The sequence below is a fragment of the Mytilus californianus genome, unplaced genomic scaffold, assembly GCF_021869535.1.
Source record: "Mytilus californianus isolate M0D057914Y unplaced genomic scaffold, xbMytCali1.0.p SCAF_4, whole genome shotgun sequence".
NCBI classification, from domain to species: Eukaryota; Metazoa; Mollusca; class Bivalvia; order Mytilida; family Mytilidae; genus Mytilus; species Mytilus californianus.
Window position 1 is genome coordinate 69269552 of NW_026262690.1, and position 127446 is coordinate 69396997.

Sequence of the window (127446 nt, forward strand, 5' to 3'; positions counted from 1 at the left end):
AAGAAGCATTCAATTCTTAAATACATACCAAAACATTATAGAAATAAGAAGATATGGTAAGTTTGCTAATAAAACAATAAGTCACAGAGACCAATAGACGTGGATTTATGCAATTACATGGCACTGTATGGCCTTCAACAATGATCAAAACCCATACCGTATAGTAAGCTATAGAGGTCCCGACAATATGTGAAACAATTCAATCGCGAAACCCAACGGCATAATGTATGCTAAAATAACAGACACAATGCTAACATGACAGACAACAACCAACTACAATGTACCACCACTTAATTACATGCTCCTGACTTTGGACAGGTACATAAAGAATGTGGCGGGGTTAAACATTGTTTGCGAGTTCTCAACACTATCATTAAGGTGGATCTGACATTTACAAGTGCGCAGTTTTTAACTCATGTTTCTAAATGTAAGGAATATCTTAGAAAACTTACCGTAGTTGTTTCTGTTTTTTTTAAACACTTAATAATAGATTTATTGCACAACTTACGTTAGTTATATTCGACAACCTATTACTGTCCGCCATCGTTCTGGTTAAAATTCAGATCTATCGGAACTCGCTTACTTGTCATCATATGAGCATTACGAAATCAGAGATCTTTATTTTAAGTAGATTGGTCTGCAATCAAAACTTTTAAAAACACAAATACTATTGTAGTATGAATTTTACGGTTCAAATACATGCATTTACAACAAGGATATGACATGTATCTAACCTATAATTTTAAATATCATCCAAGATGGATTGTCCAAATACATTGTTTAAGGATTCCAGAATTATATAAAGGTGTACATTGATAGGCATAATATATTTCTAATATTGTTTATTTCGTAAATGTTCTGTTGATGGTTTTATTCATACTATTTTGTGGTTGTGGTAGGGGTGATGGTTGTCACATTAATGATCGACATTAATCCTTATACCAGTCTTCAGAAATCAAATTATAAAATCATTTTTGAAAAATATCACATGGCTACAATTTTGTCCTTCAATTGGTCAATTTCAAAGGCTTAAAACAAATCTCTGCATAAGGGTAACGGATCCAAAGTCAGCAAATTATGGAGATGTTATCTAATAAGGCGAGTAAGTGCAATTTTGAAACTAAAAGCTTCCGGAAAACTTTGGCCGCAATCTACGATCCATAATGTTCTGTAACTCAAGAGTCCTAAGATTATATTGAATATATAGAATCAAACTTGTGTGGGTCAGGGGTTGCAGCCAAAGTTATATTAGCTAAAAACTGCAGAAAGACGCTTTATCTGATGTATGTTCTTTTGTAGGGTTACTTTATAAAAAAAATATTCAAAAAAAAATAGTTTGATACAAATATGTATCTTTTATCGTCGAATGCACAAAATGACCAAGTTACATTTTACTAAGTTTGTGAGAGAATAAAACAAAGACGTTCGCCTTCGACAGACGGTTCTTATTTCCAGAGATATAACTTAAAAGTTGTTATTAGAAGAAACTTAAATAACCGTCTTAACATTTATTGTAATTTCACGGCCACATTACATATGTCAATCGATACAGATTCTCCTTACAACAAGCCATGTTAATAACCTCATCATAGATACCAGGATACCAGGATTGAAATTTTGTACGCCAGACGTGCATTTCGTCTAAAAAAAGACTCATCAATGACACTCCGATAAAAGGTTGGCACTGGCTACCGTTACATGGAAATGTAACAATAATAAAATGATTATTGTTACATTGGAGACTAATTGCTGAATACAGGGTTGGGTAAGGAACCGATTAATTACGAATCTAATACCCCATTCACACTATGCATTTTTAAACCGGGTTCGACCCGAATTAATTACCAATAGTGTGAACACGTTAAACTGGGGCGAACCCGGATTAAAATTACCCCTCATCTGAGGTGGAGTTAATGTGGGGCGAACCCGGATTAGTTACCCCACATTCTAGTGTGAACGCAATGTGGAGTTAATGTGGGGTTGTTGCCATAGCGTTACGTGACGTTTTCTGCCGTCTGTCATTGCCAATATCAGGATAGCCATGGATGCCGAACAAGATAATTCTTCAAAAAAGAGAGGTCTAACCTGGAGTGACCAGGAGACAAATGAGCAACAGTCCTATATTCACAATGTGATGCCAACTTCCATACGGTACTTGCAATTTTCAAGTCCACTGTCAAAGCTTTTCTAAACGGAGTATCACATTTAACTAACGTAATGTTTCTTTGTTGATTCTGACGTTTTGGATCCATTCTTCATCAGTGAAACCTGGAACTATGCATTCCCACCAATTCCGTGAACGGGGTTTGCTCCATATCCTCCTTTCTGCCGGTTGTAAATTTGAGCGTCTATTCATCAATAATAAGTTGTGTCTTGCCATCAAATACTTCCTCATTCTTCTCAACATAGCAAACCTATTTTTTCGCTTTAAATTTGTAATCTTCCGCCGATTTTTCCGTATCAGTGACAAAAGAAAGAAGAACAGTACCGTGGCGGTTTCCATTTCGTTTGTTGTCACAGACGCTGTTTACAAGATGTTGCGCATGCGTGTCTATTTTTGTTGAAGGGAAAAACCCAAAGTGGGGTAATTCTTTTTCAAGTGTGAACCGGTGTAATTAATTCGGATTAACTAACCCGAGTTCGACCCGGTTTAGATTTCCTAGTGTGAACACGGTATTACAATAATATTTGTGTCTACGGTTACATTGCGTTATTGTTATATTTTAAGACTGCAATCTACGCTAGATTTATTTAACTTAAACCTTCTATAGTTTTGTTGCTTTGTTCTTCAATATGTGTGTACAAGATAATATTAGTAATAATGATAATAATAATAATATTATTCAACAAATAGTGTTGAAATAGTTTGAAATATTAATTGTTTTGATGTTCTTAAAGATACTACTACAGTTTAGTAGTGCCAAAAATATTGTTCAATGGTTCGTTCTTAAGAACTTGGGCTGAGAAAATTGTTCACTTCTATGTATTTTACTGCACACCTACCCTTAATTTATTACTGTTTATATACTATGAACAATGGATGAAGTGATTCCCATTACCAAATTTGTTTTGGGTTAAAAACTTTAAAACTTGTGATGCGTTTGAATCGAAACTAAATCATATCAAGACTCAAATTTTAGTTATAAAAACGCAGTAAATTGATACATCAAAAAGCAAAGTTTGCTAACAGTGAACTAAAATACTGTGAACTGTAAATATCAAATAAAAGTTTTCAAGTTTTATTTTAATACATATTACTTGTCCCATAGTAAATTGCAGTGCATTAATGTAACAATAACCTGGGACTATTATACTAACGTTAGTATAATAGTCCCAGCAATAACGCAATGTAACCGTAGACATAAATATTATTGTTACATTCGTAATTAATCGGCTCCTTACCCAACCCTGCATTCCGGCAATTAGTCTCCAATGTAACAATAATTTTTATATTATTGTTACATTTCCATGTAACCGTAGCCAGTGCCTAAAAGGTTTGATACGTTTGTTGGAAAAAAAACAAACGAAATATAAGCACAATTGCAAAAACCCGAAAATGGTTCGCTTTTGAGTGCATTTGGCAATATCAAAATGAGTAAAAACACTTATTACTGTGAAAAACCTTGATAAAAGAATGATGTAGACAACCAATATAATAGTATTTAGACGTAGTTAAAGCAAAACAAAACGAGGCAATCGGGCAAAAAAAAAATAACATCACCACTAAAATAACATAATAGAGAATCCCCCTATATTGGTCATATTAGGAATATTTTTATCATTAGATTTTAAAGATTGTATGATACATTTACTTAACCAATAGCTATCTATAGAGAGAGAGAGCCTACATCGATCTAGATCGTTCCAAAAACTCAATAATCAAGAACTTCTTAAAACTAGGGTTTTTGTCTGATATGAAAAAAATTAGTAATTACATGTACTTATAGGGACTTTTCATTCATTATTCCTCCTAATATAAAAATAATGAGATTTGGTATGCTTACTGATAAAAAAAAGTTCACACAGTGATCAAAGGACGCGGAAGGTTGTTTTGGAAAAGCCATGGACCATAGACAATATTTTATTAGCACAATCGCAATTATAACAATTGGTAAAGTCTCAATATAGTACAATATATAGAAGTAGATAAAAAAAAGTTAAACATGTAAATAAGCAATACTTTCTAAACAGGATATTGATATTTGATATCATTAATGGTTTTGTAAAACATTATTTCTAACTTTCAACAATTCAGAAATGTAATTTGAACATATCTTTGATATTTTTACTGACCCACTGTTTAACAATAGTTTTGGCTTTATGCTATCATTTAATATGTATATTTCTAAAATTTATACAATTTTGTCACACAGATTTCTCTTTCCTTTTGATATTTAAGGCAATGCCAAATAAAGTGATTTTCATCTTCAATTTTGTTGTGTGTACACACTTTACAAAATCTTTCATTTCTTATCATTCTGTTATATCTCCCTCTTTCTATTTCAAGGGAATGAGCATTTAATCTCATTTAAGCTATAACAGAACGATCAGACTTGAAAGTAAATTTATATGCAGTCCAGAGACAAGGATAAAATAATGATAGGGTTCCATTGGAAACTGTTTGTAAGTATTGTAATCATTAATTTTGATTTTTTTTAAAATGGTATTGACAAATCAAAATCAAGAATTGCTTCTTGGTGCCACATATTGTCCAATTTGAACTAAAGGACAATTTTTATATAGACTTTTCATACATTATTCTAACTAAATTTAGTAGGAATCAGTCAGAAAATTTAGTGAAAATAAGATTTCCTATATGGTTAATTAATAACATTTGAATCAACATTGCCACGTATGACATCTAAAACAACAAAAAGACCTTTGCAATTGAACAGCAAATCACCACTCCCATAAAGTTTGGAAAGATTTTCGCCCTGCTTCTTCAAAAGAAGAAATAGATAGTTGGCCAATCAGAAGCAAGAAATCCATCTTATTGTTAAATCCCGGGATTTTTGTAAATGATTACCCAGTCTTCATTTCAATAAAGTGTGAAGATATTTTTTGTCTTGTCATTTTTGAAAAGATGACAGTTTTACCAATCAAGATATCTCTGGAGAGGAGGAGGTAAAAAAATGTGAACAGCTGAAAAGTGACGGACACCAAGTGATGATAATTCACACTTTTGGGCCATGTGAACTAAAATTAATTGATGACATACATGCATATGTACATGTATTTCGTATGTTTGAAAGTGATATGTCAATGAGATAGCAATTCAACGCAAACAAGAGGCTGTCAGAGTGACAGCAAACCGGATTTTCCTGCATGAAAATTATATTTGCAAATCTGGACCCCCAAACAGGATCAAGTAAAAAAATAAATGTATTTTTGTAGGGTTCAGAAATGGAAAGGCCAAAATTAATCTAAGTATCACTTTTCGCTACTTAAAGGTCTTCAACTCGACAACGATAAAAGCTAAAATCATGAAAATTAATCTAGATCTTCATTTAGTCACAGGAAACAACATATTTAAATTTGAAAAGATTTCGTCAACGAGTTTTCAAGTTATTGCACGGACAATGCTCTAAGCATCACTTTTCACTACATAAAGGTCTACAGCACACCTTTCAATTAAAGAACCTTAGTGAGCGCGCTCACATACCCTACATCCCCACATTGTCATTGGAAAAATAAAATAAGTGTAAGAAAAAAAAATTGTATCAGAAAAAAATTGAATCATAATTTCCTGTCAATATGCACATCTACATAGTATGTCCTTATTATCTACACAGTTTCATGAAATTCTGTTGTGTGGTTTGAGAGGAGTTGCGATGACAAAAGGTTGCAGTAGTATATTGGGCAAATAAGTTCAAAGGGGCGTAACTCCTGGAAAATAAATGAATCGTAATTTCCTGTCGATATGCACATCTACGTAGTATGTTCTTATTATCTGAAAAGGTTTCATGAAATTCTGTTGTGTGTTTTGAGAGGAGTTGCGATGACAAAAGGTTGCAGTAGTATATTGGGCAAATAAGTTCAAAAGGGCGTAACTCCTAGAAAAAAAATTGAATCGTCATTTCCTGGCGATATGCACATCTACGTAGTATGTCCTTATTATCTAAAAAAGGTTTCATGAAATTCTGTTGTGTGGTTTGAGAGGAGTTGCGATGACAAAAAATTGCAGTAGTATATTTGGCAACTAAGTTTAAAGGGGCGTAACTCCTGGAAAAAAAATTGAATCGTAATTTCCTGTCGATATGCACATCTACGTTGTATGTCCTTATTATCTGAAAAGGTTTCATGAAATTCTGTTGTGTGGTTTGAGAGGTGTTGCAATGACAAAAGGTTGCAGTTGTACATTAAAGTGAATAAGTTCAAAGGGGCATAACTCCTAGAAAAAAAATTGAATCGTAATTTCCTGTCGATATGCACAACTACATAGTATGTCCTTATTATCTAAAAAGGTTTCGTGAAATTCTGTTGTGTGGTTTGAGAGGAGTTGCGATGACAAGAAATAGGACTGACGGACGGACAGACAAACGGACAGACGGGTCAAAAACATTATACCCTCCGCAACTCGTTGCGTGGGGTATAATAACCAATAACAAATATAGTTTACCTATTACTCATTATAAATGAGAAACAGACAAACCCTTCTGGTAGCTCAAGTTCAGATGACTCCTGTAATATTGTTGACCATTTACCAATTAGTAAATTTAAATTTGACCCAAGCATCTGGCATAGCTAGTTGTAATGTGAATGGAGGTTAAGGTCAGGTTATGGAGGTTCAAACAGATGGCAGACACGAAGTGATAATAGCTTATTTACACTTTAGGCCAGGTTAGCTAACAAATAACAAAATAGCTCAAGAAGGTCCTCTTCGCTAACAAAAGGATATGTGTGTATAACAATAAAAGATTAAATAAAACATTTAAAACTCTACATCATAAATTCATAACCCTTGTCACATGAATGAACCCCTTAATTAAATATTTTATTAGTGTTCCTGTTGACAATTTTAATGCTTGCTATGTATCAGATGCTAAATTATCCATAAAGAATCCATATTTTGTTTATGAAAATCGTCAATCCCAAATTAAACAGAATGTTTGACTACTAGAAATTTTGAACAGACAGTATACTGATCATATTTAAAGGCATAACACAATAATACACATGAACTCAAAAAGTGTTATCATTTATTGATATATATCGTAAAGCTGACACAAAACAAACCAATGGATATCACAGCCTGTAACAAATGTTAAACATACCCCTAAACGACTAGTTGGGATACACTTTTAATATAAAAATTATATCTAATGTCTTTACATGTTCTATTTCTAGATATTGTATCTTGGAAAATTTTCCTGCCATGTTATTTTCTTGCCTTGCTTCTAATATTTTACTTGTTTTTTAAAAACATTTTTCATATTTGTACTTTAAAATGCTTGTAATATTGATTTGATTTAAAATAAGTTCTAGTAATAAATATTTCATTTACCGTAAAATATTTTAATTTTGGTTAATGGGCTGTCACCATGAACATATGAAAAAAAAGCCAAAACATTCCTGGTTTACACAATTATATGTTTCAAGTTCATTAACCATTTGTTTTTGCATACTAATCCTACTTCAAATGATGAAATGAATAGACTATCTGAATGTTAAATCTATTGTACTGCAAATACACCACAAACTCTACTGACCTGTTCTATCACATTGTTTGGATGGTATATCCTTTACACCTTAAAAGCAACTATACACGTAAGAAAAATTTAATTTACATTTTATGAATATGGCTACACTAAACTCCTTTCAGTGTTAATATTAGTAGCAGTTGCAAAGGAAGGATCAGGGTTATGGTCCAAATTAATGGTAAGGTAATCTGGTAACTATAAAACTGGTTAAGTCTGCCAATGGACCCCTTTTTGAAAATCCTTTATCTGCAACTTCATTTTTTTCCAATAATAGTTGTAAGCTGTGTAAGGTCACCAGTTTATTAAATAAATAAATCTATTTTTTTAGGAAGAATACAATGTATATATATTAAAACACTTTAAAACAAATAATTAGATAACATGAAGTTTCATAAGACTCCATTATTTGACAAGCAGACGACAATCAAAAGACATTCTAATATTATAATACTTTTCAATAAAATGCAACAATTTCTCCATGACAATATTACAACATTGCATAGGACAAAACTTAATTTCACTTCATGTTAATAGCATAGAAATGTAATTTTAAGAATTGAATGCTTCTTTTTTGTAATTTTAAAGGGTTGGCTAAGCTCATACATTTTTTCTTTTATATAAAGCGCTTCCATGTTTGATGCAAAATTTGTTTCAGTCAACACTTTTACACCCCAATAAAATTTCAAAAAGAACCAATCATTCTTAAGTAAACAATAATTAGATATAATTTAAAAATTGTTTACTGTAAAAGTACTTGTTTTCATGGTATCCATTTTTGTGGATTGTGAAAACATATTTGGTTTGTTGGGTTTTCAATTCGTGGTTAAGATAAACAGATTTGAACTTAATGGAAAATATGTAATTTCTTAATGATCTTCCTTTAGTTGGTAAAGGGTTTGACCAATTAAGGTTAGAATCAAAACTGCATACAATACAGTAATCAATTATTAGTAGTATTTAATCAGTAAATTAAACCCCACAAAAAGATTAAAATATAACAAATGTAGTATACCTAAAGATAGACTAAATCCACTAATAATTTAGAAAGATACCCAAGGATAATACCTGTCATTTTCCTGACCTTTTGACTCACATAAAGTAATAACTGTTCAAAACATATAACAAAAATCAACAAATAACAGAAAGTCTTCTGTATTAAATACAAAAACATCAAAGTTGTCAAAATGCAGCCCTTCCATACAACAAAAAACAATATAAAATGTAACTATCTTGCATAATATATAAAATGTACTTTGTACCTTTTTATGTCGCTTACAATAATAATCAAAGTGCTTGTGAGCCCCTAAGGGTAAAGATTGCTTTCATTTTGCAATGTGAAATTAAAACTGAGCATGCATCTATTAAGCTATGGAAGGCAATATTTTGAATTGGGAGTTATCTTCCTTTGTTCAGAATTGTAGTTAAACCTTCATTGTAGATTTATAAACCATGCACAGCTTATGTAATTTTCAATAAAATAGTGTTATGAAAAGTATGATTATACACATACACATCATGTTGTAATTTGAATAACTGAGTATTTATCATAAATAAATTGCTTGACATGATTATTGATACGATCTACAGAATGTTCACCTCACTGCACTATGTTGTTTGTGCTCTCAAAAGTAAGTGATAAGGCCAAGGAAATATAGCTATTAAGCCAGTGTGAATAGGGTTTTGACTGGATTTCATGCAATCTTTACCCCAAAAAAATAGTGTTAAATAATAACTTTTTTCTTCACTTACACTATGGAATACATCAATGAATTGCAACAGTCAGTCAAAATGTGTGTCACCATGACTATTGTGAATGTACGACATTTAAAATAAAACATGCATTCTATTAAAAAGCACTGGTTAAGTAAGTCTTCTTTCATTCCAAGCACAATATATCTACAACACGCTTTCATTTTATAAAACAATAACTTTTGTATACTTAATGTAAAAATAAATGGCAGATGGCCACTTCTTGTCAACTTTGGGTTCTTTAAAGTCGCATTTATCTAAGGAGTTGTATAAATCTCTGACTATATTTCTAAAAAGAACTAAAAAAATTAAAGGTGCAAAATAAAGGAAGCAAAGTAAAACTCAAGGAGATAGTTTTTATGGGAATCACACCTGACAGTAAAACATTAAAACTGAATCCAACTGAAAATGCAAGCAGTAAAGCATCAAATCAGACTGAAAATAAAACATGTGAAATGTGAGCTATTGCTTACTAATGATACCTGTAGTTCCTGAGACAAATGCAACAAAAAATTGATGGGACCAATAGAAGAACAACAGACGTAAACCAGTTTACTCCTTCATTTGTACGTACAATAACAGACACTTATGCTGTAGGTAGCTTAACAAAGCCTTGTCAAATCATAATAATAGAAGCCTCGCTGGGCCTGTATGTTCACCTTACATCTTTGACAAATAGCCACTCTCCAACTTAAAAAGACCGTCCTCTTTAAATCATTATAAGTTGGTACTTTTTAAAGTTGTTTTTTTTTCAGAATTTCCCTGTGTAATTTATTTACTTAGTAACTAGGATGACTGCAATAATATTGATTAAAAAAGCCTTTAAAGTGGTTTCCCTCTGGTTTATGTGGGAACCAATGTCACCATCAAAAAGTAATTATTAAGTTGTTTGGGTTAGTTGTAGAAATGATAAAAATAAAAAAAATTTAGACCACTGACAGACAAAAGACACAAAGCAATGGCAATAGCTCAGACTTGTCTGCAGTGGATGGTGAGGTCAGAATACTGTACACAAATGCTGCTTACACAACCAAATTATTCTAATATTCCCACTATAACAAAATCGTAAAACACAAAGTTTCTACATTGTAGAATGATGCCCAACATTAAGTATTCTTCTTGAAGCTGCTGTTTAATGGTCGAGAATTCTCAGATTTCCTGACACTATTTTATTTTCTAGTAAAGCACCAGCTGGGATGTCTATTCTGTCTCCATGATTAGCAATAATAATCACCGTTCCCTGTAAAAAACGAGCATTTTTAATTGATTTGTTTCTCCATCATAGTTTTAATGTAGATCTACGATTCTTGTTATCTCCCTTTCACTCATTTTAAATAATGACTGATGGTTGCCTCACATCCATATCAAATATTGCATATTCAGGAGGACATTATGGTAATGCGATTGTACTACCCTGTTTTGTAATAGAGGACAGTATGGTAATGTGATATACACATTCCCTGTTTTGTAATAGAGGACAGTATGGTAATGTGATATACACATACCCTGTTTTGTAATAGAGGACAGTATGGTAATGCGATATACACATACCCTGTTTTGTAATAGAGGACAGTATGGTAATGCGATATACACATACCCTGTTTTGTAATAGAGGACAGTATGGTAATGTGATATACACATACCCTGTTTTGTAATAGAGGACAGTATGGTACTGCGATATACACATACCCTGTTTTGTAATAGAGGATAGTATGGTAATGTGATACACATACCCTGTTTTGTAATAGAGGACAGTATGGTAATGTGATATACACATACCCTGTTTTGTAATAGAGGACAGTATGGTAATGTGATATACACATACCCTGTTTTGTAATAGAGGACAGTATGGTAATGTGATATACACATACCCTGTTTTGTAATAGAGGACAGTATGGTAATGCGATAAACACATACCCTGTTTTGTAATAGAGGACAGTATGGTAATGTGATATACACATACCCTGTTTTGTAATAGAGGACAGTATGGTAATGCGATATACACATACCCTGTTTTGTAATAGAGGACAGTATGGTAATGAGATATACACATACCCTGTTTTGTAATAGAGGACAGTATGGTAATGTGATATACACATACCCTGTTTTGTAAAAGAGGATAATATACACATACCCTGTTTTGTAATAGAGGACAGTATGGTAATTCTATATACACATACCCTGTTTTGTAATAGAGGACGATATACACATACCCTGTTTTGTAATAGAGGACAGTATGGTAATGCGATATACACATACCCTGTTTGTAATAGAGGACAGTATTCTAATGCGATATACACATACCCTGTTTTGTAATAGAGGACAGTATGGTAATGCGATATACACATACCCTGTTTTGTAATAGAGGACAGTATGGTAATGAGATATACACATACCCTGTTTTGTAATAGAGGACAGTATGGTAATGCGATATACACATACCCTGTTTTGTAATAGAGGACAGTATGGTAATGCAATATACACATACCCTGTTTTGTAATAGAGGACAGTATGGTAATGTGATATACACATACCCTGTTTTGTAATAGAGGATAGTATGGTAATGTGATATACACATACCCTGTTTTGTAATAGAGGACAGTATGGTAATGCTATATACACATACCCTGTTTTGTAATAGAGGACGATATACACATACCGTTTTGTAATAGAGGACAGTATGGTAATGCGATATACACATACCCTGTTTTGTAATAGAGGACGATATACACATACCCTGTTTTGTAATAGAGGACAGTATGGTAATCCGATATACACATACCCTGTTTTGTAATAGAGGACGATATACACATACCCTGTTTTGTAATAGAGGACAGTATGGTCATGCGATATACACATACCCTGTTTTGTAATAGAGGACAGTATGGTAATGCGATATACACATACCCTGTTTTGTAATAGAGGACAGTATGGTAATGAGATATACACATACCCTGTTTTGTAATAGAGGACAGTATGGTAATGCGATATACACATACCCTGTTTTGTAATAGAGGACAATATGGTAAGCGATATACACATACCCTGTTTTGTAATAGAGGACAGTATGGAAATGCGATATATACATTCCCTGTTTTGTAATAGAGGACAGTATGGTAATGCGATATACACATACCCTGTTTTGTAATAGAGGACAGTATGGTAATGTGATATACACATACCCTGTTTTGTAATAGAGGACACAATTAGTCAAATTTTGTACTGTCTTGCTTACAAGGCAGAAAGACACGTCACCTTACTTTTCCCGACCCACAGATGACCAGTCTTTTCTCTTACTCCTTAATCAGGTCGGGAACACTACCTTATATGGATATGCATAAATTAGCATACTTATGTCCTCGCAAATATAATTGTATATTTACATATGAAGCAATTTTTTTTACCTGGGTTTTTGACCAATCCAATAAATGAGTAACAATGCATGATGACTATTATGTGTTTACGATCAACCGAGAACACGTGTTATTTACTGAAATTCAACACATTTTTTCATGCATTGCGGGATAAACAATTTCGATTAGTTTTTCATTTTTTGTATCCACATTTATAGTCTGTGATATAAAGTATTCATTCTATGCTCAGATTAACGAAGAGTTGTTTCTATGCAAAGAAACGAGGGTTTGAATTACCCGAAATATAGCCAGAATATATATATATATATATATAGATATATGAATATAGAAGATTTCAGATATTCGTTCACAAGACAGCAACGAAACAACAGTGATAAAAACAATTACCCATAAGATGAACTTCATTCAGATAGTTAACTATAAGGGATCTTTGAATATTGAGTGGGTTTTAAAAAAGGGGAAGACTTAGAGTGTGTCAAATATCTGTTGGGGTCACTAAAATGTCCCAGCTTTTCACATAGTTGATGTAATGATATAGTACCTACTTTTATGATTAAAAAAGTCATTTATATCGAGGAAGGGTATGTATTTATTACTTTGTCTCTAAGAAACAAACACAAATACCTTTCAGAAAGATTGGTTTTCCATTATTTTTTACTTTGGAATTCTGTGTAATATTTTCATATTTAGAATTTGACAGGTACAGTACATGTATAAAACCTATATCAACTATCATAACTCATCGAAACTGCTCAAGACATTTCTTAATTCTTGTCGGGCAATACTTACAAAATCTCTAAGAAGCATATATATATATATATATATATGATACATGTAGCCCATTCCTTCAAACTGTTTTGACAGGTTTAAAAGAGCTCAAATGATTTTTATACTGGACAGTGGCATACCTGCCAACTTTTAAAAATCTCCATGGGGGATTTTAAGTGCAAGGGGACCTAATGCTCCTCTTATATTGTCATAAGTATTCTTAATCTACTTCTATATTGTTTGAATGAGTATATATGTGCTTAAATACCCTTTGAACTCATTTGATTGCCTGTTTTGTGGTGTTCAGTTTATTTTATAAAGAATTTCAAAATTCAGGTCAACGCCTCTCATGGGGGATATCCCCCATACATCAGGATAGTTGGCAGGTCTGCAGTGGTCACTTCATTGGAAATTTCACTGTGCCACATGAAATTAATGCATAGGTACAATGCATAACAATGGAAAAAACATGTTCAAACTACTTTTACAAGGTGAAAAAGAAAGTCGAATCATGTAGCCAGAAGACAACATTTTTTTAATCTGAGCATGCAAATTGAAGATTATGTTATATATTTTACATTTAATATATTGGCTGAACAAAAACATGTATTATAAGAGTCCCAGACACTATATCAGTTGACAGCTTTCCCACTAATTCCACATATTTTTAAATGGTAGTAAACTCGTAGTAGCCCACAATGCATTGTAATTCATTGAGTCGGTTGGTCAGTTTTTCAAGGCCATGTTTACCTTCTATTTGGTAAATTACTATGCAAATATATTCTGACTTCAGGAAAATGTAGTTGTCCTGACCTGTTAATTTAATGTGCTTGTCAGAGAAGCTACATATTCCAATTTAATGGTCAAAGGTTTGAAACAGCAGGGAACCTAGCCTACATCCTATTAGCCTACAATGAGATCACCAAGATGGCCATGCTTTTAAATAATAATAATTAAACAAGGTGTTGTTCCAAATGAATACAGTAAAAGTTTCATTTTTTTAAGGACAATCTTCTCATTCTAACATAAATCTTGAAAGGTAATCTTTCACATTTCACTTAAAAGTATAAAATAGTTCCCCATGAAATTGTTCCTGATTTAACTTACATAATGCTTTAAAACTATGAAAACTATATCATATCTAATTATTACATACAATGATTATGTATGAAAAAGACAATGAGTCCCAAGTTAGTCCTTCACCAAACTGGCAAGTGGAATTTAAATTTGATGAGTTGAAATGAAAAGCTGCTTGCCAATTTGGCAAGTAAGAAAAAAAAGTTTCACACACACTGTAAAACCAATGAAAATGCAGTGACAAAGTGCAACACTGCTCACTAGTAATTGCAATTATCAAGAAGGAGAGTATAAAGTGAAGAGAGCTTCCTACTGTTTTGAAGTTTTAACTTCTCATAGAAGATTGAGTGAATACTTATACCTTTAAAGATACATTTTTGCCAAATGTCACATCTCCAGATACAGTCAAATGGTCTAATTCTAACATATCAGGTATGCTCGAAAATCTTGATAGGTAATCTTTCACCTAAAATAATATGTAAAACATTGTAAATGGTTATTCTACTAAAATAAAAAAGATATCTTACAGTAATCTAAGTTAATGGGTTGTTGTCTTACTGACATATACCCCACATCTATTGTTTTCATAATTACCAGAACTATGCCATTCTTTTAAGCAGTGTAATATTTTGGACATTGGATCTTCATAAATTGCCTATAAATTAAGCAATTTCATTTTCATCAATTTACTTTTCATTTTCATCAAAAGAATCATTTCAAACGCAACATAAATGCTTAAAATACATGATAGCCTTTCATTTGCACCATTATAAAGAATTATGTACCATGAATATTTACATAAGACACACAAATTTTGTCTGTATCTTCCTTTCACAGGGTAATAAATCCCTGGCTTTTAAAAGGGGCAGAAGGTTTATAATTTCAAGTAGCTTATAGTTAAGTTTTAGAAGCTATTGAATAAATGCAAATCAAGATACAGTACGTAAATCAATTTTTAAGTTCTGTATTTAATTCCACTTGTACAGAAAAAATATGTAATAGAGCAGTACAAAATCAAAGCATTTTCATGATAATGAACGGAAACTGTTTGGCAGCCACTTGCCCACCCGCGGTACATCCCCAAATCAATAACAGATTTTTCTTTCGAAAATCCGGTTAAAAATGAAGAATGTGTCCATGGGATGCGGATGCCCTCGCTTGAAAAATTAATAAAGTGACGTAACTCAAGAACGGCAAAAGTGACACCACCTAGATTTGAACTTGATCTGTGTTTGTTGGTAATAAGCATTGTGTACAAGTTTTATTACATTTGGTTGATGCATACTAAAGTTAGAGTGCAGAAATGACAAATTTAGCAATTTTTCCATTTATAAAGGGATATAACTCACAGAACGGTAAAGTGACGCCATCCACATTCAAATTTGATCTGTGTTTGGTGGAAATAATCATTGTGTATAAGTTTTATAACATTTGGTTGAGGCAAACTAAAGTTAGAGCGCGGAAACGACAAATTTAGCAATTTTTGCATTTATAAAGGGACATAACTAAAGAACGGTGAAAGTGAGGCCATCAAAATTCAAACTTGATCTGTGTTTGGTTGTAATAATCATTGTTCATAAGTTTCATAACATTTAGTAAAGGCAAACTAAAGTTAGAGAACGTAAACTAATTTTGGGACGTACGTACAGACAGACAAGGGTAAAACTTAATGCCCCCTCCGCTACGGCAAGGTAATAAAAAGCAATTCTAATATATAATTGGGCAACCCTATTGATGAACTAGCTCTGGAGAGCTACTTCTGCTCTAAATTTGAAATTTTCATTTAACAGAGTATATTTTTTCACCTCATGCTTATGTAAACCAGATTGAATATCAAGTGACCTCATTTTAATTCAAATATCCTGAATCTTCTTTATAATGTTTTCCCTTTACATACAGATACCAGATAGCAGAAAAATTGAATTTGTATGGATACTTGATTTCATGGTTTAATAAAATGCTCCGCTGGGGCGCAGCTTGATACGACCGCAGAGGTCGAACCCTGAACAGTTGGGGCAAGTATGGACACAACATTCAAGCTTGATACAGCACTGAATTTGGATTGTAATTAAATATTTGACACAGCATAGGTTTCTCACACAGAATGATTGTGGTCTAAGAACTTAAAAATTTTTAATTTACCTATTCAAACCATATCATTATTATTTGCTTTTATATATAAATCAGAAATAACCAATTAAAAAAGGAAAATTTTAAAGAAAAAAAAAAAGAAAAAAAATCCCCCCCAATTTTTTGAACCCCCTTATGATTCATCACCCCCAAACTCAATCCCAGCTTTCCCTTTGTGGTATGGTACCTTGCAGTACAATTTCATAAAGATCCTTACACTTACACACAAGTTATTGTCTGGAAACTAGAAAAATGCTTGTTTTTTTTCCCTTTTATGGCCCCTAATTATTAAAATTTTGAGGGAATTACCCCCAAAATCAATCCCAGCCTTCCCTTTGTGGTATGATACCTTGCAGTACAATTTCAGAGAGATCCATACATTTGAACACAAGTTATTGTCTGGAAACTAGAAAAATGCTTATTTTTGGTCCCTTTTTGGCCCCTTATTCCTAAACTTTTTGGGCAATTACCCCCAAACTCAATTCCAGCTTTCCCTTTGTGATATGGAACCTTGTAGTACAATTTTATAAAGATCCATACACTTACACATAAGTTATTGTCATGAAACTAGAAAAATGCTTGTTTTTTGCCCCTTTTTGGCCCCTAATTCCTAAAATTTGGAGGCAATTACCCCCAAAATCAATCCCAGCATTCCCTTTGTGATATGGAACCTTGTGATTCAATGTCAGAGAGATCCATACACTTACACACAAGTTATTGTCATGAAACTAGAAAAATGCTTGTTTTTTGCCCCTTTTTGGCCCCTAATTCCTAAAATTTGGAGGCAATTATCCCCAAAATCAATCCCAGCATTCCCTTTGTGATATGGAACCTTGTGGTACAATGTCAGAGAGATCCATACACTTACACACAAGTTATGTCTGGAAGTTACAAAAATGCTTATTTTTGGCCACTTTTTGGCCCCTAATTCCTTAACTGTGGGTACCATAACCCCCAAAATCAATCCCCACCTTCCTTTTGTGGTATTGAACCATATGGTAAAATTTCATTGAGATCCATTCACTTAAACTAAAGTTAGAGTGCGAAAACTAATGCGTCTTCGGACGACGACGACAATGATGCCAACGTCATACCAATATACGACCACAAAAATTTTTTTGCGGTCGTATAAAAATAATTAGCATCCAGAATAGGCCTGTAGGAAACAGTTGTTTTTTAACACGTTAATTCCTCAATGACCTTAACCCATGAATTTAAATAACAAAAAATCTGAAGTCCATGAATAATTATGAATCCACAGCACATATTTAATAAACATTTTTTTAGTAATGAAATAAAGATAACTTTTCAAATTGGTGCAAATGTAATGTTGGTTTATAATTTATACAATTCATATTTTATTTTCATATGAACAAAGTGTGGTCTCATGTGACTGTCTTTGTAAAACAAGATCTTAGTATAACAAATAGGATCTCATTTACAAAGGCCAAGGACAAAGTTCTCATATTTCAAAAAAATCCAAAATGAATTACTGGTAGAAGATTTCTTTGAAATATGAGCTTTGTCCTTATCCTTGGTAAATGAAATCTTTATTTGATTATGTGGTCTCAGTGTGAATGATACCTTTATATTCTTTTTAAATGTATTACTACTATATCATAATTGGGTATTATTTGAAAAGATGTCAGCTTTTTTGGATTGAATAGAGATATAATCATCTTTGTAGGGATAAAAAGAGAACATATGTTGATAAAATGTTCCTTTAGTAATGAACTCTATATAGTCATTTTGGATTGTGATATTCCCTTTATATTGATTGATTGTTGTTTGCTTAACATCCAGTGGCAAATATTTCATACATGTTCAGGATGATATTCTCTTTATAAAATGGGATTCTGGTTAGATTCTGTTTAGATTAGATCTTTAAATTCATTTCAGATTGTAATATTAGCTTTGCAAAAATAAATCATTAAGAAATTTGGTTGTACCTTTGAGAAATGTGATCCTAGTTTGACTAGAGGTCCCTGTGGGAATGATCTCTTTGGATTCATCTGCAATGCTCCAGTATGTAGACTATATAAGTTAGACATCACAATTAGTAAATCTGATGTAGTCTTCACTGGCAAGAATCGTCTACGTGGAACATTAATTCCTACAATAAGTATTTTTTGATAGTTACAAATTAGTCAAACATATATAAATTTTTTCTGGAAAAAATATTTTCTCATGAAATAAAAATTCAGTAAGACTTGTTTTAGACACTAATTGTAAAAAGTGCAGTTCACATCTTTTTTATTTGATTACTACATGTATAATACATGACCTAAATTTGCATATTCAACTGTTTTGGTATTTTGAGGAACCAGTTCGATAAAAAAAAATTAATCATCATGTATAATCTAGTTCTAGTTTATATTTTATCTAATGATTTCAAATTTCTTGTTCTAGTAATATCCTTGCTGATATCTTGGTAGCATCCTTGCTTTTGATTACCAGAAATTGTGAGTTCAATCATTGTTGAGCTGGGTCAAACCAAACACTTGAAAATCGATATCTGCAGCTTTTCCACTAAGCATTTCGGAGTAAGAGTAAAGACTGGTCAGCTCAGGTCAGAATAATGTCTCCAGGTGGAATGACATGTCTTCTTGCTGACTGTTACCTTGTTAACTATCACATTAAAAATCTGTTTCAGTGCGTCAGTCAAGTAAACAGCACAGTTCATTTTCTTGTCACATTAACATGTTCTCGTCCCGATATTTATGGAATATTTCACCTATATAATTTTAACCTCTCTAAACTTCCCTTATCTCTATATCAATATCATATAATGTTTGTTTGCAATTTGTTTTTTGTCATATGAAATTGCAACTGCCTTGTAGTACCTCCAGGTGTTGAAAAGTATTAGGAAATGAACATATTAACAATACATAAAGCTGTTTTTTATGTAGACAATAGTTATAATTAATATTAATTCATTCTAAATAAAATGTGTACTATTGATGTTTAATCCCCATAAACATAAATCATATACTGACCCATAGCACCCTCAAAACTTTTGATAGCAGCTCCAACAGCAGTCTCTAATTGTATAACATTTACACCATTGTCTAATGTCTAAAAATAAGATTTTGTTCTTAAATATCAAGACCTAAGAGCAGATCTTTTAATATTTGGATAGGTATTGTATTGTTTATATTTATATGATCTATTACAGAGAATAAGTCATTATAAAATGCTAAGTCAAACTCGGACCAATATCAGCCTGAACATTGAATAGGGACTAAATATATGATTTATCAAAGCATTGTATTTCCATATATACTTCTTCTGTCAGCTTATCTCTGCCGAAAAATCTGTATTGTTTTTTCTTTACTTCAAGATGATGTTACCACCCAAGATTTTTGGTGGGGTTCATATTGTTCAGTCTAATTTTCTTTGTTGTGTTTTTTGTACTGTTTTTCTTTTCATAGTTTTCATTTTTTGCCATGGTATTGTCAGTTTGTTTTCAACTTATAAGTTTAATATCCCTTTGATATCTTTTGCCTCTCTCTTACCCAACAATTTCGTTTGAACCAGAGTTATCAATGACCTCATAATGTTTAGAATAAACAAACTTTGACTTTTATTCTAACAGGATAAGCTTCTACAAATGTCTTCTGTGTTTTGTTGTGTTGTTAGATTGCTGTCTTTTATCATTGACATATGACCTACATCTCCTTTACTAATATTCCAAAATGTTGAAAGAACAATGTCTTATATCAAAAACTCCAATCATTTTAATAAACAGATTATAAGTTTTTAAGCATTATATTATAAGCACATTGCCTTTAATTGAAGGCAAATTAACAAAAATGAAAAACAATAATTGTATCAACCAAAATGTAATGTAAGTGTTCATTTTGTGCCTATTTTGTAGATTTTATATCTGTAAATTTTCTTCGAAGTAACATTTATTGTTTAACATCTTTTTTATACAAGTTTAAAAACTGATGTTGTTCAAACATGTGTTACACTAATTGCTATACTTAAATCAGAAATTATTACAATATATTTATTGACAGAGAGATAAAGCTAACATCAAAGTAATCTTACCAATTCAACTGTAATTAAATCTTTGATTATTGTTTTTATTGGTATAAATATTGACTTTGTTATCAGCAAATTAACACCATACTAAATATTATTGTTATGAACATATGTACTTTCATGATACTACAATCTGTTGATACCTATATTTTGGCATTGCACAAGGTCATGTTTTTCTCTGATTGTTAATGACGTCTTTACACTAAATCCATTGGATGTTGGATGTGTACTGATTGATATTTTAGTCTTAGATACATGATTTTTATTAATTGTTACTGGCTTTAAATTAGCTGGCAGTAACTGCGAGTACTCTCAAATCTGTACATAGTGTCTTTATTGTTGTTTAGGATGAGGAATGGATAAATACCTGCCAGGTGCGGTCTGTGTTTTTCTGCTTTGTATTGATCTGATGAGTTAAGCCTTTTTCAACTGCTTTTTATAGTTTGTTCTTATGTAGTGCTGTTACATCACTGTCCCAGGTTAGGGGAGGGTTGAGTGGTCACAAACATGTTTAACCCCGCCACATTCTTTATGTGCCTGTCCCAAGTCAGGAACCTGTAGTTCAGTGGTTGTCGTTGGTTCATGTCTGTCATATTTGTCTTTCGTAAATTGTTTTGTTATAAATTAGGCCGTTAGTTTTCTCGATTGAATTGTTTCATATTTTTCATGTCTGGGCCTTTAATAGACAACTATATGGTATGGGTTTTTCTCATTGTTGAAGGCCGTACGGTTGCCTATAATTGCTTACATCCACTTCATTTGAACTTGGGTGGATAGTTGTCTTATTGGCATTCATACCAAATCTCTGTATTTTTATATCAATGTTATTTTAAAAGTTATTCTGTTTTTCAATTAAAAAAAACCTTAAAATGCTATTAAAACTGAAATGACATCCTACTTGAACAACATTGAACAATGAAAACTTTTATTTCTTTTTTATTTTCCTCCATTGAGCAGTAGTCCATCTTTATACGTAAAACTTTTCCTACCTTTGGGTTGACAATTATCTCCATATGTAGTGACTTATCATCTGTTACTCTTTTGATTGCATCTAAACTGATCCATAAATTATTGGTATTGAAAATTCTGTAAAAAATATATTTTAAATTCAGAATTTTATGCACACATTTCCTGTAAATTCAGAATTTATTGCAAATCCCAGACAACAAACAGTAATGAAAGATAAATAATATTTGGTTATTGCATGAATAGTGTACCGAGTAGATTTTTATAATGCACGAGCTTGAGAGTGCAATATATATTCAATGAGGGAAAATATACACCGTTTTGTTCTAAAATTAAAAAAAATAACTCTAGAACGGTTGTGTATAAGTTTCATAACATTTGGTTGAGACAAACTAAAGTTAGAGAATGGAAACTATAAATTTTGCAATTTTTCCATTTATAAAGGGGCATAACTCTAGAACGGTTAAAGTGATGCCACCAAAATTCAAACTTGATCTGTGTTTTGTGGTAATAAGCATTGTGTATAAGTTTCATAACATTTGGTTGAGGCAAACTCAAGTTAGTGAATGGAAACAAATTTTGGGACGTACGTTTGTACGTACAGATGGACAAGGTAAAACTTAATGCCCCCACCGCTACGACGGGGGCATAAAAAACCCACCTCAAAACAGCAAAAGTAATGAATGCATAGAACTAAGTTTAAATGCTACTTACTTAAACTTTGATACACTTTTAAATTCATCAACCTGCAAAACACAATATCATGTCACTACAATTAATTTGTATGTATAATTCAAATGTTTTTAATTAATTTGTATGTATAATTCAAAGGTTTTAATTAATTTGAATGTATAATTCAAAGGTTTTAATTAATTTGTATGTATATTCAAAGGTTTTAATTAATTTGAATGTATAATTCAAGGGTTTTAATTAATTTGTATGTATAGTTCAAAGGTTTTAATTAATTTGTATATATAATTCAAAGGTTTTAATTAATTTGTATGTATAATTCAAAGGTTTTAATTAATTTGTATGTATAATTCAAAGGTTTTAATTTATTTGTATGTATAATTCAAAGGTTTTAATTAATTTACATATATTTTCCAAAGTAATTCGTTTGCTATTAATGTACTTGGTACAAAAAATAATTGGTCATCTGAAATTTTTAATATAAGAAAGAAATAAAGGTTAAATTACATCAAATTAAGAAATAGATGATGAAAGAGTACATTTTTTTAAAATATAAACATATTTTTCCAAATACTGGGGATATGATCAGTCTACCTTCCATATCCTCTTCCTAAGAAGACAGGAGGATGCTAATACTTAGATTTTTTAATAGATCATATATTCTATGATAATCCTTTCCCTTTCAATTGGTGTTTTATCATAATAACAATGACAAACAAATAATAATTATGACAAATTATGTAATAAGATAGAACCCCTAAAATATTAGACAGTATACATTATTTCTAAAGGATATATGAAATCCTAAATGATCCTATAATAAATGCAACTATTAATTTTGATAGGAAGTATTATTTTCTATTTCCTTCTATGATTCAGATTTAAATAACTTAATGTAAATTAAATAGTTTATCCTTTCTACGTAGTTTATATTTATATATACATGTAACTAGTTCCTGTCTCTATTCAATGTTACATGCTAATATAGTTACTTACATGCTCTTTTGGAACTTGAGCAATTTCTAACAACCGTAATTTACCCTCATATTCCACAAGGGTACCACCCTGAATAAGAAAAAAAAAGTTCAAAATGTAATAATACTAATAATCTCTAAGAAAACTGAAAAAAAAGCAAACATTTACTACTAATATTCTTGTCTAACAAAAAATATTTGTATTTCAGAATTTGTCAAGAACAGAATCATTATTTGTTACCTAAAAGTTTACCATCATAATTCGTTGTCCTACAGACATCCTTAACTGTTATCATAACAAAAATTGAAAAAGCACAGAAAATTTTAGGCTATAAAATCATCATCCCTGAATTTCAGCTTTTACTGGTGTTTCCATGTATCTTCTTGATAGCTGGTACTCTTCATTATAATTGTTGCCTCATGGAATGTATCCATAACTGTATAAATAACTATCAAAATCAGTCAAAATGAAAAGCTGAGACAAGTAAGTCTTACCTTAACATCAGCCCTAGTTTTATCTGTAACCTCCATTACAAATTCTGGTGGTTGCTCTTGTTCCATTAAAAAGTTTAGAATGTCTTACAATAAATAAGGAAGACTTTTAAATTTTTATGCAATTTCATACTTTTTTAGACCAACATGTCTCTCAGTTTAATTGATTGGTTTGTGTTTAACGCCCCTTTCAGCACTATTAATATATTTTGTGGCGGTCAGTTTTCATTGAACCAGAAACCCTGGGTGTCTGGAGAGAACCCCTGACCTTTGGTAGGAAAACTGACAATCCTAGTCAATTAAGATTGGGTCGACCACATCTGCCACTGTGTGCGAGATTTGAACACGTAACCTTAGTGTTGACAGGCAACTGATACAGTAGTTCAACTACTTAGTCCACTCAGCCACCAAGGCCCCTCTCTCAGTTTGATATTTTTATTATATTATTATCATTTGTTTATGATTTGTTTTGCACCCATTTTCCTTTTTTCCTGTCATTTTACTTTTACACATTTTTATTACATCAATGAATCTTCCATTTGGACTTTGAATATCTTCCATAGAACACATGTCAAATAAGATGCTGACATTTTATCGTCATGCTTATGTGAAACTGGTTTTAACACTTTAAAACCAGAAATGGTAAATATTGATAGAAAATGAACAAATTTATCATAAACTAACTTCAAAATGTTAATTGGGAACAATGTTCAAATTAGGAAATATAAGAGTAATATATGAACATAGATTGTAAAATTATCAAATACATGCTGAGCTATATATATACCATTCACTGAGGACTGACATATCACTGATGGATTTAGGGTTGCTGAAATCAATTACAAAGTAAAAAAAAAATATTATAAAAGGATACTCAAATCTACTGTGGCACCAAGATTATCAATATTTGATATAAATACATATTTCTTTCCACTTTCCAGAAATTGTTTCAATAAACCAGAGTTGACTAGACTTTGATAAACATCTCCATGACCAGGTGGGTACCAGCTGAAATGAAGTAGCAAAGTTTAACATAGTAATCTTCAATTATAGAGGTTGTCTCATCCCCCAATTTGATCTATAAACCTAATAAGCTACTTAAAATAGGCCTTACAGTGACCTTTATGTGTTAATATCCTCATCCTTTGGTCTATGGTGGATAGTTGTCTCATTGGCATTCATACCACATCTCTTTATTCCTATATGGAAGAAAAAGTTTTATACATAATGAAAACAACTGCATTTCAGCTGATTTAAAACTATAATAATTCTCCAATATACTACTGCCTTTGCAACCTTGAGAGGACTTGAAAATCAGACTGTTAAACATTATGGCAAATGTATCATGAGTAACACAGAAACTTGCTACCAGAGAGTTAATTCCATGATACATGTATATATAAAGTAACTTATCTTTAATTATAGAAAGGTTAATAGAACGCAGAAAATTACCCACCAAATGTATTTTCTCTTTACGTCAGGCTATCTAGCTGATATGCTTCTCTTTATTGTTTGTCGTTGTGTTTTTTGTTTTAGGATGAGTTGGTGGCAGGTGGATAGTGATTTTTTTGTATTTTTAGCAATTGCTGTTGATTTTTATACATTTTGTATTACCTCTCAGTATAAACAGATGTAAAACTACTAGCCATTAGCAACAGAGTGATTCTCTATTTACTGTAGGATATCTGTAAAGTAACTTACCTCTCAGTATTATCAGATGTAAAACTGTTACCAATAGGTAGTAGTGACTCTCTGTTAATTCTAGAATATCTGTAAAGTAACTTACCTCTCTGTTAATTCTAGAATATCTGTAAAGTAACTTACCTCTCAGTATTATCAGATGTAAAACTGTTCCCAATAGGTAGTAGTGACTCTCTGTTAATTCTAGAATATCTGTAAAGTAACTTACCTCAGTATTATCAGATGTAAAACTGTTACCAATAGGTAGTAGTGACTCTCTGTTAATTCTAGGATATCTGTAAAGTAACTTACTTCTCAGTATTATCAGATGTAAAACTGTTACCAATAGGTAGTAGTGACTCTCTGTTAATTCTAGGATATCTTTAAAGTAACTTACCTCTCAGTATTATCAGATGTAAAACTGTTACCAATAGGTAGTAGTGACTCTCTGTTAATTCTAGGATATCTGTAAAAAAAATATATTAGCTTTATGGTTGAGTCATAACTTTTTCTGAGAGTAATTTAAAATAAACCATTTAATTTTTTAGCATTAACAAAAAATCTATTTTAAAACATACTTATATAGCAAATCTGACCATCTTTTATTTTTCAAATATCAGTTTTACATAATAATACATCAGAAATAATCTCCAGAGACTGGTAAATAAAAGAAGAATGTGTCTGAGGACACAACTGCCCCCGCTCAAGCTTCAAACAAACAAAAATGGGAGGAAGGGACGGACTTAAAGACTGAAGGACGGAAAGACAGGAAGATGGAAGGTCAAGGGTAACACTTAATTTCCAAGTCACCTACGGCGGGGGCTTAATAATTAGAAAAAATTTATATTCAGTTTTCTTTCGTTCATTAATGCTATCGTGCAAATGAAGTACATTTACTAAATAAGTTTATTATTAAGTCAGACAGAACTGTTTAAAGCAATGCTGAGTTCAAAATATGTTCACATATTTATATTCTCCCTATTCTGGCTTTTGTATTCAAATTGTATAAATCTTGATCACAAATCTTACATGCCTGGTTTGGTTAAATGTACTGTATAAATCTTCCTACCTGCTTTGGTTAAATGTATGTATCTGGAGCTGAAGTTTTCCATATCTTTGTAAAACCTTCAGTGTATCCTCATCAGTGTTGAAGGAATTCATCAATACAAGGGGAACGTCGGTTCCATGCGTTCTGTTTAAATGCTACAATATATACAAGTAATCTTATTTCGAAAATACTTTTTTTCTTCAAATCTGCCTTGTCTAAACAAAACAAAAGTAGAAAGAACAAACTCTTTAAAATTTTTAGAATAAAAAAAGATTGCAATTAGAAAATTGTTATGTAAAAATATAAAGATGTGGTATTATTGCAAATGAGACAACTCTCCACTAGAGACCAAATGAGGTAGAAGTTACATGTAATTTAACATTTCTTTTTTGGCAACAAAAATCATATAAATGCTTTAGTAGTTTGGATTTCGTATATACTACAAAGTTGCTATTTGTTCAGTCAAATTGCATTGACCATATAAACATTTGTGATATACAGTATCTGACCATATAAGGCCTTGTTTGTGACCTTAATAATGTGTTTCTGTATACCGTAGTTTTATTTATGATTAAAACAAAAATATGTATAATTTTTATGACCTCGCTTTAATTCTAAAATATGAGATATTTGAAAGAATTGCAGTATAAAGAGAACAACCATACATTGTATCAAATTATAAATTGTATTTGTATTCGGCTCGAAACAGGATGGAAAAGCTTTGCAAAGCCTTACATTCTAACTGATTTTTAACATTGCACAAATAAATTCTATATTTTACAACACTGTATGGTTATTCAAAATATATAATAGTCAAAAATATGTATCACAAATTTCAGTGCCCATGAGTTTTACTTCCATGAAAGTTGGGCTTTAATTAAGTAATCAAGTATTTGTGTATTGCTCTGAACATCCAATTATGGCACATAAAAATGATAATCAATAATCAGACTTTTGTTGAGCATGAAATATTAGTGAAAATGCTACAGCAGATTAAAATCTTGTAGCAATTTGTGACTGATTATATGGATTAACGGATTTTTACTTAATGTTCAGTTGCAAATATTTCATATTTATCCTTATTTAACTAAAAAGATAGTGCATTACTTGAATAACAAATTAATCATATCTAATCAATTTTTTGTTAAATCCAGAAATTTTTAAAAAATGAAATCAATAAAAATGATATTCATTTAAAGTCATATGAAACGAGTTTCTTGTAATTTTAATGTCATCGAAATTATTGAACCAATGCATGCATATATATACTAAATTAAGTCCTGTATGCACTGTTTTTATGTCTATCAAGAATCTATAATGTATTCTTGACAAATAATATTTCATTCAGTGATTGTTGATTGCATGCTAATTAACTTTCGAGTTTGTTGCCAAAGATTTCTGGATCGTGACATTGATAAACAATCAACACAGAGCACATGGAGCTCATGACAAAAAAGTGAACAGATAGAGCCATGATAAAAAAAAACATATAGTTTTAATATGTTCCCTTTTGTTAATTTAACTTTTCCATAAAAGTTGTTAAATGATTTGTTGTATTAGATTTGTTCTTTGAGATTCAGTTATTACTATTTACTTTCCACTGCACGTTCATTTACATTTTTCCATAACTGTTTTCCCCTCACACTTAAGCTGTGTGATGGCCGAAGTTCAGCGAGAGGTTTCGAAGTTAAGGTCACTGCATACATAAAAATATTGGCGAATTAGTGTACGGGAAGACAATAATTCAATAGCAGTACATTTATGAAGATTTTGATAATATAAAGGATTTTCTTATACAAGAAATTTCACAAATACGAGTTTCAAAGTAAGACTTAGCCATTCAAGTATATAAAACATACTACTTTTTTTTTAAACTTCAAGTTTCATATGACTTTTAGTACTCAAGTACTTATTTATCTTTTTTAACAAATTGACATCCATAGTAAAAATGCATTCTAAGATAAAAATTTATTTATTGAATAGCCCAAGATTGTTCAGCTGTTTCCATCTTGTTTTGTACCATGTGAACTATCTCATAACTTAAAACATAATCCTGACATTTAATTCAAACTTTTTATTATAGGTCATTTGAATACAATACAACAGTATATTCTAAATCTATATAATGTAACAGAACATGACTTGAAACATCTGTGTTCTCAATGTCCCTACACCTAAATAATGTTTAACTATAATTTACAAATAATTAAAAACAAGCCATTTTCAAAATTAGATTTAATAAACTGCTTCGCTGAGCGCAGCTGGATACGACCACAGAGGTCCAACCCTGAACAGTTGGGGCAAAAATGGACACAATATTCAAGCTTGATACAGGTCTGAATTTGGATTGTAATTAAATATTTGACACATTATAGGTTTCTGACACAGAATAAATGTAGTCAAAGAACTTGAAATTGGTTGTATGATTTGAATTTATATTCAATTGAAGATTTCTTGTTGTTGTGCAATACACTGTGCTGTTGCGCAATACTTAGCAAATCTGTTTTCAGACTATATACAAAGAATTAGCAAAATAAATTGTGACCCCCAATTTTTGTTGTTTGGAAAATTGACAATTTCTTCAATCTTGAGGGAAAAAAAATTGACACCCCCCCCCCCCCCCCCCCCAATTTTTTTTTTAACCCCCCTCCCAAAAAAATATTTGATGAGAATTTTCTTTTGATGAAAAAAAATTGCCCCCCACCCCCAAAAAAAATTACCCACCCCCCCCCCCCCCCCCCTTTTCCCAAAAAAATAATTTTGAAGAAATTTTCTTTTTGTAAAATGTGGTACAAATTAAGAGACAACCTTACACTTTAACACAAGTTATTGTCTGAAAACTAGAAAATGCTTGTTTTAGACCCTTTTTGGCCTTTAATTCCTAAATGGTTGGGACCATCACCCCCAAAAAATCCCAACCTTCTACTTGTGGTATTGAACCTTTTGGTTAAATTTCATAGCGATCCATACACTTAAACTAAAGTTATCATCTGGAATCCAAATATATGATTTGAATTTATATTCAATTGAAGATTTCTTGCTTTTGTGCAATACACTGTGCTGTTGTGTAATACTTAGTAAATCTGTTTTCAGACTATATACCGGGTACAAAGAATTAGCAAAATAAATTGTGACCCCCAATTTGTTTCTTTGGAAAATTGACAATTTCTTAAATCTTGAGGGAACAAAAAGAGACCCCTCTGCAAAAGAAAAATTTTTTGTCCCCCCAAAATTTTTTTTTTACCCCCCTCCAAAAAAATTAATATTTGAAGAGAATTTTCTTTTGAGGAAAAAAAATTGCCCCCCCCTCCAAAATTTTTTTTTACCCCCCTTCCAAACAAATTAATTTTGAAGAACTTTTCTTTTGTAAAATGTGGTACAAATTATGAGACATCCATACACTTAAACACAAATTATTGTCTGAAAACTAGAAAAATTCGTAAGGGTTCCGCGGAACCCAGTGTCTCGCCTACTTTTGCTGTTAGTCGCAGGCTCAACAAAAATGGGGAAAAAATTATTAAAAATATTCCTCTAGATACCATCTTTTGATTGTAGAAGTTCTGTTCAAGTTTGGTAAAAATCCAAGAAGGTTTATGAATCTAATAAATGTCATAAAAACTTTAACTGCAGACTGTACGTAATGTTAACTGGAATAAAACTAAGTCCATTTATAAGTAATATAAGGAAAAACAGGAAATAAATTTTTACAAAATTTCCATCTAGATACCAGCTTTTGATCATAAACAAGCTTCTGTCCAAGTGTGGTACAAATCCAGGATAGTTTAAGAAAGATATTTAAATTTGAAAAACTTTAACCACAGAGTGAATGTTATGTTAACTGGCAGAAAAACTAAGTCCATACATGAGTAAAATACGGATAAACAGGATTTTTTTTTTTATAAAATTTCCTTCTGGATACTATCTTATGATTATAAACAAGCTTCTGTCCATGTTTGGTATAAATCTAGGATAGTTTACGAAAGTTATTAAAATTTGAAAAACTTTAACCACAGAGTGAATGTAATGTTAACTGGCAGAAAAACTAAGTCCATTTATGAGTAAAATACGGATAAACAGGATTTTTTTTTACAAAATTTCCTTCTGGATACTATCTTATGATCATAAATGACCTTCTGTCCAAGTTTGGTTGAAATGCAGGATAGTTTAAGAAAGTTATAAAAATTTCAAAAACTTTATCCACAGAGTGAATATTTGTGGACGCCGCTGACAACGCCATACGAAAACGCAGCGCCAACTGAATGTAGGATCGCTATGTCTCGCTTTTGCGACAAAAGTCGCAGGCTCAACAAAAATGTTTGTTTTAGACCCTTTTTGGTCCCTAATTCCTGAACGGTTTGGGCAATTACACCAAAATGAATCCCAACCTTCTACTTGTGGCATTGAAGCTTGTGGTACAATTTCAGAGCAATCAAAATACTTATACAAAAGTTATTGTCCTGAAACTAGAAAAATGCTTGTTTTAGCCCCTTTTTGGCCCCTAATTCCTAAACGGTTTTTAAAAGTCCATTTATAAGTAATATACGGAAAAACAGGAAATAAATTTTTACAAAATTTCCTTCTAGATACCAGCTTTTGATCATAAACAAGCTTCTGTCCAAGTGTGGTACACATCCAGGATAGTTTAAGAAAGTTATTAAAATTTGAAAAACTTTAACCACAGAGTGAATATTTGTGGACGCCGCCGCCAACACCGTACGACGACAACACAAACGGAATGTAGGATCGCTATGTCTCGCTTTTGCGACAAAAGTCGCAGGCTCAATAGAAATGCTTGTTTTAGACCCTTTTTGGCCCCTAATTCCTGAACGGTTTGGGCAATTACCCCAAAATGAATTCCAACCTTCTACTTGTGGCATTGAAACTTGTGGTACAATTTCAGAGCAATCAAAATACTAATACACAAGTTATTGTCCTGAAACTAGAAAATGCTTGTTTTTGCCCCTTTTTGGCCCCTAATTCCTAAACGGTTGGGACCATCACCCCCAAAAACAATCCCAACCTTCCTTTTGTGGTCTTGAACCTTTTGGTTAAATTTCATAGAGATCCATACACTTAAACTAAAGTTATTGTCCGGAAACCAAATGCTTTCGGACGACGCCGACACCGATGACAACAACGTGATACCAATATACAACCGCAAAAATGTTGTTTAAAAAAAAATGTGGATAGTACGCTAAAATTGACGCCACCAAATTCAAACTTGATCTGTGTTTTGTGGTAATAATCATTGTGTATAAGTTTCATAACATTTGGTTGAGGCAAACTTAAGTTAGAGAACGGAAACCAAAAATTCAGCAATTTTTCCAATTGTAAAGGGGCATACCTCTAGAATGTTAAAAGTGACACTACCGAAATTCAAACTTGATTTGTGGTAATAAGCATTGTGTATGAGTTTCATAACATTTGGTTGAGGCAAACTAAAGTTAAAGAACGGGAACCAATTTCAGGACATACAAGCAGACGTACAGACGGACAAGGGTAAAACTTAATGCCCCCTCCGCTACGGCGGGGGCATAAAAAATACATAGTAGTATACGGTGCATTAACTCATTTTTGAGAATTGAGGAAAAAAATGTATTTTCCTGGATATGCTGGATACTTGAATTCATGGTTTTGACAAAGTCTGCATACAAGAATATAGATAGTTTGTACTTTGTTGAACATTCAAATCCCGCTTTTACCTTTACCCACAAAATTCATGTGCCATCAGGCATAGCAAGAGTACGTAAGACTACGTTAGAAAGTGCAAAATCCATGAAAAGTAGTATCCCATGAATAACAATGAATCCACAGTAGTACATTTGCTATTCCATATTTTAGAGATTGTGTCACGAAATCCAGGCCTTGCGGTCATAAAATTTCGAGCACAATTTTTGTACTCAGACTCGGAAATCAACCAATCAAAATCCTGGATTTGGTGTTTCGAGCACAAATTTTGTACTTCGAGTACTGAGTAAAGTTTTATGACCAAGAGCCCAGCTTACTTTTCTCTAATTTTACACTTGAGTAATGCTTGAGTTGAATAGTTTGTTTGAGAATGTTTGTATTTTAAAACACTCACCTCTATTTGTTGTACTGTGAGATCTAAGAAGGTCAACTCATTTCTGACACTGATTGTACTCTTTGGTCCTTTACATCCCATGCTAGTCCCAAGACCTCCATTTAATTTGAGGACTACTAACTTGTCTAATAAGTCCTTGATTTTGGCTGTTTCAGGCCTTGCTAGATCATTATATGGTTTTGCCTATGGAAAATCATAATCATGAATTTTGTATGATTTTTAAATTGAGACAAAATTAAAGATAAAAAGTATGTATTACACAAAACTTTAATATAAGATTAGCCTTCACTTAGTTTTTAGTATGCCAAAGGTTAGTGGTTCTCTCTGGGTACTCAGGCTTCATCCACCAAGAAAAACTGGCCACCACAGTATAGTTAAAGAGTGCTAAAAGTGGCATTAAATACTAACAATCAATCAATCAAAAATGTTTAAGACTGCAATTAATGCTTGTTTATAAGATAACAGTCCTCAGAAGAGCATGTTACCTTACCCTCACACATTATTCTGACTATGTCGGATCTAACAGGTCTTTGCTCTTACTTCTAAATGCTGAGTACTGTGCGGAAAAACAGCAAATATGAATTCTAGTCTTTTGTTTGACCCAAAACAGGATCAAGCATCCCACACTTCACTTGAGGCCAAGACACTACCACAAGACCACCACAATAGTTTGTTTAGAGGCATTAACAATTTTCACTCTTGGTTAAGTAACCTTTGGTTAAATAATTTAAACAAGAGTTTTAGATAGTTCAAGCCTTTTTTATTTTTATCAAGAAGATGAACAGCAAGGTGCAGAACTGGTAATGAACTTCTGTTAGAACTACTGAACAAATAATGAGAAAATCAATTTAATATCAGACTTTGATCAACACATTTCTTGTATGATGTCTTTTCTATGAAACAACTGGTACTTACACCTCCTTCTGGTAACAGTTTAATTTTATCCCATAATACTGATGGTCCAGTTTCCTGTAGGTATCGGCCAAATAACTGTTCAAATCCATCTAATTCAGTTCTAGCTAACTACAATGAAAAATAAAAAATGTAATCAAATAATATGCATGAAAACAATTAGCATGAGAGGAATTAGAAGAAGAACTACCTTCCTGTTAAAATATGGCGTAAACAGAGGACTCCTTGCAAGATGTCAAATAACTCATCTCATGTTTAACAAGACAACATGCACTGCTCACTTTATCATGATTCCATGTTCAGTGAACCATAAAATCTAGGTCAAATCCTAATTTGGAATATGCTTTTACAACTTCATAACAATTTCATAATGACCCTTAAAGTTTGAAGTTGATATAACAATAACTTCATGATCACTACCTAAACCTAAAGCTATCATAAGTGGGACATATAAACAATCAATGTTTTATAATTCAATGTTAGAAATGATAACCAGTCATGTTGGATGAGAGGCAGTTTGCTCTACAAGGATCTTATAGACAATTTCTGTTCCAACCTTGCCATAGAAGATTGTTGTCAACAACCCCTAACTGATGGCATTAGCTCCCATTGTCAGCAACCCCTAACTGATGGCATTAGCTCAAATTGTCAACAACCCCTAACTGATGGCATTAACTCACATTGTCAACAACCCCTAACTGATGGCATTAGCTCACATTGTCAACAACCCCTAACTGATGGCATTAGCTCACATTGTCAACAACCCCTAACTGATGGCATTAGCTCACATTGTCAACAACCCCTAACTGATGGCATTAGCTCACATTGTCAACAACCCCTAACTGATGGCATTAGCTCACATTGTCAACAACCCCTAACTGATGGCATAAGCTGACTTTGTCAACAACCCCTAACTGATGGCATTAGCTCACATTGTCAACAACCACGAACTGATGTCATTAGCTCACATTGTCAACAACCCCTAACGATGGCATTAGCTCACATTGTCAACAACCCCTAACTGATGGCATTCAATCCAATGTCAACAACCCTTAACTGATGGCATTAGTTCACATTGTCAACAACCCCTAACTGATGGCACTAGCTCACATTGTCAACAACCCCTAACTGATGGCATTAGCTCACATTGTCAACAACCCCTAACTGATGGCATTAGCTCACATTGTCAACAACCCCTAACTGATGGCATTAGCTCACATTGTCAACAACCCCTAACTGATGGCATTAGCTCACATTGTCAACAACCCCTAACTGATGGCATAAGCTGACATTGTCAACAACCCCTAACTGATGGCATTAGCTCACATTGTCAACAACCGCTAACTGATGGCATTAGCTCACATTGTCAACACCCCTAACTGATGGCATTAGCTCACATTGTCAACCACCCCTAACTGATGGCATTCAATCCAATGTCAACAACCCCTAACTGATGGCATTAGCTCACATTGTCAACAACCCTAAATGTTGTCAATAGCTCACATTGTCAACAACCCCTAACTGATGGCATAAGCTGATATTGTCAACAACCCCTAACTAATGGCATTAGCTCACATTGTCAACAACCCCTAACTGATGGCATTAGCTCACATTGTCAACAACAGCGAACTGATGGCATTCAATCCAATGTCAACAACCCCTAACTGATGGCATTAGCTCACATTGTCAACAACCCCTAACTGATGGCATTAGCTCATATTGTCAACAACCCCTAACTGATGGCATTAGCTCACATTGTCAACAACCCCTAACTGATCGCATTAGCTCACATTGTCAACAACCCCTAACTGATGGCATTAGCTCACATTGTCAACAACCCCTAACTGATGGCATTAGCTCACATTGTTAACAACCCCTAACTGATGGCATTAGCTCACATTGTCAACAACAGCAAACTGATGGCACTAGCTCACACTGTCAGGAGTAAGTATAAAACAGAAAAGGCAGCAATAACCTTAGTAACAAGACTCACTCAACATTGACTGCAATGTTCACAACTGTAAATTATAAATGGAGAATGTGTCTATGGGCCCCACAGATGCCCAGCCTGTAAATATGGATGAGTCAACTTTCACATGCAGATGCAGGATTCACTGTTTTGTGGTTATAAGCATTGTGTATAAGTTTCATAACATTTGGTTGAGGCAAACTAAAGTTAGAGAACAGAAACGACAGATTTAGCCATTTTTCCATTTATAAAGGGGTATAACTCAAGAACGGTAAAAGTGACGCCACCCAATTTCAAACTTGATCTGTGGTAATAGGCATTGTGTATAAGTTTTATAACATTTTTTTGAGGCAAACTAAAGTAAGAGAACGTAAACGAAAAATTCAGCAATTTTTATGTTTATAAATGGGAATAACTCATGAACAGTAAAAGTGACGCCACCCAATTTCGAACTTGATCTGTGTTTTATAGTAATAAGCATTGTGTATAAGTTTTATAACATTTGGTTGAGGCAAATCAAAGTTAGAAAAACAAATGAAAAATTCAGCAATTTTTATGTTTATAAAGGAGCATTTCTCATGAACGGTATAAGGGACGCCATCCAATTTCGAACTTGATCTGTGTTTTGTGGTAATGAGCATTGTGTATAATTTTTATAACTTTTGGTTGAGGCAAGCTAAAGTTACAGAACGGAAACGAAAAATTCAGCAATTTTTATGTTTTTAAAGGGGCATACCTAATGAACGGTAAAAGTGACGCCACCCAAATTTCGAACTTGATCTGTGTTTTGTGGTAATAAGCATTGTGTATAAGTTTTATAACATTTGGTTGAGGCAAACTAAAAGTTAAGAGAACAGAAATCAATTTTGGGGACGTACGCGACGGACTGACTGACAAGGATAACACTTAATGCCCCCCTCAGCTACGGCGGGGGCATAAAAATTGAATCCATAACTATGGTATCTGATAGCCCTGTATATTTTATGTTTTAATTTTAAATCAATTTATATTTCAGTAAACAGATGCTCAGGGCAACAGATGTAAAATACAAAATAAATGATATGTATACTTGTAAAGACCTTTTACTTTTGTTCATATAAATTTTGTTTCAAAATCCTTTGAACAGCTAACATATAAAAGTAATAAGTGAATACTTGACATAAGATTAACTTTTAAAGGGCCTAACATGTGTGCATACTCATGGGCCTTGTCAAGAAAAACTCAGTAAAATATAATCTGAAAAACAAATTCATGTACAACATAAAAGTTAAATTTTCGTGGTTCTTTCAGACTCAAGGAGCTTCTACAAATCGGATTTTAGCTCAATCAGGCATTTTTTTTCACTTCTACACCAATTTGGACCCTTATATAATCTGGGGAACCATATATGCTGGTCCAACTTTAGACACTTTTTAGATAGGGATATTTAAAAGAAATATGAATAAAAACAATATTGTTATCTGATGTTAAAGAAAATCTGTGCATAAAAATAGATAAAACATTCTTATATAAAAATAATGAGATGTGGTATGATTGCCAATGAGACGACTATCCACCAAAGTTCAAATAAAGTGGATGTAAGCAATTATAGGCAACTGTACACCCTTCAACAATGAGAATAAAATGCTTCGTTGAGCACAGCCTGATACGACTGCAGAGGTCGAACCCTGAACAGTTGGGGCAAGTTTGGACACAAAGTGACAATATTCAAGCTTGATACTGTCTGAATTTGGATTGCGATCAAATTTTTGACATAATATAGATTTCTGTCACAAAATAAATGTGGTCAAAGATCTTAATAATTTGAAATGGGACATTTAATTTACCTAGTATGGTCTGATATCCAAAATCTAACAACATGGTTAGATTCAGCATATAAAAAAACACCAAAAATTTAATTTTAGTTGAAATCAAACAAAGTTTAATTTTGGACTCTTCAAATCTTAATATGGATTAATTTGAAAACAGGGTCCAAAATAAAAAATCTAAATGCACAATAAGATTCAGCATATCATAGAGCCGCAATAATTCAGTTTTTGATGAAATCAAACATAGTTTAATTTTAGACCCTTTTGACCTCAGAGTAGACCAATTTAAAATGGGACCCAATATCCAAAAAAGTAATACAAGGTTAGAACCCCTAAAAATGAAAGACTTTAAATTAATCCCCATTGAAATTTGTTAAAAAATTTGTATTTATTTTCAATTGAAGGTTTCTTGCTATTGTGCAATACTGTGCTATTACGCAATACTGTGCAATTGAAGATTTCTTGTTATTGCGCAATACTGTGCAATTGAAGATTTCTTGCTATTGCGCAGTACTGTGCTATTGTGCAATACTGTGCAATTGAAGATTTCTTGCTATTCTGCAATACTGTGCAATTGGAGATTTCTTGCTATTGCGCAATACTGTGCAATTGAAGATTTCTTGCTATTGCGCAATACTGTGCTATTGCTAAATACTGTGCTATTGTGCAATATTGCGCTATTGTGCAATTGAAGATTTCTTACTATTGCGAATTACTGTGCTAATGCGCAATACTGTGCAATTGAAGATTTCTTGCTATTGACCAATACAGTGCAATTGAAGATTTCTTGCTATTGCGCAATACTTTGCTATTGCGCATTACTGTGCAATTGAAGATTTCTTACTATTGTGCAATACTGTGCAATTGAAGATTACTTGCTATTGCACAATACTGTGCAATTGATGATTTCTTGCTATTGCGCAATACTGTGCAATTGAAGATTTCTTGCTATTGCCCAATACTGTGCTATTGCGCAATACTGTGCAATTGGGCAATACTGTGCAATTGAAAATTTCTTGCTATTGCGCAATACTGTGCAATCATTTGAAATTTCAAAAATTTTGAAAAAAAAAAAATATGAACTCACAAAAAAATTGGAAAAAAAAATCCCCCAAACTTTTTGAACCCCCTCCCCCTTGGAGTAATTATCCCTAAATTAATCCCAGCCTTCCCTTTGTTGTATGGAACCTTGTAGTACAATTTTAGAGAGATCCATACACTTAAACACAAGTTACTATCTGGAAACTAGAAAATACTTGTTTTTGGCCCCTTTTTTGCCCCTAATTCTTGAACCGTTGGGGCAATTACCCCCAAACTCAATCCCAGCCTTCCCTTTGTGATATGGAACCTTGTGGTAAAATTTCTGAGAGATCTATACACTAACACAAAAGATATTGTCCGGAAACAACAAAAATGCTTGTTTTTGGCCCCTAATTCCTGAACTGTTGGTACCATAACCCCCAAAAACAACCCCAACCTTCCTTTTGTGGTGTTTAACCTTCTGGTAAAATTTCTTAGAGATCCATTCACTTAAACTAAAGTTATTGTCCGGAAACCAAATGTGTCTTCAGACGACGTTGACAACGACACCATAGCATTATACATCGCAAACATTTTTTTGCGGTCGTATAAAAATACTTGTTTTTGGCCCCTTTTTTGCCCCTAATATCTAAATGTTTGGGGCAATTACCCCCAAACTAAATCCTAGCATTCCCTTCGTGGTAAGGAACCTTGTAGTACAAATTCAGAGATATCCATACACTTAAACACAAGTTATTGTCTGGGAACTAGAAAAATGCTTATTTTTGGCCCCTTTTTTGCCCCTAATTCCTGAACATTTTGGGCAATTACCCCCAAACTCAATCCCAGCCTTCCCTTTGTGATATGGAACCTTGTGGTACAATTTCAGAGAGATTCATACACTTACACACAAGTTATTGTCCGGAAGCTACAAAAATGCTTGTTTTTAGCCACAAGTTCCTAAACTGTTGGTACCATAACCCCCGAAATCAAATCCCAACCTTCCCTTTGTGGTATTGAACCTTCTGGTAAAATTTCATAGAGATCCATACACTTAAACTAAAGGCATTGTCTAGAAACCAAATGTGTCTTCCAACACCGATGCTGACAAGGACGAGGACATGATAGCATTATAAAAACACAAATTTTTTGCTGTCCTATAAAATCCATATGGTATAGTCAGCTATAAAAGGCCCCGACATGAAACAATTCAATAGAGAAAAATAATTGCCTAATTCATAACAAAACAATTTACGAATAAAATGCTCCACTGGGCACAGCTTGATACGACCGCAGAGGTCGAACCCTGAACAGTTGGGGCAAGTATGGACACAACATTCAAGCTTGATACAGCACTGAATTTGGATTGTGATTAAATATTTGACTCAGCATAGGTTTCTGACACAGAATGAATGTGGTCTAAGAACATAAAAAAATTTAATTTACTTATTCAAACCATATCATTATTATTTGCTTTTATATATAAATTTTAAAGAAGAAAAAAAGGGAAAAAAAATCCCCCCCCCTAATTTTTTGAACCCCCTTATGATTCATCACCCCCAAACTCAATCCCAGCCTTCCCTTTGTGGTATGGTACCTTGCATTACAATTTCAGAGAGATCCATACACTTGAACACAAGTTATTGTCTGGAAACTAGAAAAATGCTCGTTTTTTTGCCCCTTTTTGGCCCCAAATTCCTAAACATTTAGGGCAATTACCCCCAAACTCAAACCCAGCTTTCCTTTTGTGACATGGAACCTTGTAGTACAATTTCATAAAGATCCATACACTTACACACAAGTTATTGTCCTGAAACTAGAAAAATGCTTGTTATTTGCCCCTTTTTGGCCCCTAATTCCTAAAATTTTGAAGCAATTACCCCCAAAATCAATGCTTACTTTTGGCCCCTAATTCCTTAACTGTTGGTACCATAACCCCCAAAATCAATCTGAACCTTCCTTTTGTGGTATTGAACTTTATAGTAAAATTTCATAGAGATCCATTCACTTAAACTAAAGTTAGAGTGCGAAAACCAATGTGTCTTCGGACGACGACAACGTCATACCAATATACGGGTGGTATAAAAACAAATATGACAGATGAACCAACGACAACCACTGAACTACAGGCTCCTGACTTGGGACAGGCACATAAAGAATGTGGCAGGATTAAACAAGTTTGTGAGTTATATGACCTTTTCTATAGGAGTATGGAATATTTTGTGTGAAAAATACTTTTTACAAGAGTATAAAATAATATTCAATCAATTTTTCTAAATAGTTATACGAGGAAAATTATTTTCTATTCTAAAAAATGCATGGTTACAAAAAAATTAAAGGACATCCTTCATTTATTAATTTGGATAATGCCATATAAACAAATTTGTTATGTATAACTCATATTCTCTAATTCTTTGGCAATTTTACCTTTTCTGAACCCATTGTTAAAAAAAAAAAATCAATGTGTGGTTGCCTATGATCTCAGTAGATGATTGGGGTTAAGTGAAAACCTTTATCAGCTCTCAGGAGAAAGAGAAATTGACAACTTTTTAAAAAATTTTACTACACAGAATTTGTTGCACCTTCAAAAATTGTTGTTCAAGTGGTTTACTAAATATGAATATTTATATTTCATTAAATGCAATGATCTAGATTAAAAGTGGTCTTTTTTGTCTAAGTGTGAGCTGTGGTTTTCAACCAAAAAATATATATTGAGGTATAAATGATAATGCATGTCGATAAAAAAAAAACCTCCGTATAACAAAAAAAAAAACTTAGATAAAATAAAAAAGGGTAACCTTATCGAACGTCTTATTTGAGTTTTACTCTTGTTTTTTTTTTCTGCTTCTAGTGCACATCTATAACGCTACTGTAACAGAGAGAAAAAATATTTTCTGTGTATTATTTTTTATCATCGATAATTCCAAATTTATACTTTCTATACTAATGGTAGTTTTATTAGAAGAAAAACCCACAGAAAGGGCCTTTTTAAACTTAATTCTCAGAAGAACTATCTGTGAGATTACAATCCAATTTGCATTGGCTGAAAAATTGTAGATGTTGGTCTGTTCATACGAAGTACTAATGTCTTTTTCTTGGTTTTTTAGTATTTTTCTAGTATTTTACAAACTCATTGGCTCAAATTGATGAGGTCAAATGTCTTAAGTTCAACAGTTATCAGTTAAACTACTGTCAACACTGTACATTGTGTAAAAGTGCAGAAATGTGATCTACATTGTCCAGTTTGAGACATTTTCTGGGCTAGGCACCATTGACCTCATCACAGTCACATGATTGCCATCTAGTTAAAAATCATTGATTCTCACATGCGTGGGATTCTAAGTCCTAAAAATGCAGATTGATAAGGTTTTGACTACCCAAATTACATGAAACATGTTTTAAGACTAATATTTATTGATTTATTTTATTATTCAAAATCATGTCACGTCTCTTTTAATGTTTGCCTCCATTTAATCCAGATATGAATACATGAAGTGTTTTTGTATCAATTTCGTAAGCGTATTTCATAGAAATTAGGAATGAAAATCATTAGAGAAACAGATACTTACATAGTTACTCGTGGATTATCAGATTTATCCAAATTTGACAGTTAAATTATTGAATTTTAAAGTCCTCCTCGAAGCTCAGACTTTTAAAATTCGATAATTTAACTGTCTGATTGGATAAATCTGATAATCCACTGATAACAATGTAAGAATCTATATTTATTAAGAAGATGAAACTAAACAAGCAGGAAAGTTAAATTCAAATTTAATAAGAGTGCACACGCTGAAATGTCTCGCCTTCTTTACTTATCATTGATATTATGTTGATAGTCCTAAATATAAAGCTTTATTACAACTGTCACATAAACTTAACATTAACCTAGTTAACTAAACATTGACCAATGAACCATGAAAATGAGGTCAAGGTCAGATGAATAATGCTAGGCAGTCATGTACAGCTAACAATTCTTCCATACAAAAAATATAGTTGACCTATTGCTTATAGTTTAAGAAAAACAGACCAAAACACAAAAACTTAACACTGAGGAATGAACCTTGAAAATGAGGTCAAGGTCAAATAAAACCTGCGTGACTGACATATAGATCATAAAATATTTCCGGACACCAAATATAGTTGAACTATTGCAGATAGTACATGTATTAGAAAAAAAGACCAAAACTCAAAAACTTAACTTTGACCACTGAACCATGAAAATGAGGTCAAGGTCAGATGACACCTGCCAGCTAGACATGTACACCTTACAATCATTCCATACACCAAATATAGTAGACCTATTGCATACAGTATAAGAAAAACAGACCAAAACACAAAAACTTAACTATAACCACTGAACCATGAAAATGAGGTCAAGGTCAGATGAAACCTGCCAGTTGGACATGTACACCTTACAGTCCTTCCATACACCGAATATACTAGACCTATTGCTTATAGTATCTGAGATATGGACTTGACCACCAAAACTTAACCTTGTTCACTGATCCATGAAATGAGGTCGAGGTCAAGTGAAAACTGTCTGACGGGCATGAGGACCTTGCAAGGTACGCACATACCAAATATTTATCCTATTACTTATAATAAGAGAGAATTTAACATTACAAAAAAATCTTAACTTTTTTTTCAAGTAGTCACTGAACCATGAAAATGAGGTCAAGGACATTGGACATGTGACTGATGTAAACTTCGTAACATGAGGCATCCATATACAAAGTATGAAGCATCCAGATCTTCCACCTTCTAAAATATAAAGCTTTTAAGAAGTTAGCTAACGCCGCCGCCGCCAGATCACTATCCCTATGTCAAGCTTTCTGCGACAAAAGTCGCAGGCTCAACAAAAATAATGAAAGTAATCGACTCAATTATCTTTGATAAAAAGATAAAACCCTAAGACTGATTCACATCATTTAATTATCCTTAAAAAAGAGGAGATAATACCATGGGGAAAATTTCGGATAAAGTATCAAAATTTACCAATGTTAATTCACAGAAACTAAATGATGTATATGTAGAAAAAAATCCTTAAATGCTAGTGGTCACAGACATCAAACAGAGCTTCAATTTTTTTTCTCTAGACTTCTCAATTTTATTTCTATATACTATCATTCATTTATCTAGTCAGAAGAAAGTGAATTTTAACTTTCAAATATTATGACAATAAATCTATCATTATTCAAGCAAACTGAATATTTAGAAAGATCATTCAGACATCCTAAGTAAAATATGGTCCTAATAAAACTTATCAGATGCAGGACCTAGGACAGACATACCAGGTACATACTCTTGTAAAATAAAATCACAACATTTGAATTCTAAAAGTTTTATTAATACTTACATCTTGCTGTGAAGTAGGAGCAGTCAAAATTAATTTTTGAAGCTCCTTGTTCATGGACTGCTGAGCATCTTGTCGAGTTCTTTCTATAAACTGTACGTCACTTCCAGTTCTTCTGTGTCCACGTACAAATGCTGTCTGCAAAACATACAATCATCTCATAAAATTGGTATTCAGAAAGAAACATTTATACTGACACTGTACATGATCTCATTTAGTGACTGAATTGGAACTGTTAAAAACAATTCAATATATAGGGTATATATGTGTCATTATAAACATGTTCCTTCAAGGTACATTGTACATATTTTTTGGGGGTAAATAAGAAAGAAAAAAACAACCAAAAAAACACAAAATTCCTCTGACAGATTTATTTGGTGTTTGTGAAGAATAAAAAAATAATTATCTGTGAAACAAAAAATATCCCCACCTATCAAAACGGGCATCTGTTTGCACCTGTCCTAAGTCAGGAATCTGATGTACAGTAGTTGTCTGTTTACGTATAGTTCATACGTGTTTCTCGTTTCTCGTTTTTATATAGATTAGACCATTGGTTTTCCCGTTTGAATGGTTTTACACTATTAATTTTTGGGGCCCTTTATAGCTTGCTGTTCAGTGTGACCAATGCTCCGTGTTGAAGGCCGTACCTTGACCTATAATGGTTTACTTTTATAAATTGTTACTTGGATGGAGAGTTGTCTCATTGGCACTCATACCACATCTTCCTATATCTATCTATCTGTGAGAAAAAGTATTTTGTAAGTTCTTAATTAAGTACAGAATTTAATGCACAAATTTATCTACATGATGTATGTCCAGCTTCAATAACAATGCCAGATTAATATCATGTAAAGCGTTTAACTTTTTTTCATACAACTTAAACAGTTGAATTGAAATTTTTTAATTAACAGTATATATCCTTACCTTAATTGATTTAAAAGCAGATGAACTATTTTAATAATTGGGGTTTATTAAAAGAAAACCACATGCAAGTGAATTATACCTCAAGTAATGTATAAAATGACAGGCATTCTCCATCTTCGTTTTCCATGATTCAAGTGGAACAATAATGGGATGAAATCATGTAATATCAAAATGATACTTAAAGTACATATTTATATATATTTATATAAATATCTGAGGCAACATATGTTTGAATCTTTCAATGTTTTTTCAAAGACATCTTACTTTTAATGGTATACACAAATTAAATGTAAATGAATTTGTCAATAAATTACAATGTAATCATCACAGGAGCTTATTTGACAATGCTTTGCAATTTCATCTAACTCTCAAATAAAATGACAAAATTAACTACTAATTAAGGAACAAACTTTGCACACTATTCAAAACATGAGACTTAAAAGCATAGAATACATTTGATTCACATATCATACCTCTGCGAGTACTATGATGTGAATTTACATTTACATGTACAAAATGTATTTCATTTTCTATTTAAAAAAAAATCCTGACAGTTTCAAACCACAACCAATGAAAGGACACACACACACAGATGTGTAACAGCATGCCCTAAATTTGTCATCACTTAATTATGCACAATAAAAACATCAAATTTAAGTTCATTTAAATAAAATTTATAAAAAAGCTAACTTTACATGTAAAATTTTGTAATTTGTTCCTTTTTTTTGTCAATCTTGTGGTATTTAAAACCTTTCAGTGTAATATTGATATGTACAACATGTAGCAACTTCATGTTTAAATTACTTGTTTTTATTTTAAGGACTTATTCATTGGGATTACAAATACATTTCCTTGGTAATGTAGATGAAAATATCTGCAACCGCAGAATAGATTTTCTGTTTTTTTGTTTCTCCTGGTTGAAGTTGTGTGGGCTGTTTCCCACGGCGTCAACAATGTATTAGTTTGTAATTAGGTCAGTTTATGGGGAACCAATAGTGGTAGGTTAATGATATTTGATATGCAGATGTGTTAGCATTGACACAGATCATTTCCATAGAGATTATTTGGCCCCGCCCTCTCAGTCATGGTCTATTAAATGTTTACATATTAAAGTTTGTGATTAAGTCGTTCAACGAGGAACTGCTAGTGGTAGGTCAATGATATTTGGTATGCAGTTGTATTAGCATTGGCAGATTATTTGGCTCAGTTGTAATTAGCGTGGGGCGTTTGTCTTACTGCGGAGAGCGTTCCAGTGTACTAGCACTTTAAAGTCCTCAATAACAGTAGGCTAGTACAAAGCAGTCAAAATTATACATACACCCTTTGGTTTTTCATTTATTTTATTTTATTTTGTTTACCCAATATTTTTTTTTTTATGTACATACAAAACTTATACTAATTATTTTTCTTGTAAATTCACATACACATATTTAGGCCTATTTTGGTTTATACAAATTATTTGGCAACCAAATTCACATAAACAATTTGGTATATCAAAATTTTCCACTCTTTACTTGGCTGCTGGTGTACTGTAACAACGTTGTTGCAGCTCAATGTCGTTTGTTTGGCCGCTTCTCCTGTTCTGGCTTTTGGTGGCTCCTAAATTATTATTATTTTTTTCCTTTTCTTATTTTTGTACTTTATAAAAACCTTTATTTTTTCTTTTCTTTTATTCATTTAAGTTATATTTATTTTTATTTTCTATTCTACAATTTATTCATTCATTTATTTTATTTTATTTATTTCATAAATTATTGTTCACTTAACTTTTATTCATGTTATGTTAATTGTCACTCTAAATTATATAAATTACCATAAGGTAAAAACAAATCATTTAAATGCCCAAAAAGGCGCAAGCCAGGGCTGACCGTGTAAGACCCTCATGGGTAGTCAAGGTCGTTAAAAAAAACCTCATCGTCGATGGTTCATTGACTTAAAATGTTTGGAATAGTTTACATGTTTAATATTGCAATTTTAATTGCAACATTTGCATTATACTATCAAAATCAAAATATTTGTGTGTCAACAGTTTGTTAACATAAAGTACTTCTAATCTCTCTAGCTACCTATAGGTATTTCCTCAATAAAATGTTTTATTGTTAATGTTTTATTGTATCAATAAAGCTATAAAAAAAAAGACGGAAATATTTGTTATTAGACCAAAAAGAGATATATATCCATGAATTGTAGAAGGACACAAACATTAAAATAATGTATTGTCAACTTCAGTTCTTTTAAAAACAGTAAAACTGATTTTAGTGTGCATGGCAAATGTTTCTAAAAGAATCTGCATCAAAAATGCTCTACATCAAAAGTTTGGAAAAACAAAGAAAGATTTTTTTGAGAGCTATAAAACAAAAAGCGCTTACACAGCTAAAACTGTTTAAGGTAAATTTGCCTAGGAGAGTTGCAACTTTAGTTTAAGTACAATTAGTGAAACTTATTTAATGGAAATTTACAGTAAAAATGTATCATGACAGTACCAATAAACTGGCTACAGGGCACCAGTAGTGGTAACAACCAAGCATTGGTAAAAACAACTGTGATTACCTATTTACTTGAGCAGAACACATGCTTCAAAAATAACCATGGTTACTTTGGAAAGCCAAAATATATAAAATATTTGACAGCATAAAAACCAAAAAGGAATAAACAAAACAGCCATGGTGAATTAAGCCTGAGGGAGTTGCAACCTGAGTTACAACTGTTCATATCAACAACTGCTAGCCCAACAAAACCTCAGAAGAATGGAGGTAGTTTCTCTTAGATACTGATATTTCCTAGGAAGTTCAAATGTCCTAGTGCTACAACTTCTACAAAAATTTAACTCAAGAATTAAACCCAATCTTGATCTGTAAATGTTTCTTATATGACTCTATACCAAATGTTTAATTAATTGATATTTTCTGGCAAATTTCTATGTAAAAAGGTAAAAACTTCAACAAAAATCACTCAACTGGAACAAAACTCAAACTTTGACTGTATCTTCTTATGATTTGACTTGAAACAAAACGAATGAATGGACTTATAGGCACTAGAGAAAAAAGAGCAGAAAACAATTACATGTATGACAGACTGACTGAGGACTGGACAGAATACAAAACTAGTCTGATATGATCATCAAAGAAGGGGACTCATAATTTCCAGTCGATCTATGTCTTTCAACATTGTAATTATTCTTAAAATAATAATTCCATACTTGAATCGATTACTTTAATAGATTTATCATGCAATGTTGGTCTTCCTTAATATCCCAAAAGATCTAATATAAAGTTGGTAACAGAATTTCAGCAACTACCCTGATCATTTACAATACAATAATAAAATGCTCCGCAGGGTGCAGCTTGATACGACCGCAGAGGTCGAACCCTGAACAGTTGGGGCAAGTATGGACACAACATTCAAGCTTGATACAGCTCTGAATTTTGATTGTGATTAAATATTTGACACAGCATAGGTTTCTGACACAGAATGAATGTGGTCTAAGAACTTAAAAATTTTAAACTGGACATTCACCTATTATGGTCCAATATCCAAAATCTAAATACATGGTTAGATTCAGCATATCAAAGAACCCCAAGAATTCAATTTTTGATGAAATCAAACAAAGTTTAATTTTGGACCCTTTTGACCTCAATGTGGACAAAGTTGATAACGGGGCCCAAAAATCTAAATACATAGTTAGATTCAGCATATCAAAGAACCCCATATATTCAATTTTTGTTGAAATCAAACAAAGTTTAATTTTGGACCCCGATTTGGACCAACTTGAAAACTGGGCCCATAATCAAAAATCTAAATACATGTTTAGATTCAGCATATCAAAGAACACTAAAAATTCAATTTTTGTTAAAATCAAACTAAGTTTAATTTTGGACCCTTTGGACCTTAATGTAGACCAATTTGAAAACGGAACCAAAAATTAAGAATCTAAATACACGGTTAGATTCAGCATATCAAAGAACCCCAAAAATTCAATTTTTGATGAAATCAAACAAAGTTAAATTTTGGACCCTTTGGACCTCAATGTGGACCAATTTAAAAACGGGGCCCAAAATCCAAAACTTAATACACGGTTATATTCAGCATATTAAAGAACCCCAAGAATTCAAGAATAAAACCCCATTGAAATTGATCAAGAAATAAGCAATTTATAAGAAGTATCTTCTTTTGCACAATACTGTGCAATTGAATATTTCTTGCTATTGCGCAATACTGTACAATTGACAATTTCTTGCTATTGCGCAATATTGTGCTATTGGATATTTCTTGCTATTGCGCAATACTGTGCAATTGAATATTTCTTGCTATTGCGCAATACTGTGCAACTGAAGATTTCTTGCTATTGTGCAAAACTGTGCAATTGAAAATTTCTTGCTATTGCACAATACTTATTATATAAAAATTTACACATCCTGTTTGGTGTGTATCTCCTACCATATCATTATTATTTGCTTTTAAATATAAATCAGAAATAACCAACTTAAAATGGAAAATTTTAAAAGAAAAAAAAAAGGAAAAAAATAAAAAAAAAAATAAACCCCCCCCCTAATTTTTTGAACCCCCTTATGATTCATCACCCCCAAACTCAATCCCAGCCTTCCCTTTGTGGTATGGTACCTTGCAGTACAATTTCAGAGAGATCCATACACTTGAACACAAGTTATTGTCTTGAAACTAGAAAAATGCTTATTTTTGGCCCCTTTTTGGCCCCCAATTCCTAAACGTTTCAGGCAATTACCCCCGAACTCAATTCCAGCTTTCCCTTTGTGATATGAAACCTTGTAGTACAATTTCAGAAATATCCAAACACTTACACACAAGTTATTGTCATGAAACTAGAAAAATGCTTGTTTTTTGCCCCTTTTTTGGCCCCTAATTCCTAAAATTTTGAGGCAATTACCCCCAAAATCAATTACAGCCTTCCCTTTGTGATATGGAACCTTGTGGTACAATGTCAGAGAGATCCATACACTTACACACAAGTTATTGTCTGAAAGTTACAAAAATGCTTATTTTTGGCCCCTTTTTGGCCCCTAGTTCCTTAACTGTTGGTACCATAACCCCCCAAAATCAATCCCAACCTTCCTGTCGTGGTATTGAACCTTATGGTAAAATTTCATGGAGATCCATTCACTTAAACTAAAGTTAGAGTGCGAAAACCAATGTGTCTTCGGACGATGCCGGACGACGCCAGACAACGACGACGACGACGACGCCAACGTCATACCAATATACGACCAAAAATTTTTTAATTTTGCGGTCGTATAAAAACCATAAACTTCATACATGAACAGAAGATTTAATCACTTATTTCAAATTGAAACCTTTAAAATTTTCTAACTTATACGTAAATGTATGAATCTTTTTAACTTTCCACTTTGGTACATTAAAATCTTACATAATCACATTGCTGTTTAAATTCTGTTAAAAACTTATCTCAAATCAACTAATATCACATAATTCAGTAAAAATACATTTAAATTGAAACCATTTTTCTGATTTTAATAATATGATCTAACTGAATAGAATTAATTAATGGAACAAGATATCCAGCTTTTCACTGCTTTACAAAAGCAGCTTTCTTCTTATATAAATATAAACATTTTGATAATATCAATACATATACTGCATATTAATTCTAGCCTATGATATAGTACTGGTGTTGTTTTTCATCAAACATAGATTGTCACCCATTTGCAAGTATCCATAATCAAAAATTATATTTATGTCACCTTTTTGCAAGGGTTCATAATCAAAAGTGTATATTAAAATCAAGAACAAAAGGCAAACTGTAGATAGTTATGATAATTTCAAAACAAATTTCCCTGGAACAATATTTAATTTTGTGCTTTTCGAGTCCAAACTTGAATGTAAATAACAATCTTATGGATAAGACTTATTTCAAAATCCAAATATGTCAGACATGAATATAGGACAGTCAGACACATGATCATTAAAGTCAAAATTCATTTTTGAGATATTTTTTTCTTTGAATTATATAAGACTTTCTATTTTTTATATTCCTTTTTGTATTTTTTTAAAACTTTTATATATCAAACAACTTTGTAGACAAAATGCATGTTTATTGTAAAATATTTAGTAATGATCAAATTATTACTAATAAAACAAGCTGCCCAAATGTCTTGATCAACGACTGGTAAAGATATATATCCTTTGTATGATTAAAATGTGATAAATCTTCATTTAACCATGCTATAGATAAAAAATTTCTTAAACTGCATAATGTATTTATTTAATAAAAAGAAATTATACCCAGAATTTTCTCTTAAATATTTTACCTTTTGTGACTATGTGTCTTTTAACCATCTGATATTATAACAAGAAAGCTATTTTCAGAATGTTATCAGAATTCTCTTGCAAATGGGAGGACTAACCTATCAGAAATCCCTAGCAAATGTGAGATAATCAATTTCTACTAAGCAGAAAGCATGGAAAAACAAGAGATTCCTCACTTTTCGATATCTAAGAAATATAATCTACATAAATAGCACCAGCCCACAAAATCACTTACCTCTGGCCACTGAAGCTGTTCAAAGAAACTTTTATTACTGCAATTAATTGTACTCATACTTTGTGAACAAGGAAGTAAAATAAAATGTAACCTGGCAAGCTTAACTGCTAACTATAATCTGATCAAGAGTATTGAACAGTAATGTCACTCACAAGTCATATATTGTACAGTTAAATCCTTAAATCATATTGATGATAAACCTGAAACAGGACTTATTATTTGTTTGTTATTTTTGTATACTTTCAGTTTGAGACAAAATCCTATCCCTTAAGCAGATTAAAACCTCAAAATAGAAGATGAAGTTGTTCATTGACTGGCTGGAGTGAAAATGACTGATTATTACACATGTAACATGGCTGGTGTTGATCATGCAGATCAAAACATTCAATACTATTGCTACAACCATAAAACTTGGATTATGATATGCTACTTCAGAACAAACATGAAAATTTTTTAGCAATTTTAAAAGTAGTTCCTATCATTTTGCTAACATTTGCATTGGTAAATGTATGTGTATATATATATATAAAATAATTTTTGAGAAAAATTATTGTGTGGCCTACTATGGTAAACACAATACAGTACAAAAAAAACTTCTCTACTTCAATAATCATATCTTTTTGACTTTTATACTAGTAGCGTGGGATAAAGTAAAACATATTTGACATTCTATATAAACCAAATGTTCTCCACTTACAAATTGGATGACACTGAAATATGAAACTATGATGTAAGGCCACAATAACATAATTTTCGGTCCTCAAGCTTTAAGGCAGACAAAATAAAAAGAAGAATATTTTCAATCATACTTATACATTTTTGTTTCATTTATTTGTATCTTTGCAGTTTTTACCTGTCATAGAAAAAATATATGTGGCCATATACATCGTTTGTTAAAAGAATAAACATCTTAACTGTAATTACATTTTTTTTTTAGTAATTATGGATCACAAAGTATTTTTCTTATATGCATAGGTACACTTTATGACTGATTCAAAAAGGATGTGTATATCTATATAATGTTAGTATAGCATGATGTATAGATCTACAAGGTAAGAAAGTCAGTATGACTAATGTGAGCTTTCCACAAACATTCTTTTCTATTGCCTAGAAAAATATCAGTTCAATAATTCCTCTTCAATAAAATTTAGAATGGAAATGGGGAATATGTCAAAGAGACAACAACCCGTCCAAAGAGCAGATAACAGCCGAAGGCCACCAATGGGTCTTCAATGCAGCGAGAAAATCCCGCACCCGGAGGTGGTCCTCAGCTGGCCCCTAAATAAAAATGTGTGCTAGTAATGGATAATTCTTTTTACTGGTAACTATTTTCTTGGGCTACTTATATATATACTGTGGATTCATTTATTTTGGTGTGTACCAATTTTGGTGTGTACCTATTTTGGTGTGTACCAATTTTGGTGGATATTTGATTTTGTGGTTTTGCCATAGTCTGAATACAAGCTTATACTATAGAAAATTTGTACTTCATTGAACATGTATATTCATGGTTCACCTATTCCCACAAAATCCACGAAAAAATGGTATCCAAAAAATAATAAAGAAATTCACAGTGTATAAAAAACATATGTTTTTGGAAACAAGACTGTGGCTGTTACCATTCTTCTCTCTTATCAAATATACATTGAGTTTTTTTATTCCTGATGGCCAGTAAGTGGTATAACATAATTTTAGTATATATATATTTTGTATTTTATGAGAATATGTAGGAATCCTTCATTTCTTATTTCTATAATTACTCATGCATAAGTTTGTTTCAAGGCATTGATAAAGATAATCAAAGGGTATACATCATAGGTCTATGCTATATGCAGTCTTACTCCTACTGACATGTGTGGACTATCTGGATAACATAATTCTGAACATCAATGCCTCCTCAAAGAAAAAGTTAAAAAATATATCAACAAAAACATTAATTTTTGCAAAAAAAATCATTATGCTGTAGTATTCTATGAGGGTCTGTCAATGGGGTTTACAGAGAAGAGAATAATTGGCCAAAAAACAAAATAGAGAAAACAGGCCAAATAAATGGGGAATGTGTCCATGGGACACAGATGATGCCCCTGCTTGCATACAATGTTATAAAGGGACAAAACTCAAGAACCGATAAAGTGACGCTACCCAAATTCATCTTGATCCGGGTTTTTGTGGTGATAAGCATTGTGTATAAGTTTCATAACATTAGGTTGAGGCAAACTTTAGTTAGAACGGAAACGAAAAATTCAGCAATTTTTCAATTTGTAAAGGGGCATAACTCTAGAATGGTAAAAGTGACACCACCAAAATTCAAACTTGATCTGTGTTTTGTGGTAATAAGCATTGAGTATAAGTTAAATAATATTTGGTTGAGGCAAACTAAAGTAAGAGAACGGAAACCAATTTCGGGACGTACAGACGGACAAGGGTATAACTTAATGCCCACTCCGCTATGGCGGGGGCATAAAAAATAAAGAATAGAGAATAATGGGCAAAATTTGTACAGGCTTAAATAAACTGCTTCGCTGAGCGCAGCTGGATACCCCCGCAGAGGTCCAACCCTGAACAGTTGGGGCAAAAATGGACACAATATTCAAGCTTGATACAGGTCTGAATTTGGATTGTAATTAAATATTTGACATACTATAGGTTTCTGAATAAATGTAGTCAAAGAACTTGAAATTGGTTATATGAATTGAATTTATATTCAATTAAAGATGTCTTGCTGTTGTGCAATACACTGTGCTGTTGCGCAATACTTAGTAAATCTGTTGTCAGACTACAAACAAATAAAGTTCAATTTCTTCTCAATGTCATATTTGAAATTTATGAAAATCAATAGGGAGATTACATCAATAGCTATAAATAATTCACCAAAGTTTCATGAGAACTGCTGAAAGCATTTTTGATTTATTGTCCAAAAACTGGAAAATCCCCCCTTTTTTAATGAATAAAACCCCATAACTCAGAAATGTAAAATCTAAAATTTATAAAATTCTAAAGGGAGCTTACATCAACAGATATAAACAATTCACTTAAGTTTCATGAGAACTGCTGAAAGCATTTTTAGTTATTGTCTGAAAACTGGAAAATCACCCTTTTTTTATGAATAAAACCCTGTAACTCGGAAACGTAAAATCTAAAATTTATAAAAATCGAAAGGGAGATCATGTCAATAGATATAAACAATTCACCAAAATTTCTTGCAAGTTGGTGAAAGCATTCTCGAGTTATTGTAGGAAAACTGTAAAATCCCCCCTTTTTAATAAATAAAACCCCAAAACTCAGAAACGGTAAAACTGAAAATTATAAAAAACGAAAGGGAGCTCACGTCAATTGATATAAACAATTCACCAAAGTTTCATGCATATTGGTTAAAGCTTTTTTGAGTTAATGTCCGACATGTTGACGACGGACGGACGGACGGACAGACGGTCAACGGTATACCATAATATGTCCCGTAAACGGGCGTATAAAAAGAACAGAATAGAGAATTGAAGGACCACCCATGCAGACCCTCTTTTATATGACTGTTCCTTGTGTACATAAATTCTATATCCCTTTAGTACCTTAATTCACTAAATTATTAATTGATGTTTATTATGCAGACTTTTATGATTTTTAATATATTGAACAGATTATTAAAAATTCAAAGGAAATGATTGTACATGTTGTTAGGCGATACTGAACTGAAAGTCAATACACAAATTAATCTTGTTCTGCTTTGCTAACAAACAATTTGTTCAAATATGTTCAAATTACTGAGTATGTCACAATTCGTTTTTGGTGGCTTCTTAGCAGTGTGTCTGCATCTAAGCAATGTTGATTTCTTTGTTAAATGATTGGGAATTAAAAAAATTTAACATTTAAGTGCAATGATAAATTACAGGATAAAAACAATATACAGACAGTGTAGATAAAAAAATATTAAATTTATTGGTACTCACGTTGAAACAGGAGAATAGGTCTGTGAGCCTTGCTTTTCTTCCAGTTTCTAAAGCTTGTACAAATAAATATGATATTTTCCAAAAATGTACATCTATTGTACATGTATTTTTCATTCTTTCATACACCAGTATGTGTCTTAAGCCACTAGCCCTATGCCTGAGTCAGAATTAATAAACTGCTTCGCTGAGCGCAGCTAGATATGCCCGCAGAGGTCCAACCCTGAACAGTTGGGGCAAAAATGGACACAATATTCAAGCTTGATTCAGGTCCAATTTGGATTGTAATTAAATATTTGACATATTATAGGTTTCTGAATAAATGTAGTCAAAGATCTTGAAATTGGTTATATGAATTGAATTTATATTCAATTAAAGATTTCTTGCTGTTTTGCAATACTTAGTAAATCTGTTGTCAGACTATAAACAAATAAAGTTCAATTAATTCTCAATGTCATATTAGAAATTTATGAAAATAAAAAGGGAGCTTACATCAATAGATATAAACAATTCACCAAAAATTCATGAGAATTGGTGACAGCATTTTTGAGTTATTGTCCGAAAACTGGAAAATCACCCCTTTTTTAATGAATAAACCCCATAACTCAGAAATGTAAAATGTAAAATTTATAAAATTCTAAAGGGAGCTTACATCAATACATACAAACAATTCACCAAAGTTTCATAAGAATTGCTGAAAGAATTTTTGAGTTTTTGTCCGAAAACTGGAAAATCCCCCCTTTTTTCATGAATAAAACCCTGTAACTCGGAAACGTAAAATCTAAAATTTATAAAAATTGAAAGGGAGCTCATGTCAATAGATATAAACAATTCACCACAATTTCTTGCAAGTTGGTGAAAGCATTCTTGAATTATTGTCCAAAAACTGGAAAATCCCCCTTTTATTAATGAATAAAACCCCATAACTCGGAAACGTAAAATCTAAATTTTATAAAAAACGAAAAGGAGCTCACGTCAATAGATATAAACAATTCACCAAAGTTTTATGCAAATTGGTTAAAGCATTTTTGAGTTAATGTCCGACATGTTGACGACGGACGGACAGACGGACGGACAGACGGACAACGGTATACCATAATACGTCCCGTAAACGGGCGTATAAAAATTGATTCCTGCTAGTGAAAATTAAGTGAAATTTTGTTTACTTATGTAGGAAAAAAGGTTGATTATTCTGATTCAGGCTAGTAACTGAAAAAAGTTTTGACACAGACTGATACATGAGGGTCTGAATGAGATTTTTGATTATTCGATTACAATTTTTATCTAATTATTTGATTAAATGAACAAAGACAAATCATAAGAAAATGAGGGATTCATTAATGAAACATTGAACCAATTAATATATATTACCAAAACACACTACGGGTATTTTTGATTACCCTAAGCATCACTTGGAACAAGAAGTTAAATGTAAAAGTAGAATGGCATAAATTTTACTGGAATATTTATCTTTTCAAAAATGCAGGAACTGAACACAGATATTTGAATTTGGGTAACATTTTATAAATATAAATCAAAATCATGGAAAGAAATAATTGGAAATCAGACTAACAGGATAAACTATCATTATATTCCAGAAACTATTTTCAGATATTGACTGTGTTTTCATAGAAGTTTTCAACTATTGCTGTAAAGCATAATATACATCAAATTCAAACACTTACTATCATGGATGACATTGTTCATGGAAACGTCAGCATAAATATACTCCATTAACAGCTGTCTGTAACCTTTTTTATGGTGAAAACATCTAAACAACTTATGTCTACCTTTGAATGACTTTCACATGGGGAAAAAAAAGATGTAATAAAACAGTTTGAAAAACAAGCCCTGCGTGGCATTTTGTCTTGTTTAAGTGGTTTAAACTTCAGTTAATAATGCATAGAAAGAGCCCTTAAGAAAGTTTTTTTCCCCATATACATGTACAAGTTGAAATACACATAATCCTCCAGTATCTCCTCATGTTGTACAATCTAAATGGTCTTCAAGTAGAAAATAAACAATCTGTGGTAAAATTTGAATTAAAACTGCAAAGAAGGTCATTGCCTCAGCCATAATTCAACTTTGCTTGAGTATTTTTTTTTTCTAGTATGACAAATCACAACCTTAACATCTATGTCTGTAATGTCATGACAAATTTTGACCTAAAACCTTGATTAAACATGACCTTTAAGCTTTAAATCCAAAGGTGTCTTCCCTAATCATGGAGACTACATACACAAGTTTTTGTGAATAATGTGGAAAGTTGTTTATTAAATAAAAGACATAGCGTGTTATGTCAATGAGACAGCAATCCAACAACAAAGGCTTACACAGACGTACCCCTGGTGTAGCCCCTTTTTTTCTATGTCAATGGGTAGTAAAATATATGTCAATTGATAACTTATTTTCATCTTTTGATATAAAATTATGCAAAGAAATATTCAAAATAAATTTTTAAATAATCCCATGTTGATAACATCTGTTTCTGAGTATTTTTACTCCAGGCTCTAGCCTACTGTCCGTACCAAATTTTGTAGGTTGAGACCCCCCCCCCCCCCCCCCCCTTCCATTTTCACATGTGATTGATTCTCCACATAAATCCACTATGTTATGTTTGTATTATAAATTGGTGCAAAATGGCAATATGTTAGAAAGTTGTGTGAAAGTTAATTCATACTATTAAATTACAAACTTTTATTATAATCACTGCATTTACTACTTTTAAACTTAATGTTTGAAGATTGATTTTTGCTTATATTAGTGACAGAACAGTTTGGAGTTTTCACCCAGCATCAGGTTTAATATTTTCTTGGAAAGCTTTGTATGCATATTAAATATCACAAAAGAACTTTTCATTTTTAATCATGATATGAAATGATTTTTCCAGACAAGGTCTAAAGAGATGCTTTACAATTGATTTTAAACTCATTAATAATGAATTCAAATTTATTATAACAGCATTACAAATGTGAAGTAGAGGCATTGCAGTGGATGTAAGCTTATTACAATAAATATATTCAGAACATTTCCTGCAAGTATCATTCCATTCTCAATTTTATGAAGACCATCTCCACTTCAACATTTGTACATTTATACTAGAAAATCTCAGTGAAGTAGTGTCTAAGTACTTAGTGGAATATCTATAAAACAGTTGACAAAAAGTAGACAAAAAAAACAACATAAAATCATATTCATATCTCTACTCTGAAGATGTACAAATCATAAAGAACTTTGGGTAATGTAATACCACCTCTGCTGTTTAAGTTGTTGTGCTTTGTATCAAAAATTGTTTTACTTTTGCACTATCCTTGGGAGCCTTTGATTAGAAAATAAAATATACACCAATTCTTTCATCAAGAAATGTCACTACATTAAGAAATGAAAATCAGAAAAGAAATACCAGTAATATATTTTTCGTTCCTTTCCTTTATTGATAATTCTGTGTAGAAATGATCATTTTATACTTTACAGCAACAATATATAGCGAGTGTTGCTTTCTCAAACATTTTAACAACACCTAGCCTATATAATTTTTATATATTGGTGCTTTTAAGCTTAAGTAACACAAAAGTGCACATGCTGAAATGTCTCGCCTGCTTTACTGACCATTGATTTAATGTTGAAAGTCTTAAAGATAAAGGTTTTACTAAAAGCATCACAGAAACTCGATCAGGTCAGGTAAATCCTGTTAGACACACCTTACAATTTTTTATACACAAAATATAGTTGACCTATTGCATATGATAATTGAAAAACAGATCAAAACAAAAAAACTTATCATTGACCAATGAACTATGAAAATGAGATCAAGGTCAGATGATACCTGCCAGACTGACATGTACCCATTACAGTCATTCCATACACCACATATAGTTGACCTACTGCTTATAGTATTTGAGAAACGGACCTAATCACATAACTTTTAACCTTGATCACTGATCCATGAAATGAGGTTGAGGTTAGGTGAACCCTATCTGACGGACATGTAGACTTTGCAAGGAACCCATATACTAAATATAGTTGTCCTATTACTCATAATAAGTGAGAAATTTACAAAACAAAAAAACTCAATTTTTTTTTTCAAGCAGTCACTGAACCATGAAAATGAGGGCAAGGACATTGGACATATGACAGACAGAAACTTTGTAACATAAGGTATCTGCATACAAGATATGAAGCATCCAGGTCTTCTACCTTCTGAAATATAAAGCTTTATACAAATAGTGTATGCTGCTGCCAGTGGATAGTAATACCTATGCCTCGCATACTGAGACTTTCTTTGCAGGCGAGACAAAAAGGATAAATAGAATGTGTCCAGCTAGTTCTGGAAATCCTGTAACAGTCACAATAAAATTACTATGGCCTTTAAAGCAGGTTCCATATTGTAAGCTTTTTAGTTGCATTTCCCAAAGTCCAGAAATGTAAATCCATGTTTTGCTGTAACAGCAACCTTTGCAATCAAGTCATATTTAATGGGTTTTTTTTCAGGAGATAATGATGGTAAGTAATTCATGTAGGCTCCTTAGTCCAACTATGTTCTGTTCAGGTAAAACTTGTTGAATTTTTGGATTAGCATCAAAATTATGAATTTTATATATGACCGACAGTATAATTGTCAACCAATCATAATGTTACTTCATATGACTACAAAGAGATATGCCAACAGAACTAAAACAACATTTAAAAACAAATTAACACATCCAGAAGTCACTTTACAAAAACCAGGGAGGATCCTAGTTTACCACCTGCACATATTCATGTGCTTTTCTGCTGCAAAGTGTTAATTCTTGACTGGACTGGACTATTGGACTTGACCCATGGACTGGACTGGACTGTTGGGACTAGACTTACATGTAAAAACAATTTAATTTTTTTTTTTCTTCTTTTAAATGTGAAATCTTCTCTCAATTAGGAAAAAAATCTCAAAGAACTTTTTAGTCAAGTCAAGTCCAACTGTCCAGTCATATAAAGTCAAGATTTCACACTTTGCGCTCTTCTGGAACCTCATCAGTGGTTGTATTAATCAAGCAGCCACCCAGGCCTCTCAAGCATATTCAGGATGAGCAATTAAAAACGATTAAAACTTGAAGATCATTTGCAATTTTTTTGTGTGTTGATTATTAAAGGTTTTAAGTACAAATGGGTAGAGTCTTACACACCTAAATTAAAACTACTACTTGTTAGTTTTCAACTTCTATAACAGAGAGCTCATATATCATATTGTGTTTTTCTATTTGGAGAGTTAGTGTTGATGACAGATCTTAGATAGTCTCTGTTTAATTTATACACAACTTTTTTTTAGACTGGGACAATTAATAGCTTGACATATTGTATAGATACATCATACCCTACTTTTTTTTAATACAACCGTATTTGTTGACCTCTAGATTTTTTTTGATGATTTGAGCCATTGTGCTGCTGTCACATTATTGATCTTTTATTCATACAGTTTATAAATACTGTTCATATTAGTTACACCAAGGAGGGCGGTATCTAATTTACACCATGGTACTACCATGGTTAATGTAAAATGATAGCTTTCAATAATGAAGGAGGGGGACTAGCACATCACTCTTTCAGCAATTTAACTTTATTTCATGGTATAAGGCACAAGATAAATGAACAAGCTATTTACAAGAATTTACTACAGTTCCTATACTTAATGAAGTTCTCTTATGGAGAAAATTAGTAATTCAAAATTTAAAAAAATGGCCTTGTCTTCACCAAAGACATATATATGTCCCTGTCTTCACTTAGAATCAAATATTGTCATAATAGTAATAAAATTTCTCATATGGAGGTAAATTTTAACTTAAAGGTTGAACAGTCTTGACATGAAGGTCATAATAACTACCAAAAAAAAATCAATTCTGTTTTGCATGACCAATGAAAGTAATAGACTTTTTTAAAGAAAAAAAGTCAGTAGAGAAATGCAGGCTATGTTGAACTATTTTTGTTTGCTAGCTGCACTACTCTCAAAAGTTGCATCCTAAAAGTTCTGTTATAGCTAAAATGAACTTCAGTGCTCATTCCCTTGAAATAGAAAGAGGAAAATATAACAAAATGATAAGAAATGAAAGATTTTGTAAAGTGTGTACACACAACAAAATTGAAGGTGAAAATCACTTTATTTTGCATTGCCTTAAATAGCAAAAGGAAAGAGAAAGCCGTGTGACAAAATTGTCTAAATTTTACCCAAATTTTAGAAATATACATAATGACAGCATAAAGTCAAAGTCGTTAAAAAGTGGGTCAGTAAAAATATCAAAGATATGTTCAAATTACATTTCTGAATTGTTGAAAGTTAGAAATAATGTTTTACAAAACCATTAATAATATTAAATATCAATATCCTGTTAAGAAAGTATTGATTATCTATTTGTTGTAATGTTGTATTTTTGTATGTTTGTATTTTATGTATTTCTATACAATGTGTTAAATTGAGCCTTTACTTATTGTTATAATTGCTTTTTCCCTTATAAAATATGTGTCATTGTCTATTGTCCTATAACTAATAATTCTTAGTATAGAATTAGTTTTTGTAAATATGGGAAATACTTAAAATTAGAAAGATATGCAATATTGGAAAAATTAAAAATTTACATGAATTGCATTAAATATTCAGCATTCACTTATTTATTAGTAAGTGTGGATGATTGGTAAAATCAAATTCTAAAGTTAGATAATGTATGTTTGAGTCAATACATAACAGTTAAAAAAATTACATCATACAAATTACTACTGTGAACATGGGTGTAACAATTAATTAAATTCATTCCTTTTAAATGAACAGCACCTTGGTTCACTCAAAGACCAAGAAAATATTCTGCTCTTTGATGAGAAATCTAAATAGATTCAAATTAATACAATAAAAATCATAAACAACCATTTAAAATTATCCATCCATTAATAGCTTGAAATAATAACAATAGAAACAAGGATTTTACATATATATTGTTTGCTTTTCAACTTAATGTATATATTGAAAAGGTATTTTCCTTGTAAAACTATGCTAATATAAATCTATGTTTAAACATTTGTATCCGATCCGATATTATAAATTTAATAAAAAAAAAATGTAATGGAATATGAGATTAAAAAGAAAAATCCTAGATAGCACTGTACAAATATATTATGCATTTTACAATATATCTCCCATTTAGTGGTTCTTTGTTAGCATACCATTTTTAACCCTACAAGGAAGATATTTAAAAACCAACAATTATTTTGAAAAGGTCAAATATTCAAATCATCAACTTGGTAGGAAAATTTATTTTTTCTCTCTTTTTTACCTCACCCCACAGGCGTGTTTGGCCCCACCACATTTTATGTGCACATACCTGAGTTAGGAGCCTGTGGTTGAGTGGTTGTCCATTGCTGTCTGTCATATTTGTTTGCCATTTATAGTTTAGCTCCTTAAGTTTTGTCATGTGGGAGGAGGGCCCTTTTATATCTTAATATGAATGGTAAGGGTTTAGCCTGTCGTTGAAAGCGTATAGTGACATATAGTTTAATTCCACACCCTTTGGTCTCCAGTGGATAGTTGTCTCATTGACAATCTTACCACATCTTATTTTTAGATTGATTAATACAAATTTAATTATAGCGGTAAATTATAACTAAATAACAAACTGGACATGCATTTACCAGCAATAAAATCAAGTCAGACATTCAAAGAACAAGGGTAAATCTTTAAGAACAGAGGCATCAAAATGTTGGTTTTTTTATTAAATCTACTCAACATGTTTAAGTTTCTTAAGTTTGTCGCCACAGATACACAAAATACAACTTGAATAAATAAAAGTAAAAATAGTATGACATCAGTACTGCTCAATGAAATAGTTAGCAGTTGTAATTTTTAAATACTAAAGCAGTGCATTTTCTATTATCGTTTCACAGAATTTTTAAAACATGCATGACTTGTAAATAATAATTACTTTTCAAAAATAATCAATCAAATGCTTTAAAATCTTACTTATTTAAATTACATGTAATGTCAAATTTGAAATTGTCTTACCCAATTCTCATTCATTGTCTTTTCATTCATAGTTCTCTCCTACTCCTTACTTATTTCTTGATATGTTTATTTCATGATTTGTGGGAAATATAAAAAATAATAGTACTTGTACTACATAAACAATCTGACAGTAAACGTGGTGATCCTATCTCAGGTGTTCGTTGACTGCATTGCAATATGGAGTTCAATTTCTAGAGTCTATGTGTGTTTAAATAGCTAAATGGTTGAAAAAATGCAAGGTAATTCTACAAATTTGTATTACAGTACACTGAAATATTCATAAGAGGTGTAAGGTTTTACATAAGCAATGGTGGAGACAAATTTCAGATTTGTATTTTTTCTGACTTTTATAAAAACATGTAAACAGGTAAGTCATGGTGTCAAAGTTGTCAATTATGAAAATTATGCAAATAATTACAAATGCCTTATAAAATTTTAATGTTGGGTGTTTTTTTTTTAAAAGTTTTTAACAAAAGTAGTAAATTTTTTGAACTTTTTCCTTTGAGGATTGGTAAACAAAGGAAATGGAAATGTCTGACCATAAATAACTACCTAATAAATGACAATTTTTAAAATAAAACTAATTTGTTCCAGTGTTGGTTTAATTTGAATAATTGTTACTTAAAAATATGGGATAATATTTAGCTTTATGTCCAAAGACGTATGATTAAAAGCAGATGTGGGGAAAACTTCTGTCAGACAGCAACCTGTCTGAACTCGATGACACAAAAACGCCAAAACTGCTTCAGGTCAACAGACAGGGCCTGCCCTCTTTTAATTTATCATTTAAGAATTCCTTTTACATGTATTCTATGACAATATGAAAATAAGAAGTTGTGGTATGATTGCAACTGAGACAACTCTCCATCAGAGACCAAATGACATAGAAGTTTACAACTATAGGTCACTGTACAGCCTTCACAATGAGCAAAACCCATACTGCACAGTCTGACAGCTATAAAAGGCCCTGACAAGACCAAATGTAAACAATTCAAACAAGAAAACTAACGGCCTGATTCAAGCACAAAACAATGAACAAAAAACAAATATGATATACAGCAACAAACGACTACTGAATTACAGGCTCCTGACTCGGGACAGGCACATACAGAATGTGGCGGGGTTAAAATAGTCTGTTGGTGCCTAACCCTTCCCCTAACCTGGGACAGTGGTGTAACAGTACAACATAGCAAAGCATATTTCTAAAATGCCTAGGTCTTAATTCAACTAATGCAGCAATAGTACTTCTCTACTTTTTGTACTTGACATGAAAACAGATCATATGTACTTATGTAAACAAGTTTGATATTACCCAAGTGTGAATGATGGGTAGGTTTTATAACTTGCATGACACTAAAGACTAAATTTGTTCATTAGTATCACATGTCATAAACACAGGCACTTATCTCTGAAAAAAAGATACCTATATAGTAGTATATACTTTAATTTCAGAGACAAGTGCCTGTGGTCATAAACATTAGAAAGTATTTTTAACTTACAGCTATCAGAAATAAGTCATCTTGTAAAAAAATAATCTCAGGCTTTCAATCAAATAAAATGTCTTAAAATTAAAATTCAGCATAAATCTGTAGTGACATTAACATGTAAAAAATGCAGGTATGACAAATACTCTACATCTTTTCAAAGAATAAAAGATAAATAATGGATTTACAGAAGAGAAGGGGAGATAACTTCTGAATTTATACAAACATAAGTTCTGCATTTAAATCTATGCAAATAATCAACAAATTTACTGAATTTCAAAAAAAAAAGACCAAAGCAATACATAACAGTATAAAAATGAATAAAAGGAGACTAGTACAGTAAAACTTATACTATATTACTGTTGTTTTCAGGTGACAAAATATGAAAACTTTAGGAAGCCAAATAATAAATATGAGGAAGATTTTCTCAATAATAGGAAGAAAATAAATAAAACAATAAACTGTTGACACAGAGATATGTCTCACCTGTTGGCATAAAATTCAGAAAAAGACAATCTGATGGATAGCAACATTGCTAATTAATTCAAGTTGCTGGACAAACTAGTGGGTAGGGCCTCAAAATGGTTGACAAACTGAGATGTACACAGCAATGTAACTTTATAGAAAACATTCTCTATTGTATGTAGTTCCTATCAAACTAACTTAATCAGAAAACTTAACATTGAAAATTGTTAATTGATTGAAAGTCACTGGACCATGACCTAGGGGGCAGGGCCTTGAAATAGTCGTCAAACTGATATGTACTGATAGTAATGCAACTTTATAGAAAATATCATTGATCTATCGCAATTAGTTCATATCAAACTAACTTAAGCAGAAAACTTATCATTGAAAATTGCTAATTAATTGAAAATCACTGAACCAGGGCCTAGGGGGCAGAGCCTCAAAATAGTCATCAAACTGATATGTACTGATAGCAATGCAACTTCATACAAAATATCATTGATCGATCACAAGTAGTTCCTATCAATCTAACTTGAGCAGAAAACTTAACATTTAAAATTACTATAATTAATTCAAGTCACTGGACGATGGCCTAGGGGCAGGGCCTCAAAATTGTCATCGAACTTATACGTACTGATAGTAATGCATCTTCATACAAAATATCAATGATCTATCACAAGTAGTTCCCCTATCAAACTGACTTAAGCAGAAAACTTAACAATTGTTGATGCCCTCGCCGGAAAAGCAATCTTTATGTCTCACTTTCCGCGACTATCTTCGCAGGAGAGACAATAAATCAATATACTAGATAATCCAACATGGTTAATTTTGTTTTACATTTGCACTATCAAAACAGATAGCCATTTTGGAAAGCATTTATTTTCTTGTAAAGGAGTAGAACCAGTAACCCCATCTAACGGCCCTGTAAAGGTGATTTTTTTAAACTTAAGTTGTTTCAGTTAATCTAATGTGTATGTATTGCTCAATGTAATATTGATGAAAGTATGATAACAATAAAAGAAGAATGTGTCTGAGGACATGAATGCCCCTGCTCAAGCTTCGCAAAGAAAATGGGACTGACGGAAAGAGGGCAGGGGCATAAAAATTGTATATCTGCTTAAAATATTATATATATATTAGCCTGAAATAGAAAAGATTTCATTTTAGTCCATTTTCCTTGAAATGTGTTACCTTTATCGACCTTATTTCATGATTTTATATGTGGCGCCACCCCTCGCTCATTGAAATATTGGTTGCAAAGTAAAGAACATGGTTAATAAAGCATATTTCAGCAAAAAAATGTGTGTGCAAGGGGTGGCGCCACTGTTAATTTTGTAGACAACTGTCATAAATTTTGTCAAATAATGCAAAAAATCAGGTTTAAACAAACATCAACTATGTTCATGATGTCACAAATACATCACTAATGACGCAATTGGTGAAAATCTTCTTTCACTGAAAAAATTAGACATTTAACACAAGTTTTCATCAAATTTTTCACAACATTATCACAGTTTAAAAAATTCTGATTTTAAAGGCCAAAATTTTGAGTTAGTAAACCAACTCATTTAATGTGCATATCTGATTATCAAAAATTATCTTGAAATTATAATACAGACTTTATCCTCTTTCACAGGTAACACTTGCTTCATATGAGTTCCTAATCCAAAGGTCATAAACAGAACAGGGCAATACTGGGTAATATGATTTTTCAAGCTTATTTTTACACAAAATAGTAAAGACTTGTTGTAGTTTAATAGTATTATAGCTAAATATATATGTTTTATACAGATAACCATTGAAAGTAATTTCTGAAGATTGAAAATTCAATTTCTTCCTTTTCTCTATGTAGGCAGAAAACTTATTTTGCACATTTCAGGATATCTTGTTAATTTCCAAGCTTTGTTTCAATAATCCAATTTTAAACTTTGAAAAAAATGCATTTTATTGCAGTGAATAAGTAAATTGAAATTTAAATTGTTATACAATCATATTGCTAAAAAAACACCCTGAGGGGACAGGCCATGAACACTTATAGAAATCAAAAGGCTGAATATTGTTATATAAACAAATCTGTGTTATGATCTGAATAATTACCTATTAATTAGTGATGTACATAAACATATATATGCTAAAACTTAGTAAACATTTTTAGTAATGAACAAAAAATGTTTTAAAGTAATTTTCCTTACATATAATTGTTAATTATTAGTAATAGTTATATTTATTAAAAAAAAAAAAATTGAATTCTTAGACTTTAGGTCAACACTTTGACCAATCTAGACAGATTAGATTAGATAGATTTTTAGGAGGATTATTAAGAAAAGCTTTTCTCATTTGTCTTATGTGTCTTCATGTACACTTGCCTTAGAGTTGCTGGACCACTAATATTTTCTTAGATTTATACACTTTATATTAAGAGTCTCAAACAAGTGAACTTATAAATTAAAATACTGTGTTTTACTTTTATAAATACATGTATCTTTAATGTATTACATTTGTGATTAATCACTGAATCCTCTTTGAAATTCAGGCCAGTATTTCATATTACCCAGTATTGCCCAGTATTACCCGGTAAAACCCAGTAAACCTGGGTTTTCCCAGTATTTCCCACTGGTCTGGGCAATACTCATAAAACCCGGGTTTTTGCCAACTCTGAGTAGAATAGTAGTAATATATATATATACAAACAAGTTTAGTAATGACACAGTTTCTATTTTGGGGCTAGGCATACCAAATTCTAATGAAGAGCGGCTGAGCCAGATATACTAAGCACTTGTCCATCAAAAATTTGAATACTCTTGCTCAGTCTAGGACTTGAATTTACATCAAAGATTCACATTTTCCAGAGGCGAGTTACTTGGTGTGCCTATTTAAATAATAGATATCATATCTGACATACTGAATAAAATTGAGAATGGAAATGGGGAATGTGTCAAGGAGACAACAACCCGACCATAGAGCAGACACATAGTCCAAGATTGATCTCATGCCTGAAGTTTTTTCAAGTCTTTGCTGGGGTAGTGATTGCTCTGAGGTCTGTTTTTATAATTTTTTTTTATGACTGGCTGAGGCTGTGGGACATCAGATTGTAGTCTGTATAGAACACATGGAAATTTCTGATATCATAATAGGTTCACCATCCACTTTCAAGAAGATATATCATACATCTTTTGATTCCTCATTCATTCTACTCCACTATTACGTAACTTTTATTCACATACTAACCCCAAATAGCCCAAATTAAATTTTCTTGCCATCAACCCACTGATTTCAACGACATACTTTCACTTTCGAACAAAATATTGGCGATCTCCTGTTATTTTCTTCCAGTACCTGCAATCATGGGAGCTAATTAAAGCAAATAGGCTGATATGCAAAAAATTGATTGATTGATTGGTGTTTAACGCCACTTTCAACACTCTTTTGCTATTTCGTGGCGGTCAGTTTTTATTTGTGGAGGAAGCCAGAGTGCCATTATATTTTTCCAACCACTCGCTCTGACAACATGGGAAGGAAGTGACAATGCCGCTAAACGCACCAATGATGTTCACCAAAACCAAAGTTTTTGACGGAAATGCAACAAACTCGAAAGTTGTCTATTGATTGCTATACAAACTAATTAGTGGTTTTGATAGGTGTCAATTATCAATTCAACTTATTTCTTTCATCTTTAAATATCTTTGTATAGGTTTTTCAATGACTGTAAATGGTATATGAAAATGACTGCAAATAAAAAACAATATTATTTTTGTATGTTTAACAGTCTGCACCATTTGCCACTAGTCCGATGCCCAAGACTAGTAAAACTTTATTCGGACTAGTAAATTCTTCCAGGGATTTGTATATAGCATCCTTGATTTTTTTCAAAACTTTGTTTAGACACATAAGGAAAATGTCTGAATATTGTTCTTCATTACATTACAATTACATGTTATCATGGTAATGCCAAAATTTGGGCATTAAACATTACATGCATTACAAGGCATTACAATTACAAATTAATATTACCCCATGCCTGTATACAGTACATGTTTTGTGAAACATCTTATTAACAGATTAAACAGTAAAACAGGCTAATACAAATGTACATGTATGTAGTAATAATTTTTGAAATTAATCACTTTTGTTTGACAAATTAATTTAAAAAGGCCATGCATGGAATATTTCATAATCATCAGGCTCAGTCTGTTTCATAAATTACTGAAAACCTCAAGAAGAAAGAAGAGAGTATAAAAATGACTTCATAAAATTATTTGACTTCTACGTTGCATTGTTGTTGACTAAAGTAATCAATTAATTTTGAATGCAAAAATCTATATAATAAAAATTCTTACAGTGGTAGGCACAGCAGTTCCTGTATTTGTTGTCATCCTTTCTGTACGAATATTTACACAATGTTTATAAGCAGATTAATGTATCCTTGAAAATTGGATTTTCTTGAATCTCGGGAATTCTTTGGAGTATTCAGTACAAATTGTTTCCGAATGTAATAAGTATAAATGTTTAATCAAGTCGGTATGTTTCCGCAATTTTGTCCATAAAAAGCCTGTTACATCCTAATTGGGTCAATATAGAGCAATGAGCCAGATTTAATATGTAAAATCAAATTTGAACTATAACAATAAAGAAAAATATACAAACTTGTATTTTCTTTGAATTGAATTTCATAACGTAAGGACCAACGTGAATGAAACAGTTTTTATAAAATTACTAACTTCGCGAACAACATCAATATTTTATGCGAAAGTTTTCAGAATAATTGGAAAGATTTTAAAGAAGATACTTTTAAATTCGATAAAAGTACGCTCTTGACATATTTTTCAAATATTTTTTAAAACACATATTTTTATACGACCGCAAAAAATTTTGTGGTCGTATATTAATTGGTATCACGTCGTCGTCGTCCGAAGACACTTGGTTTCCGGACAATAACTTTAGTATTAGTAAATAGAAATCTATGAAATTTCAACACAAGGTTTAAAACCACAAAAGGAAGGTTGAGATTGATTTTGGGGGTTATAGTCCTAACAGTTTAGGAATAAGGGGCCAAAAAAGAGACCCAAATAAGCATTTTTCCTGTCTTCAGACAATAACTTGTGGAACGGTGTATGGATCTCTCTGAAATTGTATAACAAGTTTCCATACCACAAAGGGATGGTTAGGATTGGCTTTGGGGGGTAATGGCTCAAACCGTTTAGAAATTAGGGGCAAAAAAGAAGAAAAAACAAGGGTTTCCTTGTTAATGGACAATCACTTTTAAGTACAATGTCAAATTTGGATCACCTCCCTTACACTGCTTTAAAATTATGTATAAAGAAATTTTGTATTGTCTGGAGGTGATTAGCTGTCAATTTATTTTTAGAAGTTACTAATAAAAATGCTGATTAAAGGTATATTATTTTTAGACATGATTATGTATGTCATTTTCTATTTTAAGACTTTTATTATGTATTTAAATGGGTAATTATGGTTGCAAACTCCATTGGAAATTTGAATTGAGATAATGACCATATCTTGAGGGAAAGAGGGAAAGATTGTTTTTTGGAAAAAGAGGAGGTGGAGGGGAGGTGAAAAAAAATTGGAGGGGGAACAATTTTTTTCTCATTACAGATTTCAGAAATTAAAAAGAAAATTTCTTCAAATATTATTTTTTTTTTGCAAAAAAGAAGGGGGGGATTTTGCCCAAAAAAAGGGGTGAAATTTTTTATTGGGGGGGGGGGGGGGGGGCAATTTGCAACCGCATAGTGAATTGCACAAAAGCAAAAAATTGAAAATTGAATATAAATTCAAATCATATAACCAATTCTAAGTTCTTTGACTACAGTTATTCTGTGTCAGAAATCTATTATGTGTCAAACATTTAATTTCTATCCAAATTCAGACCTGTATCAAGCACGAATATTGTGTCCATTTTTGCCCCAACTGTTCAGGGTTGGACCTCTGCGGTCGTATCCAGCTGCGCTCGGCGAAGCAATTTATTAATTAATAGAATTTGAAATAGGCAAGCACTATCAAAGACATATGATACTATCGGTAATATCAGATTTACTATGTAATGGACTTCTGGTAATATGTATAATATATCTCTGGCACTATGCAGGATGAGAATAAGTGCACATCCCTAAACATAGAGACATCGGATAGATATGCAAAACAAATGAATGGATAAATCACAAAGGCTATGTAAAAAATGCATGTTGGATAAAGTTAAAAGATAATAATAAATAAATAAATAAGCTTTATTTAGAGTCGGCATAGTATACAAATAAGGACACAACATAAGCTCTAATGAGCTTTAACCGACATACAAGACATAACAATACAATAAAAAATACACATGCAATAGGTTACATAACACAAAATGAAGCACTTTAACCATGGCGGTAATAAGCAGATTTATAAGCATGATAAGCTAGGTATTAAAGCTAAAAGCATACTAGGTATTAAAGCTAAAAACATAAAAAAAGTAAACTAAGCATTATTAGAGGGCTGGTAAAATGCATAGCATAAAAAATTAAAAAAATGATATGATTTAAATGGTAAAATTTTAACTTAATGTATTAATTAATAATCTGCACAAACTGCATGTGCACTTAAGTCATTTCCATTGCTTGACTTTAAAACTATTTTTAAGCTAACTGAAATTAGCTATTTTTCTAAAATCATCAGGTAGATCATTCCACAAAACAGCAGCTGTATATTTAAAAGAGTTCTTACCATAGGTTGATGTTCTAACCCTAGGCATATCTACAATATTGGAATATCTAAAGTTATATTTACAATCTTTCAATACAACTAAATCATGTAAACATGGTGGTGACAATTTGTATAAAATTTTAAAACATTCAATAGCCATGTTAGGCATACGTCTAATTTTCAGTGATGGAACCTTTGCTCGTACAAGTTAATCATCATATAGATGAACTAACATAGTCTTCATATATAAATCGTAAAGCCCTTTCCTGATTTTTTTTTCCTAATTTAGTGGTATTATTTTTGTTGCAAAAATGCCATGCCAAAGGACAAAAATTAAAATTAGATAAAATAAATGTGAGAAAAATAGTCAATTTATTTAATTTAGTAAGATAGCAACCAATGCGCTTTAAAACATTCAGTTGTTGAGATGCTTTACGACAAATATTTTTAATGTGGTGATTAAAATTAAGTTGATAATCAACATCAATACCTAAAAGTTTGACAATCTCATCACATGATATTTTAGCTGACTGTATATCAAAAACAAGCTTGTTTGTAAATGTGTTATTTCTAACTGCAATGGCTTGGAATTTATCACCTGCATACAATTAAATCTATACCAATCAATTAAATCAGCACTTTCTCTTTCAAGTGTACAAAATAAATTTTAAAAATCGTTGTCAGCATATAACAGAGTATTATCGTCAGCATAATTATACAGGGTACCATGTTCAATAAAATAGAATGTCATTTATAAAAATATCAAATAATAGAGGTCCGAAGATTGAGCCTTGGGGTACCCTTTCTGGATGTCAGCCCAACTGCTGAGTACTCCATGAAGTTAGATTTGTTGCCTACGATCTGTAAGATAATTTTGAAGTAATTTCACTGATTTTGAAGAAAGACCATAGGCAGATTATTTACATAAAAGGATGTCATGTGGTAGACAGTCAAAACGACTCAAAAGCTTTCGAAAGATCCATTAGTATTGCTGCCACATACATATTTTTATCCAGAGCTGTTTTCCAATCTTCAAGAAGCCTCAGCAAAGTTGTCTGACATCCATGACCTTTTCTAAATGTACATAAAAAGCATGAAATATATTTTCAGTTAACTGGTCATACACAACCATTTAAATTTATATACTTTTGAAATTGTAGGTAAAATGCTCACAGGCCTGTAGTTCTTTTTATCAAGTGGATCGGTTTTTTTTTCTGTGTAGTGGTACGACCTGAGCTTCTTTAAGTCTGTTTGGAAATTCACTTGATTCTATAGTATTATTTATAAGTGTTGTAATATGTTTGTTCAGTACTGGTGTACCAGCTCGTAATAGCTTAGATGATATCTGATCTACTCCTGTAGCTTTTTTATATTGATCTTTTTCACCAGTTTGTGTACAGTGTCGACATGTATAGGTTTAAAATCAAAAAGTTTATCATATTATATATGTTAGATTTAATTTTCAAAATACTAAGGTGTGTTTTTTCTTCAAATATAGTACCTTTGCCTATGTCGTTGGCATTATTATTACAAAAAAGTATCAAAGCTGTCACAAACATCAGTAGTGTTGTTTCAAATGTTATTTTCTTCCACTAGTACAATTTTTTGTTGGCTGCAGGTAGAGAGAAATGGTTACTTCGTGCTTACTGTATGAAATGGATAAAACAGGAAAAAGCTGACAAAAAATCTTTGGACTCTTTTTTTAATTCAGTAATGAAGATAGTTGATATACGTATACAACATTTTAACGAACATTTTACTCTTAACAACAACCATAACAATCCTATTTCTCGTATCAAACATAAACTTAAAGAACTAGCCAAGGAATTTGTTTTTGTCCCGGCTGATAAAGCTGCTAATAATATCATTATAGTTTGACGTAAATTTTACATTGAGGTTCTGCAAAAGGAAATCACGAATTCACCAACATTCCAACTGACTTCATTTTCAAAAAACGATATCTGTAACAAACATAAACTATTAGCTACTTCTTTACAAGCAGAACCAAAAACAATGAAAGTCCCAACTATGTACTGGCTTCCGAAGCTACACAAATCACCTTACAAATATAGATTTATTTCGTCTTCAAGTCATTGTTCCACTACTAAATTGTCTATTCTACTTACTAGTACACTTGGTACAATCAAAAACCTGATAATAAATTGTTCAAATAAGACCTTTGAAATTGTTGGAATTAACTACTTTTGGAGTGTCAAAAACTCGTTGGAAGTACTTGATAAATTGCATGCATATATTGGTGATTTTGAATCTGTTCAAAGTTTTGATTTTTCTACCCTATATACCACTTTGCCTCATATTCTTATTAAGAAAAAATTCACACACCTAATTAAATGGGCATTTAAAAAGTCGGAATGCGAATACATATGTTCAAACTCTTTTAGGTCATTTTTAGTAGCAACAAACAAAAGAGCTATGTCAATTGGACATGCTTTGATACTATATCTGCCCTTGAATTTTTACTTGATAACATTTTTGTTCGCTTTGGAGATTCCGTATATCGTCAAGTTATCGGAATTCCAATGGGGACTAACTGTGCACCACTCATTGCGGACCTGTTTTTGTATTGTTATGAGTTACAATTTATGACTAAGATCAGCAAAGACCCATTGAAACAACATCTGATACAAAAATTTAACAATACTTTTAGATATTTGGATGATATATTGGCTCTCAATAATGACGACTTCAGTATGTATACTAAAGAAATTTATCCTGTTGAACTTACTTTAAATAAAGCTAATACTAACAATGACCACTGTCCTTTCCTTGATCTTGATATCTATATCATTAACGGGGAGCTTAATACAAAAAATTATGATAAAAGAAATGATTTTTCATTTCCTATCGTTAATTATCCATTTTTAGATAGTGACGTTCCCTTGTCACCATCTTATGGTGTTTATATATCTCAACTTGTACGATTCGCTCGTGTATGTAACAACGTATTAGATTTTAGCGAGGGAAATTTATGTATTACTGAAAAATTATTACACCAGGGTTTTCGATATCATAAACTAGTCAAAACATTGACTAAATTTTATCATCGGTATAAGGACATCATTCGTAAATATAACTCAAAATGCAGACATCTTATACGTTCGGGTATTTCACATCCAATCTTTTATGGTAATATTCTTTACAAAGCACAAAAATGTCAGTATTCACCTCAAAAGCTAACAAAACCTTTAAACAGACTTATTAAGAAGGGATATAGTTACGATACTGTTGTCAGGTCATTAAAGATTGCATATTTTGGCTTTAATATTGATTCACTTATAGGGTCTTTGCATCGGAATTAAACATATTTATTCTAAAACCAGTTGTTGGCAAGACACGGGTTATGTTCTTCTCATAAATTTTATGATGGTATAATACTAAACCCCTAACAGGAGGGATTGTGCCTGATATTCATATGATGAAGACATAATCTTTCAATCATGATCAGTTTAATTGAGGTCTTGAGCTGGCATGTCAGTAACTGCTAGTAGTCTGTTGTTATATATGTATTATTGTCATTTTGTTTAATTTCTTTTGTTTCCTATTCTGACATCGGACTCGGACTTCTCTTAAACTGAGTTTTACTGTGCGAACTGTTGTACGTTTGTTTTTTTTTCTACATTGGCTAGAGGTATAGGGGGAGGGTTGAGATTTCAAAAAACATGTTTAACCAGCCGCATTTTTGCGCCTGTCCCAAGTCAGGAGCCTCTGGCCTTTGTTAGTCTTGTATCATTTTTAATTTTAGTTTCTTGTGTATAATTTGGAGTTTAGTATGACGTCCATTATCACTGAACTAGTATACGTATTTGTTTAGGGGCCATCGGAAGGACGTCTCCGGGTGCGGGAGTTTCTCGCTGCATTGAAGACCCATTGGTGGCCTTCGGCTGTTGTCTGCTCTATGGTCGGGTTGTTGTCTCTTTGACACATTCCCCATTTCCATTCTCAATTTTACTGAGTTTTTTAGATGAAACATTTGATATTCGAATGCCACCTATATATATAATAGTTCTATGATAAAATGTGGATTAAATTGTAAAAGAGAAGCGAAAGATACCAAAGGGACATTCAAACTCATAAGTCGAAAATAAACAGACAACGCCATGGCAAAAAATAAAAGACTAAAACTGTAACAACAGTATACAACACACAACATTGAAAACTATAGCCTGGGACCGAGCAACACGAACCCCACCAAAACCCGGGGGTGTAAATATTTCCATAGTGTAAAACACAAGTGCTAGATTAAATTAGTTTTTATTCAAATAAACCTAGATTTCTTGAAATATTACCGGAAGTTGTATTAATGTGTTTTGAACTCAGAAAATTATCTTATAGTACAAATATGTTTATGTGTAACCCATTCGAATATGTTCCTGCTATTATATGTAATCTATTTATTCATACTTTTTACACATATACTTATGGCTATGATCTGGCTGTGGGCTTTAGATCATAAGGTGATTATATATTTATATATGATTGTCACAATGATTTGTGACTCTCAGTTATAAAAATCATTGTAATAAATTACTTTGCTCACAATGGGCCTTTTAATTGGAATAACAATATCTTATTTTAGAGCTTTTTTTAAGTTTTTATAATATTTACCATTGAAGTGTTATTCAGAAATTCACAAAACCTTCTAATGTGATCAGAGATACAATATTAGTTTGGTTATCATACACTTCTCTCTTGTGCTGACAAGTTCCTTGCTTGTTTTTGTTTTTGTTTTGTATAAGAATAAGAATAAGAATATTTATTATTCCAATCAAGGGCCCTTGATGGGCAGCATAACATGTACACATAAAACAATACATCATGATTTGTAACAGAAAAACATTTTTATATATTAAAATGATATAGTGATTTGTTTAATATACTGGATAACAAATGTTTATGTAAATCGAACTGTTATGAAAGTTCGAAATAGGATTGTCTGTTCAATGGATTTCAACATTTTGAATATATTTGCTCCTGTCAGATTTTCTTTCTACAGCGGTTTTTTAAGATATTAGACAAAACTTAAGTTTACCCTTTGTTCTATTGAAGCCATGTTGGCCATGTTGGTTGGCAGGTGTAGTCATCGGACACATTTTTTAAACAAGATACCCCAACTGTGACCAAGTTTTGGTTAAATTTTGCCCAGTAATTTCAGAGGATTTTTGTAAAAGTTAACATACGGCGGACGACGACGGACGTCAAGTGATAGCAGTATCTCACACTGTCCTCTGGGCAAGGTGAGCTGAAAAGGGTAAACATGTCCATGAATATGTAGGGTCACTCCTTGGAAAACACACACACACACATATATATATTGTTGTGCTGTTATTTGGAGTAGTTATGATTATAAAATGTGTTTTCAGCCGTAATGCATGGATGGATCTGTCGTAGAGTTGACGAGGAAAGGTAACACTAGACCACTGAAAACAGAATTATAAGTTCAGTCTAGGTGGCCGAGTGGTCTAGAGCGATGAACACAGTGCAGGCGGTGTTGTCTCGATATTCCATTAGCATGAGTTCGAATCCCGGCGAGAGAAAAACAAAAATTTGAATATTGGTGTGCTGTTATGTAGAATAGTTATGTATATATATACAAGTCTAAATTGAAAACAACGTTCAAACCAATGATTGCGTTGAGTAAAAACCGCAATTTTTATACGTGTGCATGCAAAACAAATTTCTTGGTAGAAGGGTCTAAATACAACTGAAACAACATTATATATATTGGGCATTGCATGTCCAGAAGGAGTGTTGTGTGAAATGGGTTTATCCGGGTCAACAAGAATGTATGGTCTCCCTCTGCCAGCTGCAACTTCTGAAGTGAAAAAAAATATAAATAAATGAATGTTAGTAGTGCAACACGTGTTTGTTTTTGGAACTGAATGACCTTTAAAAAGTGTAACATTTATATACTTAGAGCAATCGCGTGACGGTGAGCACTATTGACAATCTTACGAAGCGCTTATAGGGAGCAACCATTTAACTTCAAGGGGGGTGGGTTATGGTTTTTTTTGTCTGAGTCAGAATTTTTTTTTCGCCCAAAGCGCGAACATTTTTTTTAATTTTTCGACGCTATCAATCAAATTATTTTTTTTCAAAATTTAACACTAAAAGGTACAATGTATGGGGAAAATCTGGATTCAGAATATTTTTTTTGTCATCTGCTTGACCACAATATTTTTTTTCATCAAATTGGGTAACAGAATATTATTTTTAGGAAAAAACCATAATCCCCCTTGAAGTTAAATGGTCGTTTCATCCCTTCCGTAAGTTTTACGGACGCCATCACGAGTTGGTTGACCATTATGGAATATCCGTTTCACAGATGATAGCGGATATGTTCCTAATGTCGTAACTACAATCCCGTCCCCTTTTCCCGAATGTGACCTACCGATTTAGACTTATTACGGGGTCTGTACTAACATGAGCAACACGACGGGTGCCACATGTGGAGCAGGATCTGCTTACCCCATCCGGAGCACCTGAGATCACCCCCAGTTTTTGGTGGGGTTCGTGTTGCTCAGTCTTTAGTTTTCTATGTTTTGTGTGCTATTGTTTGTCTGTTGGTCTTTTTCATTTTTAGCCATGGCGTTGTCAGTTTATTTTCGACTTATGAAATTGAATGTCCCTCTGGTATCTTTCGCCTCTCTTTTTCTTAAATCTGCTGGATAGTTGTTTCATTGGCAATCATACAACATCTCCTTATTTTTTTCAAATCACCCAAGTATAAAAGAAATTTTGAGTAACAGAAAGCATGTTTCTGAATTTGAATTTAAGAAAGTATCTAACGAAAATGTCAATAAAATCTTGAATAAAATAAACATCAAGAAGGCTACAGGAGCTGATGGTAGTCCAGCAAAAATATTAAAAAATTGTAAATCTTATATTGCACCACAGCTGACAACTCTTGTAAATTTGTCAATTGAAAATAACTGTTTCCCTGATAAACTTAAAGAAGCCCAAGTGACCCGCTTCATAAAAAGAGTGACCCATTATTAAAAACAAACTATAGACCAGTTAGTGTCTTACCCATATTTTCTAAAATCTTTGAAAAAATATATTAAATTCAACTAACTGAATACTTTGATAAAATATTTAATCCTTTTTTGTGTGCTTTTAGACGTGGACATGGATGTCAGACCACACTTATCAGAGTGTTAGAAGATTGGCGTGAAGCTCTTGATAAAAACCAGTACATTGCAGCGGTATTAATGGATCTCTCTAAGGCTTTTGACTGCCTGCCTCACAATATCTTGCTAGATAAATTATCAGTATATGGTGTATCCCCCCATGCAGTTGCTCTTTTAAAGTCCTATTTATCTAATCGTAAACAACAAATTAAGGTCAACAATGTTCTGAGTGGTTGGGCTGACATCCATAAAGGCGTACCACAGGGTTCTATACTAGGGCCATTGTTGTTTAACATATTTATAAATGATATTTTTCTTTTTGTTAAAAATGGTAGTTTATATAACTATGGAGATGACAATACTTTGTCTTTCTGTACTACAGATTTTGATTTATTAATTTCAACTTTGGAATCTGAGTCAAAAATACTTATTGAGTGGTTCCGGGTGAATAAAATGCAAGCAAATCCCGACAAGTTTCAAGTTTTGGCTGTTGGCAAAAAGACCTTTGAACAAAACCCATCTATACATATTCAAAACTCGAACCTTACATGTGAAAAAACAGTAAAATTATTAGGCATTGAAATTGACTATCAGTTAAATTTTGATGTTCATATCAGCTCAATCTGTAGGAGGGCATCACAGCAATTAAATGTTTTAAAACATTTGGGCTCAGTTTTGGATAGACTTAGTAAACTTACTATTTTTCATACCTTTATTCTTAGTAATTTTAATTTTTGTCCTTTGGCATGTCATTTTTGCACTGAGAAAAATTCCAAAAAATTAGAAAAGGTGCGGGAAAGAGCACTCCGTTTTGTATATGAGGATTTTACCAGCCCTACGAGGACCTCTTACTTAAAACTAAGGTGCCCTCCTTGCAGATTAGACGGATTAGAACAATGGCTCTAGAAACTTTTAAGATTATAAATAATATAGCTCCTGTGTGCTTACAAAATTTGGTGAGTGTCAAAAAATCTAAGTATTCTTTCAGGTATGTAAATATTCTGGATGTTCCACAAGTAAAGTCAACCCGTTACGGTAAAAAATCTTTCAAATTTGCTGCCGCTACTTTATGGAACAGCCTTCCAAACCATTTCAGGACTGAAAATAGTTTTTCACATTTTAAAAGTCTTGTTAAGTCCTGGAACGGTTTGAAATGTCGCTGTTCTGCTTGCAGATAATTCTTGAGATGTTTATTATTTATGTTGCTTTTGATTGCTTTGGTCTAGCATGTTTTATTTCATTTTAAATTTGTTGCTAATTTTTTTATTGCATGCTATGTAAGTGAGATTTAACTTCGTATAACAGGTTGTTTTATATGTCAAATTAGACTGTTTTTATGTTATGTATATGTTTTTATATTCGGTCAAAAGCTCATTAGAGCTTGTGTTATGTCTTTTAACTTATGCCGAATCAAAATAAAGTTTTCTTATCTTATCTTATCTTATATACGATTTTTAAAGGTTAGCGCTGAGGGTGTAAACTCTATTACTGAAGATATAAATCCCAGTCCCACAGAGTAAAGTTCACTACTGGAGATGTGAGGTATATAGCGAGATGTCAACTCCAGCGCTGAAGATTTAAATTATATTGTAAAGTTGTACAACATGTATTTGTTTTGAGCATTCAGAACTGCCTGTTGGGGTCCAAAAGGGGAAGGGAAGTCCCTTTATAAAAAGTATCTTGAGATAATTCTCTGGAATCATCTCCCCCTACCCCTCCAAAAAAACACCCACACACAAAATAAAATAAAAACAAAAGCAATTTTATAACCTGCAATGCACTTATACAGCATTGGTCCTTAGGGACTGTTATCGATCAAAAGAGTTATGTCAATGAGTAATAGCACATTCACTCTAATCTGCAACCCACTTACCTGTCAACACTGAGGTTTTGAATTCGAACACCGCATGTGGCAGTTTCGTCCGACTCCAACCTTAGTTGACTAGAATTGAGAGTTTTCCTGTCGAAGACGGTCGTTCTCTCCATCTCTAGCATTGGACTTTACATCTTCAGCGCTGTTGTTTAAATCTTTAACGCTAGAGTTTACATCCCTAGCGCTAGACTCTATATCTTAACCGCTAGTTGTGCGTCTTTATGCTCTACACATTACACCATCATTGCTAGACTTTACATCTCTAGCGCCAGACGATACATCCTCAGTGCTAGATTTTATAGCCCTTGTTCTGGACATTATAGCTTCTGAGCTAACCTTTACGTATAAAAATAAAAAAAATGTGGTATGATTGCCAATGAGACAACTCGCCACAAGAGACCAAATGATATAGAAATTAACAACTATAGGTCACCGTACGGCATACAATGAGCAAAAGCTTTACTGCATTGTCAGCTATAAAATATTTCAAATAATTCAAACGAGAAAACTAACGGCCTCATTCATGAACAAATTAATGAACGAAAAACAAATATGATATACAGCAACAAACGACAACCACTGAATTACAGGCTCTTTACTTTGGACAAGCACGTACAGAATGGCGCCAACCCTCCTCTAACCTGGGACAGTGGTGTAACAGTACAACATAGGAACAAACTATAAAAATCAGTTGAAAAGGGCTCAACTCATCAGATCGGTACAAAGCAGAAATACATCTTACAAAAACGCAGACCGGACATGGCAGGGTACTCATACATCCCCACAACAAAAAAGACAATAAGTACAGATCTGAGAGTACTCACAGTTACTGGCAGTTCAAAGCCGATTACAACTAATAAAAAAAATCATGCATCTAAGACTAAAAAGTACACATCCAACATCCAATGCATTTAGTGTAAAGACGTCATTAACAGTCAGAGAAAAGCATGACATTGTGCAATGCGAATACGGGTGTCGGCAGATTGAAGAGCCATGGATATGCATATGCATATAAAAGATAATTTAGTTTGATTTTGATTTACTCAGGGGTGGATTCAGGCGGGGGCGTGGCGGGCGTGCACCCCCCTAAAATTTGCAAAGCATGTGTTGTCCTCAGCTTAATAAAGAATATTTCGGTAATTTTACCTCAAAAAAATTTAAGTTTGCGCCCCCTAACCTTAAATCCTGGATCCGCTCCTGTTACTGATAATAAAATCAATATTAATATTAATACCAATTAGAACAATAATCAAAGATATAATTACAGTGTTGAATTGGTAACCTTTTAGAATAAGTTTATTTAAAGGATCGATAAGTTTACCCGGATCGTACATGATCTAAATTTCCGGGCTCCGTAAACAACATCTCCGTAAAAATTAGGATGTGCTATCCCTTTTAAAATAGGTTTTCTACAGGTAAAACCAAACTTCATATATAGTTTACATCTTCAGCCCTAAAAGTTACCCTCAAAAGCTAAACTTTAAAAGCAACAAATTGTCTGTAGTTATAGAGAACAAAATTAAATATATGTTTCTTCATACTATAGAGGCCAGAAGGAGTTAATTCCGCATGAAATTACTTTCGGTTTCATCAAGTAATATGAAATAATTTGATCAGGCAGGGTTGAAATTTAGTAAGGTTAAAGCTTGTCCACCATCGCTGGACAGCACAGACATTCCATTTTTTTTCTTATATTACAAGAGAAAATGAATAAAATAACCAGAGCTGAATCTGATTCAAGAATGATTGACTATTTTGTTGCAAATAATTTCCACACATTACTTTAGTCACGATTGTTCATATTTTCTTATGAGTTTCAGTTAGGAACACACGAATTGTGGAAAGTTAGAAACAGACGAGATAAAAAAAATCAATATAAGGGAAACCACTCTAAATGTCTTGTGATAAAATTGCACCAGGATAGGGTCGATAAGATAAGTCAACAATAAATATCAAAATGAAAGGAAAAAAAAGTAAATAAACATCAAGACGTGTCATCAGTCTGAGAAACAAGCGATTGGTTTACATTATTCTGTCCCTTAAATCTCTTTTTACTGGAATGTGTCACTATTTCCATCTTCATGATTATGATAAGGTCGAAAAAATAAGATAAAATATATGAAAAGGTAACTGATTAAACCTTTGTATCTGAAACTAATCAAATGACGATTTTGTTTACAGATTTAATTAAAACCAGTGTCGAAAATGCATCACATATTTGTAAAATCTATTTATTTCACCATGAAATAGATTAATCATTATATATAGCTATATTTTGTAAAAAAAAATCGTGAAACGGTATGTATTTTTCATATACGAAAAGAGTGGGGTATTGGATATCTCAGCTGCTCAATCCTAGCACAAAAGGATCGAGGTGGCCCCGAGAGTTCATAAATTGATTCTGTTATACTTTTAAATTTAAAGTACACAAGTGAATTTGACTGGGTTTTTTTTTAAAGAATATTTTTATGTAGACCAGTATTCTATTTCACTTTTACTTTGATAATACCTTGTTTTTAATAATTTTAAAACAATGGTTATAGTAAATTGAATATAATAACGGGTGTAAATAAGTGTTACTAAAGGCAAGTTATGAAATGCAGAATACATTAAAACAATCACAACAGACAGTCACACCAATAAAATAGGAAGAAGTGTACTCAATTTCGCGATAGTATTTTAAAAATACACACGTATACAAAGATCATATAAGGTCGTGAAAGGAACATGAAAGAGCATATGATATGACAGCATTTTTCTATTAAAATCAGTAAAGAAAACGCCTTCCGAACAGCGTTTTATTGCTATTCTTCATCTTGATTAAAAGTAATTATTTTGAGTTCCCTGGAGACATCTTGCAGAGAGACAAGACCATAACTAGAAAATTTGGGATTTCATTCTATTTTAAATGTGCTTATTAAAACTATATATATATGGATCTAACAAAGATTTACAGTGGCGCTTAACTGCTGTAGTTTCACTATCAATTAGTTATATAATTGACATAACAAAAACTTCCCACTTAACAAAAAGATAAAATAAAACATGATACGTTTAAATCAAAATTGACTGCAATCAGGGTGAAATAAATGATTCAAATAAGTGACAATGTACCATGAGATTTTTATCAGAAGTACTTGCGGTCATCATGATTAAACCTGGTGATAAATCAATGTCCTTCTGAATTAGCGTATCATATATTATACCTGGTCAGTTGTAAAGTGGTCATAAATCTATGTATTTGGTTTGGTGTAGAAATAAACAAGTATACAAATAAGCATTAAATTCAATCCTAGAAGATTTAATGCCTCTGAATGACGTTCGAACAACCCCGTTAGCATCGTATGATACATTATATATTCAACCTTTTAGTTCATTCATGGTTTTGTATGTGTAAGCAATATATTGCTTGTGTGCACCATCTTCGGTATTAAACTAACAATATCGCTTAACAAGAAAACGTCCTCTTGCACTTTTTAAACTCTAGGACTGGAAAATTGAATTTTACACTACAATTTTAACCTTAAAATGTTTCAGAACCTTGTTTTACTGTCTTTGAGTTCCTCTTGTGATCTCCATACTTTTCCTCTACGGACTTAACTTTCGGGTTGGTATAGTTCTTCTATTATCGTCTTGAGATGTTGATACCGGATTAGGAACGTAGACAATCTATCAAGGACCTTCTGTTAGCTTTCCTGGATCCTCCCAAATTTCCTTACTTGCCCATATCACGCAGATAAGTTATGGCTGAGGAAAGGGTGTTGAGTATTTTTAAGATCTCCTCCACTACCAGCTCTTGTTGATTCTGTGAGAACATTGTTTATTTGTCAGTGAGCATTGGATTGGTTTTCGACAAACATTTCGTAAATGTGAGCAAACTTTTCGGTACCTTATGTTCTTTGTCTTTTTGGTAGGTTTCACTTTGTGTGTGTGTATAGTGACTTTCTGATTAGTCGAGGCTTTTCCAAATGATTTGTATTGTTTGTTCTCATGTTGTGCACTGTCAATGTATGTATTTATATAAAAATAAGGAGATGTGGTATGTTTGCCAATGAGACAACTATCAATCAGAAACCAAATGACGTGGATGTAAACAACCATAAGTTACATTACGGCCTTCATCAATGAATAAAAACTTTTATACCGTGTAATAAAAACACAGTTCAAGTGAGAAAACCAACACCCTTTATGGTAAAAACCAAGTGATAGGGTTAAACCAACATGTTTTACTCCGCCACTCTGTATGTACCTGTCCCAAGTCAGGGGCTTGTAATTCAGTAGTTGTCTTTCGGTGATCAATAGTTGTATATATCCACGTCATTGTTCTCTGGTCGATATGCATCATATCATATCTTTTATTTAAAGGCAATTGGATAGATGCTATCAAAAAGTCAACACTGCACCTTTATTTTTTCAGTGAGGCCGGAGACATCATTCATATAGTGAAATGAAGTAACAGAACAATGCTAGCTTCTATAAAGACATCAGTGTATAAAGTCTGTCTCAAATGAATAAAGGAATAAGTCGGTGAATTTGGTTCGCATAAGAAAGTCAACTGTCTATTGAAAAATACGGGCGAACATATATGCAAATATTACAAATACTATGTCAGTCAGGATATCAAGGCTGAAGCCAAATATATCTATGATATATCAAATTATGATTGTTGACATGTGTTTGTTTGATGTTTTTCTTTGTATCGACCTGATGAATTAAGCCTTTTTCAACTGATTTTTGTAGTATGTTCTTATGTTGTGCTGTTGAACCACTGTCCCAGGTTAGGGGACGGTTGAGCGCTCACAAACATGTTTAAACCCCGTCACATTCTTTATGTGCTTGTCCCAAGTCAGGAGCCTGTATAGTTCAGTGGCTGTCGTTGGTTCATGTCTGTCATATTTGTTTTTCGTAAATTGTTTTGTTATAAATTAGGCCGATAGTTTTCTCAATTGAATTGTTTCATATTTTTCATGTCGGGGCCTTTTATAACCGACTATTCGGTATGGGTTTTTCTCATTGTCGAAGGCCGTACGGTTGTCTATAATAGCTTACATCCACTTCATTTTAAACTTTGGTGGATAGTTGTCTCATTGGCAATCATACCACATCTCCTTATTTCTATATGTAAAAATGAATCCTTATCTGCTTATTTTAGTTGTTAACGTCGACCTTAGACAATAGCTATAATTGTATTAGTCCCATTTAACACTATGGCTAATCCAGGGGTTTTCCAGGGGTTAGACTCGCTTTTTTTCGATTTTCTTTCTTTTCTTTTTAATTTTGTAAACGTTTCATGGTGTTCCGAAGGTTGGATCCCCTTTCAAAATGGCTGGGTGCTCGATTGTAATAGGGGATTGTCCAAGTTAATACGGGATGGTCAAGGGATACAGCACATCTTTACAACGGTCTAATTAAATGCCATTGACCACTGAACTACAGGCTCCTGACTTGGGACAGGCACATAAATAAATATTTTTAATAACATATTTGAATTTACTAGGATAAACATAGCTTGTATGCAAATTTTCGTAAAAAAATCACCATGGGATCAAAACTGTATCGTATGCCCTTAAACATACTTATATCCACATTTAAAGCGAAGAAATAATCCTTAAATATGGAAAAAAATGTGATTCCTCCCTTTCACCAGTAAACCGTAGTCAGTAGGTATCATCTACCGATATTTCTGTTCTTCGTCTGAAAAGAAAACTCTTTACACATGTGGTTAAGTCTTAATTACGCCATTTTGGTCGACTTTGAAATCGTACTATTTCGACTGTTTCTTCAAATCCAGAATGTTTTATCTGTGATACATTTTTTGGTAAATCGGATACTTAATTAATCTTCTTTTTTTATACAAAAGAATCTCTCTAAAGGAATCTGCGACTACTCAGTATAACGCATCAGTGACTACTATAACACATCTGTGTTATTGTAGTCTCAGGTAGGAATTTATAATTCAAATTCCAACTCAAACTCAAATTATTGTATAAACCTATTATCACAAGACGCAAAGACGGGAAAATGAAACATAACTTAGGAAAAAAAAGATATACAATATAACTGCTTTTATTCAGCCTTTCACACACAACTATCTCATACTGATCGGAATTGATTGATCACAACATTATCATAAAATTTACCTATTTGGTTTTGTAATATGAAAAAGATTTCCGTTACTTCTATATTTCTTTTTCTGAATTTCTGAAAGCACGTCATTAAGAGCTATCTTGTCATAATTTATTTAAACATTTTATTTTTTAGGTTTTCTTACTATCTTCACAAAATTGGGTTTTCTATGAACTATGAATTCTTACTAAAATAAATAGACATATACAAGTAATATACATCTGGTAAAATCTTTACAAAATCTGGCAATTTTGAAGAGCTTTGAACGGAGTATCGATATATCTTTAAAAATAGTCAGTGAACCATTATTTATATTTTAGACATTAGCATGGTCAAAGACATATGAACATGTGTATATATGTCTCTGGCATGGTATCCACAGTCACTTCATTTTACCAGAGACATATATACACATCTCTGTGTATATATGTCTCTGATTTTACAATTCTAAATTTAACAATTCTATAGGTTGATTTAGACCTCCCCCCCCCCCCCCACTCCTTCCCATCTGCCATAACTACTATTTATATATATATATATATATGCTACTACTACTGGAAGTGTTTAACGACCTTGACTGGCTGTTATATATATATATATATAATTAGTTTCAGTTTACATAACACTTTTTTGAAACATACTTTACTACAAAATATTGTAAGTTGTATGAGTGTAATAATATTACCCAATCAAAATGTTTGACACTAACAGGCTTAAATACCAGCCAATCAGAATACAGCCCGCCAAACAATTGGTCGCGTCTGTCAAGAAGAAAGGGTGAAAAGGTAAATAAATAATATTTCAAATTAATATAGCATGCTTACTTATTAATTCGTTTGATAATATAATGCAATTTTCTCCCAATTAATGGTGCACATAGGTTTTAACATATATAAGTAGAGTAGGTTACTGCTGACAACCTACAAGCATTTTTTGTTTGTTTCAATGAATATGTCGTTGTCAGATTACTGTTATTTGTTTCTTCCAATATCATTATCAAGAATGTTGAGTAAAACGTTTCAATTGCATGTAATGTTGTAGCATAGTAAAATATTGTTAATAATTTATTAATTTAGTTGTACACTTCAGAGTCCACGTGTCTTTGTTTACTTTTTTAGAACTTATTTTCGTGAGTACTCGGCATCCAACAAATTTTGTGTTGCGGTTCGTTTGGTACGATATGACCCACATGTATTATAACGAAATTCATTTCGGGTATTCATTTTCGCTTTCCCATTAGTAAGTCCGTTCATAATGTTAACTGAAAAGGATCAGGATCGTTCTTGTATTTCACAACAGTTACTTTCGATTCATCTTTTGAGATTTTTATGCATAGCCACATAAATTTTAAAATAAGTCAACACTTACAAATATATACAAGGAAACGTTTAATTAAAGTAAAAATTGAATCTGAGACTATAAAGGCAAATTTATAATCAAATAATTGAAATAAACATTTCTATTTTCAGTTTCATTTATATAAAATGTCAAAATGAAAAGGAAGTTTCAGTACTTCAAACTTTTTCAATGCTTTGAATATATTGTATTGTATTTTAATGTTATGATTTTGTTAAATGAGTTTTCACCATTAGCAATTTAGAGACAGAACGTTCATGTACAAGAACTGAAAGTAGAACAGTGAAGTCAGATCCTTTTAAGCTTGGACACAGCATCTGTATTATAAATTTATAATCAGTTTTGAATTCAACTAAGGATAAAGGCACATTAAAAAAATGTAATAATAGCATGCTTAATGTTTTAATAGTAATATATTACTGGAAAAAATTATGATTTTTTTATTCCACAGGTGAAAAACTTAAAGAATAGAAGATGGCATCACCAAGAACGGTAAATTGCTAAAAACAAAATAAAAACCTGCAAAGGCTACATGTACATCAAATTCACTGTTCTTTCTTGGAATTTCACCCTCAAAGTCATATGTTACTTTAAATTAAACAAAAAGGAGGAATATTTTTTATATACTAAAAAGGCAAAGTTTTACTATAAAATATATGGTATAGGGAATTAAAAAATAGGCTAGTACTTATGTAATCGGAAGTCTATTAAAATTGTGTAAACACTTGTACTAAATGTACAAAAAATGGTGTACACTTTTGAAAATATTAGAAAAAGGAAATTAGAGTAGTTTGTGCCCAGTATTATTTTCTTTCACAGCTTTTTTCGATGATATCGATACATTTATAGTACCACTGTACAAGTAGTATACAGATAGTAATCAGTATCTGACAAGTACTTACTATGTGTTATCTTTTGACCCTATACATGTAGTCAAGCAGTAAATTGTAATCCACCCATAAATCATTTTTGCATCACTGAATATATATACCTTGATGCTATATTTTTTTACCCTGATGCCTCAATAAAAAATTGCCTGTTTCCACTCAGACTCCCAAGGTAATTGTATAAGAGTTAGATGCCGTTTCAACCTTTCAAAGAATAAGGTCGATATTTGTAATTTTGTATAGTATTTTTTTTTAACCTAACCTTTGTAACATTGAAATTTGAAAAAAAATGTTCTATTTGATAAATAAAATAATGATCTTCTTTTAAGGTTATATTATACATAGATATATAGATCATTTTAGGAAATAAAATATGTGAACTGTTATCATATTTTTAAAAATATTTAAACTTTTCTTGGGTCACACAGTAGAGTTAAATAACTGAACTTTGGTCACATGATATGCCTTGAATTGAGAGGTGAATCAAACCATAGTCCATCAAAGTCTGCTTCTAGGTTGACAGGTAAATTGTATTGTTATTTTGAATTAAAGAAATGTTTGGATCCAATATCCATAACTGATAATTATCTAAAAATGTTTTTTTAATATTTTTATAGTCTGTTTCTAAATAGTTGACATTTATTATTTTGTTTCATAACCTTCATATTGTGTGACATGCTGCTGTTAATAATATATCATGCTGGGTAAGGTGTACAGTGAAGATTTTATTAAAAGAATTTTCATGGGTTATTACATTTTTTATTCATTATTTATTATTATTCTTCTGCCACTGAACCTTAACACAGATTTTCCATTGAGAATTAAAAAAAAATAGAAAATGTTTAAGGCCAAACAGACTGTTCACTGACTGGTGTCCTTTGAACCACTGCAGGGAACACCACATGCTATTGAAGGGTTGCAGGTTCTAGGCATGGAGCAGATGCAAACTGTGTTGTAAGTCACTGTCCCAGTTTTAAAGCCTTTAGGGGCTTGACTCATCAGCTTGGTGCTAAACACAAAGCAAGAACAAAAAAAAATAGAAGACACAAACCACTGATCTAAGAACTTTTACTCTGACAGTTATTAAAAGCTAATTGAAAGTCCAATTTCAAGACTTAACAAATCGTTTTCTCCCATGCTTTATTGTAAGTCAATATCAAGTATTGAATCTGCCATTATGATGTATTTAAGTTTAAAATAAGAAGATGTGGTATGATTGTCCATGAGACAACTCTAACCAGAGACCAAATGACAGAAGTTGGCAACTACATGTAATACAGTATAGGTAGCTATAATGAGCAAAACTCATAGCGCATAGCAAGCTATAAAAGATCCAAATATGACAAATGTAAATTCAAATGTGAAAACTAACGGCCTGATTTATGTACAAAACAATTAACGAAAAACAAATATCATATACAGCAACAAACAATAACCATAGATTTACATGTTACAATTGCCTTGTTAAAATCATTGCTTAATATTGTGAAAACCACTCAATTCTTTAAAAACATGGATTTTGTATTTATTTCTACTGTGTACATGTACAATGTATGTCCTAATACAGGATACAGAATGTAAACTGGTTATTTTCCCAAAATTTTAGTTCAACCGATTTTTAGTTGGTCTGAAAATTATCACAGTTTTTCAAACCAAATGTTCAAAAGTTCTATGAATTCTTGGAAGTCTGCTGTGTGTCAATCTTCCTTAAGGCAAAGCCTTCACTAAATACCTGGCAGAAAGCTAACAGCTGATAATAATGTCAATAATATTCTTATACACAATTAAACAAGTTGTATTTGTAAAAGTTAGGCCATAAAAAAGAATGTTTGTTTGCCCTAACCCTACCTACCCAGAAAATAGCTGCCTACTCAAAATCTTTTATTGTCCTGATGTGAAAATTTTTTTTTTATCAATCAGAAAGGCATGAAGACTAAAAAACATCTGACACTTCAATTTCTCTTTGTGAAGTGAAAAAGTTTTTTTATCAATCAGAAAGGCATGAAGACTTAAAAACATCTGACACTTCAATTTCTCTTTGCCGAAAAAGAAAATGTCTACCTACTTACCCACTGTCTTTACCTATGGGTAGGGTTTGGGCAAACGAAAATATGTTTAAGTGTGGCCTAATATGCATGTGGATATGTCTTTACAGACTAGGTCATCAAAATCACCTTCAAGAAGGAGATCTACAAGTTCTTCTAGAAGTACTAGGTCAAGAAGTCGCAGCAGAAGTCGTAGCCGTGGGAGATCTGTTCGTTCCAAAAAATCTGTTTCCCCAGCAAAATCTTCTCCACCAAAATCTTCAAAGAGACCAGCAACACCAGCTACTGGCAAAGTGAAAAGGGAAGAAAGAGCTGTAACACCTACTAGGAGGTCTACTAGACTTGAAAATAAGGTATTATTTAGTTCAATTTTGTAATTGGGACATATTTGGGCATGAAAATGCATGTAATAAGTTTTGTGTACATGTTCAATGTTGTTCAGATATGAATTTATGATAGATACATGCTTGTTGTCAGACAGACTTACGGTCTTGTTGACAGATTTTAATATCGTCTGGTTATCTTCAGTAATGGCAGCTACATGTACATGTACAATATAACATGTAAAGTGTGGTATATAGTAACAACTGGCAAAATAGTCACCTTTATCAGGTCCTTTTTTCTTTCATTTGCTATCAAAAGCAAGATTTCCCTCAAGTCTCCCTATTTGGTAATTTGTTAATTTTTTTATTGTTTAATTATTTGATCCGGTCCCCTACTTTCATGTCCTCAATTGAAAAAAATAAAGGCAATTTGAATTGATGGGTCGTAATAATTGAACACTTGCATATAACTTACATTCTTGTACATGTAGCAGTGTATATTCAGGTTAAATACATATATATGGTTACAGAAAAAGGTTTATATAAATAAGTGAAGTATTTAACATCACCCTTGAAATCCACGAAAAATGATATACCACTAATAAAAATTAATTCACAGCAACCAATATCCATATTTTGATAAACATAAGAAGTGATTCCATATATAGTGTTTTTGACTTTGTTTACACTGGTTAAGTTTTTCACTGTTATTTTTTTGATCTGGTTGTATATGTTATTGATAGACAATTTCCTGGAAATTCCTATTTGAAAATGACAGTTGCAAAGCATCATGTCTTGGATCTGTCAAGTTGTAAAAGGGGCAAACTAATCTTATCGTTCTGTTTGTATTTTAACTTATTTCAAAGTTATTTGTCAATGCTATTACACAAATAGTGATTTTTTTAAATGCAAATACATGGTAATGATGGTTTAAATGCCATTGCATATGGCTCCCTAGTGTAATACACCTCTATAAATAAGTGAAGCGTCTTTTAAAAATCGTTTTACATAAAGTCATGAGGTACTCTCAGCTTAAAAAAATATGTAGCCAAAATACTGCTTTTTACATTTAAAGAATTGATATATTTGATCAAATTGAATGAATCATATAAATTTGAACAGATTCCCAATTTCTCCCTGACCTGTACATAAAATAGATGTCAGATATCTCTGTCAACTTCAAGTACATGTACATGCAGCTTGAAACCTACAAATGAAGCTCAGAACAAAAAGTGAAGAAAAGGTCAATCTTTAAGTATAATATACTTTACAGATGTATATAAACAAATTTAATCCATTGGAGTCATTGATGCATGATTGCCACATAACACTAAACTAAATAGTTAATATCTGGAAAGTAGCTCAAACTGAAAAAGTGATAAACACATCATTTCATTAGATACCATTTATTTTTTACAATGCTTAAGGAAGGAAAAGTAATTATATATTGATATTTACAGCTTAAAAGTTATAATATAATTGGCATTCAATGATCTCATCTTTCCTCAGTTACTTCCTCAAGAAGAGAGAAAGCCTGTTGAGTTTAAGATGATGGAAGAACCAGAGAAAGTGCGAATTGGTACAACAAAGACCAGAGAGTTTGGTGGGGCTATAGGATCATTCTTTATGGTTTTAGGATTACCTGCTGGAGTACTTGGGTTGAATATCTTATGTTCTCAGGTATGATCAATTTTCAAAATTGTTAATGAAAGAATTTGTCAATCTGTACACTCAACGGAATTCAGTTAAAAATCTCTGGTTTACTCAAGGCTGTTTCAGAATGAAAATATGGTGGGTTGTGGGTTGGAAGGCACTTTAATTATTTTTGTATGGTTGAGGGCAGGTCACAAAGTTCAAATTGTGAGGTTATATATGCAAAGTAAAATGAAATTGTATGGGTGATGGCCTTTAAAAACAAGAGGCTCTAAAGAGCCCATGTTGCTCACCTGCATCTTCAACAATAGCCATATTTTTATTAAAAATCATGAAAGGGCAATAACTCTATAAAGAGTTAACTGACAATTTAAGTCATGTTGACATATTTGTAGATCTTGTCTTGCTGTTCATTTTTTCTATATAAAGTTTTTATCTATTATAGTTTTCAAAATAATAGGCAAAAATGCAAGAAATTGGGAAAAATCATCAATCAGTCAGGGATATAACTCTATAGGGTTATTACAGGAAATAACTTGCATGTGTTATTACAGATATTTTATGAGTTGTCTACTCTTTAAACCTAAAATTTTCTAAATCTGTAATAACATATGTTTGTTATTTGTAAAATAAATCATCAACATTTAAATTTTTAGTGGGCTCTAGGGAACTCTGGAAACTTTGCGCAGAAACTAAATGCATAGCCTTGATAACTAATTTTTGAATTAAAATTAATACATTTATCATTAACCATGGTAAATCAATGAGACAAGGCTTTTAAGTGATAAACTTAGCTGTAATAACAAGGCTTAGTTATTAAAGGCATGCAACTTATTATATGAGACACTTGGGATTTACTGGGAAACTTGCGCAGAACCTCACTACATGCTCTGGTTATTATTTCTTACAATGAATTAAAATAAATTGTAATTAAGCATGATGTATGTCTGAGCAAATGCTTTGGAGTGATATAGAGAAGCTGTAATAACACCCTTTAGTTATTACAGGCCAATTTTTCTGTAATAACATAGGTGTACTATGCATGATTGTCAAAATATGAACTGTTATATCTTTCTATAGTTAAGTATACATAAAGACAATAGTAATATCAATAGAACCTGTATATATTTTAACAAAACTAATGATGTGTATTGTCCTTTTGAAACATGTAACATACATATGTTATCACAGGTTTTTGATTTTTTAGTCCACAATAACAAACATATGTTATTTTTCTCTAATAACCCTATAGAGTTATATCCTTGACTGTCAATTAAGAGCAATAACTTCAATACAGAGTTGTCAGACAATACGGAGTAGTCGGATAATTTCAGCCATGTTGACTTATTTGTAGATCTTTTTGTCCCCTGCGTGACATGTTGCAGGGGACATAGGAATACAGGACGTCTGTCCGTCCAGTTTTGTTAGGGCTCTCATGTACAATTTTTGCCAATTTTTTATCAAAGTTTTATACGTATCAGGAATGTCTGAGTCAAGTTCGAAAATCGGTACCAATCAACTATTTTAAAAAGAGTTATGCCCAAATTGCATTGTATTTGCTCTCAAACCTTCATTTCTCTAAGATATTTGTAAAATATTTTTTTAGTTATTGCCCTGTTAAACAGTTTTGAAAACCAGTGATCAACTTTTTTTTAAAGAGTTATGCCCCTTGGAAATATCATTGTTAATGCTCTCATGTGTACAATTCTTGCCAGATTTTCATGAAACTTATATCATAGGTTTATATCAGTAATGTCTCTGACAAGATCGAAAAGTGCTAATCAAATATTTTTAGCTATTTATAGCTGAATCATTGAGTCACTGGCAATTATTCTTCAGTAATTTTATCCTTTCGCTTGCATATCTAAAAACTTGCTGGAACAATGACCTTGTTGCCTATGTATTATTATTGTAGTCATCATTTTTATACACCCTATCATTTAATCATTTTTATACACCCTATCATTTAATCATTTGTATGCACCCTATCATTTAATCATTTGTATACACCCTATCATTTAATCATTTGTATACACCCTATCATTTTAATGTATCTATTTCAGAATAAATGTGCAGTGCAAATGCCAAAAATTTCAACAAACTGGAAGACATATTTTGACAAGGAAGCTGCATTAATTTATTTTGGTTGGTTCCTGTTCCAAGCTTTTCTTTACATGTTACCAATAGGAAAAGTTGTCAATGGACAGCCATTAAAATCTGGACACAGACTTCAGTACAGATGTAATGGTAATATTTGTATTATTCAGTATGACTTTCATCGATCAAACTATTTTTTCATGAGAATTAAAAGGTTAAAAGTCGTACAGTTTAGGTTTTTTTAAAGATTAAATGGGTAAAAACCTGTCTGAAGTTGTATATATAGTTCATAGTGTGTTTGCTGATATTCTATGTATTTTCTATATTATATGCCCTTTCCATGTAGTCAAACCTACATGGGGATCTTACCATGTCTTGACTTGTACATCAATTGTTTAATTTCGTTGGACACTTAAATTCGTGGATTAACCAATTTACGAAAACCACGAAAATTTGTTCCCCATGAATAAAAGTACTTTCACAGTATATGTATTTCAAAAGGTTATGTTTCTCTCTACTAGAAAGATTATGTACTCATCATAGAGCAGCAGAATATATCAACTTAATTACTTTGGTTAAATTACTCCGAAGAAATACGAAAACAGAATTTTGGAACAGGAAGTTTTAAATGAAACAAAATTATCTGCACAGTTACTGGTAACTGATGAAATGAACAAATTCCAGAAATCGTGAATTTTTGAAAATAAAAAAATCAGAGCAAGCAGGGATGAAAATCAATTAATTTTAATTGGCCTTAACAAGATGCATGTTTTTATTTCAGGATTCTTTGCCTTAATTGTAAGTTTACTGGCTTTTACTGGAGCAGTTTACTTAAAATATCCAATCCACATAGTCCACACAAAATTTATACAGCTGATCACCAGTGGAATTATCTTTAGCTTTGTTTTGAGTTTATTGTTGTACATCAAAGCTCGTCGAGGACCAAATGCCAGTTTGGCTCCTGGTGGAAATTCAGGTAATAGAATATTTTTTTACATAAAACTAGGAAAAAAAATTTTGTAATGCCTATTGTGCAAGTTATATCAAATTTGATTTTAATTTGCTCTCTTTCTTTGAAAAAGGCAAAATCATAATGGCCATTTCAGAATTACCATATTTTTTTACAAATTTATGATGATTGTCTATATTTGAGAAGGATCTAACCTACTTTAATGTTTGATTCTTATAGGAGATGGGGTGTATGTTGTGAGACTGCAATCAAACAAAACAAAATGTGTTCATGTTGTTTGAAGAACTTATAAAAAAAAGTGTATAATGCACAAAAAACTGGTAGAAATTTATTTTAACATTTTGATTTTACAAAAAATGACAAGTTCAGTATCAAGGAAACATTTTTGTTTGTTTGTAAATTTAACACTCTTGAAGATTCTAGGAATCGTGTCTAACAATATACAGGGTTTCCCGCTGGCTGTCGCTATTTTCACATTTTGCAAAAAAATAAAAATTGTGGCGATTAAAATTCGTGATTGGCGAAAGAAATATATCGGTTCGAATTCGTCCATCGTGTTTACTTTTTTGGGGTTTCTCTGACTTTTTCCCTGATCAGACAATACTGGGATTTCACCTTGAACTCGTTATGATTTTGATAGAAATTCAATAATCAGCCGATTGCATTTTAAAGGTATTGGCAACAATGGATTATAATTAATAAAGGTGTTGATTGTAATGTTTAATGAAATAGTGTGGTTAATGGCGTCACTTGTCACTTGAGGATTTGTTTACAACTTTGATGGAAAGAATTGTTTTAGCGACGCACATGTTTGAAGCATATTTTTATGTCTCCTCTTTTTCTTATAACGATGGCCTGGAAAAGAAAACTCTTGTTATGGCGAAAAATGTTTCAAAAGTAAAAAAAATCTCTTGACTTCAAATTTATCCTATAATTTTCATAGAAATAATAGTTTTGAAGTGGATAATTTGCAATCGCTTTAGCGGCACGCGTGTTTGAGGCATAATTTTTAGTCCAAACTTTTTCTTTTAACAATGGTCGGGAAAAGAAAACTATTGTTAAGAAGAAAAAAATTCAAAAGTAAGAAAAATCTCTGACTTAAGTCTTTATCCTTTAACTAGACGGGAAGTATCAGATAAACTTATTGTAAATGAATCCCGTGTTCCGCGTCAGAAGTCAAAAATAATGGTTTCATGATCTATATTGCAAAGATACAGTTTCTTTTAAAAAATAAATGTTTGTTATTGTTAAGTGTTTATTCATTACAATGTAGATTAACCCTTTCACCGATAGCCGCCCTGACAGAAGCTACTCTGAGACGATGGCTTCCCTGGCTATTGGGACATAAGTCAAAGATTTTCATATTAAATATCAATAAAAACTTGTCTGTAGTTATTTAGGTCTTTATTTTATTCACTTACACCATGGACACAGTTTTGTTAATGTTTTGATAAATTTTTTATCAGAAAAACTCAAATTTGCTAATTTTAGTCATTAAAATAGATGAAATTCACGAAATTCGACTTTTGGACCATGGACACAGTTTTGTTAATGTTTCGATAAATTTTTTGTCAGAAAAAATCAAATTTGCTAATTTTCGTCATTAAAATAGGTGAAATTCACGTAATTCGACTTTTGGACCCAAAATCGTAAATTTTTAACCCAAAACAGCAAAAGTTTGAAAATTTGCAGAAATGGAAGATATTTTCTATACTTTGTAAAATGTGATTTTGCTTTTCTGGATTTTTGTCTCGCCTGACAGAGTCAAAAAGCGAGACATAGGTATGCTGTTTCCAGCGTCGATGATGGTAGCGGCGGAGCCAACAATGTATTAGTTTGTGATTAGGTCTAGTTTGTGGTGAACCACAAGTTGTAGGTCAATCATATTTGGTATACAGTTGTATTAGCATTGGCAAATCTCATTTCCATGGAGATTATTTGGCGCTGCCCCCTCAGTCATGGTCTATTGACTTTGAAACTTTTGCTTATTTTACATGTATTAGTTTGTGATTAGGTCAGTTTATGGGAAACCATTAGTGGTAGGTCAATGATATTTGGTATACAGTTGTATTAGCATTAGCACATCTCATTTCCATGGAGATTATTTGGCCCTGCCCCCTCAGTCATGGTCTATTGACATTGAAACTCTTGCTTATTTTACATGTATGAGTTTGTGATTAGGTCAGTTTATGAGGAACCATTAGTGGTAGGTCAATGATATTTGGTATGCAGTTGTATAAGCATTGGCATATCTCATTTCCATGGAGTTTATTTGGTTCAGCCCCTTAGTCATGGTCTATTGACTTTGAAACTCTTGCTTATTTTACATGTATAAGTTTGTGATTAGGTCAGTTTATGAGGAACCATTAGTGGTAGGTCAATGATATTTGGTATGCAGTTGTATAAGCATTGGCATATCCCATTTCCATGGAGATTATTTGGCTCAGCCCCCTTAGTCATGGTCTATTGACTTTGAAAATTTTGCTTAGTTAACATGTATTAGTTTGTGATTAGGTCAGTTCAAGGGGAACCATTAGTGGTAGGCCAATGTTAATTAGTAGTCAGTTGTATAAGCATTAGCTCATCTCATTTCAATTGAGAATATTTGGCCCCATCCCCTCAGTCATGGCCAATTGACTTTGAAACTGTTGCTTAGTTTACATGTATTAGTTTGTGATAAGATCAGTTTAAGATGAACTGCTAATGTTGTCAATGATATTTGGTATGCAAATTTATTGGCATTTGTAAGTATTGTTTCCATGGAGATTATATAGCTCCACCCCCTCTTCTTTGTTCATTGACTTTGAAACTTTTACATAGTTTACAAGTTAATGTTTGTGTTCAGGTTTGTTTAAAGGGAACAACTTATAATAAGTCAATGATATTTGGTATGCAGTTGTATTAGCATTGGCCCATCTCATTTACATGGAGATGGTTTAGCCATGTACCTCAGTCATGGTTCATTGACTTTGAATATTAGCCTAACTTGTTAAGTATTGTAATTTTGATTGAAATCAAAATTACAAAAAATTCGTAAGGGTTCCGCGGAACCCAGTGTCTCGCCTACTTTTGCTATTAATCGCAGGCTCAACAAAAATGAGGAAAAAAATTAATAAAAATATTCCTCTCTATAATATCTTTTGATTGTAAGTAGCTTCTGTCCAAGTTTGGTAAAAATCCAGGATAGTTTATGAATCTAATAAATGTTTTAAAAACTTAAACTGCAGACTGTATGTAATGTTAACTGGAAGAAAAACTTAGTTCATTTATAAGTAAAATACGTAAAAAATGGAACAAAATTTTAACAAAATTTCCTTCTAGATACTAGCTTTTAATCATAAACAAGCTTCTGTCCAAGTTTGGTACAAATCCAGGATAGTTTAAGAAAGTTGTTAAAATTTCAAAAACTTTAACCACAGAGTGAATGTTACAAATGTATGTTTCTTGGCAGAAAAACTAAGTCCATTTATAAGTAAAATACGGAAAAAATGGATTTTTTTTTTACAAAATTTACTTTTGAATATTATTTTATGATCATAAACAAGCTTCTGTCCAAGTTTGGTAGAAATCCAGGATAGTGTAAGAAAGTTATTAAAATTTCAAAAACTTTAACCACAGTGTGAATATTTGTGGACGCCGCCGACGGAATGTAGGATCGCTATGTCTCGCTTTTTCGACAAAAGTTGAAGACTCGACAAAAAGCGAGACATATCTCTGTGATAACAGTTTATCTTAAACCTAATTGGATAAGCTTTCCATTAAAAGTAAATCCAATCCTGTATCATCCAATCAGAAGCCGTACAGGATTCTATTCTGAGTACCATCTTGGGGTAAAAACTTGCCGGTAAAATGTAAACAAATAATTGCGCTCTTGTAACCCGAACAAATTCCTTACACTGAACGATATCCATTCCAAGTGTTTTTGTACATAAAATGGCATTTTATGTCAAAAAAGTAGACTAGCCTGGCTTCAATTCTTCCAAATTCTTTAAAAAAAAATGTTCCCTTATTTCAAATTCAAGTAAAATCCGTAAATTTCATTTGATTTTGACACGGTTTTCAACAAACGGAAGCGTCATGTTTACACTTTCAACCGGGCATTAAACAAAGAGAGATAACTTGTGTTCGCAATGATATAGGGGAAATATAATAGAGATATTCCAATCCCGGGAACCGGGACTCATCGTCAGCTGTCTGAAGCCTGAATCCCTGTAAACCAGGATTCATCTGTGAAAGGGTTAAAAAAAATTCTGAAGAATTATAATAGATAACAATGTGACAAACTGATTTTTTTTTTTGCTAGAAAAAAAGAAAATTTTAAATGAAAAATATGTTAATGTAAGTTGGTGAAAAATATATTGTTTTTGCGAAAGAGGTGGCGAAAAAGAAAATTTACCCAGGAGAAACCCTGAATATAGCTTATTTTTGATAAAGGCAAGCAGATTTTTTCATGGAAACACTGCAGATGGCCAAATATGAATTCAATTAACCAGTTTCACTAAGTAACATGTTTTTTCCTGAATATCCATGGTGAAAAAAAGTGTGCAGATTGTACATGGCTTTTTACGGTTAAGCGAATTATAATTTTAATGCTTTTTCATTTAAACATAACATACCTTAACTCTTTATCTACCACTGACGGATATATACGCGGTTTTTATCATCGTTCTGTCCGCAGTGACTGATAAATCCGCTTGCGTAATCAAGCGTGTATTCGCAGTGACTGATAGATCCTCTGTAAACATACACTTGCGCAGTCCCCGTGACGGATATTTCCGTAAAATATACCACTGTTAAAACCCTTTAGATTGGACAAAATTGTTGGGGAATCTCTAAATGAACCAATGAAATTCGGTTTTACAAATGAATAATCTTTCAACTCGTACATTCCTTTTCTGTAAAAAGTGTGTGTTTACATTTAATTATGATGAATTTTACACGTGTTCGGAATGCGATTAAAACAATGGCGGATGAATGGGCTTCTTTGTTCAAATCGTATAGCGAAAGTGAAAAATTTGAAGGATTTATGCAATTAGAAAGCAAAATTGGAAGCATAGGAAGGGATAATTTAGCTTGTCGGAACAAGATTGCGAGTCTTCCGAGGATGAAGAAGCCAAACATGGACAAATAATTTGAAAACTTTTTACGTCCGTTTATGGCAGCTTTCAAGCTTGATAATGAAAAGAAAGAAATTGATTTGGTATTTGTTTCTTTTTTCAAATAATATACAATAAATACTGATTAATTAAACATTTAATTAGAGTACTCATAACACAGCCTTAACAATTCGTGAAAAATTCTCTCACTGCAAATTATCTCTGGTAGTTAACCTACAATTCAGCTGCAGTAGCTAACTAATCAGCAGTGTGTAGTAGTGAACTGTAAAGGTACCTGTGGTAGATAAGAAGTTAAAAAAAAGACACCCATTGTTGATCATATGTGTAATTTAATTAAAGTTTGTAATTTTTTTCACATTGTTCCTGAAAAAAGACTAATATTATAATATCTTTGTTACAGTTGTTTCATATACACATATTTTAATGACCTTTGTTTTGCTTTATTTTACAGGCAACTTTTTGTATGACTTCTTCATTGGCCATGAACTCAATCCAAGAATAGGAAGCTTTGACTTGAAGTTTTTCTGTGAACTTCGACCAGGTCTGATTGGTTGGTTAATGATCAACTTAGTATTTTTAACTGAAGCTTACCAAAAGAACAACGGTGTTCTCCCTCCTGCACTTACAATGGTGGTTGTTTTCCAGGCACTGTATGTTGCTGATGCTCTTTGGTTTGAGGTAATTTAAAAACATGATACCTGGATATCTGTTTTAATATTTGGAGCTGTTTTATCTTAAGATATTCATATCAGAGAGTTCAGACTTTTAAAAATACCCAAGTTTCAATGTAGCTTGGAACACTTTATAAAAAATGGGGGTCATAAAGGTAAGGGAGATTAATTTTGTGAATCAATATTTGTGAATTAGTAACTAAAAACCGGACGTACTTTAGAGATTTACAGCCATTTATAGTCCAAGATTTACCACAAGCCCATGGTCCAGTCCTGTAAAATATTTGTGAAAATAAGACCTCACAAGCTGTATAAACCTAAAGAAATTTTTTGATTTATTGTTTTTCTGGCTTTTGGTCTTTTTATACGACCTCATATATTGGTATGACCGTCGTCGTCCTGAGACACATTGGTTTTCGCACAATAACTTTAGTTTAAGTGAATGGATCTCTATGAAATTTTACCATAAGGTTCAATACCACAAAAGGAAGGTTGGGATTGATTTTGGGGGTTATGATACCAACAGTTAAGGAATTAGGGGCCAAAAATAAGCATTTTTCTAGTTTCCAAACAATAACTTGTGGAACGGTGTATGGATCTCTCTGAAATTATATCACAAGTTTCCATTCCACAAAGGGATGGTTAGGATTTGCATTGGGGGGTTATGGCTCAAACCGTTTAGGAATTAGGGGCAAAAAAGGGGGGAAAATAAGGGTGTCCTGGTTAATGGACAAATATTTTAGTACAAAACGTAATTTAAAGCAGTGTAAGGGAGGTAATTCAAATGATGGAATTACCTCCCTTACACTGCTTTTAGATTATGTATAAAGTAATGGTTAATGAACAATTAAGACAATTTAAAAGCAGTGTAAGGGAGTTAATCCAAATACAACATTTTGATTACCTCCCTTACACTGCTTTTAAATTATGTTGAAAGAAATGCATATTTATAAAGGAAGACCAGTAAAAAGAAATTGTGCAACAACATAGTGTATTGCACAAAAGCAAAAAAAAAGGGGGGGGGGGGGGGGGTCAATTCGCAACAGCAAAGTGTATTGCTCAAAAGCAAAAAATTGAATATAAATTCAAATCATATAACCAATTCTAAGTTCTTTGACTACAGTTATTCTGTGTCAGAAACCTTTTATGTGTCAAATATTTAATTACAATCCAAATTTAGACCTGTATCAAGCGCGAATATTGCGTCCATTTTTGCCCCAACTGATCAGGGTTGGACCTCTGCGGTCGTATCCAGCTGCGCTCTGCGAAGCAATTTATTTTTCTTCATGAAGACTGATTTACAGTGATTTCTCCTGTCTTACAGAGTTATAATGGGAATTCAAATTTCAATCATACTTAAGTAAAGATTGCTTCCAGGCATGTAGGAATTTTAAATCTGACTAATTTTTATACATATTGTATTAAAGTATTTGGAATATGGGGACAACTTATTTGTTTTACAGACACGGCTATATCAGATTTTCAGTATAGAGTTTGAATATCTGTATGCAAAAAAAGTACCTTGCAATTGGTTCATAGATTTGTGGGACATCATCTGTAAGTAGTTGCTTGTTGAATTCTGCATTATTGTGAAAATGATTTTATATTAAGATAACAAAATTTTGAACACAATTTTGTGTTTTATTCTTTTAGGATGCTATCCTGACTACAATGGATATTATACATGATGGATTTGGATACATGTTGGTGTTTGGAGATCTTGTTTGGGTGCCATTCTTGTACTGTCTACAGACTAAATTTCTGGCAGAGAATAATGTTCATTTATATTGGTATTGTTTGGCAGCCATTGGAGTCTTAAACTGTAAGTATTATTATAAGCCTCTTGTCAATGGCTGGGAGCTCTTTTTTTCTTTTAAATTTATGCAGATTCTGTTCTTGTATATATACTTTTAGTCAAAAGAAAAGGGACCTTTAACACCCATCTGAGTATTCCTTTAAGTTTATGTGAAACACAATTATGCATACAATATTCCTTTTCCAAAGAATTAAAATCCAAATAATGCATGTTACTGTTGACCGAGATAATTAATATTTAATAGTAAAAAATTAAAGAAAACAATCTAAAAGAGAAATTCAATTTTTTGATACTTTAAAGGCCACAAAAAATAAAGCAAATTAGTCAAGTCTGAACTGTTGGGAATGTTTAAAGGGGCTTCAAGATATAAAAAAAATTTAAAATACGATTTTTTTTTTGTTCAATCATTAATGAAAAAGTGAAATAATAATTGTTTTAGCAGCCAGTTTGGTTCAATTTTGTCAAAATAAGCTAAGAAACATCGCTGATGAATTTGACCTCATTGAATCTGTATTCATGTGACCTTCAATTTAACCCCTTAGCTAGAGATGGGTTACACATGAATTAGGCGTGTTCAGTTATTAAAAGGAAAAGAATGTCAACATTGAAAGTGGAACAAGGGTAAACCCTTTTATTGACCGAATCGATCCACAAAAACTCAATCTCATACAGATAAAACGATGATTAACACATATTTTTAACCTATAATATGAAATCAAACAAACCTAGAAAAATCCAGTTGCACAAGTTTGTATCTATTTATATCTATATTTATGTTTATATCTGGTTAAATGACTGTCTGCAGTTTTCGGGGGTCACCTTGATGGTTAATTAGATGACGTCTAGACTTAAATTCACACGAAATGGTGATACATATTATCGAGCCCGTGCATTGTTAATTGTTTATTTTAGACTTTTTATGATTTGGATATACGTTTTAGTATGTTATAAATCAAATATGAAAATTTGAGTCAAATCGGTGAGCATGAATTTGACAGCTAATGCCCCTTTAAGGGATATGTTCGTAAATTTTTATCACAAATTTGACCTAATATGACAGCTAATGCCCCTTTAAGGGATATGTTGGTAAATTTTTATCACAAATTTGACCTAATAAGTCAGTCGTAATAGGATAAGTAGTCTACTTAATTAAATGACACAAAAACACTATTTTAAAATGTTTTCTTGACGAGGCAAAAAAATGTAAAAAAAGTGTGTAGGTCCAAATTATTGTACGGTTTTGGTATTTGCAATTATATTCAACTTGTTTTTATGCCCCCGCCGTAGCTGAGGGGGCATTCAGTTTTACCCTTGTCCGTCTGAACGTCCGTCCGACCATCCATCCGTACGTCCCAAAGTTGGTTTCCGTTCTTTAACTTTAGTTTGCCTCAACCAAATGTTATGAAACTTATACACAATGCTCATTACCATAAAATACAGATCAAGTTTGAAATTGGGTGGCGTCACTTTTACCGTTCTTGAGTTATGCCCCTTTCTAAACATAAAAATTGCTGATTTTTTTCGTTTCCGTTCTCTAACTTTAGTTTGCCTCAACCAAATGTTATGAAACTTATACAGAATGCTAATTACCACATAATGCAGACTTAAGTTCGAAATTGGGTGGCGTCACTTATACCGTTCTTGAGTTATGCCCCTTTATAAACATAAAAATTGCTGAATTTTTGGTTTCCATTCTCTAACTTTAGTTTGCTTCTACCAAATGTTATGAAACTTATACACAATGCTTATTACCATAAAATACAGATCAAGTTTGAATTTTGGTGGTATCACTTTTACCATTCTTGAGTGATGCCTATTTACAAATGGAAAATTTGCTGTATTTTTCGTTGCTGTTCTCTGACTTCAGTTAGCCACAACCAAATGTTATGAGACTTATACACAATACTTATTACCACAAAACTCAGATCAAGTACAAATTTGGGTAGCATCATTTTTACTTTTCTTCAGTTATGTCCCTTTATAACTTCATTATGATATGCAAGCTGGGGCATCATCTGTGTCCAATGGACACATTCCCCATTTATTTTTATCACAATCAGAAATTTTTTTTCTGCTGGCTGTTCCATTAAAACATACATTGTACCCAGGGAAGGCACTTTAAAAATGGGGTAACCAAATTAAAATTTCACTTACATTTCCACTATGCAAAAACATATATGACACCCACCCATTGCTGAGATTTGGAAGTGCCTTCCGTGGGTCCTATGTATGTTTTTATGGAACAACCCTTAAATGGGAGGATAGAAAAAGTGTTAAAAGAAATAGAAAATTTTGAGAATGTACATTTTTTGATATAAATGCTAATGTGAGTTCAAATCTTAATGAACCAAATAATTCAATTGTCAGTCTTCAAAAAAAAAAAGAATTCAGCAAGATCAAAGCTGAACTTGGCAATATAAAATACTAGCATCCACATTAGAATTTTATGGAACTAGAAAATTTTGTCAATAGAAAAAAAACAGGTTTTTTGGTTATATCTGATAGAAACATTTACCTAGTGTTAAAGGGAAAAAATGTTGTTTTGTAAAATTATTGAAATACATCCAATGCTATTTTTTATTGCAGTCATTGGTTATTTCATGTTCAGAGGAAGCAATTCACAGAAAAATGAATTTAGGAAGAATCCATATAATCCAACATTATCTCGTAAGTATTGACAATAGAAAATTATAATGTATAAAAACATGTTATCATAGATTCCTAGTAAACTAGCAAAAAAATCTATATATACAGTAAGCATTTATTAACATGTTGTTGTCCCCTGCTTTGTCAGTTTGAATCTTTTTTATGTCCCTGCCGTAGCGCAGGCAGCATTAAGTTTGACCCTTGTCCGTACGTCAAAAGTACGTACGTCCCTAAGTTGGTTTCCTTTCTCTTACTTTGGTTTGCCTCATCCAAATGTTATGAAACTTATACACAATGCTTATTACCACAAAATACAGATCAAGTTCGAATTTTGGTGGCGTCTCTTTTACCGTTCTAGAGTTATGCCCCTTTACAAATGGCAAAATTGCTGATTTTTTTATGCCCCCGCCGTAGCGGTGGGGGCATTAAGTTTTACCCTTGTCCGTACGTAGGTACGTCCCAAAATTGGTTTTCGTTCTCTAACTTGATTTTGCCTCAACCAAATGTTATGAAAATTATACACAATGCTAATTTCCACAAAACACAGATCAAGTTTGAATTTTGGTGGCGTCACTTTAACCGTTCTAGAGTTATGCCCCTTTATAAATGGAAAAATTGCAAAATTTGTATTTTCTTCTAAATATCAAGTAATTTTTAAAATTGGAGTTATCTTCCTTTGTCCATGATTATAGTTGAATCAACTACAATCAATGCTTTATACAATGCAATGTTTAATTTTGACTTCCACTGATAAAACACAGATCAAGTTGAATTTGGGAAGTGTCACTTTAACCATTATTGAGTTATGCCCCTTTATAAATCGAAAGATTGCAAAATTTTTAGTTTCCATTCTGTAACTTAAGTTTGCCCCAACCAAACATTATGAAACCTATTCACAATATTCATTACCATAAAAATAAGATCAAGTACAATTTTTTTGTTTCCGTTTTCTAACTTTAGTTTGCCTCAACCAAATGTTATGAAACTTATACACAATGCTTATCACTACATAATACAGATTAAGTACGAAATTTGGTGAGAACACTTTTACCATTCTTGAGTTATGTCCCTTTATAAACATAAAAATTGCTGAATTTTTCGTTTCTGTTCTCTAACTTTAGTTTGTCTCAACCAAATGTTATAAAACTTATACACAACCGTTCTAGAGTTATGCGTGTTTACAAAAAGAAAAATTTCTGAATTTTTAGTATCTGTTCTCTACTTAAGTTAGTCTAAACCAAATGTTATGAGACTTACACACAAATGCTTATTACCAAGAAACTCAGATCAAGTTCAAATTTGGGTAGCGTCACTTTTACCGTTCTTCAGTTATGTCCCTTTATAACTATATGATATGCAAGCGGGGGCATCATCTGTCACATTTATTTTTTTCCGATCTCTAATTTAAGTTAGCCTCAACCAAATGTTATGTAACTTATACACAATGATTATTACCACAAAATACAGATCAAGTTTGAATATGGTTGGTGTCACTTTTACTGTTCTAGAGTTATGCCCCTTTACAAATGGAAAAATTGCTGAATTTTTCTTTTCCATTCTCTAACTTAAGTTTGCCTCAACCAAATGTTATAAAATTTATAAACAATACTTATTACCACAAAACTCAGATCAAATACTAATTTGGGTAGCATCACTTTTACCATTCGTCAGTTATGTCCTAAAGGTTTATTTCAAATAAGATTTCTTGTATCATTTTTTTTTTAAAACATTTTGAATTGGCCTGAATCTTTCTGATTCTTAAACTGACTTTTGTTTGATTCCTCTAGATTATGCAGGTCAGGGCTGTTCCAGAAAATACTATGTCCCCCCTAGGGTCGGCCTTTTTTTTAACCCCCACCACCCACAGAAATAAAAATAAATTAAAACAACACTCCCTTTGCATTTTGGTATTTCAAATACAACCACCCACATAAAATTAAAAAAAATTGCCTTCCCTGGGTTGGAACATAGTATTTTTTGGAACAGCCCTCAGGTCTATTCAGGTGGAAAATAAAAAAATTGAAATCCTTGTTTGTATTGGTTAAATGGATTTTCATGTGAATATAAAAAGGACACGAGGGGATTTTACACCAAAGTTCTTTAGGCAAGAAGGCATTGAGTGTGCTGCACCACAGTAGTTGATAAACTTCAATAACTATATAAAAATTCACATTATTTTTAGTGAATTTATGAAAGTGCTCGTGATAAAATTGTTTCATTTAACCTTGACATCAGTAAAAAATAAGAAGATGTGGTATGATTGCCAATGAGACAACACTCCACCAGAGATCAAATGATGTACACATTAGCAACTATAGGTCACTGTAAGGCCTTCAACAATGAGCAAAACCCATACTGCATAACAAGCTGTAGTTATTTGAACTTCGAAATAATTAAAACATTTAAACAGACAAGACATTTTGTAGTGTCGTCAATAGTTTTCTTTGATCATTATGTCAAATTTGATTTATATTCTTATTTTCAGATTTGGAAACTATTCCAACATCAACTGGGAATAGGTTATTGGTATCAGGATGGTGGGGATTATGTAGGAAACCAAACTACCTTGGTGATATCATCATGTCTATAGCTTGGTCATTACCATGTGGTATGTATTCTGGAATTAGTGTTAAATAGTGTCCATATTAAGTGTTGAAAATTTTCTCATAGGCATATAGAACTATACCAGCACTGCCCATTTAAATCTAAGCTTCTTAAGCATTAGTAATGAAAATTGGGACATTAAGTTAACAGGAAAAGACAACTATAAATATTGGTTCACCTAACTATATACACTATAGCGCTATTCATTCCAATCTGTATAAGTTCTGAAATTACACAACTTTTTCATCCAGTTGAAGGTATCTCTGGCCCTGTTTACACAATGTAGTATCTCAGAGACAGGTTTAAACCATCGTAAACACTTCAAACAAAACATTTTTATGATTTTAATTGGTGTTTGAAGAAAGTTGATCAAAATGTTAGCTTTCTTAACTTTTCCCTCCCTCAGCTCGTTACTGATGACCATTGATTTGCAACAGGAAGTTGTCTTAAGTGACTTTTTTTTCCAGATTGGACTAAATAACAATAAGCTTTTGAAGCCCATTTTAGCTTACTTCTTACAAACTCATTATTCAGGTTATACTACTGGAAGGTAGTTTAAGCATCATAATACTATAGGAATTTGGAGATAAAATTGTTTCCAAATAATAATTTTCGCTTGCTTAAGCAAATTTAACTGTCACATCCTTCTAGTATTGCAAACATTATTCATTTTGCTATCAGTGTGCTGTTTGAGGAACATCCCAGAGGCAGATTTATAGGGTTTTCCAGGTCCCCCCTGAAGCATGACTGGAGCGGGCCCCTCTTAGGCAGTCAGTGAGCCACCACCACCATCCCCACCCCCTCTTATGAAATTTCACGATCTGCCACTGCATCCTATGGCAGTGCTGACATTTTACTAGTAATTAACCTGACATGCCTTCAGAAAGTTGTTTGATATAAACGTATATTGACAACATCCACTCATCATTTATTTCTTTTTCAGGGTTTTCCACGCCAGTTGTATGGTTTTATCCAATATACTTCACAATTCTGCTCATTCATCGTCAGAGAAGAGATGAAGAAGTATGTGCAAAGAAGTATAAAGCAAGCTGGGATCGTTACTGTGAGAGGGTACCATACAGAATATTTCCAAAAATCTACTAGTGCAAATCTGACCAATCCAGGGCAACATTCTCTTATATTTTGTTAATAATCATGTCCATTGATATGTTGTATTAAATTTTATTTTTGAAGCTTATTTCCTTTATCATTATTTTTAATCTTAGATGTATTGCTAAATTTATTTTTGAAAGTTTTTAATTTTTTTGTAAATTATTTTTAAACTACTTTTATTATATATTTTTTTTTAAATTATTTTGTTTTAATGAGCAAACATGGTTAAACAGACTGAAATACAGGTTTTCAAATCTGATAAGATAGAGAGAATACTCAAGTTCTTTATGATCTCATCTTTAATGATAGCACTGCCTAGGAAATAGTCTAGCTCTTAACATTATTCTGTTTTGATTTTTGAGAATTTTCATACTATAGTCCAAATTTCCATGCAAGTATGTTGTGTATGTTATAAAGGGTAGATTAGAAAAGGAAGGGACTTTATTGTTTTTCTTTCTTTTTTGTTTCCTTTGGTAAATAACATTGTTATTTGGTTTTGTTTTTAAGTGCACTCACATCTCTATGAGACATAATTTATTATTTGAAGTCAAGAAAGTACCAACCACCAAAACCCTTCAACAGTTTTTAAATCATTTTTTAAATCATTTATTTGTTTGGATAGTGCCATTGTTTATATATAAAGACAGAATAACATTTTCATATACATATTGCATGTTTCGAATTGACTTCTATATTTTCTATTTTCTAAATGAAAAGTTTTGCATGGCAAATGAAAAACAAAAAATACTAGCAGTGTAGTTCATTTATTCATATTTTAACATTTACATGAAATTGCTTTTTTCATTTTAAGAAAATGGCAAGATGTTAATGTAAATATGTACATATTGTAAAACAACTGTTAGACCAGATTCCTAGTTGTCAAATCATGTATATTTTGATGAGTTTTATATAATTTTATGTATAAGACTTTGTAAATAGTAGTGTAAATAATGTACATAACTTTATAATTGTAAATGTGTGTAGCTGTATTGTAAAAATCAAAAGAAGAAATTGTTAAACAAAATAACTGAAATCATTTTGGGTATACAATTCAGAATAGTTACCTCTCTAAAAAAAAAAAAATATATAGCTTTAGATTGCCCAAAAAGTCCTCCAAATTAAATTAAAGTTTGCATTAAAATTACTGATAGCTTTATACTTAGTCACAAGATAGGTCTTTCAATTGTTTTCAATATTCAGAGATATAACTTTTTTCAAATACTGAAAAAGTTAGCATAGTTAGTAATAATTCGTATTGTGAAAAAAAAAAAACAGAATCTATGAACATCTTGAAAGTGCTTTAATAGGGCCTTTCCATGATGTCATGGGTCCTAACTACCTGTCAATAGTTCTGTTCTTTCTCCAGTTTAAATGTAAGCAAAATATTAATTTCTATATAAAAGTTGAAATAGATGTGCAACATTGAATAAGGCTCTAACACACAATGTCTTTTCAATGTTATGGACATTCTGATGATTTACTTGCAACAATTTTCTTTTTGTGAATGATTCCAATAAAGTAGTTCAGTGCTGTAAAAAAGGTCATTTATTTATGTAGAACTATAGTTAGATACAGATGATCTTTTTCAATAAGTTTAAATGTTGTTATCCTTATCCATAACATTGTTGTACTTTTTGATAAACCAATTAAAACAAATTATAATACTACTGGATTTGATGATTATTTAGCCGCTGAATGTTGTATCCAACACAAAGCCACTTTGGTAGGGATTCCAAGACTCTTTCCAAACATTGCAAAAAATATAAAAACTTTAAGCTATCAACAAAAAATAAGAGTTTGTCAATTACTTTTAACAATGCAACAGCCAAATGGACAAATAAAATATAATGACACAGGTGTATGGACAAATCAAAAGAAATTAAAAAGTTGTATTGACAAATCAAAAGCAATGAGACAGGTGTATGGACAAATCAAAAGAAATTAAAAAGTTGTATTGACAAATCAAAAGCAATGAGACAGGTGTATGGACAAATCAAAAGAAATGAAATACTTGTTTTGACAAATAAAAAGCAATAAGACAGGTGTATGGACAAATCAAAAGCAACAAGACAGATATATGGACAAATCAAAAGAAATGACACAGGTGTATCAGTGTGTAAGGAAAAAGAAATGAAACTGTCATATTGACAAATCAAAAGCAATGAGACAGGTGTATGGACAAATCAAAAGAAATGACCAAGGTGTATGGATAAATCAAAAGAAATGAAACAGTTGTTTTGACAAATCAAAAGCATTGAGACAGGTTTATGGACAAATCAAAAGCAATGAGGCAGCTGTATTGACATCAAAAGCAATGAGACTAGTATTGACAATGCTGAAGCAATGGCAGGTATATGGACAAATAAAAAAAAATGACAGTAGTATAGACAAATCAAAAGCAAAGAAACAGGTGTATGGACAAATAAAAAAAATGACACGTGTATCAGTGTGTAAGGACAAATCAAAAGAAATGAAACCGTCGTATTGACAAATCAAAAGCAATGAGACAGCAGAATGGACAAATCAAAAGTAATGACATAGGTGTATTGACTTTTGAAAGCATTGACACAGGTGTATTAACAAATCAAAAGCAATGACAGTGGAATGCACAATCCAAAAGAAATGAAACAGTAGAATGGACAAATCAAAAGAGATGTAACAGGTGTATGGACAAATCAAAAGCCATGAAATAGGCAACTGCACGAAAGTTATATTGACAAATCAAAAACAACATAAGTGTATAGACAAATTAAAAGCAATGAGATGGGTGACTGTATTTATCAACGAAACAGGTATATGGACAAATCGAAAGAAATGAGATGGTTGCATTGACAAAACATAAGCAATGCTCCGGAAATATTGACAAATCAAAAGCAATGACACAGGTCTATGGACAAATCAAAAGTAATTGCTCAAGTGTATTGACAAATAAAAACATTGACAAATCTAAAGCAACGACAGGTGAACGGACAAATCAAAGTGATGACACAAGTGTATTGACAAATCAAAAGCAATGATAGTAGTATGGACAAATCAAAGACAATTGACACTGGTGTATGGACAAATTAAAAGTAATGACACAGGTGTATTGACAAATGAAAGCATTGGCACAGGTTAACAAATCTAAAGCAATGACACGGGTGTATGGACAAGTAATGACACAGATGTATTGACAAATGAAAGCATTGTCACAGGTTATTAACAAATCTAAAGCAATGACACGGGTGTATGGACAAATCAGAAGTAATGACACAGGTGCATTGGCAAATGAAAGCATTGGCACAGGTTATTAACAAATCTAAAGCAATGACACGGGTGTATGGACAAATCAGAAGTAATGACACAGGTGTATTGACAAATGAAATCATTGGCACAGGTTATTAACAAATATATCCTATTTATGTATGTTTTTTCTTTAATCCCGGAGATGTAAGCATTATCATTTGGTTTTCATCTTCATATCGGGGATACCTGATATTTATTGTGGGGAAAACAGATTCTTCCACTAACAAGGTTAGTATGATTAAATTTGCACTGGCCGGGAAATAATCCCAGGCTTGGTCCTCCCATTAACTTTTCACAAGATTGTTGTTATTTTATCCAACTTTTTATCATTTTGGTATCATAAGCTTATTGTATCATCTACATAATTTCATTTTCAACTTGGTATAACTATACCTTATTCCTGTGTATTGATTTTAAGGCTTATTTATTTGGATGAAAAGTCTGCCTTGATTTAGTTACATGAATGCCATCTCTCCTGGTGGTTTGTGCATTTTTTCGGAGTCATACCCCAGAATAATAATTTCTCTAGATATATATATGCTATTTGTCTTCAAGGGTTTCATTTTATTTTGCCGTTGCTATTCCTACACCATGGTTATGGTCTTAGTTGTGGATTTAGGGTTGAACTATTAACACAAATCTATATTTTGCTTCCTATGAGGATTCGTCTTGCGGCTAAGGTTTCCAATATATAATTTGGTGTTTCTAAAACCAACACGGCGAATCAATTTAGTCCTATATTGGCGTCAGCTGAGCACCTTACCATACAAAAGAGGAGATGTCGCTAATATTGTATTATTTTCTTATCCGAGGTTTTAAAGAGATCAGATTTATTTTCGAGTAATTATAAATATAAAAATAAGGAGATGTTGTATGATTGACAATGATACAACTATCCTCCAGAGATAAAGTGAAGTAAATGTAAGCAATTATAGGCAAATGTGCGGCCTTCAACAATGAGAAAAACTCATACAATATAGTCGACTATAAAAGGCCCCGACCTGAAAAATTTGAAACAATTCAAACGAGAAAACTAGGCCTAATTTATAACAAAACAATTTACGAAAAACGCATATGACAGACATGAACCAACGACAATCACTGAACTACAGGCTTCTGACTTAGGACAGGCTTATAAAGAATGTGGCGTGGTCAACATGTTTGTGACGCTCAACCCTTTGGTTGAAGTTTTGGGTATTAAGAAATTCACACGTCACATATCTGATACGGAAAAAATTTAAAACACCACATTTTTTAAAATGTCTCTCGGATCGTGAATAAATTTTAGAAACAATCCCAAATATATAAGCATTTGAGAGCATAAAAAGTAACAAGTGTCCTATTTAATGTGACCACAGCAGGGGCGTTTCTAGGATATTTGAAAGAGGGGGCGTATAATGAAATCTTTCGCCGAGCGGAGCGAGACGAAAAATGTTTTGGACTTTTTTTTTACTAAAAAGCATAAAATAATAGCAGTAGACCAATAACCAATACAGTATTAGCAGATAACGATAGTTTTCTTTCTTTTTTTTTAAAGGGGGGGGGGGGGGGCGTACGCCCATTACGCCCACCTGGACCCGCCCCTGCAGAGTCCCCAATAAATCAAGCTAATTCAAAACTCTTTTTCGGAACATGCTCGTCTCCTTATACTAGACCGAATCAAACTTTATTAATGCAATCACATAAATGTTTAATGTAGGGTGTGATCTTTCCAACAAAGAGCAAAATTGACAGAGACTTTTGTAAACAAATCCACGTGGACAATGGACAGCAAAAGAACTGTTACCTCACAGGTATGTGTTTACTATTATAAAATGATTTGAGTTATGATAATTTACTGCATTTACCTGAAAATAATTTTACTCGTTCGACAGTAAAGTCTTGTCACAGTGTGACCTAGTAGCTGCGGAACCGTAGCTGTTATCGGGTCCTTATGATATTTTTGGACAATAATTTTGCGGACCACAAGATCTACGATGCCGCAGCTAGGTTTCACCAGACCCATATGCCATAGCAGCTTTTTGACATCATATAGCAAATATACAAAAATATGGAATACAAAAAATTTGACAATCTATGTTTAACTACATTTATAAATACATAAATTTGAAAAAAAAATTTACCAGGTATGCGCCGGAAAGTAAACATCAGTATGTTGATGGTTTTCTGAAACTGAAGAAGAAGATATAGCGACATTGCACATTTAAATCCGAGCCGTCCTATCGCAAGTGTTTATTTTTCTTGCAGCGGTTCACTGGCCGATTCGGACCTTAAGGTTCATGTGGACCCTTCGTCTAAAATGGCTGCATTTTCACCTCAAAATTTACTCTGAGTACAGACAAACCTGTGCATCTGGAAAAGTTTTAAGGCATAGCATGCCCTAGATAAATAAAATTCAAATATATTTTATGTTTTAGAAAATTAAAAACTTAACCGGATTTTGCAGTGCACTTTTTTTCATTCCACCAGAAGGTGCCAAAATAAACAAAGTTGGGAAAGAGGTTTGAGAACTTCCCCACAGGTAATAATTGAAGTGAACTGTTTTGATTGACATGGACAATAGATGGACAATAGATACCTGACAATAATTGGTGATTTAAACTGTGTACCTGAGTGGACCATATCAAGTGAAACTCAACTGTTTGTTAATTTTATCATCTTCTGCAGGGACGAAAAAAAGTGCACTGCTAAATCCAGTTAAGTTTTAAATTTTCTAAAACATACAATGCATTAGAAGTTTATTTATCTAGGGCATGCTATGTCTTAAAACTTTTCCAGATGCGCAGGTTTGTCTGTACTCAAAGTAAATTTTGAGGTGAATATGCAGCCATTTTAGCCAAAGGGTCCACATGAACCTTAATCAATATTGTTCAGCCGCGGGTTCAATAAAATTGCTACAGGTGACTCTTCATGAGTTCCAGAGTTCAAATTCTGACATTGCTCTGAAAAAATACTTATATGCTTTAATATAACAGAAGGAAACATCTGAATTTCTCTTATTTTTTTCACTGAGTCCCCGCCTTGAAGAAGAAAAATGAATTCAAGACCTTCCCTTCCAACAAGGATTTGTATTTGTATAGTATACAAATCCCATAAATTACACCCCAAACACTTTTCAATATTTTTATTATTTACAACAAAAAATTCATGCATACAATTTCTATTTATATTATTATTATTCAATAAAATAGTGCATCAGTTGTGGAAATAAAGCTTCAAGTGCAAAAGTGCGTGCAGACAAAGGGACCTGTCTTCATGCACCTATATGTTCAAGTGGAAAAGTTGTTTGTGACTTCAGGGGACTTTATTTAGATATGCCGTTATGGTCTCATTGACATTTGCTACACCTTCTTTCAATTTCAGCATATTGTTCCTATCCTTTATATTAACCTTTGCATTCATATTTTCAGTGATTAGATTCTAGTTTGTGCTTTTTGAAATCAGAATGCTTATTAAATTTCTTTCCACATTCTTTACACTGATAACGAGGTTCTCCAGAGTGCACGTGCATATGAAACTTCATTGTTGACAATTGTGTGAACGATTTGTCACACAGACTGCACGTGTACGGTTGTTCTTTTGTATGAATTCTTCGATGACGAGCATAAGATGCATGGTAAGTAAACATTCTACCGCAAAAATCACATTTATACGGTTTTTCCCCAGTATGTAAGCGAACATGTCGTACGAGGTGATGCTTTTCGGTAAATTCTTTTGAACAATGTTCACATTTGTATTCTTTATTGACCGGTGGGAAGTGACATTTCATATGGCGAATAAGCTGATGGCTTTGTCCAAAATCTCGACCACATATATCACATTGGATAATCTTTCCCTTGTGTAAGGCCAATTCCCCAGTGTGTACGAGACTGTGTCGCCTCGGATAACTCTTTTGTTTGAAGGAGCGGTCACATATATTACAGTGAAAAGGTCGTTTGTCTGTATGGACTCTCATGTGAGTTTCAAAATCTCTTTTGTCCGGCTCATACTTTCCACATACGTCACATCTGAACTCGTTATCCCCTTTTATGTTAGAATTTTGAGTTGTTCTATTGTGAACTGGTTCCCTCGCATGAACAGCCATATGTGTCTTTTTAAATTGCTTTTACTTGAAAGGGTTTTAAAGCAAATTTCACATTCCGAAGTTTTATCTTTTGTTGTTGTTTTTATTTGAGTACTAATCTCGTAATTTTTTCTTTTTATTTTCTGTTTTTTTCTGTTTTTGTTTTGTTGTTTCCTCTTCATGTGACAGTCGGTGTTGCATCATTGTGCGCCTGTTTGAAAACTTTCGAAGACAAATGTCACATCCTACACGCATTCTCCGGTACGTTTTCACACCTTTCTTTTGGTCTCATTAAAATCTCTGTGATCATAATCTAGGGATAGTTGATTATCAATGTTGTAGATGTCGGGCTCTTTCGATGCCTGAACTGTATGTACGATAAATTTTCCATTAATATACTCTTGTTTGACGTGATGAAATAAACTTGCACAATTTTCGTTTCGGTAATTTTGTCATCTATCGGTATTTCGTTCTCATTTGTTTCATAAAACTCAGGATCTCTTATAATGTAATTTCCATCGTCTTTAATGCGAGCCATAATTCATGTATCACAAAAACATCCTGTGAAATGAAAATAGCACAAAGTTACAATCAAGCTTCAGGAAAACCCGGACAAGTTATAATATGAAAAACATGAAATACTGCAGCTATTAAAATTAGAGTGGCATTACAATTAGAGTTACATGCAGTTAGCTTACACATGAGATTTTTTTATTTTATTCATTATTTATTGAAAGAGGATTGCCAACAGCCAGAGGCTACGTGCAGCTTTGGTTCACGACAGATTAAAGCTTATCTTCAGAAGAGACACTTTTATTCTGTCACTGCAGCAACAGCAGGCGAGTCACATTGTTCTGCGGAACCCTTTTTATTTTTCTCATTAAAAATAGAATATGACAAAATATTAAATATATTGTAAAGCATTAATTTTGTTAGTTGAAATCGGGTATGAAATAGCTTTCGGTAACTGCAAGTTATCTTAGATCGGTAGTTTGTATCTTATGTCTTTTTGTTATTTATTATGTACTAAGTACTATTTTTTAGTTTTTTCTTACATTTCTTTGTTACACCACTGTCCCAGGTTAAGGGGAGGGTCCGGCGACCAGAAACCTGTTAAATCCCGCCCTTTCTTTATGCTATGGTCCCAAGCAGGAACAATATAATCCGAGTGCTGTCGTTTATTGCTGTCTTCCATGTTTGTTTTTCCGTTCATTGTTGAAATATAGATAAAGTCATTTGTTTCTTTTTAGATTTTTCTTCTTCAAGTTTTGACATACCGGAGCCTTATATTTATTGCTTACTATAAGATATGAAATTGCTCATTGTTGAAGTCTGTACTCTGAACTGTAATTGGCGTATTGTTTACATCTTTTTCCTTTGGTCTTGATGGGTAGTTGTCTCACTGGGAGTGGCAATCACACCACATGTCCTTATTTTTATATAAAATATACTAATAAAAGGTTGGTATCATAGATTATTCCATATACTAGTAAAAACTGAAAACCTCAGATAAAGTTTGGTAGATAACTAGCAATCTAGTACTACAGATTTTTATTATTTTTTTTGCATTTATGTCCGTTGTCTCAATTATAATTAATTGGTAAAACATTAATAACCTTCCTTGTTTCTATCGTCATCTCGTCGTTGCCTCGTTCTATACATTTCCGCAATAACAACATATACTTTGGAAATTGTATTTGCTTGGTGGTACTGGGTTATAGAATGAGGACTTTTGTATTTCTTTGAAATTGTTGAAATTGAAATTTTGAGTTCTTCTTCAATATCGCCCTTCATTACTCCAACATTCTTAAATTTTTAAGGAGACACTCCTCGTTTATATGAAATCTCAACATCTTTATATAATGTGCATTGCATGAACAGATACAGTCCTATTGATAGTGCCTTACATTATATACCTTGAAGACATACCTTAAGCTAACATTTCTCCCACACCATATTATAGCACTAACAAAAGTCTTGATATTTAAACACACAGAAACATTTCAGGCATTTACCAATATACTTATAAAATAAATCTAATTATCCAACTGCATTCATTATTCTTTTACTGTATAGTATCTATATATATAAGTAATTACTCAATTAATTGAGTACTAGTACTGATTTGTCAACAATAAGAAGCTTTTGAGGTATCCTACTCTTTCATTGTTTGTCTATAATTAATTATTCATCTGTACTAGCTGTAGGGGGTTACGCAACTGATGATGTGTATTTGGTGTATACTTTGAAGCTAATTAAAAGGCTGACATTCAGATATTGCAAGAGTCAAGCAGCGGCATTATGTTTGTCCGAATGAGTCTATATATGGGTTGTATTGTCAATCGTGTTAAACATAGCTATAAAATAAATGTTTTAATTTTGTAAATGTCGCGTTACTGAATTCAATTTCAATTTATTATTTGATACTTTTAGCAAATAATGCATGGTTAATAACTGTATTTCATAATTTTGCATTCTGTTCTGATTATAATCGTTTACCTAGCTCCGTTAGATTCGTCTGTCGGTCGTTTTACCAATCTTATTAAAATCAGATCTTTCACTTCGAAACAGATCAGATTGGTATAATTTGGAGGAGTTTCCGTCCCCGAGGATATCATGAGCCCACCAGTCAGCTGCTCTCTATTGTGATGACATGACGTATCATTGATATGGTCATCCTTATAAATTAACTGTTCACAAAAATTTGAATTTTTCGAAATAATAAGGATTTTCTACACCAGGAATAGATTACCTTAGCAGTATTTGGCAAAACTTTTCGGAAGTTTATGTCCTCATTACTCTTAAACTTCGTACTTTATTTGGCCTTTTTAATTTTTTGGATTCGACAGTTAAAAAAAGAATAGTGCTTTGAAGCACCGTGGCCAAGATATATGTTTATGACTCAGAATTTTTTTACCGCAATAAAATGTAGGATTAATCTCCTACAACTGTTAAATTCTAGGGAATTTTTTGTTCGACCCTTTTTCGTATGCAACTGATTGTGACGTACTATGATTTAGTGGTATTACACCTTATATATCGGAAAGTGAAGACTATATTGCAGCAAGGATTTGTATACACTATACAAATCCTTGATTGCAGTGAAAAAATCCTTTATATATTCCAACCTGTTTGCCCTTTTGACAGAACATGTGCGTTTTGATTTGAATGTTTATTAAATATGTATCAAGTATAATGATAACACAATTGTGTAATTTAGGTTTTTAGACGGTCTCTATACGCGTTGTGTATGTAGTATTTAAAACAACGTGCTATTATGCATTGTTAAAATAAACCTGGGAATAGTATACCGTGGAAGTATTATATTGATACTTCTATGGGTATACTGACAATATATTATGTTCCAGAATAAGCTGATTATTTCTGAACGTTTGCCAGGTGATATTTTGTATTTCCATCATAGCCTGAGCAAATGCCGGAAAGCAAGAAGAAATTCAACAAAAAGATATTTCTGTCAAAATATTTAATTCATTAATATAGATAGACCAAGGAAATATTTATTAAAATTATTAAGTTTAAACTGAGACTAAATTTATCATTAATAGAATATGATAAATAATCATAGTTATATTATGTCCCACAAATTTAAAAGTGAATACATTGACGAAAATTATATGCAACAAATTAGCACAAATTATCAGGGATGCACAGAAATGAATTGGTATCTAAAAGTTAAACTGTATTGAATGAAAAACAAAATAGTTGCATGGCCTTAATTCACAAAGATTTTAAAATCCTAGCACCTCACAAACAACATAATTAGTATTTTACAATAATTATTTAAATACTACGCTAATTGTTTTAGTATGGTTTTATAAGTCTCTGCTTATATTATGTATAGTAATATATTCATAAAATGGAAAGTTCGACTTGAAGAAGAGAATAATTTGACAGAAAAATGTCCGTCAGTAAATACTTGACGTTTGTGTTTATTGATAGTGTATTTCAAATTTTCCAAAAAGATTTATTAACGGGATTGTATGTTAATTAAATTTCAATTTTGTGTTTTTTTTTTAATAGTTCAACCTTACACATGTTACATGATCTAAATGTTTGCAAAATGGTGCAATTTTGAAAATTTAATGCATTGATTTACATTATATTGCAACCTGTTCACACGACACAACACAATCGGATTTAAAATCGGATCTGACAACAATATCGGTTTGCGTTCACACAATTGCCGAATTAAATGGCAAAGAATCCAGAGTCAAACCACTTGAGGTAGATAGTTTGACATCCGAATTCAACTAACACTCGATATATGATATTAGAGAATAAAAATATGGTAATTCTTGGTCTTCTTCCGACCGGCAGTATTAACAGGATTGTATGTTAATTAAATTTCTAGTTTGTTTGTTGTTTTGAATATTTCAACCTTACAGGATCTAAATGTTTGCAAAATGGTTCGATTTTGAAAATTTAATACATTATATTGCAACCTGTTCACACGACACAACAAAATCGGATTTAAAATCAGACTTGACTACAATATCGGTTTGCGTTCACACAAATGCCGGATTAATTGGCAAAGAATCCAGAGTCAATCACTTGAGGTAGATAGTTTGACATCCGAATTCAGCTAACACTCGATATATGATATTAGAGAATAGAAATATGGTAATTCCTTGTCTTCTTCCGACCGGCAGTAAACAAGTCTTTAAAGGATTCGTAGGTGGCCTGTTGTAAGGCACAATTTCTGTCCCTATCCAATATAACCTCATTTTCTAGTGGCAGTCTACTATTTCCCCGACCTTCATCCCGGACGGCTTCAATGACCTATTTTATTTATTGTTAAGATGTTCTCGTCCTGAACATACATGAAAATTTGCCACTGGACTTTTAGCAACCAACAGTCAATCAATCAATCAATACTATTTCTTGTGCAAGAAAACAAATGCATGCATAGATATTAATTTCACTCACGGGATGTGAATTTTCGCATTTCTTGACTAAATTCAGGACACGGCAGTAAGAGCTTGACATGTGACTTTGCAGCATTGTCATCAATAAGGTATTCTGATCTTTAGTTTTTTTATTTCTTTTTCTTCTTTGTTTTTGAGTGACTGTCCCATTATAAACTTTGAAATTCTTGAAATACTAAGTAATTTCTACCCTAGGAATAGATTACCTTAGCTGTAATTGGCAAAACCTTTCGGAATTTTGGGTCCTCAATGCTCTTCAATTTCGTACTTTATTTGGCCTTTTTAACTTTTTCGATTCAAGCGTCAATCATGAGTCTTCTGTAGACGAAACGCGCGTCTGGTGTACAAAATTTTAATCCTGGTAACTATGATTAGTTTATGGACTTTTTCCATATCTTTTAACATAAATTGGTTCAATTGAGAGCATGTCCAGGTATTCATAGAAGATCTGAAATCAAGATATTCTCCTGAAAATATTTGGATTGATTTAAGTAATTTCAAGAAATCCTTAAAATTAAAGATGTTTTATTAGACCAAAATAATTGTGAGTATATAAGAGGTCCTAATGAAGTTGGTGTGTTACCCTCAAGAACAAAATACGAAACCTTCTTACAAGTTGTGTGATACAGAATTACACTTCACCTGGAAATTGGACCTTCAATTTCTCTATATCACCTCTGTCATGAGTATAGATAGCTTCAATAATGAGTATAAGAATAATTGAAGGCATCCTGGAAATAAACATGAAGCTATGAAAGATAAAATAAATGCATCAACATTATAAAGCAAAATGAGTGCACAAATTTATATAGCGATTTGCTTTAGACATGTTAGACATCCAGTTTGCAGAAACTGGGAATTACAAATGGACCGGGACTTTGTATATTTATCACAAAGAAAAAAAGTATGTACCTTCCAAGTAAAATTAATAAAATGGTCAAGTCTTAAAAAGTAAATTCAAATGGTAACTACACACTTTTTCTATTTACAACTAAAATCCAACAGTGCTTTTAATTGACTTTTTACAAGAATCTACACACAATTACATATTTTCAAAAAAGGTGTTTTAACATCACCATTACCTTATTCTTCTCACAGTCAAATATTTTAAATCAAAAGCAAAAAAAAAATCAGCAACAATTTTTTGGTGACCAGCCAGCTCAGCCAGCCAGCGGTCTCGGGTTCACGTATTGCTTTTCTTTTCTTTTTTAAAGAAAGCAACTTGGTTTTTCTATTGAAAATGGCTAACACTGCAAATTCTGTAGATACCTATCGATGTGGAACCTACCTTGTCAGACTATTATAAAACATACATTTGTGTTATAGCAGTCTGAGATCTAATTGGTTTTAATCTGTGCTCGTCCTAATTGTGCATGAAGTATTTGCCATAGGATTTAAAGTAAATAACAATCACATTCAATCAACATTTACATTCATATTTTCAGTGATTAGATTCTAGTTTGTGCTTTTTGAAATCAGAATGCTTCTCAAATTTCTTTTCGCATTTCTTACACTGATAACGAGGTTCTCCAGAGTGCACGTGCATATGAAACTTCATAGTTGACAGTTGTGTAAACGATTTGTCACACAGACTACACGTGTACGGTTTTTCTTTTGTATGAATTCTTCGATGACAAGTATAAACAGCATGATAAGTAAACCTTCTATCACAAATATCACATTTATACGGTTTTTCACCAGTATGTAAGCGAACGTGACGTACGAGATGGTGCTTTTCGGTGAACTCTTTTGGACAATAGTCACATTTGTATTCTTTGTTTGTTGGTGGGTAGTGACATTTCATATGGCGTATAAGCTGATGGTTTTGTCCAAAATCTCGACCACATATATCACACTGTATAATCTTTCCTTTATATAAGGCAAACTCCCCAGTGTGAACGCGACTGTGTCGTCTCAGATGACTCTTCTGTTTGAAGGAGCGGTCACATATATCACAGTGATAAGGTCGTTTGCCTGTATGGACTCTCATGTGGTTATCAAAATCTCTTTTGTCAGGCTCAAGCTTTCCACAGACCCCACATCTGAACTTATCCTCGTTAATATGACAGTTGTGAGTCTTTGTATGACTTTCATATCGGCTCCTCTTCCCAAAACATTTACCACAAATCACACATTTGAATGTTCTATTGTAAACTGGTTCCCTTAAATGAACAGCCATGTGTCTTTTTAAATTGCTTTTACTTGAAAGGGTTCTAAAGCATATTTCGCATTCCGAAGTGTTATCTCTTGTAGGTTTTTTAACTTTCGTACCAATATCGTGATAATTTTTCTTTTTATTTTCTGACATTTTCTGTTTTCGTTTTGTTGTTTTCTCATCATGCGACAGTCGGTGTTGCATCATTGTGCGCCTGTTCGAAAACTTTCGGAGACAAATGTCACATCCAACACGCCTTTTCCGATACGTTTTCACATATTTCCTTTTGGTCTCAAAGATATCTCTGTGATAATAATCTAGGTGTATTTGATTATCAATGTCGCTTATGTCGGGCTCTTCCGATGCCTGAACTGTATGTACGATATATTTTCCATTAATATTCTCTTGTTTGACATGATAAAATAATCTTGCACAATTTTCATTGACAATAATTTCGTCTTCTATCGATATTTCGTCCTCATTTATTTCATAAAACTCAGGGTCTTTTATAATGTAATTCCCATCGTCTTTAATAAAAGCCATAATTCATGTATTGCAAAAACGTCCTGTGAAAGTAAAATAGGACAAAATTACAATCAAGATTCAGGAAAATCAGGACAAGTTATAAAATGAAAGACATGAAATATCGCAGCTATAAAAATTAAAGCCGGATTGATCCTTCACAGACAATTAAAAGTTACAGGTATAAAGCTTACAAATGAAATTTGCCGCGTAGGTTTGTGACAGCTTCTCAACTTATTCTCCATCTAGAAGATTGGCTAATTGGCACGTAAAGAATGTGGTAGGGTTAAACAAGTCACATTAAACTCCAAATCATATTAATGAACCAAAATTTAAAAAAAACATACAGGACAAGCAAAGGCCAGAGGTTCCTGACCGGGTACAGGCGCAAAAATGTGGCGGGGTGAAACATGTCTCAACCCTCTCCCTATACCTTTTAGCCAATGTTGGATAAACAAACTCGCAGCAAGACGCACAGTAAACTCAGTTTAAAAGAAGTCTGAGTCCGATGTTAGAATAAGTAACAGAAGAAACTAAGACAAATATATTCCAGTAAAAGGTTTATATCAATGAATATTTCATAGGAATACGCCACACCTCAGATAAAGTATAGTATACAAATAGCGATACTACATATTATTATTCATTTTTCGTTGTGAATTTTGATTTTTTATACGACCGCAAAAAAATTTTCGGTCGTATATTGGTATCACGTCGTCGTCGTCCGCGTCGTCCGAAGACGTTTGGTTTCCGGACAATAACTTTAGTATTAGTAAATAGAAATCTATGAAATTTAAACACAAGGTTTATAACCACAAAAGGAAGGTTGGGACCGATTTTGGGGGTTATGGTCCCAACAGTTTAGGAATAAGGGGCCAAAAAGGGGCCCAAATAAGCATTTTTCTAGTTTCCAGACAATAACTTGTGGAACGGTGTATGGATCTCTCTGAATTATACCACAAGTTTCCATACCACAAAGGGATGGCTGGGTTGGCTTTGGGGTGTTATGGCTCAAACCGTTTAGGAATTAGGGGCAAAAAAGGGGGAAAAACAAGGTTGTCCTGGTTAATGGACAAATACTTTAGTACAAAACATAATTTAAAGCAGTGAAAGGGATAAATCAAATACAATATTTGAATTACCTCCCTTACACTGCTTTTAAAATATGTATAAAGTAATGGTTAATGAACAATTAAGACAATTTAAAACAGTGTAAGGGAGGTGATCCAAGTATAATGTTTTGATTACTTCCCTTACACTGCTTTTAAATTATGTTTAAAGAAATGCATATTTATAAAGGAAGACCAGTAAAAATATCTGCAAATTTTGCATCTTTTTTTTTTACAAAAAAATCCATATGAAAGATTTGACACCCTTTTTTAAATTCTATTATATAATAGATTAAGTAAGCACTATGGTAAATTTAAATGGGTAATTGGAAATTTGAATTGCGATTATGACCATATCTTGAGGGAAAGAATGTTTTGGGGGAAAAGGGGGGGGGGGGGGGGGGGTAAAAAGAAATTGTGTGGGGTCAATTTTTTCTCATTTCAGATTTCAGAAATTAAAAAGAATTATTCTTCAAATATTATTTTTTTTCAAATTTCAAATATTGAAAAATTTCAAGAAGTTATCTTAATTGCACAGTATGGCGCATTATATTTGTAAAATCTTTGACCACATTTATTTATTTGTTATGCCGAATCTAACAGTGTATTTAGATTTTTAATTTTGGGTCCAGTTTTCAAATTGGTCTACATTAAGGTCCAAAGGGTCAAAAATTAAACTTAGTTTGATTTTAACAAAAATTGAATATATGGGGTTCTTTGATATGATGAATCTAAACATGTATTTAGATTTTTGATTTGGGCCCAGTTTTCAAGTTGGTCCAAATTGGGGTCCAAAATTAAACTTTGTTTGATTTCAACAAAAATTGAATATATGGGGTTCTTTGATATGCTGAATCTAACCATGTATTTAGATTTTTTATTTGTGGGCCCCGCTATCAAATTGGTTCATATTGAGGTCAAAAGGGTCCAAAATTAAACTTTGTTTGATTTCATCAAAAATTGAATTATTGGGGTTCTTTGATATGCCAAATCTAACCGTGTATTTAGATTTTT

The 127446-nt window shown here is 32.3% G+C and overlaps 3 protein-coding genes and 2 long non-coding RNA genes across 14 annotated transcripts; 3 read left to right on the forward strand and 2 right to left on the reverse strand.

Annotated features, from left to right (window-relative positions):
- The first annotated feature begins 4027 nt into the window (after positions 1 to 4027).
- On the forward strand, positions 4028 to 7262 carry LOC127698711 (uncharacterized). Its single transcript, XR_007980937.1, has 2 exons — positions 4028 to 6327; positions 6497 to 7262. It is a non-coding gene; the product is annotated as an uncharacterized LOC127698711 (long non-coding RNA).
- On the reverse strand, positions 7183 to 69805 carry LOC127698661 (UTP--glucose-1-phosphate uridylyltransferase-like). 5 transcript variants are annotated; one of them, XM_052202249.1, is made up of 16 exons: positions 69546 to 69805; positions 51299 to 51313; positions 43843 to 43977; positions 33693 to 33800; positions 32778 to 32960; positions 26717 to 26850; positions 26045 to 26113; positions 24842 to 24975; positions 23971 to 24053; positions 23498 to 23566; positions 22526 to 22557; positions 21835 to 21931; positions 19795 to 19873; positions 18748 to 18911; positions 15030 to 15134; positions 7183 to 10689 (listed from the first exon to the last, which is right to left on the reverse strand). In XM_052202249.1, the coding sequence occupies exons 1-16, from the start codon at positions 69579 to 69581 to the stop codon at positions 10582 to 10584; spliced, it is 1551 nt and encodes a 516-aa protein (XP_052058209.1). In that variant the 5' UTR covers positions 69582 to 69805; the 3' UTR covers positions 7183 to 10581. The 5 variants fall into 5 exon arrangements, with proteins under 5 accessions (XP_052058209.1, XP_052058210.1, XP_052058211.1 ...); XM_052202250.1 differs by lacking the exon at positions 69546 to 69805 and adding an exon at positions 63260 to 63417; XM_052202251.1 differs by lacking the exon at positions 51299 to 51313.
- Positions 63532 to 80489, forward strand: LOC127698707 (uncharacterized). 3 transcript variants are annotated; one of them, XR_007980930.1, is made up of 3 exons: positions 63532 to 63626; positions 66845 to 66906; positions 77289 to 80489. It is a non-coding gene; the product is annotated as an uncharacterized LOC127698707 (long non-coding RNA). The 3 variants fall into 3 exon arrangements; XR_007980929.1 differs by having other exon boundaries at positions 79046 to 80489; XR_007980931.1 differs by lacking the exon at positions 63532 to 63626 and adding an exon at positions 66055 to 66138.
- A 7208-nt stretch (positions 80490 to 87697) lies between these two features.
- Positions 87698 to 112019, forward strand: LOC127698659 (delta(14)-sterol reductase LBR-like). 4 transcript variants are annotated; one of them, XM_052202243.1, is made up of 11 exons: positions 87698 to 87839; positions 88862 to 88902; positions 91453 to 91695; positions 93175 to 93345; positions 95382 to 95565; positions 96197 to 96391; positions 101954 to 102180; positions 103827 to 103995; positions 106576 to 106656; positions 109121 to 109243; positions 110183 to 112019. In XM_052202243.1, the coding sequence occupies exons 2-11, from the start codon at positions 88885 to 88887 to the stop codon at positions 110341 to 110343; spliced, it is 1572 nt and encodes a 523-aa protein (XP_052058203.1). In that variant the 5' UTR covers positions 87698 to 87839; positions 88862 to 88884; the 3' UTR covers positions 110344 to 112019. The 4 variants fall into 4 exon arrangements, with proteins under 4 accessions (XP_052058203.1, XP_052058205.1, XP_052058206.1 ...); XM_052202245.1 differs by lacking the exon at positions 87698 to 87839 and adding an exon at positions 87888 to 88451; XM_052202246.1 differs by lacking the exon at positions 87698 to 87839 and adding an exon at positions 87888 to 88352.
- Positions 112020 to 123186: 11167 nt separating this feature from the next.
- Positions 123187 to 125363, reverse strand: LOC127698669 (zinc finger protein OZF-like). The gene has a single exon (XM_052202268.1). It carries the CDS (start codon positions 125342 to 125344, stop codon positions 124088 to 124090), a length of 1257 nt encoding a protein of 418 aa, XP_052058228.1. The 5' UTR covers positions 125345 to 125363; the 3' UTR covers positions 123187 to 124087.
- Between the last annotated feature and the right edge of the window lie 2083 nt (positions 125364 to 127446).

What these genes read in the sequence shown, in the direction of transcription:
- LOC127698661 (XM_052202249.1), bottom strand. Translation starts at nt 69,581, where the DNA reads ATGACAACAAATACAGGAACTGCTGTGCCTACCACT. An exon ending in AAACTAGGGCTGATGTTAAG is followed by an intron (nt 23,567 to 23,970) that starts GTAAGACTTACT and finishes TTTCTTATTCAG; the next exon opens with GGTGGTACCCTTGTGGAATA. An exon ending in TAGGATCACATTTCTCAAAG is followed by an intron (nt 15,135 to 18,747) that starts GTACAACCAAAT and finishes ATATTATTTTAG; the next exon opens with GTGAAAGATTACCTATCAAG.
- LOC127698659 (XM_052202243.1), top strand. An exon ending in GGCTCCTGGTGGAAATTCAG is followed by an intron (nt 96,392 to 101,953) that starts GTAATAGAATAT and finishes TTTATTTTACAG; the next exon opens with GCAACTTTTTGTATGACTTC. An exon ending in AGCTTGGTCATTACCATGTG is followed by an intron (nt 109,244 to 110,182) that starts GTATGTATTCTG and finishes TTTCTTTTTCAG; the next exon opens with GGTTTTCCACGCCAGTTGTA.
- LOC127698669 (XM_052202268.1), bottom strand. Translation starts at nt 125,344, where the DNA reads ATGGCTTTTATTAAAGACGATGGGAATTACATTATAAAAGACCCTGAG.